Genomic DNA, 144,179 nt, shown 5'->3' with positions numbered 1-144,179 from the left:
CGCTTCAGATGGAATGGATCTGTCACTGCAGCAAAGTAGGAAAGGAACTGGAGACCAAAATCCTACAGGTAAGAACAGCGGAATAGAACAAATGCACACAAGAATTAAGTAGTACTTCAGAAAGGATCTGACTCAGCGAGTCAGAGTGGTTTGGAAGCTTGAAACTTAAGAGCACAAAAATTATCAAGCAATGCGAGGAAGTGGAGGCTGGATTAAATAGGCTGTCATAAGTAGACACCTCCTCTAATTAAAAGTGCAGTGAGTGGAAGTCATGACAGATACTTACCCACAGTAGTATTGCGGCTCCCAGGGAATGTCTTCCCGGCCTAAGTGTTCCACGTGGAGAAGTCCTCTCCTGCTGCAGCGGTTGAGTCCCTCTAGGATTGTTCCAGAGACCAAGCATACTTACCTGATACGTGTGTATGCTCTCCTTGATCCAGAGACCACGTATACATATTTTGCACCAGCGTTTCCTCTTCTTGTTCCTGAAGCCATACCTGCTGTACCTACCCGGTATCCAGTAACAGTCTGACCAACAGTACCTGCTGGGTATACTGTGCCTGCTGTGTATCCTGTGTCTGCTATACCAGTGACAACTTTCCTCAAATCAGCTGTGCCTGCTGTACCTACCTGGTATCCCGTGACAGTCTCACCAACAGTACCTGCTGTGTATCCTATGCCTGCTGAGTATTCTGTGTCTACTATACCAGTGACAGTGTTATTCAAACCAGCTGTGCTTGATGTACCTACCTGGTTTCCTGTGACAGTCTCCCCAACAGTACCCGCTGGGTATCCTGTGTCTGCTGAGTATCTTGTGTCTGTTATAATGATAACACCTTTCCTCAAACCAGTCGTACCTGCTGTACCTACCTGGTATCCTGCGTACTCACCCCTCACAACATTGGATGTATTGCTCAGTTCAAATATCAGTGATCACTGGACTTTGTTACTGCAACCTACTTAAGTATTCTGAACTTTGTATAGGACTTTGGTGTTCTGCATTGGGTCTTCAAACTTGCAGTTTCTGTAATCTTCAATTGGAAATACCAACTGTTCTTTTCCTCATAGTTCAGTAAGGCTTTTAAAAGACGTTTTGTTGTTCTGTGTATCCATTCCTACATTCTGAATTCCACACACCCGAACTCCCTCACAGAATAACTCAACCATAAGATGGAACTTGCAGGAACAGTCCAAGCTTTAACACAGCAAGTAAAGTCAGTAACTCAATCTGTGTGTGCCTTAAAAGAGAATCAGAACAGATTGGAACAGAAACTCCAAAGACACCTGCAGGATACTGCACCTCTAGCACCAGTATCCAGTTCTCCTGTATCAGAATCTGCTGTTAATATTTTGTTCCTGTTATGCACACTATGAGTACAGTGTGAGGCCCATTGGTCTGAGCAAGGCCTCTGCTAGCTTTCTGAGATTTGTAAATTAAATTTTTCTTGATATCCTGGACATTTATGTAGTGGCCTACTTGTATGACATATTCCTTTACTCCTCCTCTGAACAACAGCACTATGATCACATGAGGACTGTGCTATCTCACTTACGAGCTAATCATTTATATGCTAAACTGGAGAAATTTATTTTTTAACACTGACTCATCCTAGCACCTGGAGAAATTTGTATGGATTCCAAGAAAATTGAAGCTATAATAAACTTACCCACTCCTGACAGTAAGAAAGCTATTCAACGCTTGTTGGTTTAAAAAAATTTTACGGAAAAATTATGAGACTTTTTCCATATTATCCAACCTAATACAGCCCTCACCAAGAAGACAACAACATTTCTCTGGACTGATTAAGCACAACAAGCCTTTTTATAACCGAAAACAACTTTTCACCTCCTCACCTATCCTGATTTTACCTGAACCAAGGAAGCCTTTCTACGTTGAAGTCAATGCCAAGCAGTATTATCCCAAAGCGCACCCTGCAGCCTTTTTGTCTCAAGTTCTCTCCCCAGCAGAAAGAAACTATGATGTGGGGGATAGAAAACGACTTGCTATTTAACAGCCTTTACGGAGTGGAGACATTTACTTGAAGAGACTGCTCATCCCATTACTGTTTTCTTTGACCATAGAAACCTAGAATACCTACGCTCAGCTTGCAGACTCAAAGCCAGGCATGTCCAATGCGCAATTTTCTTCAACAGCTTTCACTGTCTCATCACATATCGACCTTTAGCAAACAATGGTAAAGTGGATGCCCTATCCTGTATAGGGAAAATGTGAAACAAGAATTAGATCCTATCACTATCCTACAAGTGGAAAATATCCTAGCTAATGAAGCTTCCTTATGGGACACTATTCTTCAAAATACTTCCAACTCAGAGAATGCTTCAATTTCCACAGTGAATATCCCGAATTCAGAGTTACAGATTCAGGATTACAAGTTTGTAGGGCCATCCTCCATAATCCCTGAGGTCCTTTATTATTTCCATGACACCCTTCTTGAGGACATGGGGGAATCCATAAGATTCAAGAGTTATTAATAGAAAATTCCGGTGGCCTGGCATCTTATAAATCTTATGTACAGCCTTGTCCTGTGTGTATTGTCAAAAAAGACTCTCAGCAACCCCCTTCAGGTTTGTTACAACCAATTCCTGTACCAAACAGACCTTAGGCTGAAATAGCCATGGACTTTATGGTTGATTTACCTTCTGCTCAAGGTTATACTTCAGTTTTAGTGGTAGTAGATCACTTTTCTAAATGGCCTATTTTGTTGTCACCAATGGTGTAACTGATGCTGATCACACAGCCACCATCATCCTGCAAGAGATTTCGCAGCTGCATGGCTTACCGGAGACCATAGTGTCTGATAGAGGTCCCAATTCACATCCAAATTTTGGACAGGTTTTTTCAAGGGACTGCACATCCAACTGGCCACAATTCGTACCTTCAATTTACACTTCCTTCCAAGAAATTAGGTCCCTGATTCATTGGACCTTTCACTATTGAGAAAATAATATCTCCAGTCATCCTGTGCCGGCTATACCAGTAACAGCTTTCCTCAAATCAGCTGTGCCTGCTCTACCTACCTGGTATCCCGTGACAGTCTCACCAACAGTATCTGCTGGCTATCCTGTGCCTGCTATACCAGTAACAGCTTTCATCAAATCAGCTGTGCCTGCTCTACCTACCTGGTATTCTGTGACAGTCTTGCAAACAGTACTAGCTGGGTTGGTGTCGCCCGTTGTGGTAATTCATGTTGTCAACCCCCCCCCCCCCACTCGGATTGCTACCTTTGTAAGAAAAAAATACCTGCAACCCTAATTACCAGACAACATGGACAGGCAGACAGACAGATAGAGGCAGGCAGAAAGACAGATAGAGGGACATGCAGATAGATGGATGGATAGATAGATATATGTAGATAGACAGGCAAACAGACAGATACAGGCAAACAGACAGAGACAGATTGACAGACAGATAGATCGATTGCAATATAGACAGACAGATGGCAGACGGACAGATAGACAGGCAGATAGATAAATTGCAACATAGACAGACAGATACAGACAGACAGAGGCAGACAGACAGGTAGCAACATTGAGAGACAGATGGTAGACAGACAAATAGATAGATAGATAGATAGATAGATAGATAGATAGATATAGAGAGAGAGAGAGAGAGAGAGACAGACAGACAGACAGATATATAGATAGACAGACAGACAAAGGGAAATAAAGAAAGATAGAAGATGATAGATAGATAGATAGATAGATAGATAGATAGATAGAAAGATACAGACAGACAGACAGATACAGACAAACAGACAAATAGAAAGACAGATACAGACAGATAAAGAAACACATTATCAGCCACATGATTAAACAGAATTGGATGGCATTTGTTTTACATTAAAAAAAAATCAGATTTTTCATATTTTTTAGCTAGGAAATCTGACAAAAGGCTGATACCTATTTAGTTGTTAAGAATTATAAATAACCACAGCAGGTCACCTAGATTACGAGTTTTTGTGTTGCGGCTTTTAACGCTGAAAAAAATGGCAATTTCAGTGTAAAAGCAGTAATGACGCTATTGGGAGTCGTGTCGGTATAGCTATATTGAAAGCATTTTAGCCTGTAACACAATGTCAATTCAACACTCAAAAAAATTACGTTTTTGCGTCGGATCTCCATAGCGCCGGTAGTACAGGTTGTGCGGTCTGGCTAAAAAGCTTGCATTACAGCCTATACCGACACGATCCATACCTCCATCTGAAACCAGTAGTTATGAGTTTTGCACCACATAAATGTTTCATAAAACTCATGACTAAAGTATTACAAAGTACACTTACACCCATAAACTACCTATTAACCCCTAAACCACCACCCTCCTGCATTGCAAACACTATATTAAACCTATTAACCCCTAATTTGCCACCCACCCACATCACAACTATTCAATAAAGTTATTAAGCCCTAATCTGCCGCCCACCCAGATTGCCAACACTATTTAAATATATTAACCTCTTTTCCCCCGTACACCGACATCGCCGCCATTATAATAAAGTTATTAACCCCTATTCACCCGCTCCCAGACACTATAATAAATCTTTTAACCCCTATTGCGCCGCTCCCCGACATCAACGCCACTAAATAAAGTTATTAACCCCTAAACCTCAGGCCTCCCACATCTCTGCCACTAAATAAACCTATTAACCCCTAAACCGTCGCCCCCCCAAATTGCAAAACACTAAATTAAACTATTAACCCCTAAACCTAACACCCCCCAACTTTAAATTAAAATTACAGTATAACTGTATTTAAATAAACTAAAACTTACCTGTGAAATAACATAACAAATCTAATAAAATAAAAAATACTACTAATTAAAATATCTAAATTACAAAGTTAAAAAAAAACTATCAATAAGAAATAAACGTAAAAATCTAAATTACAACTAAAAAAAAACAAATCCTCCGAAAACGAAAATTATGAAAAATAAAACAATTACACCTTATCTAATAGAAAAAGCCCCCCCAAAATAAACCCACCCCCAGCCTTCAATAAACTACCAATAGCCCTTAAAATTACCTTTTGTAAAGGAATTGCCCTAAAGAAATCAGCTCTTGTAAAAAAATACAAATTCCCCCCAACAGTAAAACCCACCACCCAACCAAACCCCCAAAATAAAAAAACTAACTCTAAAAAAAACTAAGCTACCCATTGCCCCAAAGAGGCATTTGTATGAGCATTGCCCTTAAAAGGGCATTTAGCTCTTTTGCATTGCCCTTAAAAGGGCATTTTGGGGGGTTGGTTGGGTGGTGAGTTTTACTGTTTGGGGGACTTTGTATTTTTTTTTACAGGTAAAAGAGCTGATTTCTTAAGGGCAATGCCCTACAAAAGGCCCTTTTAAGGGCTATTGGTAGTCTATTAGATTAGGTGTAATTGTTTTATTTTTCATAATTTCGCTTATTTTTTGTGTAATCTTAGTGTTTTTTATTTTTTGTGATTTTAGTGTTAATTATTTTGTTAAACTGAGATTTTTTAAATTTTTCGTAGGATTTGTTTGTTTCTTTAGTTGTAATTTAGATGTTTTAATTTTTTTCTTACAGCTAGATTTAGAGTTTTGTCGGTAACGACCCGCGTAGCTAACGCTGCCTTTTTTTTGGCCGCACCATAAAATTAACTCTGGTATTGAGAGTCCAAAAAAATGCTGCGTTAGGCTCCAAAAAAGGAGCGTAGAGCATTTTTACCGCAAATGCAACTCTCGATACCAGAGTTGCTTACGGACGCGGCCAGCCTCAAAAACGTGCTCGTGCATGATTCCCCCATAGGAAACAATGGGGCTGTTTGAGCTGAAAAAAAAACTAACACCTGCAAAAAAGCCGCGTTCAGCTCCTAACGCAGCCCCATTGTTTCCTATGGGGAAACACTTCCTACGTCTGCACCTAACACTCTAACATGTACCCCGAGTCTAAACACCCCTAACCTTACACTTATTAACCCCTAATCTGCCGCCCCCACTATCGCTGACCCCTGCATTATATTATTAACCCCTAATCTGCCGCTCCGTAAACCGCCGCTACTTACATTATCCCTGTGTACCCCTAATCTGCTGCCCCTAACACCGCCGACCCCTATATTATATTTATTAACCCCTAATCTACCCCCCTCAACGTCGCCTCCACCTGCCTACACTTATTAACCCCTAATCTGCAGAGCGGACCGCACCGCTACTATAATAAAGGTATTAACCCCTAATCCGCCTCACTAACCCTATCATAAATAGTATTAACCCCTAATCTGCCCTCCCTAACATCGCCGACACCTAACTTCAATTATTAACCCCTAATCTTCCGACCGGAGCTCACTGCTACTATAATAAATGGATTAACCCCTAAAGCTAAGTCTAACCCTAACACTAACACCCCCCTAAATTAAATATAATTTAAATCTAACGAAATTAATTAACTCTTATTAAATAAATTATTCCTATTTAAAGCTAAATACTTACCTGTAAGTCGGAACAGCCAATAGAATGCGAGCTCAATCTGATTGGCTGATTGGATCAGCCAATCGGATTGAACTTGATTCTGATTGGCTGATTCCATCAGCCAATCAGAATATTCCTACCTTAATTCCGATTGGCTGATAGAATCCTATCAGCCAATCGGAATTCGAGGGACGCCATCTTGGATGATGTCCCTTAAAGGAACCATCATTCGTCGGGAGTCGCCGGAAGAAGAGGATGGATCCGCGTCGGCTGCTTCAAGATGGACCCGCTCCGCACCGGATGGAAGAAGATAGAAGATGCCGCTTGGATGAAGATGTTTGCCGGTCCGGATGTCCTCTTCTTGCCGGATAGGAGGAAGACTTTGGAGCCTCTTCTGGACCTCTTCAGCACCGGATGCCAGGACGGATCGGTGATACCTGGTGAGGTGAAGACAAGGTAGGAAGATCTTCAGGGGCTTAGTGTTAGGTTTATTTAAGGGGGGTTTGGGTTAGATTAGGGGTATGTGGGTGGTGGGTTGTAATGTTGGGGGGGGGTATTGTATGTTTTTTTTTTACAGGCAAAAGCGCTGATTTTCTTGGGGCATGCCCCACAAAGGGCCCTGTTCAGGGCTGGTAAGGTAAAAGAGCTTTTAACTTTATTAATTTATAATAGGGTAGGGCATTTTTTTATTTTGGGGGTCTTTGTTATTTTATTAGGGGGCTTAGAGTAGGTGTAATTAGTTTAAAATTGTTGTAATATTTTTCTGATGTTTGTAAATATTTTTTTATTTTTTGTAACTTAGTTCTTTTTTATTTTTTGTACTTTAGTTAGTTTATTTCATTGTAGTTATTTGTAGGAATTGTATTTAATTTATTTATTGATAGTGTAGTGTTAGGTTTTATTGTAGGTAATTGTAGGTATTTTATTTAATTAATTTAATGATAGTATAGTGTTAGGTTTAATTGTAACTTAGGTTAGGATTTATTTTACAGGTAATTTTGTTATTATTTTAACTAGGTAACTATTAAATAGTTCTTAACTATTTAATAGCTATTGTACCTGGTTAAAATAATTACAAAGTTGCCTGTAAAATAAATATTAATCCTAAAATAGCTACAATGTAATTATAATTTATATTGTAGCTATATTAGGGTTTATTTTACAGGTAAGTATTTATCTTTAAATAGGAATAATTTATTTAATAAGAGTTAATTAATTTCGTTAGATTTAAATTATATTTAACTTAGGGGGGTGTTAGTGTTAGGGTTAGACTTAGCTTTAGGGGTTAATCCATTTATTAGAATAGCGTTGAGCTCCGGTCGGCAGATTAGGGGTTAATAATTGAAGTTAGGTGTCGGCGATGTTAGGGAGGGCAGATTAGGGGTTAATACTATTTATTATAGGGTTAGTGAGGAGGATTAGGGGTTAATAACTTTATTATAATAGCGGTGCGGTCCGCTCGGCAGATTAGGGGTTAATCAGTGTAGGTTGCTGGCGGCGACGTTGTGGGCGGCAGATTAGGGGTTAATAAATATAATATAGGGGTCGGCGGTGTTAGGGGCAGCAGATTAGGGGTACATAGCTATAATGTAGGTGGCGGCGCTTTGCGGTCGGCAGATTAGGGGTTAATTATTGTAAGTAGCTGGCGGCGACGTTGTGGGGGGCAGGTTAGGGGTTAATAAATATAATACAGGGGTCGGCGGTGTTAGGGGGAGCAGATTAGGGGTACATAGGGATAACTTAGCTGGCGGCGCTTTGCGGTCGGCAGATTAGGGGTTAAAAAAAAAATTCGAGTGGCGGCGATGTGGGGGGACCTCAGACCTCAGTTTAGGGGTACATAGGTAGTTTATGGGTGTTAGTGTACTTTAGGGTACAGTAGTTAAGAGCTTTATGAACCGGCGTTAGCCCAGAAAGCTCTTAACTCCTGCTTTTTTTTCGGCGTCTGGAGTTTTGTCGTTAGAGCTCGAACGCTCACTTCAGAAACGACTCTAAATACCGGCGTTAGAAAGATCCCATTGAAAAGATAGGATACGCAATTTACGTAAGGGGATCTGCGGTATGGAAAAGTCGCGGCTGAAAAGTGAGCGTTAGACCCTTTTTTCAGTGACTCCAAATACCGGCGGTAGCCTAAAACCAGCGTTAGGAGCCTCTAACGCTCGTTTTCACGGCTACCGCCAAACTCTAAATCTAGCTGTTAGTGTTTTTAAGAAGGGTTTTTTAAATTTGTAATTTAGATATTTTAATTGGTAGTATTTTTTATTTTATTAGATTAGTTATGTTAGGTTAATTTATAGTTTAATGTTAGTTTTAGTTTTATTTCACAGGTAAGTTTTTTATTTAAATAGAGTTATATTGTAATTTTAATTTAAAGTTAGGGGGGTGTTAGGTTTAGAGGTTAATAGTTTAATTTAGTGTTTTGCAATGTGGGGGGCCGGCGATATGGGGGCTAATAGGTTTATTTAGTGGCGGCGGTGTGGGAGGCCGGAGGTTTAAGGGTTAATAGGTTTATTTAGAGGTGGCGATGTGGGAGGCCGGAGGTTTAGGGGTTAATAACTTTATCATGCTAACTGGACCATCACCAATGGGGGCACACAGTAAACCACCTCTCTCTGTAAATATCCCGTCTTGCTCGCTCTGGCAGTATTCAAGTCGTGAGCGCAGATATTGGACTTAGTGTACAGTCTTACAAGTATTAAACACAAGTGCTTACTCACAGCGTGTCTATTTGTGATGGTCCAGTGAGCGTGATCTCTAGGCGGACCGGAGCCTGCTCGGATGTCTGGTTAATTACGGCATAGGGAGTATGGGTGAAGATCTGGGATATCCAGCCTATTTGGCTATAAGTATAAGACTGTCAGCTACTGTCCAAGATTGAGGACTGTCTATTCATGGATTCAAATGTTGGAACTGCAAGATTTGCTATATTGATAGCTCTGCATATTATGGTCATGACAAATGAAGTGCTCTATGCTGAGCTAATATAATAACAGGGATCCCTGCTTGATTATCCTGGGTAATGAATGATATGCTCTATACTTCAGACCATTAACTGGATGGTTTTATTGTTTGGTTATGTTTTCGTTCTCACTATTTTCAATAAATTAATAGGTGTGATCCTTACCTGCTAACATCTGTGTATGTGTGTTCTTGAGACTCTGGTAGCTCTTATAGTTCTTTATTTTTGCTTAATATGGGGTTAGGTAAGGTTTAGTAAATGTTTCTTGGGTAATTTTATATATATATATATATATATATATATATATATTGTATATATACTGTATATATATATATGTACATAATAGATAAGAAATGACAAGTCTAATTCCCTTAGGGGTTGGCTCCTTTCTCCTATATACTGCTTTTTGCACAAACAGTCTAGCATATAGATTATGCCTTAATCTTGACAACTAATTTTGTCATTGAGTTTGTGTTTGCTGGGAGATCAATTCTTTGATTTTGGATCTATACTTAAATGACTTGCAGCCAAAGTATTGATAGAAACCTTTAAGATCATTACCCATAAGGTCTATTTGTTTAGTTAGTTGTTTTTCTACTTTTATTTCACTAGGGACCAGAATTGATTTTAGATTTTTTTGCTTTTCTGTATAAAATTTTTGGATGTGTTATTTTGTTATTTTGTTTCCTATTATTGGATCATTTAAGATAAGGTGCCAGAGTTTGTTAATTATTTTTTTTAAACTTCTAAATTCCTCATTGTAGTTAGTTATCATTGCAACATTAATCATATCCCCATCGATTTGTGGTTTATTGTGTTGCTGATTGTTTTGTATTCTAATAATGATTTTCTATCTTTCGTTTCTATCTCTCTTTTTGCTTCTGTTATTAGATTTCTCTTATAGGATATAAGAAAATCATTATTTGAATACAAAAACAATCAGCAACACAATAAACCACAAATACATTTGTTGTCTTAATCAAATATAGGGAGTATAAGCTGGATAAAATTAAAACTGATCTTGATACTTCCAAAAATTCAAAAATATCAATCAGATGATTATTGGAAGTCACTAAATGAAAGCATACAAGAGAGAAACGCCAAGCAGAGTACAGATTTGATGAAAACCAAACATAAGAAACTATGTAGGGACATGGAAGATTATAAAAATGATTGAGTCTATGATTATAATGTGAAACACTTGAATACTAATAACCAAGATGTTGATGAAACTCATAGGAATAGTGATGCCAACAGAGCCAGATCTGCAACAACAACTGATCACATGATTAGAACACACACCCACACCAGGGATATATACAATTAATATAATAATATCAATATGAAGAATAATATAAGAGTACATATAACCATACTCCCAATAGGACGAATGGGGGTTATAACAAACAACCTAATAAACAGAAACATAGCCACCAAGGCCCTAGGGATCAATTACCCAATGCTAGTAACAATAATAGTAGAACATTGTCAATGCCTATTCATCACACCTGGCGTCAAAATAGACCTAGCCACTTCACTCCGCCCTTCCTGAAACACTTTGATAAACAACACAATAATCATGCTAAACAAGGATCCCATTCAAATTCAGCAAATAGCTTTTATTCTGCCAATAGATATCAAACTTTAGAAAAACATGGGGAGGGAAACTATAGACAAGGAGCCAAACCTAAGACACAGGTCTACCCTCAAATGTCCCACTACACCAATGTTGATCCTACTTTTAACAATAATCATGAATTGGGTTTTTTAGATCTGGCCATCCCCCCAACAACAAGGTTTCGAAATTTAAAAGAAACAGAAAACCGAAATTTCCAGCATTTAAAAGTCAATCCCGCAAAAAGAAGGAGAGGAAGTGGGGATGTAGAAGGGGAGAAAGGTCCAGAGACATAAATCCAAAAAGGATGAGATAGAGAGAAATAAGGCTAACATTTTCAATTTGTCAAACATAACCCTCAGTGACAATGAAGTTAACCTTCTAGCCAAAGGGCTGAACTTTGCCCCCAAATCAGCACCGGATAAGTTTCAGACTTATATAGATATACAAAAGTATATCCGTAATCTCACACTTAAAAGATATTTCATCAAAAGTGCCCCAAAAATATACAATCCAGTACAGATTAGTTTCAATGAGAACTATAAAACTATAGGGGTTCTTAATGAATTGCAACATAATGGTACAGATTCAGACCCCATAACCTCAGAGAATCAAGACTTAGGAGATCTTTCTATTCATGAGCCAAAGGACACAATTGAGCATAGTAACTTAAAGAGGAAATCTAGCTTCTACCCCTATTCAGGCCAGGGTGAATTCATTAGCACCTTTAATAGACTAGTTTGTAGTGATTTAAAAAAACTATGGGAAACTAAAGACAAAACTTGGGTAACCAAATATAATGATAATCTTTCTATACAGGAAAGAAATACTCTAAAACTGCTTCAAAAAAACAATAATATCATAATAAGAGTAGCGGACAAGGGGGGAGGAGTCGTCATACAAGACAGATGCGACTACCTCCAGGAGGCTAATAATATTCTTAGTGATACCCAAACTTACAAAAAATTACATTACATCCCACTCAAAAATATAAAAAATAACGACTTACAAATGATCTCTTTTTGCAGACGATGTTCTGTTTACTCTCTCCAATCCGCGCTACTCAATCCCCCTCCTACTGGAGGAACTGGCCACTTTTAATAAGTTGACAAACTTTCTTATTAACTATTCCAAGTCTGAGATTTTAGGAGTCTCCCTAACTCCTGAATTAGATCTTCAAATTAGAGCACAGTGCCCATTCCGTAGATGTAAAGAATCCTTAAAATATTTGGGAATTTTTCTTACTGACAGCCTGGAAGAAATATATAAACTAAATTATGTTGGTATCAGAGGGGCACTGGAGCGGGACTTATCTTCCTGGCATGCTAGAAATCTATCCTGGCTGGGTAGGATTAACGCAGTCAAAATGACTGCCTTCCCTAGACTTTTGTACATTATGCAGGCTCTCCCTATCCCTCCCCCCCCCCCCCGCTACACTATAAAGATTCAACAGATGTTCAGCTCTTTTATTTGGGGAGGTCGACAACCAAGAATAAATAGAAAACTAATGACAGACTTAAGGACCCATGGTGGACTGGGAGTTCCCAACATAGAACGATACAGACTGGCAATCTATATCCAGAGGATTCTTGATTGGAGGGTCCATAAAGCACAAAAGAGGTGGGTGCCTTTAGAGGAACATATTAATGGAGATATATGCCTGCAAGCCTCTTGCTGGCTTCCCCATTTTGATAAAATGATAAAGGACATAGATAACCCATTGACTAGGGAGACCATGGTCCAATGGGAGGTAGCTAACAAGACTAATCCATATCTTTCCTCTAGGCCTTCCCCCCTTACTTCACTGATCCATAATCCGGAGTTTACTTGACGGCTTTGGGGATCCAACATACAGTCTTAGATTCCCCCCCGGACCTTACTGTTGCCAATCTTTCAAACAATGAACATATCCGTTCTCACACAAATCTTCAGGAGTTGGGATATGAATGGGCGGGTAATTGGTTTAACTATAGAAAAATACATCACTATATTATGACACACAAGCATAGACACAATATGCTGAGACCTATGACCAAATTGGAACAATTGATGTCCATGTCTGGCCCATGCAAACACACCCTTTCAAAAATATATGCAATTTTATCCCAACCTCCCCCGGGCAACCTGCCTTGCTCTATCGAGGCATGGGAAAGAGAGTTGGGGGTAATTATCCTTCCCCAGACGGCATCCTCCATATTCACCAATACCAAGTCATCATCCTCATCGGCTACGCTGGTGGAGATGAACTACAAAATTCTCCATAATTGGTACCTTACCCCCAGACGTTTACATACACTATACTCTGCTTCTAGAAATCGTTGCTAGCGTTGCGGACATTTTGGCAGTGGAATGGGACATATGTGGTGGTGGTACAACAGTATAAACAGTTACTGGAGGGATGTAATATTAGAAATCGAGACCATTCTTCAGACTCAATTACCTCTAGATCCACTTGTATTCCTCCTAAATAAACATATTAAACTCCCCTCCAAGGCCCATAATATACTATTCCGTATTTGTACTAATGGTGCAAAGTCACTAATTGCTAAAAATTGGAAATCCCCCTCTCCTCCGAGTATTTCAATGTGGAGCCAGAGAGTTACGGACCTCTTGGAACTCGAAGAATACAGATTTTATAAGTCTGGTACCAGGGATCATTTCATTTTAGCTCAGGAAATGTGGGATCAATATATGAAGAAAGACCAAAACTAATCACTGACCATCCTCTACCCCCCCTTTCTAACTCAGACTCAGGACGACTCTTTTAAATAATAATTCCCTTCCATCTTCGGGGTTGATAGTCCATATCTCTATGCAGACCGGTTAATTTATCGGACGTGATGGCTCAATGCAACTGTGGAGTGCACAAAGGCTATTATCATGTTATTGCTAATGGAAGATTGTATTTTTATTTCTTTTCTGTCTTGTCCTGTGCTCATCATTTTTCCTTTCCTTTTCTTTTTGTATGTAAGTATCTGGAAATACACAGATGTTAGTTTATTCGTGCAAATACTTTGATTGTTCAGAACTTGTGTTTTATGACCAAGGTGGTCTCTATGTAATGCTGTTGTTTTTTTTCTTGTTTTTTTTCTTTTTTTTTCTCCTTTGTTGATCTATTCTGTAAAGTGAAAATTATTATTAACAGAATTTGGAATAAAAATATAAAAAATAACTTTTTTCTATCTTGAAGGATGCAAAAAATAACGATATTCTAAACAATGATGAATTCAATTATTTAATGGAACTGCATCCATCAATACCCACTTTTTATCACTTGCTTAAGGTGCATAAAACCTTAGTAGCACCTCCTGGTAGGCCAATCATATCTGGTATAGGCTCCCTTAACCAACAACCTTTCGGTTTACATCGATCACTACCTTCAACCCATAGTGAAATCAACTAAGGCCTACCTGAGAGATACTCTACATACCATCAATATCTTTGAGGGATTTGAGTGGCAAGATGATTATACTTGGATAACATGTGACGTGTCCTCATTGTATACTTGCATCCCCCATGACTCAGGAGTCAAGGCGGTACAGGAGACACTACAAAGCGCAGATTTTGCTCAAAAACACTTAGATTTTATCCTAATAGGTATTAGATTCATATTGAATCATAATTATTTTGTTTTTGAAAAACAATTTTTCTGTCAAATACAAGGGACTGCGATAGGGACTACATTTGCCCCATCGTATGCCAATATCTACATGGACAATTTTGAATCTAAGTACATTTGGGCCAACAATCCCCACAGCAGTAATCTGATCAAGTACCATCGGTATATAGATGATATCGTGATGATTTGGAGGGGGGCAGAAACTAGCTGTGGGGAATTGTTGAACCACATAAATAATAATAATTACAATCTAAAATTTACTTCCAAAATAGATAAACAGAAAGTGGAATTCCTAGACTTAGTGTTGTTCATGGATGAGAATAAGAAAATAAAAGTCTCCAATTATTGTAAACCCATAGATAAAAATGGGTTTTTGAACGCAAAAAGCGGCCACCTACCAAGGTGGAAAACCAATATCCCGTTAGGTCAGTACCAGCGGATTAAAAGGAACTGCACCAAAGACACTGACTACTATAGAGAGGAAGCAATTTTGGATAACAGGTTCAAGGAGAAAGGCTATGATCCGAAAGACTTACAAAAAGCGAAAGACAGGGTCAGAACCATGTATAGGACAAGCATTCTACAACCTAAAGATAAAGCTACACAGAATAAGAGCAATCTAAATAGGGAAGTCAGATTCGTCACCACATATAATCAAGGCAGCAGAGACATTCAAAATGTTTTAAAAAAACATTGTGGAATATTAAAAGCAGATCCTATCTTAGGAGCTACCTTATATGAAACCCCTTTAGTGACTTTTAGAAAGAACAGAGATCTGAAAAATATTCTAGCTCCCACCACATTACGTCATGCCACGAGAGACAAAATCGCTCCAACAACCTGGCTAGAACAAAAACCAGGAACATACAGATATGGGGTGAGTAGCTGTGGAATGTGTAGTTACATCAAAACAGGCAATTCCTTTACAAATTATAATGGATCTAAATCATTTACAATGAAATATAAAAGTAATTGCGGCACTAATTACGCTGCTTATCTTCTCAGTTGTAAATGTAACCTTATTTATATTGGTAGAACGAAAAGGAACGTACGCACCAGACTTAGCGAGCATGTCAATAACATAAAGATAGGTCTAACTACACATAGTGTATCAGAACATTTTAGGCTGTACCATAACAAAGACCCTAGTTCTTTGAAAATACAAATAATAGACTGGATTCCAGTAAACAAATATCCTAATAGACTCCTCACATTGAGACGCAGGGAGTCATATTGGATTTACCACGGTCTTAACGTGGATTTAGACCTACAAGCTTTTATGTGACATTCAACTTTAATATTATTAAACAACAATAGGGAGCTGTGAACGGAAATAACTTCAATCCTTTGTTACATATACCTTATGGTACACACAGTCTATATTTAGGGAATGTAGGAATCAAATCTTTTTATTTGGTACCACATATCTGCAAGAGGTTTCATGTACACTACTAGTATTTGGGTGATGGACTCATATATATATGTATGTGTGTTTTTATTTCAACTGTAATCTTTTAGGGCAAATGTATATTCTTTTAAGCATTTTTTATTAAGCATTTATTACAAGGCAAGTTTATGTACCTATTGTAGCGGTCAGCAACTAGTAGCTGCTTGACTAACAATTCTGTGTAAAGTATTGTGTTGTTACAAGTTGAAGCGTGCAGTTTGCTTTGTTAAGTTTAACAAACTACTAAATACTTGTAGTTATTATTGCCTTTAACCCTTTAACCCAGAAATGTCAGTTCCTATTAATGGGTATTTTGTTAGGCAGATGATGGTACAAACTACAGAGGTAGTGTGGTTTACAACAGAGTTATAGAGATAAGACAAGTGACTGTTCTGATTATATTCTCCAGAACCCTGCTGTCTGTGGATTGACAGGATATAACAGAGAGAACTGAGTAGAATCGGACAACTTGGTAAATAGTTTAAGGCAAAGTCTGTATGATTTACACTTAGCAGTCATGCATTTGAAATAATAGTGTAAATAAACATTGGTAATACGGAACCTGTATACTGCGATGTGGAGACTGCTTTCACAGCGTGAACAAGTCCGGTGCTGCTGAGAGAGTGAACGCAGCAACTGTTTGGGTAGTGTGCTGGCTTCAGGCTTCCTGGTTGCGCTTCCCGTTTGCGGCTTGAGGATCCAGCGTGTTACGTCACACGCTTGACAAACAGGGTGTCAGATTTGCCGATGAGAGTAGAGAGCAGCCGGAATGACTGCAAAGTGTGCACAGAGACTGTAGCGGCTTGAGAGTAAGTAGATCTGTGAATTTGTAGGGATAAAACAGAACAAGTTAATTCCCTTAAGTACAGGTAACACAGGTATGGACTGGAACTGATGCAAAGTACTTCAATAAACCAGCAATGAACCATGGGAGGAAGCTGGTTTAAATTGGCAACAAGAAAGTACTTAATGAGATGAAAAGGTGGAATGTTGTAGTTAGGTTTAGAGAGTTAAGGTGGAATAAGAGGATCATGACACTTCCCCCCCTCAAAAGACCACCAAGACATCAAGGAGCCGGGCGTTCTGGGTGGCGCCTGTGGAAGAGGGACACCAGTCGAGGTGCCGAGAGGTTGGTAGCAGGCTCCCATGAATCCTCAGAAGAGTCAAATCCTGCCCAATGGACAAGGTACTGAAGTTGGCCTTTGGAACGACGTGAGTCCACAATGGAATGCACCTCATATTCAGGATCAGGCAACGGGGAAACCGATGGTGGGAGAGGTTGGAGACGAGAAGCATCACAAGGTTTTACAAGTGAGATATGGAAAGTTGGGTGGATGCGGTAGGAGGCAGGGAGCTTCAGGGTGACAGTAACTGGGTTGCGGATGGCAATGATTGGGAAAGGGCCTACAAAAAGGCTGCTAAACTTCCTGCAAGGTGTATGTAATTTAAGATTCTTCGTACTCAACCATACCTTATCTCCTATTTTGTAGACTGGATGCGGACGATGACGTAAATCGTAGAAGCGTTTTTGAGTTGCTTGAGCATGTTTAATGTTGTCTTGGACCACTTGGTATGTCTGTTTGATAGAATTGACCATATCGTTAACTTGAGGACAGGGTGTGTGAGAGGATGACAACGGAAGGAACCTGGGATGGAGACCATAATTAATAAAGAAAGGAGAGAAACCAGTTGAGGAATTAGTTGTATTATTGTAGGCGAATTCCGCTTGAGGCAGATACGAAGTCCAAGTCTCATGTGCAGTCGAACAGAAACATCTCAAATACTGCTCCAGCCATTGGTTAACCCTCTCACAAAGGCCATTCATTTGGGGATGGTAAGAGGTGGTGAGATGTTGTTGGATTGAGAGAGATGAGCAGAGGAATTTCCAAAATTTAGAGGTGAATTGCGACCCCCTGTCGCTTAAAACAGAAGTTGGCAGTCCATGTAGGCGAACCACCTCTCTAATGAACATGTTAGCTGTTTGTTGTGCGGTAGGAAGGGAGTAAGTAGGTATGAAGTGAGCCATACGTGAAAAAAGGTCTACTACTACAAAGATGGCTGTTTTTCCATTGGATTTAGGGAGATCGACTATAAAGTCCATAGACAAGCTTTTCCATGGGTGGTCTGGGATGGATATATGTTGCAGGAGTCCTAGAGGTAGCTGATGTGAGGGCTTGCAGGTTTGGCAAGTGGGACAAGACTTGATGTAAGTTTTTACAGATAGTCTCATGGAAGGCCACCAAAATTGTCTCTGTAGAAGATCTAAAGTTTTATGTACTCCCAGATGTCCAGCCAGTGGAGAGTCATGGGACAACCGCAGCGCCTTATTACGAAGAGATGGGGGTATGTAGAATTTTGTGCGGTTTCAGAGTATTCCGTTAACATCTTCTGTAAGGGAGAAAGAGTCTTTTGTTGTATCCAGTTGTTGTTCGGATTTAAGCTCTGTAAAATCTTTAGAAAGAATTCCAATAAAGGATGTTTTGGGAATTATGGTCGAACAGGGAGGAACAGAATGTTGTTTGGGTTCTTTGCGAGAAAGAGCGTCTGCCTTTCCGTTTCTTGATCCGGGACGGTATGTGATGATGAAAGAGAAGCGAGAAAAATAAAGGCTCCAGCGGAGCTGGCGAGCAGAGAGAGTGCGGTTTGTCTGGAGGTATTGAAGGTTTTTGTGATCGGTATATATCACTATGGGGTGTTCTGCTCCTTCTAATAAGTGTCTCCATTGGTCAAATGATGTTTTAATGGCCAACAACTCGTTTTCTCCAATGGGGTAGTTCAACTCAGCAGGTGTTAATAGCCTAGAGTAGTAGCATACAGGATGTACTATGCCATTAGGTGTAGTTTTCTGGGAAAGTATTGAGCCTATAGCGTACTCAGATGCTTCCACTTCTAAAATGAACTGGGCTTTGCTATCCGGTATCTGAAGGATTGGTGAAGTAACAAACAGAGATTTGAGGTCATCAAAAGCTTTTTGGGACTGGGTGGTCCAGAGAAAGGGTGTTGTAGATTTGGTAAGATTAGTTAACCGTTTGGTGATGGCTGCGTAGTTGTGGATGAACCGCCTGTAAAAATTCGCAAAGCCTAAGAATCTTTGCACGTCTTTAGTATTAGTTGGTGTGGGCCAAGTAGTGATTGCCTTGATTTTACCATCTTCCATCATGATCTTGCTTTGACTGATACGGTAACCAAGGAAAGGCACCTCTTTCACGTGAAAAAGACATTTCTCTAACTTTACGTAGAGCCTATGTGCTTGAAGCCTGGATAACTCTTGCCTAACATGGGTGATATGTTCAGAGAGAGAAGAGGAGTAGATTAGGATGTCGTCAAGATAGACCACCAAGAATGTGTCAAGAATGTCCCTAAAGATGTTGTTGATAAAGTTTTGGAATGTTGCCGGGGCGTTGCACAGACCGAATGGCATGACAGTATACTCAAAAAGACCATACCTGGTCCTAAATGCAGTCAGCCACTCGTCCCCGGCCCTTATTCTGACAAGGTTGTAAGCGCCCTTAAGATCTAACTTGGTGAATATAGTGGCGCCACTCAACCTCTCGATCAATTCTGGGATGAGAGGTAGGGGGTACCTGTTCTTAATGGTACGTTTATTCAATTCCCGATAATCGATTATCGGGCGTAGGGACCCATCCTTGTTCTTAACAAAAAATATGCCGGCACCGGCAGGGGATGTAGAGGGTCGAATGAACCCCTTCTTTAAATTTTCGCTGATGTAAGTTTTCAAATGTAGTAACTCAGGTCTGGAGAGAGGATAAATATGGCCATAAGGGATCGTTACTCCGGGTAACAGGTCTATGGGGCAATCGTAGGACCTGTGAGGAGGTAACGTCTCAGCCTGCTTCTGATTAAACACTTCAGAGAAATCAAGATAAGGAGCAGGAATAGGAGAAGTAGTGGTAGTGAGCAAATGAGACTTTGGGAAACAAGTTGCTAGGCAGTAAGAGGAAGAGAAGGATAGTGTAAGGGAGTCCCAATGAACCGTGGGTTGATGAAGTTGAAGACATGTAATACCCAGAACTATAGGATAGAGAGGGGATGAGATAATGTCAAAGGTAATGGTCTCAGTATGACCTGTGGATGTTGTGGCTAGCAGAGGGATAGTTTGTTGTGAGACAGGACCAGAAGCTAGGTGAGTACCGTCAATAACTTTGAGAGGCAGTGGTGTGCTTTTCAACATAAATGGTATTTTATTAACAGAAACTAAACTTGAATCAATAAAGTTGGCACATGCTCCTGTGTCGATGATGGCGTTACAGTTTATCAGGTGACAGTCCCACTGTAAAGTTAAAGGTATAGTGAGATAGGCTGTGGTAGTGGTTTTAGTGTGTAAGCACTGTTTGATGGAGTGTACCTTACCCAATTTCTGTTTCATCAGTAATGGACAGTCCTTAATGACATGGTCCGGTGATGCGCAGTACATGCACAAATTTAGCGAACGGCGTCTCGTCTTCTCTTGTGGTGTGAGGGGTCCACGCAAGAAACTAATATCCATAGGTTGTTCAGATGGTGAGCTAGTAGTAGGCGGTGTGGGGAGTATCCTACGTACTGGAGGGATAGAAGGATTTTTTTCATGTTTCCTCTCCCTAAGTCTGCGGTCTATGGTTGTAGTAAGTATGTATAATTCTTCTAAACGATCTGGTATGCCTACTCTAGCGAGTTCATCCTTGATCTCTTCTGCTAGACCTAAACGGTATTGATTTTTTAAGGATACCTTGTTCCAGAGGGAATCTCTGTCCCATATCCTAAAACGAGTAATATACTCTTCAACAGGGGACTTCAACTGTTTCAAAGCCCTAAGTTTGCCTTCTGCCGTTATTTGACGGTGTGGATCGTCATAAAGAGATGATAAAGCTTTAAGGAAAGCATCCAATGAGTTCAGGATTGGGTCTTGGGTTTCATAAAAAGAGTCGGCCCAAGCCCTGGGTTCACCTCTAAGGTAAGAGAGGATAGTGAGAACCTTTGACCTGTCAGTTGTGTAGGTCCTAGGGCGTAGGTCAAAGAGCAATAAACAAGCATTCCTAAATTGGCGGAATAAAGAGCGATCCCCAGAGAACTTTTCAGGGTATGAAACTTGAGGTTCAGCCTGATGGTCATTCCCAGAATTCCTGTTAGACAACACTTCCCTTAGACAGGCTTTAAGGCTTTGGTTTTCAACCTGTAGTTCTCTAAAAGCCTGGGTAAGGTTGTCTAGCCTTTGGTTCAGGCTGTGTAGCTGAGGGGTTACATCAGAGGGCTCCATATTCCCTTTATATTTTGGGCTGGTTTATTATGTAGCGGTCAGCAACTAGTAGCTGCTTGACTAACAATTCTGTGTAAAGTATTGTGTTGTTACAAGTTGAAGCGTGCAGTTTGCTTTGTTAAGTTTAACAAACTACTAAATACTTGTAGTTATTAATGCCTTTAACCCTTTAACCCAGAAATGTCAGTTCCTATTAATGGGTATTTTGTTAGGCAGATGATGGTACAAACTACAGAGGTAGTGTGGTTTACAACGGAGTTATAGAGATAAGACAAGTGACTGTTCTGATTATATTCTCCAGAACCCTGCTGTCTGTGGATTGACAGGATATAACAGAGAGAACTGAGTAGAATCGGACAACTTGGTAAATAGTTTAAGGCAAAGTCTGTATGATTTACACTTAGCAGTCATGCATTTGAAATAACAGTGTAAATAAACATTGGTAATACGGAACCTGTATACTGCGATGTGGAGACTGCTTTCACAGTGTGAAGTCCGGTGCTGCTGAGAGAGTGAATGCAGCAACTGTTTGGGTAGTGCACTGGCTTCAGGCTTCCTGGTTGCACTTCCCGGTTGCGGCTTGAGGATCCAGCGTGTTACGTCACACGCTTGACAAACAGGGTGTCAGATTTGCCGATGAGAGTAGAGAGCAGCCGGAATGACTGCAAAGTGTGCACAGAGACTGTAGCGGCTTGAGAGTAAGTAGATCTGTGAATTTGTAGGGATAAAACAGAACAAGTTAATTCCCTTAAGTACAGGTAACACAGGTATGGACTGGAACTGATGCAAAGTACTTCAATAAACCAGCAATGAACCATGGGAGGAAGCTGGTTTAAATTGGCAACAAGAAAGTACTTAATGAGATGAAAAGGTGGAATGCTGTAGTTAGGTTTAGAGAGTTAAGGTGGAATAAGAGGATCATGACACCTATTTAGGCTTTTTTAGAAATGTTTCTATTAAGAACTTTTTAAAGTCATTATTCTGATATAATTGGTACTGTTATAAACATAGATTATGTATGTTCTCTTGTGAGTTAGCTTGTGCAATAGTTGTAACAATCAGGATCTTGTTAAACTGTCATTGGATTCAGCCTTTCAAAATAATTATGTACACACAGCAGGATTAATGATTGGTTGAGAACCTTTTTTTCCTATCACAGTGGCTCTTTTATAAAGCTGGTTTGAGCCCTGTGTTGCATTCAGTTCATTTTCATTTTTATTATACTCTTGAAAAAGTCTGAGCGAACTCAGACGAAACGTACGTAGAGTTATTTGTACTATACCACCAGGAGTAATTTTAGTTCCAGCACCTCTCACCCAGACTTGGTATTTTCCGACTGAGATGTTCGTGCCTGGGCTGTGAATTCTATTACCAAACTGGAGGGATCATTTTAAACGCATATTGCTGTTTTATCTTCTAAACGTTTGTGAGTATGTCCTAATAAATTATAGAAGCCTGAGGAAACAGACAGAGATCTGAGAAACTAATTGCTTGTTTATCCATTGTTACAGTCACATTTGTGACATTTTATATTGTATTTTACTGCACCATTAAACTATGGTATTTTTTCAGGGGATGCTTCCGGGCTGCGACCAAGATGGCCGACTTACTTTGAAGCTGTGTGGACCCACTGATAATTTTGCTGCATATCAGTGATTGGGGCCTCCATCCATGTAAAAAAAAATATATCCCTACACTTATCTAACCCTGTGGAACAGATTGGTGTGCTTGGGTGGCTCTATTGCCTGCTTTGAAGTACCGGAACAGTGGGCCCGCGGCAACGGCACTGAGCTGTCTGAGGCCTCCACCTAACCCCCCGGGTAAATCCGGGTAAAAACAGCCGATGTGAGCTGTCAACTGGGGAAGTCATACTAATTAAAGGACACTAGATAATTGGTCCACACCTTGAATACTTCAGACCTGGAGATTGTATCTACGGACATATAACAACCTTAGCACACAGCAATCATAATGGCGCCTTCCCGCCATAGTGAGAAGATCATAGCTGTAGTGGACCAGTGGGAGAGAGAAACGCAAACGCTTATAGCGACACATTTTACTAGCCTCCAGCGGGACCTGCTTGATCTACTGGGTTCACACCTGGAAGGTACTGTACCACTGAAAGATCCCAGCGTAGAGAAAGCCTCTCTCAAGGAGGAGTTGAGAGAACCGGTGCCGGCTCCGCTTTATTTGGAAGACATCCTGTGGCAGACAAAGAAAGACACTGCACAGCCCACCAAATCACCTGATGCTCCATTGGACTTACCTTTATCGCTCGATTGTGAAGACACAAGTTGGGACTCACAAGCGGGGGGTGTTGAGGTGCGCTGGTGCCTGGGCCCTATCCTCCCTCTGTTAGACAAGTACTGGAAGCTCTCACTGAGTCTCAACGGCAATCTGCCCAGCAAACAACGAGCTCTTACTACTGTCTATCGGCTGCGGTGGGGGAGCGCAGTAGATGACAGAGACTGGAACTCTACCTTTTTATTGGAAAGGATTACTGGAAATTTGCACCGGAGAATAGGTGTTGGTTAAATACGAGCCTTGAAGCTGCTTAGTGAGTCAGATTGTGAGAAAGCTTCTTATGCTGACTTAAAGTTATTGACATGTCATACTCATCGCAGCAGTCTCTTTATTTTATGTCCAGTCTGGTTTTGTGCAAACCCATCATACCATAAGTCATTTACTATGCTATATCCCCTTTGTTTATTCATTTGTGCTATGTTTCTAGGAAGCAGTGGTCATGGTATTATAATAATGCTTACTTGAGTATATCAGCTATGCTTAATTGGGAGTTCATGAAGGTTCATGGGTAGAATGTGACTAGTTAGGCCTATAGCAATAATCTGCTTACTCTATCTTGCCTGTGCCTAGGTTCATTTTAACCAAATTCGCCTTACTGTAGTTTATATCTTATATGGTAAATGCTATATCCATATATTTGTTAGGATAAAGTGGCCATGAGAGTACATTATTGTATGAGACTCAGATATATCAGCTATGCTCAATTGGGAAGATATACACTCCGTTAAGACTCTTTGTTAAAACGGTTAATAACTAGTCTAAGATACAGCATTAAGAAATGTAGTTAGCTGACTATACCGCCATAGCCTACAATGTGCCAACCATAAATGTGGTACAACTGACCCCTAGTTTCCACAATCTGGGACTCCCGGGCTGTCTGCGGCCGAGACGGCAAGGGAGTAGTTAAATTTTCTTTCCACGTGTTCTTCATTGTAGTTACATTTCCCACAGCCTCTGCCCTATACAGAATATTGCAGATTTGGGGTTTCGGCACAGCATGCCTAGTTCAATCTCTCTAACCTGCCTTGCAGCCTAGCGGCTGTTCTGTGTTATATTCACAATTGATATCAGCACCAGCGTACTCCATAGGTCGCTTATTACTATTCTTGTTAAGATGTGTATCTGTGGTGAGATCCACCACTTACTATTAGTACATTGTTAATTACAATTTTCCCTACATAGATGACTTCCCCTTTTTAGGGTCCAAAAGTGGCCCATCTTATTTTTTACTACCCCATATAGTAGTCATAGCTTGGTCATCGGTCCAAAAGTGGCCGCTTTTGTTATATAGGGGGTTACATAGAATTACTTGTTAATGATCCACCAAACCAAGCTATACATAACTCTGCTATATGAGTATATTTCACTCTTGTTTCTCTATATATTCTTAATATGTTAATCTATAAGAGGCTCCAAAAGTTGCCTACTCATACGTTAGGTGGTATATATATCTTTATAAAAAATGAGGTTTATATTAGATTTGCCTATCTCTGATTCTTATGAGGTTATGACAATGTATATGTATATATATATGTATATTGTTTTTACTTGTGTGGGGTGAGCATTGTACCTACATATATATTAGCACTCTTCATTTTATAATGTTTTTACTTTTGTGTTAGTATGGCAAATTTTAATCTGCTTTGTAATTGTTTTTCATACCTCAATAAAAATTTTCTTTCAAAAAAAAAAAAAAAACTATGGTATTTTAACTCTTTGCTGAGAGCCTGAGCTTGATTGAAATCTACCCTGGAGTGATTTGTTGCACTGCCTTGGTCAGTGAACTGGGACACTGTGAACTCCCAGTCTGCCTCTATAAGCACAACAGAGTGCTGCTTTACTTGTGAGTATAAAATCTGTATTCACCTTTTTTTACATTTGTCCAAACTATATCACACGAGGAGGCGCCCTTGTCTTTGTGATTTTCTTTGCACATTGAGTGAATTGGGCTGCGCCTGTCTTCTATTCTGTCCTAGTTCCTACATTTGTTGTCTTGTAATTCAGCTTGAGCTAGATAATCATTTTACCGACAGTGAGGATCGGGTCCGACAGACCTCGCTGAATGCAGAGAGCAATATGCTCTCCGTATTCAGCATTGCACCAGCAGCTCTTGTGAGCTGCTGGTGCAACGCCGCCCCCTGCAGATTCGCGGCCAATCGGCCGCCAGCATGGGGGTGTCAATCAACCCGATAGTACACGATCTGGTTGAATTGCGGCGATGTCTGTCTGCCTGCTCAGAGCAGACGGACAGGTTATGGAGCTCGCCAGAAACACGGACCTTCAAACTCCATCCGGAGCTTGATAAATGGGCCTCATTTACTTTTCGGGACATTTTTCTTCCAGCTTCTGAGATTGCAGCTTCCTGAGTGAATTAAGGTGTAGGCATCTACTTCTTTAAAGTATGTTTTGGTAATTAACTGGTCCTCTATTACTAGTATATCTAAATCTAAAAAAGTTATATAATTTTTGCTGACAGTACTAGTAAATTATGTTTTTTTGACATTGTGCTAACATTTCTGTCTTCTTTCATTATTGTAAAACCATCTCGGAATATACCTAAGTCCTGATCTTATCCTTGTAATCTCCCAAAATTATAGTGATCGTCTCCCTTAATTCAGAAAATTGCTAAGCAACTGTGAATTTGTAGAGTTTTCTTCGACAGGACGCATTGCTGCTATAAAAATGGAATTCCTACCTATACTGACCTTCTTATTTTAATGTATTCCATTGACTGTCTCTAGAATTATTCCCAACAAATTATAAGGCATGTTTTCATCTTATATCTGGCATGGAAAGAGACCTAGGACCTCTAAACTAATCATACAAAGGCCCATTTGCAAAGGAAGCTTAGCATACCTGAATTGACCCATATCTCATGCTGGGGCATCAACGTTCAATTGCATAGATGGCAGGAAGTGGAACAAACACTAATGCAGGCAGGTATTTGCCTTCTAGATTTACCTTGGATCCCGTCTTACTCTCGAAAGTCCTTGAATCTTAGCCATCCAATCATCCTGAACGCCCGTACATTTTGAGACACCAGGGGGCACACCCCTACTATTTCTCCTCACCCCTTTCCTACACAAAGTCTTTTTAGTGTGGTTCTTACTCTAACTGAGACTCACCTTCTGATATGGTTAGTCTTCAGTTGTTCATGTGGGAGACTTATATGAAGAGGGTATGTTTATGGCGTTCACTGATGCTCAGAGTAAAATTTTCCTCCTGCCCACTTTGTGCTTTGAATATTTTCACTTAGGTAGCAGACTGAGGGCATTGGGTTTTGCTAAGAGAGATCCCCATAAGATGAACAGTTTGGGAAAACAGATGGATTATTTTTGCTAAGAAAGTCTTACATTGCACTACACTATGGGAACTATACTATAAGATGACAGTAAGATTGCACTTATTACTTACAACACTTCATGGAATGTTCAGGTTTAAAGGGCACATTGATCCATATTTGTCGGGGCTACCAAAGGCTTTGGACTCATTGGAGTTCTGTGTTTGCAGCTACCCATGCATTAGGAATTCAAGTCAGTTTTACTCCAGAGGTAGGTCTCCTGCACTTGGGTATCCCAAAGATGCCAAAACCACATTCTCCTTATGGTGACAAAATTAACCTTTGCAAGAGCCAGGAAACAACCAAGCTCCTCCACCTTCATCCAGGTAAAATCTCTAATGGCTTATTTTAAAACCATGGAACAGTTTGCTTTTCAGACAATTGAAAAATATAACTATAATCTATTTTGCAGTATGGACACCCTGGATTGAGATATATGGAGAATAGAGTATACAACCCAGGGGAACTAAGGACAATATTGCTATGCCATAAATGGCTGCTTGATGCTGTTTTTTTGTTTTGTTTTTTCTCTTCCTTTTTTCTTACTCCTTCCTATTATTCCTCTTGACAGGCCATACTATTCCCCCCACAAGTGATCAGTGTGTAAGTAATAAGTCTTAACTATTCTGATTTACTATGCCCACATTACATATTTATTTTTACAATCTTAAATATAAATGAAGTGAGCGCCTAAATGAAAGGCTAAGGTGACATAGTGAAAATAGTAAAAATACAGATAATGAGTTAACAAACAAACGAATATAGAAAGCACATTAATATAAACAGCATATATTTAAAAATAGATATGGTGTTGGTGTACTCTCCTGGGGGACTGCCCTTAATGGTTATACCGTCTAAGGTGCTTATGTGAGATCACACTTGTAATGGTGGTGAACTGAAATTGTGTGTCCCAAATAGTATGTCCAACGTGCCCTTAAATATGAAAGTGTTTAAATGAATTTGTTGTGAGAGTCCAGTGCTGGATGTGGGTGTGAAGATGTCCAAAGTCCAATGAAGATGGAAAGAAGAATCCAATGATGAAAAAAAAGTGGAGATATTGAGAAAATCGAAAAGTGGATGTGAAAAAAATGAATGCTTCGTAAGAAATAATACATTTTGAAAAAATGCAAAAAAAATAGGAAAAAATATATAAAAATGTTAAAAATATATGATACTGTGAAAAAATATAAAATAAATGTAAAAAATGTGAAAAAAATCTTAATATGGTTTATATAATAAAATGAGTGTCCAAAGTGTAGTAGTGGACCATTGGTCCTCCTGTGTATCCTATTAGTGAAGTCTCATCCGGTGGTGAAAAAGATCCTAAATGTTCCTGTGGGAAACAGAAATAACAATAGTGCAAAACAGCTTGAACACCTAGTTAAGGTATTAAAAAGGAGCTTACCAGTTAAATGTCAATGCGTTTTGGCCTGTTAACAGGCCTTTATCAAGACTATAAAACTGAGTTTAGACTGGTAGCTTTTATAGGTGGAGTGGGAGGTCTATTGTGAATGTTTGGGCCCCAAAGCGGGGGTTACAACCCGCCCACTTCCTGTCAATTGTTAATGCATTGTGGGTGTATATGTAAAACCGGAAGTGACAACCGGTTGTATTAGTTCCGTATATTTCTTATGTTTCAGCTTTACTTGCTGTCAGTACTTAATGGTTCTACAACCTCCCTCTTGACCCAACACAACCCTTTCATCAAGAATGGTAATACTAGCCGAGGGTAGGTACCAAATAAGGTATATACATTATGATATCCGTTATGATATTTGCTTGCATTGATGTAAATTAGCGATATACAGTAGTCGAATAGCTGATACCAACCACCAGCTCGGATTGTGTAGGTCTCTGTAAGCTCTGTACCCATCATACACCACGGTGTTTTGACAGTCTAAGTATACATTCTCAGTTGGATGGTTTCTCTTTTATTTCATTCTTTATGTACACTGAGACAATTGTTCTACTATTGTTTGTTTTAAAAATCTCTATAAAAGTTTATATAAATAAAAAATAAATAAACAATAGTGGGTCGGATTGTTGTGCGCATTTTTGAAAGTCTAGTATGCTATCTTGTAAAAAAGGTGTGCACGCACACTTGCACACCTTAGAGGGAACAGAGCTACCGACATTACGTTCAATAAATATAGTATTACAAGACAAACAAAACACACGTATATACATTTCCAAATCAATACATTTATTTACAGAATTAAAAATATAGCTGGATTATATAAATTCAATTTTAGTATACATTTCTTAAAGGGAAATGTTACCCATATGCAGAATCACTTGAAAGTGATGCAGCATATCTGTATGTAAAAAGATGACAAGAAAATATCATATGAGCATTTTTTTGTAAACAAGATTTTAAGCTGAAAATTTCCTTAATGGCCACATCCTACTTTAGAGAGATGTAAACCTGCCAATCTGGATGCTTGTCTCAGGTAGAATGCATCTGGTATGTGCACACACAGTCATTTTGTCTTCCTCCTCAGTTTAAGGAAAGTATTTGAAAAGCAAAATGTGAACTCACCACTGATAATGCTGATTGCCTGTTTCTGTTTGGGTTTTTTCAGATGAAAAGAAAAAGAGTAGCTGAATGGTAACTGTTCACAGTGTTGTTACTCTAGTAAGGTATAAGTTTTAATGAAAGCAATACCCAGGTGACATACATAGTAACATCAAAACATAGAAGATAAGTTTGAAAGCATATACATAAGTCCATCAAGTTCAATCTATACAGATCCTACTTGATTTACAATAAAGAAGCTTCCAATTGAGCTTACATTAATACAATTAGAAATACTTCCCATTAAACCCAAGCAATTATATCCCTGAATTATGTTTCTAGCCAGAAATGCATCTAAACCTTTTTAAATGTATATAAGGTATTGGCAGTCACTACCTCCTCAGGCAAGATGTTCCATAATTTGATTACTTTCACAATTAAATAATGTTTATGTTGTTAGAGATTAAATCTCCTTTCCTCCAGCCTTATATTGTAACCTTTTGTCACAAACAAATGCCTTGGAATAAACTGAGCTTCTGTCAACTCTGTATATGGGCCTTGAATATATTTATATAACGTAATCATATCAGGTATACATGATAAAAAAAAATCTCTCATAGTTGTATACAGGATAATATTTAGTTTAATTTATGTTGAATAACATGCCCCTTTAATTATAGCACTATATATAATTAGATTATGCCAATTAAAGATTAGAATAATTATAGATATGAGGTAAATTTACAAGAAAAAAAAACCACTAATGGTATTTTGTTGTGAACACACAGTGGGATCTTTTCTAGTGCATTAGAAAGTAAAAAAATAATATTTTCTATTGCACAGCCTTAATGTTTTAGACTTTTTTTAGTTACTGCTTTGACATTAAATACATGTTATTTATAAAAGTACACAAAATGGCTCCTTGCACACATCATGTATTAATATTATTAATTTAGTGTTAAACCCATCCCTCGGACATATTAGGCCATTATCAACTCCATATCGATTAAAAACCTTTGGTTCTATGAAGATTTAAAGAGACATAAAACAAGTTGGGGGCAGAGACAAAATATAATAATATGTACTTTAATTACTTTACTTGCAAATTTATACTGCAGTGTCTCACCATTAACCTTTTCTTTTAAGTTTTTGAATTGTACACCTCTAACTCCCCCACACAATTCCTTATATGGATGTATCTATCTCCACCTTTGCTTTGGTAGAATACAAGGCTTTAACACTCATTATTTGCTGGAGCATGTCTAGAAGCAAATAAGATGTTGTGAACTCAGTTGAAATACAATGGCTGTGTGTCTGATGCTAAACACTGATAAGGGGAGGTGGATCACACTACTCCAGACAGAATGGCTATGTAACTAATTTAGCATATTTTTGAAAATTTTAAAATACATGCCAGCAGGTTTTAAACAATTTTTTTTATGCAAACTATTTTTACTTAATTCAAACTTTTAGGATATGCACAGATCTCAACATGTTTTACGTCACTTTAATATACAGCTTAGCATTGTATTGATTACATGGTATCTAAAACCTCTATATTGAGGAATCCTTTAATAGTTGGAAACTTTTTTGATGTAAAATCCACTACCAGCTGCTTGGTACCGCTTCTGTATGGTATGATCTCTACCAGGATTGCTGACATGACATTGGGCTCCAGCTTGCGTAGTCTGTAAGCAAATGTCATTATTAAACATATATTCAAAAATATAATCATATTGCAACAAATAGGACAGGGATGCAATACAAATTTAATTTTGAAGTTGCAAAGACTTACATTAAAAATCTAATTGTGCAGCCCACCATTTTCTCCATTTTACTTACTTTTTCTTCAGCTGCTTCTTGATCAACCCACTGCCTCCAAGCACCATAACTCCATCTGTAACTGTCTCCGAAAGAGGATTGGTGAAGACTATCTCTAGTTCAAATGGCTTATCCACAACAGGAATACCAACAGGCTTAAAAAAGAAGAATGATAAATTAAATTAAATGCATCTGGAAAAGCATCAGACATCAATCAGCTTTTCATGTTGCCCAACACTTGTATCAAGTAGGCATGATACTAGCAGCAATTCAGACACAATCTGATATCTTTTGCAAGTGACATATCTTTATCAACTAAAAATTATAACAATCAAATATTAATTACATGGTTACATTTTACAAATGCTATAAGGTCCTTTGCTTTCAAATATTTTTTGCAATAAATAATGATTAACTTAAAGGGACACTGAACCCCAAAAAAATATTTCATGATTCAGATAAAGCATGCGATTTTAAGCAACTTAATTTACTCCTATTTTCAAATTTTCTTCATTCTCTTGGTATGTTTATTTGAAAAGCAAGAATGTAAGTTTAGATGCCGGCCCATTTTTGGTGAACAACCTGGGTTGTCCTTACTAATTTGACAGCACCTTTAAACAAATGCTGTCCATGGTTCTGAACCAAAAATGTGCTGGCTCCTTAGCTGATATGCCTTCTTTTCAAATAAAGATAGCAAGAGAACGAAGAAAAATTGATAATAGAAGTAAATTAGAAAGTTGCTTAAAATAACATGCTCTATCTGAATCATTAAAGAAAATTTTTATGTTCAGTGTCCCTTTAATTATTGTTCAAAAGTGCTTTAAAGCTATTAATGTTGTGTAAATGATATGTTGGGTTCCAATTACTAAGCTGGAAAAAATAAATGAACTGCCTGAGTCACTGTAAGTTGTGCCACTGTCTGTGAGTGCTGGTGAGTTTGTTTGGTTTAATGCATGAAGGGGGAGGAGACCTTGATGCTGCCCTGCACATATTGTATATACGTTGAAAAAGGAGAGAAGCGCACGCACAATTCAAGTGTAGAGATAGTTTTATTTATAGCCACACGCTATATCAGTACTCACAAGATATAAAAGTTTAAAATGCACATCTCTATACTTCCCCAAACGAAGCCGGGCTCAGTCAGAAGTTCATTCCTGTTGTAGTATAAACTTTACGTTCCCTGGATGTATCAATATTGCAGGTATAGAGTACAAAGTCTCTGGGATAGGCTCACTATGTGATAATTTATCTAAATATATAGATGTTTATCTACAACCTGTGGTGAGGGATACAAGAGCCTATCTCAGAGACACTATCAATGTTATCAATAAGTTTGAGGGTTTCCCATGGAAAAATAATATATATGGGTAACCTGCGACGTCTCCGCACTTTACACTAGTATACCACACTTACTGGGGACATCAGTAGTTAGAGAGATACTTAATAAAAGCAAGTTACCTAAAGATCAAACTGCATTTATTGTAGACTTCATTTTTTTTCATCCTTACTCATAATTATTTTTTGTTTGAAGGGATGTATTACAAACAAATCCAAGATACAGCGATGGGGACGACATTTGCCCCATTGTATGCTAATTTATTTATGTCCCACTTTGAAACAAATATGATTTGGAGTAATAACCCCTTCAAAGGAAACATTATTAAATATTTTCATTACATAGACGATATTATACTGATATGGGAGGGGTCTACGGATTAAATAAATCATTTTATTGCACATATGAACTCGAACAAATATAATTTAAAATTCACCCATGAGATATCCCCTTCATCAATTACTTTCCTGGATTTAATTTTATATCAAGATTCAGTTACGAATAAGGTTACGGTTAGAAATTATCATAAGATTACCGATAGAAACAGTTTATTGAATGCAAGAAGTGGACACCTAAAACAATGGAAATATAATATTCCATTGGGCCAGTACCAGAAAATAAAAAGAAATTGTACTGATATTAATGATTTTAAAAAAGAATCTGAAATTTTAACTAACAAGTTTTTAGAAAAAGGGTATGATCCACACTTACTGAAAGACACCTTAAATAAAGTTGATAAAATTAATAGAATGGATCTAATAAACGCCAAGACTAAACCGTTCTCTAACAGTATAGGTACACACAATAATGGTCCGAAATTTGTGACCAAATTTAGTAACCAACATTATAAAATAAAAAAAGATTTTAACTAAGCATTGGAATGTTTTAAAATTAGATCCTGTTTTGGGAAAAATACTTGGTAATAAACCAGAGGTCATTTTTAGAAAAAATAAAGACATTAAAAACTATATAGCTCCTACCAAACTTTGTCAATCTTTGAATGGAGGTCAACTAACTAATTGGTGTGGTGCAAATGTAGGTCTTTTTCCATGTAAACAGAAAGACTGTGTTATGTGTCCCCAAATTTCACCAAACAATACCCATTTTTTAAATTTTGATGGTAGTAAAAAATATAATTGCAAGAGCAGATGCTCACGCCATACTACATATGTGGCGTACCAACTGTCCTGTAAATGTGTAATTATTTACGTTGGACAAACTAAACGTAAGATAAAATATAGACTGAGAGATCATATTAATAACATCATAAGTGGATTTGACAATCATAGTGTTTCTTATCATTTTAAATTGTTCCATAACAAAAATCCTCAGGATCTTACTATCAGTATCATAGAATTGGTGTCACCCAATAAATGGGATACAAACAGATTGTTGAGGTTGAGACAAAGGGAAAACTTTTGGGTCAAGACACTAGATTGTCTAGATCCTAAAGGGTTAAATATTGAACTGGACATTTTAGCTTTCCTATAAGTATGATAATAGATTTGTGTCTATTTTTTTTATGGTGTTTTTTAGGGTGTATATACAGTATATATTTAAATTGGATAAATTATTAATCAAATTTATATACATATTCATTTATGGGTATTTTTTGTAAAAAATTCTTTGACCCAATTTATTTTAATTTATATATAAATTAGATAAAATGAATAGAAGTATTAATCAATTTCATTGTGTACATATATTTATTATAGGATACATTTTGGCTATTAATTTAGTGACCCAATGTGTGTTTTTATTTAGTATATCGATGTGTATTTGGATTGTGTAATATACATTGTGTTTATATGTTTATAAGATGTAATTATCTATTTATGGAATTTATGAGATGAATGTATATATTCTGAATTTATGTCAGGCTTCAATAATTTAACATGGGTTATATAGAAACGGTGCTAGATAGATACAACTTTGTGAATAATTGGCAACTATACACTAAGCCCTTTCCTATTGGTTTAGAACTAAAGGCGGGTATGGGATATTTCCCTTTATTTAGAAGCCTGACACCGGATAGAATTCAGTTCTTGAGAAAGTCCCTCTGACTAAGGACGAAACGCGTAGAACATTTTGTTTTTAATTGACCCTATGAGGCTGCCCTAGGACCTCTGGTATTACGTGGTATACGTGTATCACAAGGAGGATTCCTATTGCGGAAGAGCCGAGGGCTGTTTGCTGTTAACTTTCCACGCTCACGTTCCCCAATCCGGCTAGTACTCTATACCTGCAATATTGATATATCCAGTGAACTTAAAGTTTATACTACAACAGGACTGAACTACTGACTGAGCCCAGCTTCATTTGGGGACGTATAGAGATGTGCATTTTACTTTTGTACTTTTATATCTTGTGAGTACCGATATAGCGTGTGGCTATAAATAAAACTGTTATCTCTACACTTGAATTGTGTGTGCGCTTCTCTCCTTTTTCAACTTTTAGACTTCGTTTGGGAGACCAGTATCACCATTAAAGAGGAGCTGCAGCACTAAATTGAGACTGGGAATAATCGCCATATACAAGCCTATGGACTTTATCATATTCGTATAAGTATTGGACTTATATTATATTTTGTCTGTCCTAAATCTATGGATTGTGTTGTGTGTTAAGATCGTTATATATTCATATTCATACATATTTATATGGTGAAGGGTATTTCTAAATAGGCTATTGATTTGTGTAATAATGTAAGATTGAAGTAATCTATTATATGCAGCTATCATTATAACTTTAGTATATATTTCAAACATATTTTATAATTGCGCTTCTCTTTTGCCACCCTGTGTTTGCAAAAAGTTTTTTTTACATATTGTATATAATATATATGAGGAATTAAGGACTACATTGCAAAAAGATCAGCCTAAAAACAAATGTTTTATAAGTGTTTAAATCTGTCAGTTTGTTATCTTACTGTTCTTATAAAAAGCCTCTCTATCATATTTATATCCCCAGCATTGTGCAATGAACCCCTTAATAGAAAAAAGACGTGTATATATATATAAAAGAAACAAAACAATATATAAACTTGCTTAAATCACAATCAAATAAACAGAAACACAAAAAAACAATAAGGATCCTCGGAAAAATACAAATAGAATAAAGCAAATTTGATGATGAAAGTAAAATCACATGCCCTATTTAAATCATGAAAGTTTTATTTTGACTAGATTGCTCCACCCTAAGCCCATTGCTCTGGCATTGTTGTACATCTAGCTTGCTACAGCTTTTCTTCCTGTACTTGCCTGCTAGTTTGATTTCCTCTTGCTGGACTTTGGACTGTTTTTGGACATTTCCTCTTGGATCACATCTTGCACTACTGCTGCCTCATTGTTGATGGCGCTTTGCCTGTCTATGCCTAAACTCTTGTGGGTTCCAATTCTATCCCAGATATCCATGATGGTTCTTGACCCTGGTCTATTTGACCTGCTTCAGCCTTTCAGAAGTATTTGCTGCAATCTACTCAGTGAGAGACTACTGCCTCTTCAGTGTTTACCATATCTGTTATAGCCTGCTCAGTGAAAAACTCCTACCTGCAGTGTTTTCAGTACCTGTCTGAACCAGTCCTAGCAGCTTCTGTTTCTGTTAATCTTGCCAACTTAATTTATTACAGCTTTGATATTAATAATGGTTTCTGCTGATACTTACTTTACAGCTTGTGCCTTTACTATGTCTAAGGAGGGTCCTGGTTTTAAAAGTCTTTCCTGCCTAACCCCTCCTAGTGGCCAATAAACCTCAATGTTTAACCCCTCCGTATCTGAGCCCTTTTCACTAAACACTACTTAGCCAAATGTGACAACAGCTTAGCTAATGACACAGGTGTTGTAAGGCTGGCCTGTAGACACCTGTTACTATGTCTGTGTGTTTGTTTCAGCCTAACTGCAACATTTTTTAACACATTTTGGTAACATTTACTGGTACTGGTACTTCAATATCTTTTCTGGAGATCGTTGGGACTTCCAGCTTTCTTATTTTTTTTCTTTCAACAACAGCACTGAACACAGATTTGCACCTAGTTAACCTTTTTTGAGAGCCTGGCCTGCATTGTGAGCATATTTACAGCTACAACAAAATACAAATAAGTAAGTGCTGGCTGACAGGGCAGGGTATGCAGCTATTACCTAATATAAAGAGCTATACAGAGGTCCTCCTTGAGTAATCAAGATTTGAAGGATACTAGCAGAGGTGCTCCTTGAGTAAGGGACATATGAAGGATACTAGTCGAGGTCCTCCTTGAGTAAGGGACATATGCAGGATAGTAGCAGAGGTCCCCCTTGAGTAAGGGACATATGAAGGATATAAGCAGAGGTTCTCCTTGAGTAAGGGACATATGAAGGATATAAGCAGAGGTTCTCCTTGAGTAAGGGACATATGAAGGATACTAGTAGAGGTCCCCCCTGAGTAAGGGACATATGAAGGATACAAGCAGAGGTCCTCCTTGAGTAAGGGACATATAAAGAATATTATCAGATGTTCTCCTTGAGTAAGGGACATATGAAGGATACTAGCAGAGGTTCTCCTTGAGTAAGGGACATATGAAGAATATTAGCAGAGGTTCTCCTTGAGTAAGGGATATATGAAGGATACTAGTAGAGGTCCTCCTTGGGTAAGGAATATATGAAGAATATTAGCAGAGGTTCTCCTTGAGTAAGGGACATATGAAGGATACTAGCAGAGGTTCCCCTTGAGTAAGGGACATATGAAGAATATTAGCAGAGGTTCTGCTTGAGTAAGGGACATATGAGGGATACTAGTAGAGGTCCCCCTTGAGTAAGGGACATATGAAGGATACAAGCAGAGGTTCTCCTTGAGTAAGGGACATATGAAGGATACTAGTAGAGGTCTTCCTTGAGTAAGAGACATACAAAGGATACTAGCAGATGTTGCCCTTTGGTAAGGGACATATGAAGAATATTAGCAGAGGTTCTCCTTGAGTAAGGGACACATGAAGAATACTAACAGAGGTTCTCCTTGAGTAAGGGACATATGAAGGATACTAGCAGAGGTCTTCCTTGAGTAAGGGACATATGAAGAATACTAACAGAAGTCCTTCTTGAGTAAGGGACATATGAAGGATACTAGCAGAGGTTCTCCTTGAGTAAGGGACATATGAAGGATACTAGCAGAGGTTCTCCTTGAGTAAGGGACATATGAAGGATTCAATCAGAGGTTCTCCTTGAGTAAGGGACATATGAAGGATACTAGCAGAGGTTCTCCTTGAGTAAGGGACATATGAAGAATACTAGCAGAAGTCCTTCTTGAGTAAGGGACATATGAAGGATACTAGCAGAGGTTCTCCTTGAGTAAGGGACATATGAAGGTTACTAGCAGAGGTCCTCCTTGAGTATGGACATATGAAGGATACAAGCAGAGGTTCTCCTTGAGTAAGGGACATATGAAGGATACTAGAAGAGGTTCTCCTTGAGTAAGGGACATATGAAGAATACTAGCAGAGGTTCTCCTTGAGTAAAGGACATATGAAGGATACTAGCAGAGGTTCTCCTTGAGTAAGGGACATATGAAGAATACTAGCAGAGGTTCTCCGTGAGTAAGCGACATATGAAGAATTCTAGCAGAGGTCCTCCTTGAGTAGGGACATATGAAGAATATTAGCAAAGTTCTCCTTGAGTAAGGGACATATGAAGAATACTAGCAGAGGTTTTCCTTGAGTAAGGGACATATGAAGGATACTAGCAGAGGTCCTCCTTGAGTAGGGACATATGAAAAATAATAGCATATGGGGGGCGGAGCTAGGCACCGAAGCAGCAAGTCACAGTTTTGAAGAGCTCCTGCTATTTATTGAATTTAAGAACCAATAGCTTTGTTTACCTCCAATTTTTTATACTACCAAAATTACTGTAGCCTACAGGGAGAATATCGCTACACATGTATTCTGACCATGGCACTCTAACGTAACTTTTTTTTAGCCATTGAACAAGCTTTTTTATGGTGATGCATAAAGGGCTAGCTAGATATCGCGGGCTGAAGTGATTTGTGATGCCAGGCACCAATCTCCTATACCGACTGGGTTACATGCTAGTTTTGTGATGAACACTACTCATTACTATAATTACAGCTTTTGTATATGAATAATACATAACTCTTCCTATGGAGGAACTTTTGCTAAACCTGCAGACCATTTTCCACAACTTTGAAGTGGCTGTAATCTGAACTCTTAGCGACCTTATACCGACAACCCAGTCGGAGAAGCTGTCGACTGAAACTGCCGTATCACCACCTCAGGAAGTACCTTTAGATGGTACACAACAGAAACTGACAGCTGGATGATGCAACTACGTATGGACGGATCAGACCTCGTGGGATAAGACCGACTCCTGGGATGCAGTGCCAGAAGACCAGATTAGCCAGATTGGAGAAGGGGCTGATATAAGAGCTGAGCTACATGACAACATGCCATCTCCTTATACTATTTCACGGTCAGAGGCGAGGGGCCCTAGCTTCGTGACCAGAAAGTGTTTGGTGACTATTTGGCAGCGGAGTACAGAAGCAATTGCCCAGGGTCCGTATGGAGCGGATAGATCTGTGACAATGTCCTACCTACCAGCTGGTTGCTCCTGGGCGACTGGGGACTTTACTGTACATTTTGGATGGCACCTTATATCACTCCTGGGAAGTGGAAAACATTCTTCCTCACTTTGTTGCAACAAGCCAGGCGCAGAGTCTCATCTGGTTCTTGTGACTGTACTATTAGTGCAGGGATATGTATATAATGGCTGGACATTTTCAGTTTAGCTCTGTTCTCATTTACCTATCCTATACTGCATACTCAGTATACATGTTTTGTTAGGAGCGCTATATTAGTTAGGCAGTGTGCTGCTAGATGAGGTGGAGAGGGAGAGATTTCTAAGCCCTGTGTAGAGATTTATTTGGTTAATATGAATGTACTTTTGGCATTAGTTTATCCATATGAAACTGCTTAGCATTATTCATTTAGTTCTATTTTCATTAACCTATTTCATTCAGCATGTTCAGCATATATGTTCTCCTAAGAGTGCTATTATACACACTGTGTTTTAGATGTAAGAATTGTTATTAACTGAACTTAAGCAAAATGACACTTTAACTGTTAGATAAATAGTAATACTCCCAGTGGAGAATATAAGCTTGATGCTCCGGTTATACTTTAGCTGCCTGCAAATTATTTCCTAGTGGTTCTAAATTTTTTAATACTACTTAGTATATAGTAGTTAGCATTAGACTTTATAGCCTATATCTCACCAAGTTGCTGTTTGTTAATGTACCTAGCTAAATGTGAGCATTGAATGATAATTTTTTTTTGTTTTAGATATTTGAGAGTTGCTGAGGTTTATTTTGAGGTGTAGCCTATATATACATCTAACTCATCTATAGTGACCCATTGCTATTACATTGTACCTATAGGTTGTACTATTATTTTGCACAGCAGGGGGTGGGCTGTCTGCAGCTGGGATAGCCTACCCATGTTTACTTACATATTTCAACCTTCTTTTTTTTAGAACTGCTCTCAATATCTATAATAGTTGATATTTTAGCATTATTTTGCCATAACCCAACTTGGTTTTAACTATATTGGCCATTCCCATTGTGGTCATTATTAGTACTGCCCCCGCCCCCTGTTCATTTAGCTTACTGGTTAAGCTTAGGGGAACAGACCCCATATGAAACCCCTACTTATGTTCAAATGTGTTTATGTATAGCATGATACTGATATACCCCCCTTACCCTTTAAAATGTGGTGTTGTCTCCATAGGTTTTATTTCTATAATACTTTTATAATCGTACTGAATATGTGCTTGATTCTTCTATTTGACTGTTTATGGATGACTCATGGTTGTCAAACTATTTTGTTCTTTTTTTCTCTGTTTTGACCTCTGAGTATGAAGAATCATATTTTACATGTAATTTGTTTGCAATACCCTTAATAAAAACAATAATAAAAAAAAAAATAATAATAGCATATGGACTAGACTGCTGTTCAATCTGAATTTGCTACTTGCTCATTTGTAATACCTTTATAGTTTATGAATTACTATAAGAGTTCTCTGCTTGGTCATTGTGAAGCACCATTTTTGCTTCTCTGCATTTCTTGTATTTTTTAGCATGCTGTTTAAATCTAATGTGTTAGTATTTTTTTTTTTCATTATATAGGGGAACTAAAAGCAATGGGTACTGTTAAAACAATTTATTTTTTTGTCTGTTTCTCTAACTGCCTATATCTTTTACTCCAAGAAAAATATAGCCTAAAGGCATCTTTGTTATATCTAGAGTGGGATAGGGAAAGGAAAACAAATGAGGATGTAGGGTAGAAATTACAAGATAGAATGGGATACAGGGAAATAGGTGGTTGATGATTGACAGAAGGGAAATGAGAAAGATGTAAAAGGTAATTCAACATATAACATATACAAAAAAACAACAACAAAAAGCAAGAAAAAACTCTCATTTGGTTCAGCTAAGGGTCAAAGTTATGGAGTGTGAATAATTGTCAAGAGTGAGGCTTTATGTCCCACCAACCTGGAAAATCACTGGCTGCCACTGATTAATAGTGTCCCTATCCCACTCTACATATAACAAAGAGAGTGGGAAGGATTCAGCCCACAAGGCAGATTTTTGTAGTGTCAGGACCAGTCAGTATCGGGACACTTTGTTAGCTGGTGACTGGCTATGCAGAGTATGTTCATATTGTGTGACTAAGATCCCATTTGTGTTATTAAATCATAGGGGGCATTATACAAATAATTATTTACTTCTTTAAAAAAAGTTTATATCTATATTTAAAAGTGTATGTGCACTAATACCCCTATTTTGGGCTAGGTTACAAGTGGAGTGGTATTAACACTCCCGCTCGAACGCTAACTCTGCTAGAGGTAAGCTATTTGTGCGTGTTGGGTTGCGCTCGTATTACAAGTTGAAAGTAAACTGTTTTCGCTCATGTGCTAACCAGACACATGTAAAAAGCCGAACAGTACTTAGAATATCATGTGCATGATTAAATATTCTCCCATAGTTAATGGAGCAAAAAAAGTGGAAAAACCCTATTCGCGTGCAAACCTGATTGCATCTTCTCAAGTGTGCTAACCCGACATGAAAATATGAATATGAATATATGTTCATATAGAAGAAAATGTTCAATTTATTCATAAATAGATATTGCTATATATATCTGATGTTTTTTTGCACAAATATAAATTTATATCTAGATATAGATGATTATATATAGGTATAGATATCGACAGATAAATATAGGAATATCTTTTTAAAAATACATAGAACATAGTCTCCTGTGTGCAGAACACTGGAATGTGAAATATTAACAGCAAATACACAGTATAACACTTTATTAAAAATGAATATTGCATGAATATGTTTATACATGTTTTCATCTTCTGGACTGCAAAGGGCTCCAATGCACTTATATATATGTCTATGGGGTTGATTTATGAAGCAGCGGATGCTGCTTCCGACCCACTCTTAAGACCGCTGCTCCTTAACTCGTAAGCCACCTCTGAGGCGGCAGACAGCAATCAGCCCGATCAGATATGATTGGGTTGATTGACACACCCTGCTAGCGGCCGATTGGCCGCGAATGTGCAGGGGGCAGCATTGCACAAGCATTTCACTAGAAATGTATTTATTTATTTCACTAGAAATGTATCTATGTCCGCCCGCACATTAGTAAATTAGTAAATCGGCCCCAAGATGTATGTGCATATGTATTTATGTGTTTATATATGTATATATGTCTGTAATTACATATATATATATATATATATATATACATATAAATACATAAATAAATATGTACACACATATAAACATATATATATATATATGTATATATATATATATATATATATATATATATAATATATATATACATACATACATATCCATATTTAGACATGTATATGTATATATCTCTATGTTAAAGCCCTTTGCCTGCCTTTTATTTTCTAAAACATGAGACCTCATATCTTTGAGCCCTTGTTTTTTGTGCAATATGCTTTTCGTAATTTTATTAGTTAGTGTTATTATGAGTGTAACTGTACTTTGTAATGCATTTTGATGTGTTTTATGACACTTTTTTGTTTTGCAAAACAGTTAACCAGAGCTCTGAGGTCGCGTTAACCCGACGCGCGTTATCTTAAATTGTGCTAAAGAAATCGCATTTGCTTTAAACTTGTAATATAAGTGAAAAACCCAACTCATGCAAACACCCACGATAAACCCCTTTTCACTTGCGCATAAATGTTAGCACTGCACTTGTTATCTGGCCCTTTTGTGTTTCCTGTTTGGGAACTGCCATGCAATGCCCATGGCTCCTGAGCAAAACGTTGCAGGGGTTAAACACAGCTAAAATCAGTGATGGAGAAATTACATATTTTAAGGAATTAGAGAAAGTCATTTTGCATTAGAATGTCCCTTTAAAGCTTTTAGAATTTTATTGTCACGTGGATAACAGTCTCCCTGGGTCTATATATATATTCTATTTTGTAGGAAGTGCTATAATAGATACAATGCAGACATTACCTTGATATGGAGAGGAGGCTTTTCTACACTTACAACCTTTCTAACCAACATCTTCTTTTTTGATTTTAATTCACACAAAGCAGCCACTTCAATAAGAGCGTCTTTAGTCAGTCCCTCCATAAAGTCATCAGCAGCGATGCTTAACGGTATCTCTTTCTCTGTAGAAAGTAAATAATATGTTTTATACTGTCTTACCTCTCCATATATTTTGAATAACAAAATATGAGTGCTTAAGGCAGCTGGAATCAGTCTACATGTCTCTCTTTCAACTGTTGTGTAGCAGAGAACTTTAGTGCCCTGTAATTTAAATTTGTTAAAAATGTTTATTTTTGTGAAACACATCAGAGAGGTTTTGTGACAATTGTGAGGTTCCTCATGACATTTACTAAAAGGTAAATTTTATACTTCACTATAAGGTACTCACTATCACCTAAACTACAAGTTGTGCGGTATGGTGTGGTAAGGCTATACCGCTGAAAATTTGACATTTGCACGTGGAATATGCAGGTCTCCCGTATTACAAGTCGCTGAGGTATAGCTATACCGCAAGCATTTTAGCCTTTACACAACTCTCCATTCCGCACTCTATGGCTATTAAGTGCAGGATTTTAATAGCACCTGTATTACAGGTTGTGCGGTCTGGCGGAAATGCTTGTGTTATAGTCTATACCGCCGCAATCCATTACGCTATCTGAGACCAGTAGTTATGGATTTTGAGAAACAAAAATGTTTCACAAAACTCATAACTAAAATGTTATAAAGTACACTAACACCCATAAACTACCTATTAACCCCTAAACTGCCATCACCCCACATCACAAATACTATAATAAGCATATTAACCCCTAAACAGTCGGCCCCCCACATCACAACTACTATAAATAAAACTATTAACCCCTAAACTGCTGCCCTGCCCACATTGCCAATACTAAAATAAAGTATTAACCCCTAAACCGCCGACCCTCGGCTTCGCAAAGACTATAATAAGTCTATTAACCCCTAAACCGCTGGCCCCTATATCAAAAAGACTAAACTAAACCTATTAATCCCTAAACTGCCAGCCCCCCACATCGCAAAGACTAAACTAAACCTATTAACCCCTAAACCGCTGGTCCCCACATCGCAAAGACTAAACTAAACCTATTAACCCATAAACTGCTGTCCCCCCACATTGCAAATCACTAAATTAAACTATTAAATAAATAAAATAAAATAAATAAAACTTACCTGTGAAGTAAAAAATCCTAAGATTAAAATATAAATAAACCTAACATAGCGCCACCTGGATGAAGATAGAAGATGTCCCCCTGATGGAGGAAAATGACGCTGCCTTGATGAAGACAACTTGCCGCCTGGATGAAGATGGATGTCCAGACTTCAGGAACTGTGAGTAGATTTTCTGCGGTTAGTGTTAGGTCTTTTTTTTATTTTTTGGGGTGTTTTTTTTTTAGATTAGAGCTTTTTTTTATTTTTATGGGCAAAAAAGAGCTGAATGCCCATTTAAGGGCAATGCCCATACAAATGCCCCTTTAGGGGCAATGGGCAGCTTAGGTTTTTTTTAGACTTTGTTTTTTTTATTTTGGGGTGTTGGTTAGTTGGGGGGTTTACTTTTAGAGGGGACTTTGTAATTATTTTAGGTAAAAGAGCTGTTTAACTTAGGGATATGCCCTACAAAATTGGCAATTTATTGATAGGTTAGGTTGTTTTTAATTTGGGGTTGCTTTTTTGGGGTGGTTTATTTTGTGATGTCCCCCTACATCGCAAATCACTAAATTAAACTATTAAATAAATAAAATTAAATAAAAGAAATAAAAATTTACATGTGAAATAAAAAACCTAAGATTAAACTATAAATAAACCTAACATAACTATTTAAATAAAATAAAATAAACGAAAAATAAAAAAAACTTAATTACAAGATTAAAAAACCTAACACTACGAAAAAATAAAGAAAATCTAACATTACTAAAAAAACAAAACACTAACGCCTAGATTTAGAGTTTTGCGGCCAAAGGGGTGCGTTAGCTACACTTGTCTTTTTCCCCCCGCATCTTTTAAATAACGCTGGTATTGAGAGTTATCTGAAGGGCTGCGTTAGGCTCCAAAAAGGGAGCGTAGAGGCATATTTACCCCCACTTCAACTCTCAATACCAGCGTTGCTTATGATAGTGGCTAGCTGGAAAAACGTGCTCGTGCACGATTCCCCCATAGGAAACAATGGGGTAGTTTGGGATGAAAAAAAACCTAACACCTGCAAAAAAGCAGCGTTAAGCTCCTAACGCAGCCCCATTGTTTCCTATGGGGAAACACTCTCTAAGTCTGCACCTAACACCCTAACATGTACCCCGAGTCTAATCACCCCTAACCTTACACTTATTAACCCCTAATCTGCCGCCCCCGCTATCGCTGACCCCTGCATTTTATTATTGACCCCTAATCTGCTGCTCCGGACACCGCTGCAACCTACATTATCCCTATGTACCCCTAATCTGCTGCCCACAACATCGCCGACCCCTATATTATATTTATTAACCCCTAATCTGCCGCCCCAACGTCGCGCTACCTTACCTACACTTATTAACCCCTAATCTGCCGACCGGACCTCGCCGCCACTATAATAAATGTATTAACCCCTAAACCGCCGCACTCCCGCCTTGCAAACCCTATAATAAATAGTATTAACACCTAATCTGCCCTCCCTAACATCTGTGACACCTAACTTCAAGTATTAACCCCTAATCTGCCGACCGGACCTCGCCGCTACTCTAATAAATGTATTAACCCCTAAAGCTAAGTCTAACACTAACCCTAACACCCCCCTAAATTAAATATAATTTTATTCTAACAAAATAAATTATTTCTTATTAAAAAAATTAATCCTATTTAAAGCTACTTACCTGTAAAATAAACCCTAATATAGCTACAATATAAATAATAATTACATTGTAGCTATTTTAGGATTTATATTTATTTTACAGGCAACTTTGTATTTATTTTAACTACAATAGCTATTAAATAGTTATTTACTATTTAATAGCTACCTAGTTAAAATAATTACAAAATTACCTGTAAAATAAATCCTAACCTAAATTACAATTAAACCTAACACTACACTATCAATAAATTAATTAACTAAACTACCTACAATTACCTACAATTAAATCAACTAAACTAAATTACAAAAACCAACAAACACTAAATTACAACAAAAAAAAGATTACAAGAATTTTAAACTAATTACACCTTCTCTAAGCCCCCTAAAAAAATAACAAATCCCCCCAAAATAAAAAAATGCCCTACCCTATTCTAAAATTAAAATAGAAAAGCTCTTTTACCTTACCAGCCCTGAAAAGGGCCCTTTGCGGGGCATGCCCCAAAGAATTCAGCTCTTTTGCCTGTAAAAAAAAAAAACATACAATACCCCCCCCCCCAACATTACAACCCATCACCCACATACCCCTAATCTAACCCACCCAAACCCCCCTTAAAAAACCTAACACTAAGCCCCTGAAGATCTTCCTACCTTGTCTTCACCCAGCCGGGTACCATCCGATCCGTCCAGAAGAGGGTCCAAAGTCTTCATCCTATACGGCCAGAAGAGATCCTCCAGAGAGTCTGAAGTCTTCATCCAGGCGGCATCTTCTATCTTCTTCCGTCCGGAGCGGAGCGGGTCCATCTTGAAGCAGCCGGCGCGGATCCATCCTCTTCTTCCGACGTCCTAACACCGAATGAAGGTTCCTTTAAATGACATCATCCAAGATGGTGTCCCTCGAATTCCGATTGGCTGATAGGATTCTATCAGCCAATCAGAATTAAGGTAGGAAAAATCTGATTGGCTGATTGAATCAGCCAATCAGATTCAAGTTCAATCGGATTGGCTGATCCAATCAGCCAATCAGATTGAGCTCGCATTCTATTGGCTGATCAGAGCCAATAGACTAATTATGTTAACTAGGTAGCTATTAAATAGTAAATAACTATTTAATAGCTATTGTACCTAGTTAAAATAAATACAAAGTTGCCTGTAAAATAAATATAAATCCTAAAATAGCTACAATGTAATTATTATTTATATTGTAGCTATATTAGGGTTTATTTTACAGGTAAGTACAGGTGGCCCTCATTTTACAACGGTTCAATTTACACCGTTTCAGAATTACAACCTTTTTTTTCCAGTCATGTGACTGCTATTGAAAAGCATTGAGAAGCAGTGCATTTATTAAAATAACCAGTAGGTGGAGCTGTCCGCTTGTGTTGCAGAAAAGCCAAGCAAGCTGAAATTAATCAGTTTAACCAGACCTGAGCTATTGAGCAGATTTCAAAGGAACAAGATCTTCCTGTCTATAAATCAGTCCAGATTGAAATGCATAGAACGATGCAAGTGAAGTCTGTGTTGTGTGATTATTTTGTTAGGTTTATAATGTTGTTTAGCAAATGTTTTTGTTCATTTAACTTAGTTTAATTATATATTCTGTGTTGTGTGATTATTTTATTAGGTTTATAATGCTATTTAGCATTTAAAGTCTTAATTTCAAAGCTTTAAAAATAATGTATTAGGTGTTACTTATGACAATTTTGAGAGGGGCCTGGAACCTATCTCCCTCACTTCCCATTGACTTACATTATAAACGGGTTTTAATTTACAACGGTTTCGATTTACAACCATTCCTTCTGGAACCTAACCCCGGCGTAAACTGAGGGCTACCTGTATTTAGCTTTGAATAGGATTCATTTTTTTAATAAGAAATAATTTATTTTGTTAGATAAAAATTATATTTAATTTAGGGGGGTGTTAGGGTTAGGGTTAGACTTAGCTTTAGGGGTTAATACATTTATTAGAGTAGCGGCGAGGTTCGGTTGGCAGATTAGGGGTTAATACTTGAAGTTAGGTGTTGACGATGTTAGGGAGGGCTGATTAGGGCTTAATACTATTTATTATAGGGTTTTTGAGGCGGGAGTGAGGCGGTTTAGGGGTTAATATATTTATTATAGTGGCGGCGAGGTCCGGTTGGCAGATTAGGGGTTAATAAGTGTAGGTAAAGTAGCGGCGACGTTGGGGGGGCAGATTAGGGATTAATAAATATTATGTAGGTGTCGGCGATGTTAGGGGCAGAAGATTAGGGGTACATAGGGATAATGTAGGTGTGCGGCGGTGTGCGGTCGGCAGATTAGGGGTTAAAAAAATGTATTAGAGTGGCGGGGGTGTGGGGGGACCTCGGTTTAGGGGTACATAGGTAGTTTATGGGTGTTAGTGTACTTTATAGCACAGTAGTTAAGAGCTTTATAAACCGGCGTTAGCCCATAAAGCTCTTAACTCCTGACTTTTTTCTGCGGCTGGAGTCTTGTCGGTAGAGGGTCTACCGCTCACTTCAGCCAAGACTCTAAATACCGGCGTTAGGAAGATGCCTTTGAAAAGATAGGATACGCAATTGGCGTAAGGGGATCTGCGGTATGGAAAAGTCGCGGCTGGAAAGTGAGCGTTAGACCCTTTCCTGACTGATTCTAAATACCAGCGGGCGGTAAAAAGCAGTGTTAGGACCCCTTAACGCTGCTTTTGACGGCTAATGCAGAACTCTAAATCTAGGCGTAACATTACGAAATATAAAAAAAATCTAAGATTACAAAAAATAATAAACTAAATTATCCAAAATAATAAAAATTAAACCTAATCTAATAGCCCTATAAAAACAAAAAAGCCACCCCAAAATAAAAACACCCCCTAACCTATCAATAAACTACCAATAGCCCTTAAAATTGTCTTTTGTAGGGCATTGCCCTAAGTTAAACAGCTCTTTTACATGAAAAAATTACAAAGTCCCCCCTAAAAGTAAACCCCCACCCAACCAACCACCCAAAATAAAAAACCTAAGTCTAAAAATAGCCTAAGCTACCCATTGCCCCTAAAGGGGGTATTTGTATGGGCATTGCCCTAAAAAGGACATTCAGCTCTTTTTCACCCATAAAAATATAAAAGCCCTAATCTGAATAAAAACCCACCTAAAAAAATAAAAAAAGACTTAACACTGACCCCAGAAAATCTACTCACAGTTCCTGAAGTCTGGACATCCAGCTTCATCCAGGTGGCAAGAAATCTTCATCCAGGCAGCGACATCTTCCTCCATTGCGGGGGCATCTATCTTCATCCCGGTGGCGTGGAGCTTTGGCGGTGTGGAACTGACCAGGACCGGCGGCGACATCCAGCATGGAGCCTCCTCTTCATGTGATGGTCTGCCGCACACTGAAGCTTGAATGCTTTTATATTAGAGTACCGTTGCATTCCTATTGGCTGAAAAATTCAAATCAGCCAATAGGATGAGACCTGCTTAAGTTCTATTAGCTGTTCAAATCAGCCAATAGAATTTAAGCAGCACTCATCCTATTGGCTAATTTAAATTTTTCAGCCAATAGGAATACAACGGTACCCCAACATAAAAGGGGTACTTTGCTTTCAAGCTTCAGTGTGCGGCGGTGGTCGCCGCCGGTCCTGTTCAGCTCTGCGCTGCCACAGCTCAGCACCACCTGGATGAAGATAGATGATGTCCCTGCGATGGAGGAGGATATCACCGCCTGGATGAAGACTTCTCGCTTCCTGGATGAAGATGGATGTCCGGACTTTAGGAACTGTGAGTAGATTTTCTGGGGTTAGTGTTAGGTCTTTTTTTTATTTTTTTGGGGTGCTTTTTTTTTAGATTAGGGCTTTTTTATTTTTATGGGTGAAAAAGAGCTGAATGCTATTTTAAGGGCAATGCCCATACAAATGCGCCTTTGGGGGCAATGGATAGTTTAGGGGTTTTTTAGATTTATTTTTTTTTATTTTGGGGTGTTGGTTAGTTGGGGGGTTTACTTTTAAAAGGGTCTTTGTAATTATTTTAGGTAAAAGAACTGTTTAACTTAGGGCAATGCCCTACAAAAGGCCCTTTTAAGGTCTATTGGTAATTTATTGATAGGTTAGGGGGTGTTTCTATTTTGGGGTGGCTTTTTTGTTTTTATAGGGATATTAGATTAGTTTTATTTTTTTTTATTTTAGATAATTTCGTTTATTATTTTTTGCAATCTTACGCCTAGATTACGAGTTTTGTCAGTAAAACCGTGCGGTGCTAACGGAGCCTTTTTTTTTTCACCGCTCACTTAAAACAACGCTGGTATTACGAGTTTTCTGAATGGCTGCGTTAGCCTCAGAAAAGTGAGCGAAGAGCAAAATTTAGCTCCACATCTCACTGTAATACCAGCGCTGCTTACGGTAGCGGTGAGCTGGCTAAACGTGCTTGTGCACAATTTCCCCATAGGAAACAATGGGGCTGAGCCGGCTGAAAAAAAACCTAACACCTGCAAAAAAGCAGTGTTCAGCTCCTAATGCAGCCCCATTGATTCCTATGGGAAAATAAAAGTTATGTCTACACCTAACACCCTAACATGAACCCCGAGTCTAAACACACCTAATCTTACACTTATTAACCACTAATCTGTCTCCCCCGAAATCGCTGCCACCTGCATTATACTATTAACCCCTAATCTCCCGCTCCAGACACCGCCGCCACCTACATTATACCTATGAACCCCTAATCTGCTGCCCCTAACATCGCCAAACCCTACATTAAATTTATTAACCTCTAACCTGCCGCCCCCAATGTCGCCGCCACTATAATAAAGTTATTAATCCCTAAACCTAAGTCTAACCTTAACCCCCCCAACTTAAATATAATTAAAATAAATCTAAATAAAATAACTACAATTAAATAAATTAATCCTATTTAAAACTAAATACTTTCCTATAAAATAAACCCTAAGCTAGCTAAAATATTCACATCGCATGTCATCCATAGGTATTGATCCCCTTTTTGTATATCAGATAGTTTCTGGAGTAAGTCTGTAGTATCCCTTATATACAATGGCAATTATCTGACATATAATATAAATAATAATTACATTATAGCCATCTTAGGGTTTATTTTTATTTTACAGGCAACTTTGTATTTATTTTAACTAGGTACAATAGTTATTAAATAGTTATTAACTATTTAATAACTACCTAGTTAAAATAAATACAAATTTACCTGTAAAATAAACCCTAACCTAAGTTACAATTACACCTATCATTACTCTATAATTAAATTAATTACCTAAACTAACTAAAATTAAATACAATTAAATTAAATAAACTAAATTACGGAAAACCCCCCCCACTAAATTACAGAAAACAAAAAAGAAATTACAAATTTTTAAACTAATTACACCTAATCTAATTCCCCTAATAAAATAAAAAAGCCCCCCAAAATAAAAAAAATTCCCTACCCTATACTAAATTACAAATATCCCTTAGAAGGCCCATTTGTGGGGCATTGCCCCAAAGTAATCAGCTCTTTTACCTGTAAAAAAAAATACAACCGCTGCTCCATAACCCTCTCCGCCTGCTCTGAGCAGGTGGACAGGAATCGCCGGAAATCAACCCAATCGAGTACGATCGGGTTGATTGACACCTCCCTGCTGGCAGCTGATTGGCCGTGAGTCAGCAGGGGGCAGCGTTGCACCAGCAGCTCTTGTGAGCTGCTGGTGCAATGTTAAATGCAGAGAGCGTATTGCTCTCCGCATTCAGCGAGGTCTTGCGAACCTGATCCGCACTGTCAGATAAGGTCCGCAATTCCTTTGATAAATAGGCCCCATTGTGTTAGAAAACAACTAACACCTGTGATTGCGGAATGGTGATCGCTATAACGCAATCCCCATTGATGTCTATGGAGACAAGAAGGTTTTGTTTAAATCTAACATCCTAATATAAACCCCTAGTCTAAATACCCCTAATCCACCACCTCCCAACATCGCCAACACTAAATAAAGTTATTAACCCCTAAACCACTGTCCCTCGTCATTGGAGACACTAAAGAAAGTTATTAACCTCCAAAACGCTGCTCCAACCACATCGCTAACATTTAAATAAAGTTAACGCCTAATCCACCGCCCCTGACATCGCCGACACTAAATAAAGCTATTAACCCCTAAACCATTGACCCCCCACATCGCCAACCCTATATAAAGCTATTAACCCCTAATCCACTGGCCCCCGCATCGCAAATACTAAACTAATTCTATTAACCCCTAAACCACCGGCTCTCCACATCAGGACAAACTAAATTAAACTATTAACCCCTAAATGTAACACTCCCTAACTTTAAAGTTACAATATAATTAACTTAAAATTAATTAAAACTTACCTGTGAAATAAAAAAAAAACTAAGCTTAAAGTATAAATAAACCTAACATTACTATTTTAAAAACTAAAATAAACTAAAAATAAACTAAAAATAAAAAAAAACGAAATTACAAGTCTAAACTAATTGCTAAGTCTAATTACTAAGTCTAAACTTATGAAAAATAAAAAAAATATAAGATCACAAAAAATAATTATCCAAAATAATAAAAATTAAACCTAATCTAATACCCCTATAAAAACAAAAAAGCCACCCCAAAAAAAAACCTAACCTAACAATAAACTACCAATAGACCCCATAACAGTAAAACACTCCAAACACCCAATCCCCCAAAATATAAAAAAATAACTACCCATTGCCCCTAAAAGGGCAATGCCCATAAAAGAGCAATCAGTTTTTTAGTGCCTATTAAAAAAAAGCCCTAATCTAAAAAAAACCCCATCCAAACCCCCCCCCCCAAAAAAAAAAAACCTAACAACATCCAAAAAAATTGACTCACCATTCCTGAAGTCCAGACATCTTCTTCCAGGCAGAGAAAAGTCTTCATCCAGAGTGGGGACATCATCTATCTTTATCCCAGTGGCGTGAAGCTGTGGTGGTACCCCTTTTATATTGGGGTACCTTGCATTCCTATTGGCTGAACTTTTGAAATCAGTCAATAGGATGAGAGCTGCTTAAATCCTATTGGCTGATATGGGATATGGGGTTCAGCGGTTAATAGGTTTATTTAGTGTTGACGATGTGGGGGGTTTAGGGTTTAATACTTTATTTTAGTGTTGGTGATGTCGGTGGGGGTTAATAGGTTTATTATAGTATTTGTGATGCAGGGGATGGTGGTTTAGGGGTTAATAGGTAGTTTTATGGGTGATAGTGTACTTTGTAACATTTTTGTTATGAGTGTTGTTAAACATTTTTGTTTCACCAAAATCATAACTACAGGTCTTTTTTAGTGGAATGGATCATGGCGGTATAAGCTATAGCGCTAGCGTAATAGCCGGACCGCAACCTGTAATACGGGTGACCTGAAAATTCCACACTTATTTTGAATGTGGAATGGAGAGTTGCGGTATAGGCTAAAATGCTAGCGGTATAGCCGTACCGCTGCGACTTGTAATATGGGTGACCTATCCATTCCACGCGCAAAGGCCAATTAGCCTTTACCGCACAACTTGTAATTTAGGTGTATATTTTAGAACTTGAATGTAAGTTTATAAAAATAAATACTGTATATAAAACAACAAAATATTTTTACCTTCCATAGAGTCAAGAGTTACTGAGATTTCATCAGTAAATACTTCAGCAAATGGTATCCCAGTATACTCAATGGTAGAAGAACTTAGCTTCACTTTCACAGAATGTCTCTTCGTGACAGAATTTTTTAGGAGGAGTTTTAGATTGATATCGTCACCAAACTTGGGAGACTCAACCAGTTTGAACTTTCCTGTAACGTCTAACTTGGCTGGTTTTTCATCAGCGTCTGGTGATATTGCATCATGGTTTCTCTTTCTCTTACGTTTTTTCTCAACCCCCCTTTTTCCAGGAACCTTCTCATTAGTATCTCCCATCTCCTTCAACTTATTGCGGGCTTTCAAATATACCTGTCTTTCTTCTTCAGAACCTACAAGCAGATATACTTACAATCAGAATAAATCCTACAAATCAAAGGGGGCATTTGTAATATAAAATTAGAAGTGGTGAAAACAATTTTACAACATATTTATTTTACATTGGTTTGGCTTTTTATTGAGTGTTTGATTGCTTCATGTGTATGTAAATTCGGTGGCTGTAAAAAATGCTATGCTCACATCACTCCAACATATGATTGTTAATATGTAAGACTTGATGTGCTATCACAACCTACATTGGGTATCTCTCTTACCTTCTGGGTATTTATAGCTCTCTGTAATATCTGCACGTTCATCACTGTCCACAGATTTTGTGCTGATGTGTTTCCCAACAAAACTGGTATTAGAGTACACTTTCTCTTGTATATCTTTATCGTAGTAAATCCAGGTAACGCGATCTGCGTTTACTTCAGAAAAAACAAAAGCTGCATCATAGTCTAAGTGCACATCTCCTTCTTTGATAGCGTGGACTGAAGTAGGACCACAACGATGAACACCTGCAAATATAAGACAAGTAGGGGTTGTATGTTCAGCAATACTGCAGCAAATAATGAAGTCATTCTAGTTTGCTACAAAATACTTTTGTTTAATGTATAACATTTTAACAATTGCAGAAAGAAGAAACAGTTTTACTTTCAAATAATGGGTAGATTGATAGATTGGTGTGAGTAAGGCTGAAAACATGTTCTGAATTAATTGAAACTTTCTTCACCTATCTTACGGAACATATTGTAGGTGGGCGTTCCTTCCATTTAAGGGACATGAAACCCAGATTTCTTTTTCATCAGCTTTTAAATTTAGTTATATTATTATATTTGCTTCATTCTCTTGGTATCCTTTGTTGAAGGAACAGCCACACAAGACTGGGAGCTAGAAGAATTACAACAGGTGAGCCAATGACAAAGAAGCATATATGTGCAGTCACTAATCAGCAGCTCATACCCAGTAGTACATTGCTGCTACCGCTGAGGATATGTACATACGCTTTTCAATAAAAGGATACATAGAAACATAGAATTTGACAGTAGATAAGAACCAAAAAGGCCCATCAAGTATACCCATTTTACATGTTACTTTTTCTTAGGATAGCCTTATGCATGTCCCTGGCATTTTTTAATTGCTTTACAGTCTTTGTGTTTACCACATCAATTGGAAGTTTATTCCATTAATCCACCACCCTTTCTGTAAAAAAAAATCTTCCTCGCATTTCTCCTGAATCTGCCACCCTCTAACTTTAGATTGTGACCCCTTGTTTTGGCATTTGTTCTTTTGTGGTGTCAGTATATAACAGGGTTATAATACAATGTATTTGTTGTAATTCTTTAAAACAAACCCACAATTAAAATGTATATAAGAAACAATTGAAATTAATAATTATTCCTAAGATTTATATACACATTGCAATATATTTATAGAAACCAGACTATGAATCAAATTATATGCTGTTATAATATTCTATACAACAGATCATAAAAATATACATTTAAAATTAACCTTACTCACAATGAATCACATTAAAATACCACAACAAAATACCAGAGTATGGACCGCTAACTTCACAGTGTTTAGATAAACAATATACCAAGATACTTCACACAAATCTTACTGGGTCTCAAAATATTAAAGATAACTTTCAGACAAGTATAATTAAGTTATTGAGCCCACAAATGATTCTATATAACTTCAATTAGAAACATCAGAAATTGTATATATTATTAATGCAATCAGCCAATTTATATGACTATCTAAGACTACACAGGACTATGGATATAAGCATAAAATATGAAGTGCCCTTTTAAAATTACCATCTTCAATTACTGTAGCAATAATGAATGTATTTGCTTTAAAATATTAAGTTATAGTCACTGCCATACGTTACCACATAACCAAATGATTATTCAGTTTCCAGAATTTCTTGTGGGTCATCTAAGATGGATTTATCCACCATGTGCAGAGGTACAGCTCTCAAAATGGTTAATCTTCCTTTGTTCAAGAAAGTGTCCCAAAATGGCAGAGAATATACTTGGCCCAAAGCCTATGGCCTCTAGTTATCAAGCCGTCAACCTCAAATACGCTGGAATTCCGCAGCGTATTTGTGGCGAGGCTGATTCGCCTTAGTTATCAAAGGCTCGAGACCGGCAAAAGTAGAATTTTGTGACGTAAGCATCGATCCGCCGGACTCAGTCCGACACAGATCGATTCTTACGTCACTCCAGATGTTCCGCACACAAGTGCGGCACAATCTCACTACTTTTGCTAGCTATCAAAAAACTAGCAGGTACGCTCGGCACTTTTACGGCCCAGCGTACCTGGTTTTCAATCCGCCACCCCTGGAGGCGGCGGATCCCATAGGAATCAATGGGAGTCTGACCATAGCGAAAGTACAAGTTCGCTGCTGCCAGACATCCCATTGATTCCTATGGGAGCTGTCTACACCTAACACCCTAACATGTACCCCGAGTCTAAACACCCCTAATCTGCCCCCCCTACACCGCCGCAACTAAATAAAGTTATTACCCCCTAAACCGCCGCTCCCGGAGCCCACCGCAAGCTACTCTATACATATTAACCCCTAAACCGCCGCTCCCGGAGCCCACCGCAACTATAATAAATGTATTAACCCCTAAACCGCCGCTCCCTGAACCCGTCGCAACCTATATTAAATGTATTAAGGTTTTTGTAAGGGGGGTTTGGGTTAGATTAGGGGTATGTGGGTGGTGGGTTTTAATGTTGGGGGGCTTGTATTTTTCTTTTACAGGCAAAAGAGCTGAACCACCTTCTTCACCGACGGACTACGACGAATGACGGCTCCTTTAAGGGACGTCATCCAAGATGGCGTCCCCTCAATTCTGATTGGCTGATAGGATTCTATCAGCCAATCGGAATTAAGGTAGGAAAAATCTGATTGGCTGATGGAATCAGCCAATCAGATTGAGCTCGCATTCTATTGGCTGTTCCGATCAGCCAATAGAATGCGAGCTCAATCTGATTGGCTGATTGGATCAGCCAATCGGATTGAACTTGAATCTGATTGGCTGATTCCATCAGCCAATCAGATTTTCCTACCTTAATTCCGATTGGATGATAGAATCCTATCAGCCAATCGGAATTGAGGGGACGCCATCTTGGATGACGTCCCTTAAAGGAGCCGTCATTCGTTGTAGTCCGTCGGTGAAGAAGGTGGTTCCGCGTCGGCGGAAGGAAGATTCAAGACCCGGCTTGGAAGATGACTTCATCGGATGGAAGATTTCTTCAGCACCGCTTGGAGGATTAACTTCTTCCGCTCCGGATGTCCTCTTCAGTTCCATCGGTGGCTCGGCTGAGTGAAGACGACTCAAGGTAGGATGATCTTCAGGGGATTAGTGTTAGGTTTTTGTAAGGGGGGTTTGGGTTAGATTAGGGGTATGTGGGTGGTGGGTTTTAATGTTGTGGGGGGTTGTATTTTTCTTTTACAGGCAAAAGAGCTGTTTTCTTTGGGGCATGCCCCCACAAATGGCCATTTTAAGGGCTGGTAAGGTAAAAGAGCTTTGAAATGTATTTAATTTAGAATAGGGTAGGGCATTTTTTTATTTTGGGGGGGTTTGTTATTTTATTAGGGGGCTTAGATTAGGTGTAAGTAGCTTAAAATTGTTGTAATATTTGTAACATGTTTGTAACTTATTTTTTTATTTTTTGTAACTTAGCTTTTTTTATTTTTTGTACTTTAGTTAGTTTATGTAATTGTATTTAATTGTAGTTATTTGTAGGTAGTTTATTTAATTAATTTAATGATAGTGTAGTATTAGGTTTAATTGTAACTTAAGTTAGGATTTATTTTACAGGTAATTTTGTATTTCTTTTAGCTATGTAGTTATTAAATAGTTAATAACTATTTAATAACTATTCTAACTAGCTAAAATAAATACAAAGTTACCTGTAAAATAAATATAAATCCTAAGATAGCTATAATATAATTATTAATTATATTGTAGCTATCTTAGGGTTTATTTTACAGGTAAGTATTTATTTTTAAATAGGAATAATTTATTAAAGTATAGTGTAGTGTTAGGTGTAATTGTAACTTAGGTTAGGATTTATTTCACAGGTACATTTCTCTTTATTTTATCTAGGTAAGCTATTAAATAGTTAATAACTATTTAATAGCTATTGTACCTAGTTAAAATAAATTGAAAGTTGCCTGTAAAATTAAAAAAAATCCTAAAATAGCTAGAATATAATTATTATTTATATTGTAGCTATATTAGGGTTTATTTTAAAGGTAAGTATTTAGTTTTAAATAGGATTCATTTACTTAATAAGAGTTAATTTATTTAGATTTATTTAATTAATAATTAAGTTAGGGGGCGTTAGGGTTAGGGTTAGACTTAGGTTTAGGGGTTAATAATTTTATTACAGTGGCGGCGGCGTAGTGGGGGGCAGGATAGGGGTTAATAAATTTATTATAGGTGGCGACGGTGTAGGGGGGGCAGATTAGGGGTTAATAAATTTATTATAGGTGGCGACGGTGTAGGGGGGGCAGGATAGGGGTTAATAGGTTTAATATAGGTTGCGGCGGGTTCATGGAGCGGCGGTTTAGGCGTTAAACTATTTATTTAGTTGCGGAGAGGTGCGGGATCAGCAGGATAGGGGTTAATAATTTTATTATAGAGGGCGACGGTATAGGGGGGGCAGGATAGGGCTTACTAGGTATACTGTAGGTGGCAGCGGTGTCCGGGAGCGGCGGTTTAGGGGTTAATACATTTATAAGACTTGCGGCAGGGTCTAGGAGCGGCAGTTTAGGGGTTAGTAACTTTATTGAGTTGCGGGAGGCTCCGGGGGCGCCGGTATAGGGGGTAGAACAGTGTAGTTTAGTGTGAGTGCTTAGTGACAGGCTAGCAATAAAGCTGGGAAAAAGCCGAAGGGCAGCGAGATCGGATGAGTGATAACTGTCACAGTCCGCTGCTCATCGCCCCGCGGCTTTTTGACAGCTTTATTTGATAACTTAGGCGTATTTTTTCAGGTCCGCGGCGGCGAAGGTAGGCGAGCTTAGGCGGGCGTATTGGGCCGGCGAAGCCAGAAAAGTAGACGGCTTGATAACTACCCCCCATTGTCACTACCATACGTTACCACATAACCAAATGATTATTCAGTTTCCAGAATTTCTTGTGGGTCATCTAAGATGGATTTATCCACCATGTGCAGAGGTACAGCTCTCAAAATGGTTAATCTTCCTTTGTTCAAGAAAGTGTCCCAAAATGGCAGAGAATATACTTGGCCCAAAGCCTATGGCCTCTAGTTATCAAGCCGTCAACTGCAAATACGCTGGAATTCCGCAGCGTATTTGTGGCGAGGCTGATTCGCCATAGTCATCAACCCCTACTGCCTGGCAAAAGTAGAATATAGTGACGTAATCTATGATCCGCCGGACTCAGTCCGACACAGATCGATAGTTACGTCACTACAGATGTTCCGAACGCAAGTTCGGCACAATCTGACTGCTTTTGGTAGTTATCAAACTACTACCAGGTACACTCGGCACTATTCAGGCCCAGCATACCTGTATTTCAATCCGCCGCCCTGGAGGCGGCGGATCCCATAGGAATCAATGGGAGTCTGACCATAGCGAAAGCTCATGTTCGCTGCTGCCCGATATCCCATTGATTCCTATGGGAAGAGTCTGCACCTGACACCCTAACATGTACCCCGAGTCTAAACACCCCTAATCTGCCCCCCCTACACTGCCGCAACTAAATAAATTTATTACCCCCTAAACCGCCGCTCCCAGACCCAGCCGCCACCTACATTATACATATTAAACCCTAATCTGCCGCCCCCTATACCGCCGCCACCTACATAAACTTATTAACCCCTATCCTGCGGATCCCGGACCCCGCCGCAACTAAATAAATTGTTTAACCCCTAAACCGCCACTCCCATACCCCGCCGCCACCTATATTAAAGTTATTAACCCCTATCCTGCCCCCCCTATACCACCGCCACCTATATTAAAATTATTAACCCCTATTCTGCCCCCCTATACTGCCGCCACCTATATTAAAATTATTAACCCATAAACCTTAGTCTAACACTAACCCTAACACCGCCCTAACTTAAATATTATTTTAATAAATCTAAATAATATTACTCGTATTAACTAAATTAAAGGGACAGTCTAGTCCAAAAAAACTTTCATGATTCAGATAGGGCATGTCATTTTAAACAATTTTCAAATTTACTTTTATCACCAATTTTTCTTTGTTCTCTTGCTATTCTTAGTTGAAAGCTTAACCTAGGAGGTTCATATGCTAATTTCTTAGACCTTGAAGGCCGCCTCTTAAGAATGCATTTTAACAGGTTTTTCACCACTAGAGGGTGTTAGTTCAAGTTTTTCGTATAGATAACACTGTGCTCATGCACGTGAAGTTACCTGTGAGCCATCACTGATTGGCTAAACTGCAAGTCTGTCAAAATAACTGAAATAAAGGGGCAGTCTGCAGAGGCTTAGATACAAGATAATCACAGAGGAAAAAAAAATATAAATATAACTGTGTTGGTTATGCAAAACTAGGGAATGGGTAAAAAAGGGATTATCTATCTTTTAAAACAATAACAATTCTGGTGTAGACTGTCCCTTTAATCATATTTAAAACTAAATACTTACCTGTAAAATAAACCCTAAGATAGCTACAATATAACTTATAATTATATTGTAGCTATTTTAGGATTTATTTTTATTTTACAGGCAACTTTGTATTTATTTTAACTAGGTACAATAGTTATTAAATAGTTATTAACGATTTAATAACTATCTAGCCAAAATAAGTACAAAATTACCTGTAAAATAAATCCTAACCTAAGTTACAATTAAACCTAACACTACACTATCATTAAATTAATTAAATAAATTACCTACAATTACCTATAATATATATATAGCCCCTCCTTATTTTCTTTAATCATTCCCACAAGATTTTGATAGGCCCTCTTATGCTTGCCTGTGATTCACCCTTAACAGAGCTGAGCATTGATTGGTTATTTGGTTTGCCATACGTTTTAAACAGTCAATTTATTTGGCTGTCATACTATTTCTGAACTATTGGTGGCAGCAGATAACCAGAATTGCAGTCTCACTATCAATACTGCTACAGTAAATACAGTTCTTATATATATTTTTTTATCAAATGCCTATTTTTATATGCTTTTAATCTCCTAGTTTTAATAATTATATGTTCAATTTGAGATCAAACATGAGTATATTATCAATTATATGTTAAAATATGCTTATTGGAGTCTCATTCCTTTTCAATATAAATATAGCCCACATCTTTGTACATCTCTTGATAGTGTTATTTTGAGTGCATGAAAAACGTAATTTGTAATTTGTATATAATTTATGGGACAATTTACTGTTGTCTCCTCTGTCTGAAATTAAAGAAACAATGCTTTTATTCTGAAGTGAGTTGGTTAAACACTTAAAATAGACAGTTACATATTCACTTTAGATTTAAAGGAATATTTTTATTTTATTACACATCTCCCAGGTTCATATATATATATATATATATATATATATATATATATATATATATATATATATATATATATATATATATAATTTGAATATTTTAAATAGATTTGAAAATTATATACAAATCATTTATATGACTTTTTAAGTATACATTCTGCTATTTAAAATCTAACTTTTTACCAAGTCTGGTAAATAGGAGATTCTGTGTATCCAAATCAGCAGGGGATATTCAACTCGTGCATGCAAATTGGCTCCCCCTGATGAAAAACTTGTTTCTCTTGCATATCGTTAGGCCTCAAAAAGTTCAGTCCCAGACCTAGCGACTGTTGCCTACAGATAGGAAAACTCCTCCTTATAAAGGCTTGCTTTGAAGAAATCTGCTTTCACTAATTGAAACACATATTCCCTTTTGTTCTCTCTTGTATGTATTTAGCAGCTATGATAATATGTTGGAGATCTGATAGGGAATCTTTGAAAACAATTCCTTTGTTCTCAAATGTTCTGTAATCAGAAAAAGGCATCTTATGTCTGACCTCAGAATTGCAATACACAGAATGTATTCAGCGATAAAATGAGCATGCTCAATTTTAATATTTGATAGGTTGCATACTTATTTTATCTTATTATATATATATATATATATATATATATATATATATATATATATATATATATATATGCATTGTCTACTGGCATTCACAGATACCCTGACAGTGGAAAATGCTTTCAGCTTCTACTTTATTAAGTCCCTTCATATATTTGAAGGTTTCTATCATGTCACCTCTTTCCCTTCTAACTAAGTACTAAACTATAAATATTTAGGTCATAGAGTCTTTCTTTGTACGTTTTATATTTTAGACCGTGTACCATTTTAGTAGCCCTCTTTTTGACAGCTTCTTAGTTTAGAGGGCCTATTTACTATGGTGTGAGCGGACATGATCCGATATAGTGGATCATGTCCGCTGCACATCGATAAATGCTGACAGCATACGCTGTCGACATTTATCATTACATTCACAAGAACTGCTGATGCAATGCTGCCCCCTGCAGATTCGCAGACAGGTTATGGAGCAGCGGACTTTAGACCGATGCTTCATAACTTCTGTTTCTGGCGAGCCTGAAACACTGGGTATCAAGCTCCGTACGGAGCTTGATAAATATGCCACTAGGTATATCTTTCTGAAGATATGGGCCTCTAGTTATCAAGCCGTCAACCGCAAATACGCTGGAATTCTGCAGCGTATTTGTGGCGAGGCCGATTAGCCTTAGTTATCAAGCCCTACTGCCCGGCAAAAGTAGAATATAGTGACGTAACCTACGATCCGCCGGACTCAGTCCGACACAGATCGATGGTTACGTCACTACAGATGTTCCAAACGCAAGTTCGGCACAATCTGACTACTTTTGGTAGTTATCAAACTACTACCAGGTACGCTCACCACTATTCCGGGGCAGCGTACCTGGATTTCAATCCGCCATCCTGGAGGCGGCGGATCCCATAGGAATCAATGGGAGTCTGACCATAGCGAAAGCTCATGTTCGCTGCTGTCCGATATCCCATTGATTCCTATGGGAGATGTCTGCACCTAACACCCTAACATGTACCCCGAGTCTAAACACCCCTAATCTGCCCCCCTACACTGCTGCAACTAAATAAACTTATTAACCCCTAAACCGCCGCTCCTGGACCCTGCCGCAACTATATTAAACATGTTAACCCCTAAACCGCCGCTCCCGGACCCCGCCGCCACCTACATTATACATATTAACCCCTAATCTGCCGCCCCCTATACCGCCGCCACCTACATAAACTTATTAACTCCTATCCTGCGGATCCCAGACCCCGCCGCAACTAAATAAATTGTTTAACCCCTAAACCACCGCTCCCGGACCCCGCCGCCACCTATATTAAAATTATTAACCCCTATCCTGACCCCCTATACTGCCGCCACCTATATTAAAAATATTAACCCCTAAACCTAAGTCTAACACTAACCCTAAGCCCCCCAACTTAAATATTATTTTAATAAATCTAAATAATATTACTCGTATTAACTAAATTAATCCTATTTAAAACTAAATACTTACCTGTAAAATAAACCCTAAGATAGCTACAATATAACTAATAATTATATTGTAGCTATTTTAGGATTTATATTTATTTTACAGGCAACTTTGTATTTATTTTAACTAGGTAGAATAGTTATTAAATAGTTATTAACTATTTAATAACTACCTAGCTAAAATATTTACAAAATGGCCTGTAAAATAAATCCTAACCTAAGTTACAATTAAACCTAACACTACACTATCATTAAATTAATTAAATAAATTAACTACAATTACCTAAAATTAAATTAAATTAAATAAACTAAACTATAGTACAAATAAATAAAATTACAGAAAATAAAAAAGAATTACAAGAATTTTAAACTAATTACACCTAAAAAAAAATACAACCCCCTCAACATTAAAACCCACCACCCACATACCCCTACTCTAACCCACCCAAACCCCCCTTAAAAAAACCTAACACTAACCCCCTGAAGATCACCCTATCTTGAGCCGTCTTCACCCATCCAGGCAGCGTCTTCAATCTTTATCCATCCGGAGCGGAGCGGAGCCATCTTCCAAGGAGCGGACGCGGAGCCATCCTCTTCAACCGACAACTGAACGACAAATGAAGGTTCCTTTAAGGGATGTCATCCAAGATGGCGTCCCTCGAATTCCGATTGGCTGATATGATTCTATCAGCCAATCGGAATTTAGGTAGGAAAAATCTGATTGGCTGATTCAATCAGCCAATCAGATCGAAGTTCAATCCGATTGGCTGATCCAATCAGCCAATCGGATTGAGCTTGCATTCTATTGGCTGATCGGAACAGCCAATAGAATGCGAGCTCAATCCGATTGGCTGATTGGATCAGCCAATCAGATTTTTCCTACCTTAATCCCGCACCTAAATAAAGTTATTACCCCCTAAAACGCTGCTCCTAGACCCCGCCGCAACTAAAATAAATGTATTAACCCCTAAACCTCCGCTCCCGGACCCCGCCGCCACCTACATTATACCTATTAGCTCCTATCCTGACCCCCACTACACCGCCTACACCTATATTCAAGTTATTAACCCCTATCCTGTGGATCCCGGACCCCGCCGCAACTAAATAAATTGTTTAACCCCTAAACCACCGCACCCGAAGCCCACCGCCACCTATATTAAAGTTATAAACTCCTATCCTGCCCCCCACTACACCGCCGCCACCTACATTAAACTCATTAACACCTAAACCGCCACTCCCGGACCCCGCCACAACTAAATTAAATGTTTAACCCCTAAACCGCCGCTTCCGGACCCCGCCGCCACCTATATTAAACTTATTAACCCCTATCATGACCCCTATACCGCTGCCACCTTGGCCAATCGGATTAAGCTTGCATTCTATAGGCTCTTCCGATCAGTCAATAGAATGCGAGCTCAATCCGATTGGCTGATTGGATCAGCCAATCGGATTGAACTTCAATCTGATTGACCGATTGAATCAGCCAATCAGATTTTTCCTACCTTAATTCCGATTGGAATTCGAGGGACGCCAACTTGGATGACGTCCCTTAAAGGAACCTTCATTCGTCGTTCAGTCATCGGTTGAAGAGGATGGCTCCGCGTCGGCTCCTTGGAAAATGGCTCAGCTCAGCTCCGGATGGATGAAGATTGAAGACACCGCCTGGATGAAGACTTTTGCTGGATGGAGAACCTCTTCTGCGCCACTTGGATGAAGATTTCGACCCGGTTGGGTGAAGACAGCTCAAGGTAGGGTGATCTTCAGGGGGTTAGCGTTAGGTTTTTTTAAGGGGGGTTTGGGTGGGTTAGAGTAGGGGTATGTGGGTGGTGGGTTTTAATGTTGGGGGGGTTGTATTTTTTTACAAGTAAAAGAGCTGATTACTTTGGGGCAATGCCTCGCAAAAAGCCCTTTTAAGGGCTGGTAAAAGAGCTGGTTACTTTGTAATTTAGAATAGGGTAGGGCATTTTTTTATTTTGAGGGCCTTTATTATTTTATTAGGGGGCTTAGATTAGGTGTAATTGGTTTAAACTTCTTGTAATTCTTTTTTATTTTCTCTAATTTAGTGTTTGTTTTTACTATAGTTTAGTTTATTTAATTTAATTTAATTTTAGGTAATTGTAGTTAATTTATTTCATTATTTTAATGATAGTGTAGTGTTAGGTTTAATTGTAACTTAGGTTAGGATTTATTTTACAGGTAATTTTGTAAGTATTTTAGCTATGTAGTTATTAAATAGTTAATAACTATTTAATAACTATTCTACCTAGTTAAAATAAATACAAAGTACCCTGTAAAATAAAAATAAATCCTAAAATAGCTACAATATAATTATTAGTTATATTGTAGCTATCTTAGGGTTTATTTTATAGGTAAGTATTTATTTTTAAATAGGAATAATTTAGTTAATAATAGTAAGTTTTATTTAGATTTATTAAAATAATATTAAAGTTAGGGGGGTGTTAGTGTTAGACTTAGGTTTAGGGGTTAATATGTTTTATATAGGTGGCGGCGGTATAGGGCATCAGGATAGGGGTTAATAAGTTTAATATAGGTGGCGGCGGGGTCCGGGAGCAGCGGTTTAGGGGTTAAACATTTAATTTAGTTGCGGCGGGGTCCGGGAATGGTGGTTTAGGGGTTAATGAGTTTAATGTAGGTGGCGGCGGTGTAGTGGGGGGCAGGATAGGGGTTAACTAGAGGCCATGGTCTACAGAACTGTACATAGTATTCCATATTTGGCCTGTAAAATGGCATAAGAACCTTTCTGTTTCTACATCAATACCTCTCCCAATGCAAAGAATTGTGTGCCTACTTTAAAATAATCTGAAATAATAATTCCCAAGTCCCTTTCTTCTTTAGTTATGTACCATTTAGACTATAATTGGCCTTGGGGTTTTTGGATCCTATATGCATAATTTTTCTCTTGGTAATATTAAATTTCAGGACCCATTTATTTAATATCACTGTTTATTTGATCTCCCAGCCAGGCAAGAAGTGAGTGTGACAGGAGACGGAGACTCACTGATCGGTGTGGTGGAGAGGGTCCAGCAGGCATAACAAAGCCAGTCAGTCAGCTGAGTGGACAGTCTGGGACTCCTCATGACTTAACTCAGGTAGAGGCCAGGCCAGGGCACTGCCACAGCCGTCAGTGCTGCACCACTGAATATTGTTGACAGACCTAGTCAGAGAGAGACTTAGAGCTAGCCGCTGCCTCTGCCTCTGCCACAATGTCTTCATTATTTGATTTCTTATCTTGATTTTGTCTGCATGAGTCTGCAGTGTTTTTCCTTTGAAATTGCTTGAGAAATACAAAGTTATGATATTAACAAATGAACTATTATAATTAAACACTTTTTACACAATATAGTATGTTTTTTCCACTGCAGAGAGGATAGGTCTAGGCTACCTATCCTATCTGCAGTGGAAAAAAAACACTATATATTAAAAAAGTGTTTAATATTTGATTCGTTATCATAACTTCGTATTTCTTAAGCAATTTCAAAGGAAAAACACAGCAGACTTGTGCAGACAAAATCAAGATAATAAATCACCTAATCTATATCTATGTCCTTTCCAGTCTTCTAAAATGTTGACAGTTGACTACTTGAGACTTGAGTTGACTTGCAAACCCCCCCTTCTTGCCCCCATATAAAGAGATATCTATCTTGTGTAATGTACAATTAAGTTGTAAACTAAACTGTATTACTGACCCTGTGAAACCCCACATGCAGGAGCTTACCTGTATGCATGTCTGTAATGGGAGACCTGTATCTGTTTTATAGAATAATATGCTGGTACCCTGAACAGTGATTTATATTTTATCATATTTTAATAGGAGCATCTGCTAAATTTAGTATTTTAGCGGTTTTTATTCTCAGTGCTGCCACTGTGTGTGTTTTTATGCATATGTGTTTTGCAATGCCATGAAAAGAAAAGTTCAATTGCACCCTGACTAAAATATATTGTGACCAAAAAAGTCCTTAAAGGGACAGTCTACACCAGAATTTTTATTGTTTTAAAACATAGATAATCCCTTTATTACCCATTTCCCAGTTTTGCATAACTAACACAGTTATATTAATATACTTTTAACCTCTGTGATTATCTTGTATCTAAGCCTCTACAAACTGCCCCTTTTTTCAGTTCTTTTGACAGACTTGCAGTCTAGCCAATCAGTGCCTGCTCCCAGATAACTTCTTGTGCACAAGCACAGTGTTATCTATATGAAATACGTGAACTAACACCCTCTAGTGGTGAAAAACTGTTAAAATGCAATCTGAAAGAGGTGGGCTTCAAGGTCTAAGAAATTAGCATATGAACCTCCTAGGTTAAGCTTTCAACTAAGAATACCAAGAGAACAAAGCAAAATTGGTGATAAAAGTAAATTGGAAAATTATTTAAAATGGCATGCTCTATCTGAATCATGAAAGTTTATTTTGGCCTAGACTGTCCCTTTAAACCTTGGGAGGGGGGAGAAGGGGGGCAGCAGAATTTTGAGTGCCTAGGGCAGTACAAAAGCTAAATATGCCACTGATTCAGATGGTAGTTTATTGTAGGCTAGGGTTCTTTTATTGGGGGGGTATTTTTATAGGGATATAAGATTAGGTGTAATTGTTTTTATTTTGGATAATTTCATTTGTTATTTTTCGTAATTTAGTGTTTGTTATTTTTTGTAATTTAGTATTTTTTATTTTTTGTAATTTTAGAATTAATTTTTTTTAGTAGTGTTAGTTTTTTTTTTAATGTGTAATTTAGTTTATTTAATTGATAGTTATTTTAATTTTAGTATAATAGTTGTTAGTTTAATTGTTAATTTAAACATAGGTTTTTTTAATTTCACAGGTAAGTTTTTATTTATTTTAAGATAGGGATATTGTAATTTTAATTTAAAGTTAGGGGATTGTTAGGTTTAGGGGAGAATAGTTTAATTTAGTTTTTTGCTATGTGGGGGACTGGGGGTTTAGGGGTTAATAGGTTTATTCAGTGGCGGTGATGTGGGAGGCCAGAGGTTTAGGGGTTAATAACTTTATTATAGTGGCGGCGATGTTGGGGAGCGGCATAATAGGGGTTAATAGCTTTATTATAGTGTGGGCGATATTGGGGTATGGGGGAATAGGGGTTAATAACTTTATTATAGTGGTGACGATGTTGGGGAGCGGCAGAATAGGGGTAAATACATTATATTAGTGGTGACAATGTCGGGAGTGGCAGATTTGGGGTTAATAGTTTTAATTTAGTGTTTGCGATGCGGGAGGGTCTCGGTTTAGGGGTCAATAGGTAGTTTATGGGGGTTAGTGTACTTTGTAACAGTTTAGTTATGAGTTCTGTGTAACAGTTTTGTTGGGCAAAACTCATAACTAATGGTCTCAGATGGCGGAACGGATCGTGTCGGTATAGACTGGAACGCAAGCATTTTAGCCTCACCGCACAACCTGTAATACCGGCATTATGGAAATCCCACGCAAAAACATCATTTTTTTGAGTGCGGGATTGATGTTGCATTACAGGCTAAAATGCTTGCAGTATATACCTACAAGACCCGTAATGGCTGCATTACGGTTTTTGCACTGAAATAGCCATTTTGTCAGCGTTAAAACAGGAACGCAAAACACGGAATCTAGGTGTAAGTTAATTATAAATATTTCTTAATACAAAATATTTGCAATTGTTTATTTTAAGATGCTGATATTCTTTATTATGCATCATCCCCTCTTTAAGAAGTTTTTTCACTCTTAATTAAATTAAAAATCAGTTCAGAAATCAAAACATCTCATATACCTTTACTTAACTCTTGTGGGGTAGCATCCAGCACTTGCCATCCTTCATATTCTGAGCCTAGATCATTTCTTTTGAACCAGCTCTCATTCCAGACATGGTAGTTCCTAAATATAAACACAGCAAAATGAAACTGGAGAGCTGGGGTTCATTTTCACAAATATGTGCCCTCTGACTTGTTTCTTTTATGTCCAGATTTATATTCAACACTTTCTTATTCATTGTAGAAAAAACATAAAGCTTCTTAAAGATATATTAAATGTCTCCTGCATTTGTGTAAGATTTCTGCTTTATCCCACACTCCCTAGAGAGCCCAAAAAGCTAGATACATGCAGAAAATACTTCAATACCTTTACTTTTCTTTTTTTACTTTTATAAAATGGAGGATTTTAATCTCCATATACTATATCCATTTTAAAACTTTCAAAACGTTTTTATCAATATCAAAAAGTCAAGCTAAATATTCTAGCTCAGTTTCGACTATCACTTGAGTCCAAACTATAACTTTGTAAGTTATAATACCAGAGCTATTTAGCGTGGTCACGATATCTATTGAAAGTATAGGTTGCGCTAAAGTGATGTTGGCCTCAATAACCCTCACTAACCCTTGTCTGGTAAATTGGATTTACCATGGACTTGTAATATCTAGTTGCTAAATAGTTAATATTTATGGGTCATATTAATCAATTATTAACAATACCACAGCGTGTCTTTACTCTTGTTTCGTCCAGATGTGGTATAAATGTTATCAACCATGAGATTTCCATTTTTGTCATGAGCTGAAGCAAAATTTGTGACCACTCTAGTTGGAATCCCCAAGCACCGAAGAACTGTAGAAGACAAAAGGTCAAATGTTAAAAGTAATCCTTATAATCTAATCTCAATTATCTTTATTATAAAGCACATAACACACAATTACATAACAACATTGACACAAAACTTCTTCACCAAGACCACATAAACTCTAATTAACTGATACATGAGCACAACATGAAATAACAAATATAAACCCATAACAAAATGGACACAAATATAAAGAATAATGTACAATGAGCCAACTCAAGTCAATATTTTTTTTAAATGTTATGGATTTAACAATAATAGTAATGTAATAACAAACATGAACAAAGCTGTTACTTTCCTGACCTATCAACATGTGTCCCATTTTAACTGCACTAAAAACAGCATAACTCTAAATATGGTGCTATGAAGAATATTCCAAGTGAAATAAAACATGAAATACTAAATATTTATGTAATATTATGCTTTTATCTTGTAGGTAACCTAACATTTATTTTTCTTAAAGGGCCATGATACCCAAATGTTGAAACACTTGAAAGTGATGCAGCATAGCTGTAAAAATCTGACTAGAAAATATCACCTGAACATCTCTATGTAAAAAAGAAAGGTATTTTACCTCAAAAGTTCCTCAGTAGCCACATCCCATTGTAAAGGACTTTAAACAGAAAATCAGTATGTCAAGTGATTTAGCATATGAGTATTGTGTCCCTTTAAGTATAATCCTCCACCTAAACAGCCAGGGTTACTTTGCAAGAGGAATAGCTATAATTATCCTGTTAACAATGAGCATTGGATTAAGGACTTATTTCATGTTATTTAGCCTGTCATTGGATGAAGCATCCATACCTAGCCCTAAATGATCTGGCTTTTGTAAGGAGCTGTTCTACAAGTGCAGGGCCGTCTTTAATATTGACTGGACCCTGGGCAAAATTTTTCTTGCCCACCCCACCCCATGCAATTTTGCTCTCCACCCCAACATCCCAAAAAACAACTAAATACATTTATTTATAAAAAAAACTGGACCTAAGCAGTGCTAATAAGTAAATTAATATATAAATTCCTCTACTGTGGATTCATTTAATATGCTTTTGAATGTGATTCTGGTGTGAGGTTATCTGGTTAAAGAGATTTAGGGCAGCCAACAGGAGCAAAGCAAGTTAAAGACTGAGGAGGAAGCATGGAGGCGCAGACAAATATAAGTTTAATGACTGGAACAGCAGAACTACTATGGGAAGTTGTAAAATCTGAGACAGAGAGAAAACAAAAACTATAAAAATAAACCTTACATTAATGTGTTAAGTATCAGCATGACACTCTGAGGCCTAGTTATCAACGTGTCTACTTACCTGCCTTCGCCGGCCCAATACGCCCGCCTTAGCTCGCCTACCATCGCCGCCGCGGACCTGAAAAATCTTGCCAAAGTTATCAAAAAAGCTGTCAAAAAGCTGTGCACCAAGTACGGGGCGATGAGCAGCGGACTGTGATAGTTATCACTCATCCGATCTCGCTGCTCTTCGGCTTTTTGACAGCTTTATTGATACCCCTGTCACTAAGCACCCACACTAAACTATTTTGTTCTACCCCCTATACCGGTGCCCCCGGAGCCCCCCGCAACTAAATAAAGTTATTAACCACTAAACCGTCACTCCTAGACCCCGCCGCAACTCTTATAAATGTATTAACCCCAAAACCGCCCTGCCGCAACTATAATAAATGTATTAACCCCTAAACCGCCACTCCCGGACCCCGCAGCCACCTATATTAAACTTATCAACCCCTAATCTGCCCCCCCCTACACTGTCACCACCTATAATACATTTATTAACCCCTATCCTGCCCCCCCTACACCGCCGCCACTAAAATAAAATTATTAACCCCTTAACCTAAGTCTAACCCTAACACCCCCCTAACTTAAATATTAATTAAATACATATAAATATTATAACTCTTATTAACTAAATTAATCCTATTTAAAACTAAATACTTACCTTTAAAATAAACCCTAATATAGCTACAATATAAATAATAATTATATTGTAGCTATCTTAGGATTTATTTTTATTTTACAGGCAAATTTCAATTTATTTTAACTAGGTACAATAGCTATTAAATAGTTATTAACTATTTAATAGCTACCTAGATAAAATAAAGTCAAATTTACCTGTAAAATAAAAATTTACCTGTAAAATAAGTTTCAATTACACCTAACACTACACTATCATTAAATAAATTATTCCTATTTAAAACTAAATACTTACCTGTAAAATAAACCCTAAGATAGCTACAATGTAATTAATAATTACATTGTAGCTATTTTAGGATTTATATTTATTTTACAGGTAACTTTGTATTTATTTTAGCTAGTTAGAATAGTTATTAAATAGTTATTAAGTATTTAATAACTACCTAGCTAAAAGAAATACAAAATTACCTGTAAAATAAATCCTAACCTAAGTTACAATTAAACCTAACACTACACTATCATTAAATTAATTAAATAAATTACCTACAAATAACTACAATTAAATACAATTAAATAAACTAACTAAAGTACCAAAAATAAAAAAAAACTAAGTTACAAAAAATAAAAAAAAATAAGTTACAAACAATTTTAAACTACTTACACCTTATCTAAGCCCCCTAATAAAATAACAAAGCCCCCCAAAATAAAAAAATGCCCTACCCTATTCTACATTAAAAAGTTAACAGCTCTATTACCTTACCAGCCCTTAAAAGGGCCTTTTGCGAGGCATGCCCCAAAGAAATCAGCTCTTTTGCCTGTAAAATAAAAATACAACCCCCCAACATTAAAACCCACCACACACACACCCCTACTCTAACCCAAACCCCCCTTAAATAAACCTAACACTACCCCCCTGACGATCATCCTACCTTTAGCCGTCTTCAGCCAGCCGACCACTGATAGAACAGAAGAGGACATCCGCAGCGGCCGAAGTCATCATCCAAGGGGCGCTGAAGAAGTCTTCCATCCAATTGAAGTCATCATCCAAGGGGCGCTGAAGAAGTCTTCCATCCGATTGAAGTCATCATCCAAGGGGCGCTGAAGAAGTCTTTCCATCCGATTGAAGTCATCATCCAGGCGGCGTCTTCAATCTTCATCCATCCGGAGTGGAGCCATCTTCAGACGAGCCGACGCGGAGCCATCTTCTTCCACTGACGACTAGACGACGAATGAAGGTTCCTTTAAGTGACGTCATCCAAGATGGCGTCCCTCGAATTCCGATTGGCTGATAGGATTCTATCAGCCAATCGGAATTAAGGTAGGAAAAATCTGATTGGCTGATTGAATCAGCCAATCAGATTGAAGTTCAATCCGATTGGCTGATCCAATCAGCCAATCAGATTGAAGTTCAATCCGATTGGCTGATCCAATCAGCCAATCAGATTGATCTCGCATTCTATTGGCTGTTCCAATCAGCCAATAGAATGCGAGCTCAATATAGAATGCGAGCTCAATGCCCCGCAAAAGGCCCTTTTAAGGGCTATTTGTAATTTAGTGTAGGGTAGGGCTTTTTTATTTTGTTAGGGGGATTAGATTAAGTGTAATTAGTTTAAAAATCTTGTAATTTCTTTATTATTTTCTGTAATTTAGTGTTTGTTTTTTTTGTAGTTTGGATCATTTTATTTAATTGTAATTAATTATATTTCATTTAGGTAATTTATTTAATTGTAGTGTAGTATTAGGTGTAATTGTAACTTAGGTTAGGTTTTATTTTACAGGTAAATTTGCCTTTATTTTAACTAGGTAGTTATTAAATAGTTAATAACTATTTAATAACTATTGTAACTAGTTAAAATAAATACAAAGTTGCCTGTAAAATAAAAATAAACCCTAAAATAGCTACAATGTAACTATTAGTTATATTGTAGCTAGCTTAGGGTTTATTTTATAGGTAAGTATTTAGTTTTAAATAGGAATAATTTAGTTAATTATGGTAATTTTATTTATATTTATTTAAATTATATTTAAGTTAGGGGGTGTTAGGGTTAGAATCAGGTTTAGGGGTTAATACATTTAATATAGTGGCGGCGACATTGAGGGCGTCAGATTAGGGGTTAATAAATATAGGTAGGTGGCGGCGATGTTAGGGCCGGCAAATTAGGGGTTAATAATTTTTAACTAGTGTTTGTGATGCTGGAGTGCTGCGATTCAGGGGTTCATATATTTATTATAGTGGCGGCGATGTCCATTTCGGCAGATAAGGGGTTACAATTTTTATTTTACTGTTTGCAATGTGGGAGGGCCTCGGTTTAGAGGTTAATAGGTAGTTTATGGGTGTTAGTGTACTTTTTAGCACTTTAGTTAAGAGTTTTATGCTATGGCGTTGTAGTGTAAAACTCTTAACTACTGACTTTAAAATTCTGTACGAGTCTTGACAGGAGAGGGTGTACCGCTCACTTTTTGTCAGACTCGTAATACCGGCGCTATGCAAGTCCCATTGAAAATATAGGATACGCAATTGACGTAAGTGGATTTGCGGTATTTCCGAGTCTGGCCAAAAAAGTGAGCGGTACACCTGTACCTGCAAGACTCGTAATACCAGCGGGCGTTAAAAAGCAGCGTTGGGACCGGCCAATGCTGCTTTTTAAGCCTAACGCCAAACTCGTAATCTAGCCGTAAGTTTACCAAAAATAATTAACACTAAAATCACGAAAAATAAAAAACACTAAGATTACAAAAAAATAAAAACACCCCCTAGCCTACAATAAACTAGGAATAGCCCTTAAAATGGCCTTTTGTAGGGCATTGCCTTGAAGAAATCAGCTCTTTTACCTGTAAAAAAATACAAAGTGCCCCCAACAGTAAAACACACCACCCAACCAACCCCCCAAAATAAAAAACCTAAATCTAAAAAAACTTAAGCTACCTATTGCCCCTAAAGGGGCATTTGTATGGGCATTGCCCTTAAAAGGGCATTTAGCTCTTTTGCATTGCCCTCAAAAAGGCATTCAGCTCTTTTTCAAAGCCCAAACCCTAATCTTAAAAAAAAAGATGTGGGAGGCCGGAAGTTAAGGGGTTAATAACTTTAGTGGTGGTGATGTCGGGGAGCAGCGGAATAGGGGTTAATAACTTTGTTATAATTGTGGCGATGTCAGGGAGCGGCAGAATAGGGGTTAATAACTTTATTATAGTTTCTGCAATGTTGGGAGTGGCGGAATAGGGGTTAATAACTTTTATTACTGTCGGCGATGTTGGGAGCAGCAGATTAGAGGTTAATAACTTTATTATAGTGGCAGCGATGTCAGGGGCAGCAGATTAGGGGTGTTTAGACTTGGGGTTTATGTTAGGGTGTTAGGTTTAAATGTAATGTTCTTTTCCCTATAGACATCAATGGGGTTGTGTTACGACGATCGCCATTCTGCATTTTAGGTGTTAGTTTTTTTTTTCTAACACTCTCTCTCCATTGATGTCTATGGGGGAAAGCACATCAAAGCAGTCCTTGGCTTTTGTGCAGTATGCAGCTTAATGCCACCATATCGCACGCACAAGGAGGCTTTTCAGAAACTCGTAATGGCAGCGATAAAGAGAGTAAGATAACGCAACTTTTGTTGCGCAAAATTCGTAATCTAGGTGTGAAGCTGCTTTGATTATTGATAAACCTTTTAAGGGCTATTGGTAGTTTAGCATTAGATTAGGGGGTATTTTTATTTTGGGGGGCTTTTTCATTTTCATAGGGATTAGGTTTATTTTTTTTTTATTTTGGATAATGTGTTTATTATTTTTTTTAATGTTAGCCTTTTTTATTTTTTGCAATTAGATTAATATAATGTATTTTTTTTTATATTTTTTTATTGTAATTTAGTTTATTTTTATTGTAATTAAGGGGTTAATTTAGGTGTTAGGTTAGGTTAGGAGGCTTAGTCATTAAATTTGTTTTTTTGCGTGTGGGGGTTGGTGGTGTAGGAGTTAATAGATAAATTAGGTTTAATGCGTTGGGGGTCGGCGGTTTAGGGGTTAATAGATGTATTAGATAGTTTGCAATGTTGGGGTTTGCGAACCATCTAGCACAGCAAATGTGGCAATTCGCTTAATGTTGGGTAGCAAATTAAAAATATAATATATAAAATATGAATGTAAACATATATATTTATGTGTTTAAATGTGTATATACTGTACATATATTAACACATACATTAATATACTGTATATGTATATATTCATACATATATTTAGCGTAAAAACACAGTCCCCCTTTCACCTCTATGTAAAGGCACTTTCAGTGCTGTTCTTCTTCTAACACCCCACATCGCCTCACATTAACCCCTTATAACTGTTTTGTGCAGTTTTTTATGTTTTAAAAGATGCTCATCTTTATTTTTAATTTTACAGAACTATCCCCTTTATTTTGGGGCAATTGGGGCAACTTTTCATTTTTTAACCAGAGGTCTAACCTCTGGTAAAATGCGCTTAGCACAAAGTGAAACCATGAGCTAGCGGTAGCATTAACCAACCAATTGTAATGGGGGGTTATTTAACGTGCGCCTGTAAATGGGCAAATTTGTCCCTTTACGATCTCACATTGAGAAAGCGCTCCATTCATAATATGGCCCCAAAGGTATTTAAAATTCAATGCTCTAGCCAAATCATTAAAGATTGATTTTTAAAATACTGTCTCTTTAGAAAAATGAGACAAACAAGCAAAACAAATGTGTAATGAACCTACTAAACTCTTGTAAATGCTTGCTTTCATAAACCTTGACAAGAATATGGTTTGCAATGATATTTTTTAGAAAACAAACTGAAGGTAATTGGAAGAATGTTTAGATTTTAATCACCCTTTAGTAAAGGTGAATATATGTTTGATTGCTTTATTTTTCATTATTTTAGAAATGAGAAAAATCACCTGTACACATTACACCAGCAAATACCCAGCACTGGCCATATTTCACTGGCTTGTATCGACTTCTCTGCCATTTTGTAAGTATTTCTACGCTTCCACTCCATGTTTTGGGGTCAACCCCACCCAAGAAATTTCCAGTCCATTGTCCTTCCACTACGCCTTCATCCTCAAAACTGTTTATCTAGAGAAATATATAAATAGTAACACAAAGTCAGTGCTCCCAAATTCCCAACACAAGCCACTTTCACAGCATCAAAAGTCCTGTCTATATGAATTTACCTTATTGGACAAGATATATGATCTGTACACCAAAGTATCAAAGTGAAGAACTTTGCTAGCTACGCAAGTTAATACAGGTCTTTACTTTATTATATTGTCGTGCAACTTATATAAATTGTACATAGAGAGAAACTGCATAAAAGCAAACAATTTCTTTTTATTTATCACCTTTTAGGGATTTATGAGTAATCCTATATTATAAAAGGCCAAGTGTGTTTGTCTGAAGCCGTCATGCGCAGTAGAGACAAACACACTTGGCCTTAGATTGACCTCCTCGCACGCGCACCTCCGTATAGGTCGGCACGCGGACCTCTGTATAGACCTCGCACCCACACACTTGGCCTCAGCGCACAGCGCACCCACACACTTGGCCTCAGCGTAGACCTCGCACGCGTACCTCCGCTGACTCCAGACCGGCGCGAGTAGTCGCGTGACGATCAGTTACAAGTGTCGCAAGGCTTTAAAAAGTTTATAAAAGAGCGCAACGCTCCGCTATACCTCACACATCAATTGAAAGCTCAGTACTTATGTATGGGCTACACAGCACATAGAAAAGAAATATTTTAGTTTAAAAAAAAAAATGCTGGATTAATAGTAGTTAGAGAGGGGGGAGAGAGACAGCAAAAGAGAGGGGGAGAGAGACAGCAAAAGAGAGGGGGAGAGAGACAGCAAAAGAGAGGGGGGAAGAGCGCAAAAGAGAGGGGGGAGAGAGAGCGCAAAAGAGAGGGGGGAGAGAGAGAGCGCAAAAGAGGGGGGAGAGAGAGCACAAAAGAGAGGGGGAGAGAGCGCAAAAGAGAGGGGTGGAGAGAGAGCGCAAAAGGAGGGGTGGAGAGAGAGCGCAAAAGAGAGGGGGGTGAGAGAGCGCAAAAGAGAGGGGGATGAGAGTGCGCAAAAGAGAGGGGGGAGAGAGCGCAAAAGAGAGTGGAGGAGAGAGAGCGCAAAAAAGAGAGGGGGAGAGAGAGCGCAAAATAGAGGGGGGAGAGAGAGCGCAAAAAAGAGGGGGTGAGAGAGCGCAAAAGAGAGGGGGAGAGGGAGCGCAAAAGAGAGGGGGAGAGAGAGCACAAAAGAAAGGGTGGGAGAGAGAGCGCAAAAGAGAGGGGTGGAGAGAGAGCGCAAAAGAGAGGGGGAGAGAGAGCGCAAAAGAGAGGGGGGATGAGAGAGCGCAAAAGAGAGGGGGGGAGAGAGAGCGCAAAAGAGAGAGGGGGAGAGAGAGCGCAAAAGAGAGGGGAGAGAGAGCGCAAAAGAGAGGGGGAGAGAGAGCGCAAATGAGAGGGGGGAGAGAGCGCAAAAGAGAGAGGGAGAGAGAGAGAGCGCAAATGAGAGGGGGGAGAGAGAGCTCAAAAGAGAGGGGGGAGAGAGAAAGCTGAAAAGAAAGGGGGAGAGAGAGAGCAAAAGAGAGGGGGAGGGAGAGAGCGCAAGAGGTGGGACCGCTGAAGTGCAAAAAATGGCCCATGTGAACGGGCTTTAGGACAAGTATGATATATTTCTCAAAACAGAACACTGATATGGCTTCTAGTAAAGCACACCGATCAGTCATTTTAATCCCCTTTGGCTTTCATTAACTTGTACAAGCTGTGTTTAAATCCTTGTCTGAATGTATTTGTTTTCCTTTTATAAAACAACAATAACAAAAAAAAGATAAAAGACAATTCCTTATATTTGGGAAATATTTCATAAGTCCCATCTTCACTTTGTTCATATACTCTTGGCCACCTTTTGTCAGCAGGACCTTATAACAATATACGATTGATTGCATGCCTGCTTTATAGATATTAATCCCTGTTTCTAATTCTTGTAATCCCCAATCCCATCCTTTTAGTTGACATAGCTGTGTGAGAAAACTCCTTGCTTGCAAATATGCAAAAAAAAAATTTGAGGGGAGATGATGTTCTATTGATAGCTCTTCGTAAGTTTGGATTGATGTTCTGTCATCATTTATAAGTTGTGAAAAGCTAGTTATACCTTTCTTATGCCACTCTCTAAAGACTGCATTATAAAGACCCGGTGTGAAGTCAGGGGTACCAATTATCAGTAAAAAGTGAGATATTCGATAATCAACATTCATTATACTGCAATATTTCTGCCATGCGCGAATAATATTTGAAAATATCAGCATCTGACTAATATTATTATGCAGTTTAGCATACGGATGGTGAAGTGCTGCTTTTAGATTGAATTGAGCAATTAAGTCTGATTCTATATCGTGATACGTGATGTATTCAGCTTCTGTAAGCCAGTCTATAGCACATTTAACCATTGTTATCCAGTTGTAATATCTTATATTTGGTAAGGTAAATCCCCCCTAGTTAAATTAGTCTAATCGTTGCCAATCAATGTTTCTTTTTCCCCCAAATAAAGACCGCACATGCCCTATTGTATCTAATGATATCTTGATTTGGTACAAATAGAAGTAAGTTTTGTAAAAGGAACAAGATACGCAGGAATATTATTGTCTTAATCAACATAATTTTTGCAGAGAGAGACAAAAAAAACATGTTCTATCTGTTTAACTCATTGGGACCGATTTATCAAAGTCTGGTGGACATGAAACACTGTAGTGTATCATGTCCGCCAGACATCGCTGAATGCTGCCCCCTGCAGATTTGCGGCTGCTAGCAGGGGGATGTCAATCAACCCGTTTGAACACAATAGGGTGGATTGATGCTCGCAGTCTCAGAGGAGATGGACCAGTTAAGGAGCAGCAGTCTTATGAGCCTGAAGGCGTCTCGCATGGAAACAGGGGCATCAGGGGCCATTCAGCCCTTGATAAATCAGCGCTATTGTCTAGATTTGTAATGACTTCCGTATAATTAAGTTTATACCACTAATGTGGATTTCTCCATAACTTAATACCTAAATACTTAATATATGTTGCTTCCTGGAATGGGTGTCTATTGAAACTTTTTGGGGTTTTATGTACCATAAAATATCCGATTTGCTCGGATTTATTTTATACCCTGAAAATTTGTTATAGCATCCAATAATCTCTCGACATTTTGGGATATTTATGTTTGTATCATTAAGAAATAGAATAATATTGTCTGCATACAATGAGATTATCAGATTCCCCCCCCCCCCCCCCAATTTAATTCCCTTTATTTCTTTTCTTAGATATATAGCTAGTGGCTCCAGCGAAATATTAAACAATAAATGGGAAAGGGGGCATCCCTGTCGGGTTCCCCTCTGCAGTGTAATATATTGTGACAGCTCGTTGTTAACTAGCAACTGGGATCTGGGTTTATCATATATTAATTTTATTAGGTTAGCAAAATTTCCAGAGAAACCACATTTTGTAAGTGCAGTAGACATGTGATCCCAAATAATGGAATCAAATGCTTTTTCAGCATCGATAGATACAAGCGCTAAATCATTTTTTTATGGTTTCCTATCTTATATATTTTATTATAGTAATAGTCTAATGTTATTAACGCCCTATGCATGTTAGGAACTGGGTTTCTTCCTGCCATAAAACCTGTTTGATCCTCGTTTATCAGGTCCCCAATATTTTTTTGAGTCTCTCTGCAAGAATGGACATGAGTATGTTATAATCTAGATTTAGAACAGATATGGATCCCATATCTTCTGGATCTTTGACCTTTTTGTGTATAAGAGATATTGTTGAATCTGTGAAATAGGGTGACTGCAGCTTGTTTTGAATAAAATAAAGATTAAACTAATTGCCTAGTGTGTCTACAATATTGTTTATAATAACTTTATAAAATTAATCTTATAGGGACTTCCGGTGGGTGGGCGTTGTGAGTAGAAGCAGGATTGAAGAGCTCCATGCATCTAGGCTCTCAAAACTGTGATAATTGTCCGCAAAAGCCCTAAAAGCTGCAAACCTTAAAGGGGAGTTGAAACATCTGTCCTGACCAAGTTAAGTGAGGAGTTTGTGAGATCTGCTCCCTCGCCGGCAAGTACTATCAAGTACCACCTGGCAAGCGATCACGGCCGCGATCTGGGAGGCTAAGTCCTTGTCGAGGTACTGAAAGGACACAGGAGTTAGAGCAGCCCAAGTGGAACACCTACAGTTAAGACTGGGCGCCGGCATCCTAGGACAGGAGCACTCTGTTAACCTGGTGGCTGGTGAGTCATGACGCAGGCAGACGGCTGCCATCTTGCCATATGGCAGCACTGTGCACAGTATATGTTAGGCCCTGCAGATAAACACTAAGATGTACAGACAAACACATTCTATTTTCTTTCACTCAGGAAAGGGGAAAAAGTGGGGGGACTCGACACAAAAGGACAAAGAGACTAGCCCAGTTGCATATGTTTATACTGTACAAAGGAGTCACTGTGTCCTAAATAACGCATGTGGCACATCTTTTTAATTGACAGCATGGCTCCAGTGAAATTAAAAGGCTAGAATAGATGCTGATAACATACCAAGCCACACAGCCAGGCTTTACAAATCTCCAGCAGCCCTAAAGTGTCACCCCTTTCCCTGACACTAACTCCTAATCCCACAGGTATACTGGGAGACCGGACTGCCATCAGAGAGTGAGCAACAACCCCCCTGATCCTAGTTGGTAATTGGTAGTGGGTGTCAAAGGAAAGTTGAGAACTAAAGTCAGCTGTACAGTATCCTCCATTAACTACGCACCCCGCCACTAAGTAAACATTCGCTGACAGGTGTGAGAGGAGAGGGAGCTCCTAGTCCTTCACATCTTAGGGTACTTTTCTTTTTTGTAAGGCTTAGGGTTAGACTTAGGTTTGGGGGTTAATAACTTTATTATAGTGGCAGCGACGTTGGCGGCGGCAGATTAGGGGTTAATAAATTTAATATAGTTGCGGCGACATTGGGGGGGGCAGATTAGAGGTTAATAAATAAAAAGTAGGGTTTGGCGATATTGGGGCAGCAGATTAGGGATTCATAAGTATAATGTAGGTGGCGGCGGTGTCCGGAGCGGAAGATTAGGGGTTAATAATATTATGCAGGTGGCAACGATGTCGGGGTCGGCAGATTAGGGGTTAGTAAGTGTAAGATTAGGGGTGTTTAGACTCGGGGTTCATGTTAGGGTTTTAGGTGCAGACATAAAATGTATTTCCCCATAGGAAACAATGGGGCTGCGTTAGGAGCTAAACGCTGCTTTTTTGCAGGTTTAAGGTTTTTTTTTTCAGCCGAATCTGCCCCATTGATTCCTGTGATTTAGCCAGCTCTCCACTACCATAAGCAGCGCTGGTATTGAGGTGAGATTTAGAGTTAAATTTTGCTCAACGCTCACTTTTTAGAGGCTAACGCCGGGTTGAAAAAAACCTGTAATACCAGCGTTGTTTGTAGGTGAGCGGTGAGCTGGAACTCAGCATTAGCAATGCACAGCTTTACCAACAAAACTCGTAATCTAGCCGCAAGTTTTTGTTGTATGACTTTTTTTTTTCTTTGTATTATTTGAAAAACCCAATAAAAATATTTTTTTTTTAAAAATTACCACCTTATCTTATAATAAATTAAAAATTACCTTTAGAATTAAAATAAACTATATTAAACTATTAATTAACATGTTCCAATCAGCCAATAGGATTTGAGCAGCTCTCATACTATTGACTGTTTCAATTAGCCAATAGGATTGAGCTCTCATCCTATTGGCTGATTGGAACAGCCAATAGGATGAGAGCTGCTCAAATCCTATTGGCTGATTGGAACAGCCGATAGGATGAGAGCTGCTCAAATCCTATTGGCTGATTGGAACAGCCAATAGGATTTTAGCAGCTCTAATCCTATTGGCTGATTGGAAACTTTCAGCCAATAGGAATGCAAGGGACACAATCTTGGATGACGTCACTTGCATTCAAGTTCCAGTTTACGGTGGCTACCGTATTGAAGAGGAGCTCCACGCCGGATGTTTTCAGAATGGACCCGCTCTGCGCCGGATGGATGAAGATTGAACAGGCCGCATAGATTAAGACTTCGCCGGATGGATGAAGATAGAAGAGGCCGCACGAATGAAGACTTCTTGCCTGTTGGATGGATCCTTCAAGCGGAACTTCAAAAGCTGTAAGTGGATCATCGGGGGTTAGTGTTAGGCTTATTTAAGGGTTTTTTGGGTGGGTTTTATTTTTAGAGTAGGGTCTGGGCAGGTATAAGAGCTAAATGCCCTTTTAAGGGCAATGCCCATAAAAATGCCCTTTTCAGGGCAATGGGGCACTTACGCCTAGATTTAGAGTTCTGCGTTAGCCGTCAAAAGCAGCGTTAAGGGGTCCTAACGCTGCTTTTGGTCGCCTGCTGGTATTTAGAGTCAGCCAGGTAAAGGTGTACCGCTCACTTTCAAACCGCGACTTTTCCATACCGCAGATCCCCTTACGCCAATTGCGCATCCTATCTTTTCAATGGGATCTGCCTAACGCCGTTATTTAGAGTCTTGGCTGAAGTGAGCGGTAGACCCTCTACCGACAAGACTTTATGAGCTAACGCCGGTATATAAAGCTCTTAACTACAGTGCTCTAAAGTGCACTAACACCCATAAACTACCTATGTACCCCTAAACCGAGGTCCCCCCACATCGCCGCCACTATAATAAATATATTGAACTTGAATCTGATTGGCTGATTGAATCAGCCAATCAGATTTTTCCTACCTTAGAATCCTATCAGCCAATCGGAATTCTTGGATGACGTCATTTAAAGGAACCTTCATTCGGCGAGTAGGCGTCCGTTGAAGAGGATGGATCCGCGACGGCTGGGAAGAAGATGGCTCCGCTCCGCTCCGGATGGATGAAGATAGAAGATGCCGCTTGGACCTTTATTATTTTGGGGGGCTTTTTTATTTTATTAGGGGGCTTAGAGTAGGTATAATTAGCCTAATATTCTTGTAATCTTTTTTTATTTTTTGTAATTTAGTTTATTTAATTGTATGTAATTGTAGGTAATTTATTTAATTAATTTATTGATAGTGTAGTGTTAGGTTTAATTGCAACTTAGGTTAGGATTTATTTTACAGGTAATTTTGTAATTATTTTAACTAGGTAGCTATTAAATAGTAAATAACTATTTAATAGCTATTGTACCTAGTTAAAATAAATACAAAGTTGCCTGTAAAATAAATATAAATCCTAAAATAGCTACAATATAGTTATTTGTTATATTGTAGCTATATTAGGGTTTATTTTAAAGGTAAGTATTTAGTTTTAAATAGGAATACTTTAGTTAATAAGAGTTAATTTATTTCGTTAGATTAAAATTATATTTAATTTAGGGGGGTGTTAGGGTTATACTTAGCTTTAGGGGTTAATACATTTATCATAGTAGCGGCGAGGTCCGGTCGGTGGCAGATTAGGGGTTAATACTTGAAGTTAGGTGGTGGCGACACTGGGGGGGGCAGATTAGGTGTTAATAAATATTATGTAGGTGTTGGCGATGTTAGGGGCAGCAGATTAGAGGTACATAGGTATAATGAAGGTTGCGGAGGTGTCCGGAGCGGCAGATTAGGGGTTAATAGTATAATGCAGGTGTCAGCAATAGCAGGGGCTGCAGATTACGGGTTAATAAGTGTAAGGTTAGGGGTGTTTAGACTCGGGTTCGTGTTAGGGTGTTAGGTGCAGACTTAGAAACTGTTTCCCCATAGAAAACAATGGGGCTGCGTTGGGAACTTAACGCTGCTTTTTTGCAGGTGTTAGGTTTTTTTTCAGCCCAAACTGCCCCATTGTTTCCTATGGGGGAATCGTGCATGAGCACGTTTTTCCAGCTTACCGCTTCCGTAAGCAACGCTGGTATTGAGGGTTGAAGTGGCGGTAAATTAGGCTCAACGCATCCTTTTTGGAGCCTAACGTAGCCCCTCAGACAACTCTAAATACCAGCGTTGTTTGGAAGCAGCAGTAGGAAAAAAAGCTGCGTTAGCTACGCGGGTCTTTAATGACAAAACTCTAAATCTAGCCGTTTTTTTTTAGAGAGGCTTTTTATTGTGGAGGGTTGGTTGGGTGGGTGGTGGGTTTAACTGTTGGGGGGGGTGTTTGTATTTTTTTTTCAGGTAAAAGAGCTGATTTCTTTGGGGCAATGCCCAGCAAAATGCCATTTTAAGGGCCATTGGTAGTTTATTGTAGGCTAGGGTTTTTTATTTTGGGGGGCTTTTTTATTTTGATAGGGCTATTAGATTAGGTTTAATTCGTTTTTATTTTTGATACTGTGGGGGTTTTTTTTGTAACTTATTCTTTGGTATTGTTTTGTAGTCATTTTTAATAGTATATTTAAATAATTTTAGTAGGGTTAAGGTTTTTTAATATGCAATATAGTTAATTTAATTGCTAGTTTAATGTAATTGTAGTATAATAGTTAGGGTAGGTTAATTAATAGTTTAATAACATTTATTTTAATTCTAAAGGTAAGTTTTCATTTATTATAAGATAGGGATGTGGTACTTTTAATGTAAAGTTAGCGGGTTGTTAGATTTAGGGGTTAATAGCTTAATTTAGTTTATGGCGATGTGCGGAGCTGGCGGTTTAGGGGTTAATAGGTTTAGTTAATGGTAGTGATGTGGGAGGCCAGGGGTTTAGGGGTTAATACATTTATTTAGTGGCGGCGGGGTCCGGGAGCGGCAGGATAGTGGTTAATAACTTTATTAAAGTTGCGGCGGGATAAGGGTTAATAACTTTATTAAAGGGGCATTAAACCAAAAAAAATTCTTTCATGATTCAGATAGAAAATAAAATTTTAAACAACATTCCAATTTACTTCTATTATCTAATTTGCTTCATTCTTTAGATATATTTTGTTAAAGAAATAGCAATGCACATGGGTGAGCCAATCACATGAGGCATCTATGTGCAGCCACCAATCAGAAGCTACTGAGCCTATCTAGATATGCTTTTCAGGAAAGAATATCAAGAGAATGAAGCAAATTAGATAATAGAAGTAAATCAGAAAGTTGTTTAAAATGGTATTCTCCATCTGAATCATGAAAGAAAAATTTTGGGTTAAATGTCCCTTTAAAGTTGCGGCGGGGTCCGGAAGCGGTGGGATAGGGGGTTAAACATTTTAGTATAGTGGCAGCGTTATAAATAAAGTTGTGAGAAAGCCGAATAGCAGCGAGATCGATGACTGTTAGTTAAAGGGACACTGAACCCAATTTTTTTCTTTTGTTATTCAGATAGAGCATGCAATTTTAAGCAACTTTCTAATTGACTCATATTATCAAATTGTCTTAATTCTCTTGGTATCTTTATTTGAAATTCAAGAATGTAAGTTTAGATGCCAGCCCATTTTTGGTGAACAAACTGGGTTGGATAAATTCACCCACCAATAAACAAGTGCTTTCCATGGTTCTGAACCCAAAAATTAGCTTAAATGACTTCTTTTTCAAATAAAGAAAGCAAGAGAATGAAGAAAAATTGATAATAGGTGTAAATTAGAAAGTTGCTTAAAATTGCATGCTCTATCTGAATCATTAAATAAAAAATGTGGGTTCAGTGTCCCTTTAACAACAGTCCGATGCTCATTGCCTCCTACTTGGTGTGCGGCTTTTTGCCGGCTTTTTTTATAAATATGGAGAGCGTATTCACGTCCGTGGCCACAATGTTAGGCGATGTTAGGCAAGCGTATTGGTGCCGGCGAATACAGCAAAGTTGAGGCTTTGATAAATATTCCTCAAAGAGTTTATGTCAACACTAAATCCACACAAGAATAATCAGATTGAGGCAGAGAGGATCGAGGAGGAGGTGAGCTGAGGATGAGTCGCATTGGGTGTACCTACCCTGCTTTACAATGTGAACGTTCCTCATTAATGGGGACAATACTATGCAAGGACTGAAGACTTTAATTCTCATTTCCAGAGTTTTGCCATGGGCTGGAGGGGGGAATTTGATTTATTCTACTGGTTTGAGTTGAGCTGTAGTAATTGTGTTGGTGTCATAACAATACTGCTATTGTTTGTTTATTGTTGTTTAGTCATTGTTACACTTTTCAATTAAGGGATTTGAACTAAGTTTGCCTGACCATACCAGCTGCTCGGGAGGATCCCCGGGGTGTCAAACTGTGAGTACATATCCTAAATATAGACATCCTATCTACTACCCATATATTTGAGATAGCGGAGTAAAACAACATTTTAGTAGTAAGGAGAGAGAGGAAGTCATTACTCTAAGAACTGGACATGGGGGGGGGATATCATATCCTGGAATGTGGGGCGAATCACCTTACCCATAAAGCAGAAAGCTATTTTAAAAATATTTAAATTCCAGAAAGTCTGACTTAGCTATATTAGAAGTAACCCACTTGAAGCCTAGCGAGCACTAGAAACTGAAGTAGGGTTGGGTCGTGGAGGTAATCTACACTCCTTATGAGAGCAGAAGGGGTGGCGTTTTTGTTCCGGAAAAATCTTAATTACAAGGTGACCCAAACAATCCTAGATTCACAGGGGAGGTTTGTTCTCCTTAAAATCAGTTTGGATGGCCTCCGGCTGATCCTAGGTGGGGTATATGGACCATATACACACAAAAGCGAATTCTGGAGCGCCCTTAGAGTCCGGATTTTAAAAATAGCAGATGTGCCAGTGATCTTGGGGGGATTACAACATAGCACCACAAACACCTGCAGATAGGTAGAAGAATCCCCACCTCACCCTAGCTGGCCCTAGTAGATACTACAATGCGAGGTAGGATTCCATCACACTGAACAAATTTAAGAAAGCACTCCATCTCACTGATGTCTGGAGGGGCAGGAATCCAGAAATAAGAAACTACACATGCGTCACACCTGCAAAAGACACATTATCACGGATACATTTTTTCTTAATTTCCCCAACCCTAAACGCTAAAGTCATAGATTGCTGTCTTTTTGTACTCCTGGATATGCAATAAAAGTTTGAAGATAACTCTATTGGAGTGCTGCTATTCATTTTTTGCGCTAAAGTCATAGATGCCAGAATAGACAGCCCGGTTATTTTGGATCACGCTCCAATCACACTTAAAATTAGAATTAGGCCAATCAGAGTGCAGGGGAATGTGTGGTCATTCACTAAGTATCTAATAAACAATGCCAATCTCAGAAACCACTTGGTGGGCGAGTGGCTGGCCTACAACGCATTAAATCAGGGGCATAGGGACAATCCTGTCCTTTTTTGGGAGGCAGGCAAGGCGGTGCTCAGGGGAATTATAACAACCTATGTAATTGACTTAAAAAAAAATAGAAAAAGTTCAGGGAAGAGTTATTACTAAAACAAATATTGAATTCACAAAATCGCTATCTGCGCAACCATACAGATATAAATAGGCTTAAATACAAAGACACCAAGGCCTCTAGTTATCAAGCTGTCAACCGCAAATACGCTGGAATACCGCAGCGTATTTGTGGCAAGGCTGATTTGCCTTAGTTATCAAGCCCTACTGCCCGGCAAAAGTAGAATCTAGTGACGTAAGCTTCGATCCGCTGGACTCAGTCCGACACAGATCAATGCTTACGCCACTACAGATGTTCCGAACGCAAATTCGGCACAATCTGACTACTTTTGCTAATTATTAAACTACTACCAGGTACGCTCGCCACTATTCCGGGCCAGCGTACCTGGATTTCAATCCGCCGCCCTGGAGGCGGCGGATCCCCTAGGAATCAATGGGAGTCTGACCATAGCGAAAGCTCATGTTCGCTGCTGCCCGATATCCCATTGATTCCTATGGAAAAAGTCTACACCTAACACCCTAACATGTACCCCGAGTCTAAACACCCCTAATCTGCCCCCCTTACACCGCTGCAACGAAATAAATTTATAACCCCCTAAACCGCCGCTCCCGGACCCCGCCACAACCTACATTATACATATTAATCCCTAATCTGCCACCCCCTATACCGCCGCCACCTACATAAACTAATTAACCCCTATCCTGTGGATCCCGGACCCCGCCACAACTAAATAAATTGTTTAACCCCTAAACCGCTGCTCCCGGACCCTACCGCCACCTGTATTAAACTTATTAACCCCTATCCTGCTCCCCCTATACCGCCACCACCTATATTAAATGTATTAACCCCTATCCTGCCCCCCCTATACTGCCGCCACCTATATTAAAATTATTAACCCCTAAACCTAAGTCTAAGACTAACCCTAACCCCCCTAACCTAAATATTATTTTAATAAATCTAAATAAAAATTACTATTATTAAATAAATTATTCCTATTTAAAACTAAATACTTACCTATAAAATAAAATGTAATATAGCTACAATATAACTAATAATTATATTGTAGCTATTTTAGGTTTTATTTTTATTTTACAGGCAACTTTGTATTTATTTTAACTAGGTACAATAGTTATTAAATAGTTATTAACTATTTAATAACTATCTAGCTAAAAGAAATACAAAATTACCTTAAAATAAATCCTAACCAAAGTTACAAATAAACCTAACACTGCACTATCATTAAATTAATTAAATAAATTAGCTACAAATACCTACAATTAAATAAACTAAACTAAATTACAAAAAAACAAACAAACACTAAATTACAGAAAATAAAAAAATATTACAAGAATTTTAAACTAATTACACCTAATTTAAGCTCCCTAATAAAATAAAATAAAAAAAAAATAATAAAAGTCCCTACCCTATTCTACATTACAAAGTAATCAGCTCTTTTACCAGTCCTTAAAAGAGCTTTTTGCGGGGCATTGCCCCAAAGTAATCAGCTCTTTTACCTGTAAAAAAAAATACAACCTCCCCCAACATTAAAACCCACCACCCACATACCCCTACTCTAACCCACCCAAACCCCCCATAAAAAAACCTAACACTAACCCCCTAAAGATCTCCCTACCTTGAATCGTCTTCACCCAGCCGGGCTGAAGTCTTCATCCGATGGGGCAGAAGAGGACATCCAGACCAGCAGAAGTTTTCATCCTATCCGGGCAGAAGAGGACATCCGGACCGGCAGAAGTCTTCATCTTATCCGGGCAGAAGAGGACATCCGGACCGGCAGCCATCTTCATCCAAGTGGCATCTTCTATCTTCATCCATCCGACGAGGAGCAGCACCATCTTCAAGACCTCCGGCACGGAGCATCCTTCCTGGCAGACGGACTAAAGACGAATGCCTGTTCCTTTAAATGAAGTCATACAAGATGGCGTCCCTCGAATTCCGATTGGCTGATAGGATTCTATCAGCCAATCGGAATTAAGGTAGGAAAAATCTAATTGGCTGATTGAATCAGCCAATCAGATTCAAGTGCCAATCGGATTGAACTTGAATCTGATTGGCAATCAGATTTTTCCTACCTTAATTGCGATTGGCTGATAGAATCCTATCAGCCAATCGGAATTCAAGGGATGCCATCTTGGATGATGTCATTTAAAGGAACAGGCATTCGTCGTTAGTCCATCAGCCAGGAAGGATGATCCGCACCGGAGGTCTTGAAGATGGAGCCGCTCCTTGTCGGATGGATGAAGATAGAAGATGCCACTTGGATGAAGATGTCTGCCGGTCCGGATGTCCTCTTCTGCCCGGATAAGATGAAAACCTCTGCCGGTCCGGATGTCCTCTTCTGCCCAGATAGGATAAAGACTTCTGCCGGTCTGGATGTCCTCTTCTGCCCCATCGGATGAAGACTTCAGCCTGGCTGGGTGAAGATGACTCAAGGTAGGGAGATCTTCAGGGGGTTAGTGTTAGGTTTTTTTAAGGGGGGTTTGGGTGGGTTAGAGTAGGGGTATGTGGGTGGTGGGTTTTAATGTTGGTGGGGGGGTTGTATTTTTTTTTACATGTAAAAGAGCTGATTACTTTGGGGCAATGCCCCGCAAAAAGCCCTTTTAAGGGCTGGTAAAATAGCTGATTACTTTGTAATGTAGAATAGGGTAGGGACTTTTATTATTTATTTTTATTTTTATTTTATTAGGGGGCTTAGATTAGGTGTAATTAGTTTAAAATTCTTGTAATATTTTTTTATTTTCTGTAATTTAGTGTTTATTTTTTGTAATTTAGTTTAGTTTATTTAATTGTATTTAATTGTAGGTATTTGTAGCTAATTTATTTAATTAATTTAATGATAGTGTAGTGTTAGGTTTAATTGTAACTTAGGTTAGGATTTATTTTACAGGTAATTTTGTATTTCTTTTAGCTAGGTAGTTATTAAATAGTTAATAACTATTTAATAACTATTGTACCTAGTTAAAATAAATACAAAGTTACCTGTAAAATAAAAATAAATCCTAAAATAGCTACAATGTAATTATTAATTACATTGTAGCTATCTTAGGGTTTATTTTACAGGTAAATATTTAGTTTTAAATAGGAATAATTTATTTAATTATAGTGTAGTGTTAGATGTAATTGTAACTTTGGTTAGTTTTTATTTTACAGGTAAATTTGTCTTTATTTTAACTAGGTAGCTATTAAATAGTTAATAACTATTTAATAACTATTGTACCTAGTTAAAATAAATACAAACTTGCCTGTAAAATAAAAATAAATCCTAAAATAGCTACAATATAATTATTAGTTATATTGTAGCTATATTAGGGTTTATTTTATAGGTAAGTATTTAGTTTTAAATAGGATAAATTTAGTTAATAAGAGTAATATTATTTAGATTTATTTAATATTTAATATTTAAGTTAGGGGTGTTAGGGTTAGTGTTAGACTTAGGTTTAGGGGTTAATAATTTTATTATAGTGATAGGTATTATGTAGGTGGCGGCGGGGTCTGGGAGCGGTGGTTTAGGGGTTAAACAATTTATTTAGTAGCAGCGGGGTCCGGGATCGGCAGGATAGGGGTTAATAAATTTATGTAGGTGGCGGTGGTATAGGGGGCATCAGATTAGGGGTTAATAGGTATAATGTAGGTGGCGGCAGGGTCCGGGAGCGGCGGTTTAGGGGTTAATATATTTATTATAGTTGCGGCGGATTCTAGGAGCGGCGGTTTAGGGGTTAATAACTTTATTTAGTTGCGGGAGGCTTCGGGGGCGCTGGTATAGGGGGTAGAACAGTATAGTATAGTGTGAGTGCTTAGTGACAGGGGTATCAATAAAGCTATAAAAAAGCCGAAGAGCAGCGAGATTGAAGAGTGATAACTATCACAGTCCGCTGCTCATCGCCCCGTACTTGGTGCGCTGCTTTTTGACAGATTTATTGATAATTTTGGCGAGCATATTTAGGTCCGCTGCGGCGATGTGAGGCGAGCTTAGGCGAGCGTATTGGGCAGGCGAATGCAGGTATGGAGACGGCTTCATAACTAGAGGCCCAAGTCACAAAGGGACACATTTCTGATGCAGACTGCAGCAATAAACATGACGGAAGCTCCTGCTAAGTTCTATCACCATGGAAATAAGACTGGTAGGATGCTGGCTAGGCTAACAAAGCTAGTTAGAGACTCAAACACCATAGCGGCTATTAAGCACGAAGACACAATACTCACGAGCACAACTGATATACAACAGGCTTTTAGACAGTATTTTTCTGAACTATACAAGAACCAGGAGGTAAACTTTGAGATAAGAGATAAGTTTTGGAGCACCCTCACATTGCCACAATTATCGGAAGAGCAGCCTCAAACACTGAACGCACAGATCTCATCAGAGGAGATTGTAAAGGCCATAGGGAACCATCTGCTAGAAAAGGCCCCGGGACCCGATGGTCTCCCAGGGGAATTTTACAAGATACTCCAACACGAGGTGGCGGATGCGCTGTCTGAGGTCTTTAATGGTATACTGATAGGGGAAACAGTTAGGACCCAGAGATTTACTGAGGCCAACATTAGTTTAATACCCAAGGCAGATCAATATCATCTCAATCCGGCCTCCTATAGCTCGATTTCATTAATGAATTTGGATTACAAACTCTTGACAAAAATCCTTGCTGGTAGGTTAGCGCTACTAATCCCAGATCTCATTCACAACAGCCAGACGGGGTTTTTTAAAGGTTAGATCAGCAGTGACGAATGTTAGAACTTCTCCTAACACACTATTGGAACTATAGACCCCAGAAACAGGTCGCAAAGACAGATGAAGCATGTGTTCTACTTGTAGACGCAGAAAAGGCTTTTGACAAGGTCCTTTGGAGTCACTTATTCTTCACCCTCTGACAGTTTGGGATTGCGGCTCCTTCGTGAAGTATTACACACTCTATACTCTGCCCCACAGGCTGCCGTTTTGGTCAATGGGTTTCCGTCCCAGCCCTTTCCTCTGGAAAGGGGCACAAGGCAGGGATGCCCCCTCTCTCCTCTCCTTTTTGATCTGGCCCTGGAACCCCTGGCAGCAAAAATCAGATTAGAGACTAGGGGATTCACAGTTGGAAACCCCACACTTCACCTGTCACTCTTTGCAGATGGCATGGTCTTGTACATACAAGATCCTAGTTCAAGTATACCCAAATTAATAGATATCATCGCAGACTTTGGCCAAATATCCAGTTACAAAATGACAGCTAACAGACCCGTGGTCGCTGGCTATGTTGCCACACCTGCAAGCTGTAAAAATAGATAAGCATTTGATGCAACACACATTAATTCAACAACCTCTGTACGCATGGAGAAAGATTTGTAACAAATTGCAGTTCAAACATGAAATATCCAAATACATTCCACTACAGGGTGACCCAAATTTTAGTCCAGGGATGACCACACAAACTTTTAAAACATGGAAAACCCTGGGACTAGACATGGTGTCCAAGATACTAGAAGGGAATGGGACAACAATACACACGTTTGCACACCTACAAGCAACATATGCTTTACCGCGATCCCATCACTTTGCATATTTACAAGCAAAACATTATGTAACTGTGTTGCTTAACTCTGGAGATCTCCCTAAAGGGGATAATACCATTTACCAACTATTGCAAAAATGCAATTTGCATTCTCAGGGAATCAAATCTATATCCCCGATTTACAAAGAGTTGATGGCCTGGGCCAATGAGCACACACAGCAACACATAGAGAGATGATCCGCGCTGTTGAGCACAGAGGTTTCCACGACACAGCAAGCATAACATACAGAAAGTACAGCGTGCTACACTGTCTATGGACCTTAGAGAGTCCCACACTAAGCTTCTTGAAATGGCGTACATCACACCTAAATTGTATAAAACCTGGTAGAATCCACAGGGACTTGCCCAAAATGCACTCAACCCATTGCAGATCTACTACATATAATGTAGGAATGCCCCAAGTTAACTAAGTTCTGGGGAATGACTCACTATTGGCTGAGAACCATTGGGGTCCCCATAGAAACCTTCACGCCCCAAACAATTACATTCCTGGATTGCCAAAACCTGAGCAAAACAAACATGCTATTTTCACACAATGTTATTTTACAGACGAGGAAAGTTATTCTTAAAAACTGGTTGAGTAGGGAGGCCCCAACTTTGAATCAGCTAAAAAGAGAAATACACCAATTGCTGCTCTATGAGCAGGCAGACACAGTAGGGGATAACCTGAGATGTACAAACCGCTTTATGGATAAGTGGGAGGTTTACTTGCTTACTCTAGGACAGACTCAGCAAGCACAAATACTGTACCTTATACACAACACAGATTATATCCTAAAAGCTCAATTGCAGGGGAAATGGCAGTTTAACTATGGGGAGCACACCCCTTCTTCACGGTTGGGGACCTAATCTGCCCATGATAGGAGGAACAGTGACACCCCGGGGAGGGTAACTGATGGAGAGGACGGGTGGTTGGAGGGTATAAGATGAATATAAAAATGAGGACATGAATTGCTGAGATTTAAGACTGGAAGTATGCATTTCTCTGTATAACTTAGAACTATGTGATCTACTTGTCATCTCTTTCAAGATTTCTTTGTTAATTTGCTCCAGTGCTTCCCTAGAAATCTCAGGGAGACATATTTTGCCAGAATCTATCCTTTTCTGTTTCATTAACCAGAACCTTTGTATATAATTTCTGATAATATTTAAAGAAGGCCTCCCTAATTTCAGAAGCTTATGTATATATATATATATATATTAGTGCCCTCGTTAATTAGGGGGATCATGCTCTTATTTTTTCTAAATTTGATGAGTTTTGCAAGATGTTTGACCGAGATTCCCTGGTACCCCTGAAAGAAAGCTCTAGATTGGCATGTCATCATATAACCATTTTGCTTTAAGGAACAATTCCCTTTCTGTTTTCGCCTGAGTATATTTATTCCATGTTAATATATTTGGAATATTTAAATACCTGTATTTTCCCTACATATTTTTTAGCTGATTCGATAATTGTGTTTCTCTAATTTTAGATTTATTTTTTATTTTGATCATGTAAGCTTTGATTTCCCCACTCAATACTGCTTTTCCAGCTTCTCCAAAAATGTATGATTTATGTATGTACTCACAATTTAAATTATAATAGTCATGCCATCTTTCCGAAAGCCAGTTACAGAACAGGGTATTATTACCCATAAAACATGGGAAGCGAAAGGTTTTTATATTTTTTTTCCCTTCATTTATACTAAGTTTAAACTTTAAAGGGACAGTCTACACCAGAATTTTTATTGTTTTAAAAGATAGATAATCCCTTTATTACCCATTCCCCAGTTTTGCATAACCAACACAGTTATAATAATATACTTTTAACCTCTGTGATTATCTTGTATCTAAGCCTCTGCAAACTGCCCCTTTATTTCAGTTCTTTTGACAGACTTGTAGTCTAGCCAATCAGTACCTGCTCCCAGATAACTTCACGTGCACGAGCACAGTGTTATCTATATGAAATATGTGAACTAACACCCTCTAGTGGTGAAAAACTGTTAAAATGCATTCTGAAAAGAGGTGGGCTTCAAGGTCTAAGAAATTAGCATATGAACCTCCTAGGTTAAAGGGACAGTAAAGTCAAAACTAAACTTTCACGATTCATATAGGGCATGCAATTTTAAACAACTTTCCAATTTACTTTCATCATCAAATTTGCTTTGTTCCCTTGGTGGTATTTTTGAAAAGTTAAACCTAGGAAGCCTCAAACTGATTTCTAAACAGTTGAAAACCGCCTCCTAGCTCAGAGCATTTTGAAAGTTTTTCACAGTTAGACAGTACTAGTTCACATGTGTCATATAGATAACATTGTGCTCACTCCCGTGAAGTTATTTAGGAGTCTTCACTGATTGACTACACTGCATGTCTGTCAAAGGCACTTAAATAAGGAGGCTGTCTGTAAAGGCTTAGATACAAGGTAATCACAGAGGTAAAAAGTATATTAATATAACTGTGTTGGTTATGTAAAACTGGGGAATGGGTAATAAAGGGATTATCTATTTTTTTAAATAAGAACATTTTTGGTGTAGACTGTCCCTTTAAGCTTTCAACTAAGAATACCAAGAGAACAAAGCAAAATTGGTGATAAAAGTAAATTGGAAAATTGTTTAAAATTACATGCTCTATCTGAATCATGAAAGTTTATTTTGGCCTAGACTGTCCCTTTAAGCTGATTATGGCATGGTCCCATAAGAGAGAGTCAATATCTAAGCCTAAAAGTTTATCCTCTATTAAAAACATATCAATCCTCGAGAAATTTTTGTATGCTTTTGATTCACAGGAATAGTTACGCATGTTTGGATGTTTTGAGCACCAGACATCTTTCAATCTCAAGGTCTTACAAAATTCCTTCTAATAAATAACCTTATTTGTAAAAATGTGCCAGAAATCCATATCTAGTCTATTTGGGCCATATACATTGCATAGTGACCATATTTTTTTCTCAATTTCCACCTCTTTGATTATTTATCGCCCTAGCGGGTCTATCTCTTTTTTAACTAAATTATATGTATGGCTACCCCACATTTCCTTTTGCTACATGGTGTAGCTATAATTGCCTCGATCCAATTTACTTTTAATTTGGGGATTTCAGGTGTTTTTAGATGTATCTCTTGCAGGAAAATTATGTCAGGATATTGCTTTTAGAGCTATTTAAAAATTTGCTTATGTCTACTCAGAGAAGTAAACCCCACATTCCATTAAACTAATTTCATATTAGTACACAACTAAAAATCACAAATTTTAATGAGGCATACATAAGTGAAGTCCCCGAGGAGGGAAAAGAAAAAAGGAAAAAAATATATACAAGAAAAATAAAAACACACATCTAATATATTTACCAACAACCTACTTATGGTTTTAAACATCACCATCAACATTTTATCCTCTGTAACCTATCACGGGTGTAGTCCTAAGACTTCCCTTTTTCACTTTTTTTTATTCACCTTTAAACCTTGATATATTTTTTTATACAGAATGCTTTGGCTTAATATAATGCGGCCCTCACTGTCCTCAACTATTATTTTAGCTGGCTACCTTAATTTAGCCTTTAATCCCGCTTTAATAAGGCTAGTACAGTATGAGGCCATCTCCTTTCTTTTGGCAAAAGTTTCTGCCGAGAAATCTTGGAACAGAAATATCTATTTAGTTTCTATAATAAGCACATGTATCTTCCTGTATTGGTGCATAATATTAATTTTATCTAGAAAGTGGATGAATTTAATCATTACCATCAGGGTATTCTCTGAAAGAGTCTACTCTGTGTGCCCTCTCTACTAATATCTTCCCTTCATTTAATTGTATTCCCAATAATTTGTGAAGTGTGGTGGATGCAAAATCTATGAAATCAGAAAATTGTTCTCGGGCAGTCCCACCACTCTTACGTTGTTGCGACGGGATCTGTCTTCTAGGTTCTCAATTTTAGCTTGTAACATTTTAATTGCGTTTGTTTGCTTTTTATTTTGTGTTTCCTGACTGCTACAAATGTCTTCTAATTCAGATACACGTGACTCCACCTCTGCTATTCTATTTGAAAACTCTGATGTAAGTCTTGCTAATTCTATTTGAACTGATTCAGATTTTGGCAGTATCAACTCTGCAAGTTGGTTAAGCAATTTTTGTCCCTCAGAATTATTACCAAGTGTACCCGGTGACTCTAAGGAGCCCTCTGTAGATGTGTCATGCACCATTTTGTTTTGTTTTTTGTCTCTTTTCACTGGCATAGCTGGAGATCTGAATTTTGTATTTGTGATATATTTTTCCATTAATCTGGTGTATCCAATGTGGATTTTGTTGTTGTGTAAAAAACAAATGGGTGAAAAAAGAATATTTGTGTGAAGTGAAAAGGAAATAAGGGAAGATGTATGAAAATGTTTACCCAACAATTATGTGCAAAACCTTATTGCAAGATTACATATGCGGCATCGCCCGCAAAAGCTGGCGATACTGGTTTTTAGTCCTGTTTTGCTATCACATATACGGCGCTGCATATAAATGTGGAGCGTATATTTCACCCATCACCCATTACTCCCATAAGCTAACATAGAACCGCGTCGCAAATCACATATTTAGTGCAAGGACTTACGCAGCGAAAAAGGAGAAATTTTACTCAATTTTCACCTCGCCACACATAGGCAGGCGCAGTAAGCCTTGCGCTGAAAATGTGAGCACCGTAGCTCCCTAAAAATAATAACTAACACCTAATGCATGCACAATATCTATCTACCTGTCAACCGTCAACCCCACGGCAATAACTAATAAAGTATATTAACCCCTAATCCTCCAACCCCCACATCGCAAAACATCTAATTAACCTATTAACGCCTAATCCGTCAAAGCCCCACAGCGCTATATACCTTAATACACTATTAACCCCTAACACTCCATTTACCCACATTGCACAATACCTATTAAAACGATTAACCCCTAAACCTCCATCCCCCACCAACGAAATAAACTTATTTAACCTATTAACCCCAAATCCAGCAAACCCCCACAACGCTATATACCTAATAAAGTGATTAACCCCTAAACCGCCATCACCCCACCACGCAATATACCTTAATATACTATTAACCCCTAATACTCCATTTACCCACATCACAAAATACCTATTAAAACTATTAACCCCTAAACCACAATCCCCCACCAACAAAATAAACGTATTTAACCTATTAATGCCTAATCCGCCAACCCCCCCACAACGCATTAAACCTATTTAACCAATAACTCCTAATCTGCCAACCCCCAACAACTCAAATAATAAACATCTAGATTACAAGTTTTGCACTATAGAGGGTGCGAAACGAACGCAACAAAAATTGTGTTTATTCACCCTCCATAGAGCTGTCATTACAAGTTTTGAAAAACCCGGCTTGTGCGTGCTATATGGTGCTTTTAAGCTCCATACCGCACAAAACACAAGCGCTGTTTTGACATGCTCATGCAAACTTTCCCCATAGACATAAATGGGGAGAGCGAGTCAGAAAAAAGTCTAACACCTGCGATTGTGGAATGAAATGCTCAGTAATGCAGCCCCATTGATGTCTATTGGGAAAAATAAAGTTATGTTTAACCCCTTAATGACCACAGCACTTTTCCATTTTCTGTCCGTTTGGGACCAAGGCTATTTTTACATTTTTGCGGTGTTTGTGTTTAGCTGTAATTTTCTTCTTACTCATTTACTGTACCCACACATATTATATACCGTTTTTCTCGCCACTAAATGGACTTTCTAAAGATACCATTATTTTCATCATATCTTATAATTTACTATAAAAAAAATATAAAATATGAGGAAAAATTGAAAAAAAACACACTTTTTCTAACTTTGACCCCCAAAATCTGTTACATATCTACAACCACCAAAAAACACCCATGCTAAATAGTTTCAAAATTTTGTCCTGAGTTTAGAAATACCCAATGTTTACATGTTCTTTGCTTTTTTTGCAAGTTATAGGTCCATAAATACAAGTAGCACTTTGCTATTTCCAAACCACTTTTTTCCAAAATTAGCGCTAGTTACATTAGAACACTAATATCTTTCAGGAATCCCTGAATATCCCTTGACATGTATATATTTTTTTTTAGTAGACATCCCAAAGTATTGATCTAGGACAATTTTGGTATATTTCATACCACCATTTCACCGCCAAATGCGATCAAATACAAAAAATCGTTCACTTTTTCACAAATTTTTTCACAAACTTTTGGTTTCTCACTGAAATTATTTACAAACAACTTGTGCAATTATGGCATAAATGGTTGTAAATTCTTCTCTGGGATCCCCTTTGTTCAGAAATAGCAGACTTATATGGCTTTGGCGTTGCTTTTTGGTAATTAGAAGGCCGCTAAATGCCACTGCGCACCACAAGTGTATTATGCCCAGCAGTTAAGGGGTTAATTAGGGAGCTTTTAGGGAGCTTGTAGGGTTAATTTTAGCTTTAGTGTAGTATAGTAGACAACCCCAAGTATTGATCTAGGCACATTTTGGTATATTTCATGCCACCATTTCACCGCCAAATGTGATCAAATTGAAAAAAAAGTTAAATTTTTCACAATTTTAGGTTTCTCACTGAAATAATTCACAAACAGCTTGTGCAATTATGGCACAAATGGTTGTAAATACTTGTCTGGGATCCCCTTTGTTCAGAAATAGCAGACATATATGACTTTGGCGTTGCTTTCTGGTAATTAGAAGGCCGCTAAATCCTGCTGCGCCTCACACTTGTATTATGGCTAGCAGTGAAGGGGTTAATTAGGGAGTTTGTAGGGAGCTTGCAGGGTTAATTTTAGCTTTAGTGTAGAGATCAGCCTCCCACCTGACACATCCCACCCCCTGATCCCTCCCAAACAGCTCCCTTCCCTCCCCCACCCCACAATTGTCCCCGCCATCTTAAGTACTGGCAGAAAGTCTGCCAGTACTAAAATAAAAGGTTTTTTTTAAAAAAAAAAATTTTTTTAGCATATTTACATATGCTAGGGTGTAGGATCCCCCCTTAGCCCCCAACCTCCCTGATCCCCCCCAAAACCGCTCTCTAACCCTCCCCTCTGCCTCATTGGGGGCCATCTTGGGTACTGGCAGCTGTCTGCCAGTACCCAGTTTGCAAAAAAAAAGTGCTTTTTTTATTTTTGTTTGGCTTTTTTCTGTAGTGTAGCTTCCCCCCCCACACAGACAAACCCCCACCACCTTGCTGATCTTTTTTATTAAAAAAATATTTAGACATTTAAACATTTTTTATTAATAAATTTTCTGTAGTGTAGCGGTTCCCACCCGCTCCCTCCCCGTGCATGCGCCCGCCCCCGCCCTCCCGTGCACGCGCGCGCATCTGTGCGCGCCCCCGCTCATCCCCGCCCATGATCCCGCCCCCCTGCACATAACCAGGGCCATCGATGGCCGCCACCCGCCTCCCGGTCCGGCTCCCACCCACCAACGCAGGGAGCCACCGATCTCCGGTGCAGAGAGGGCCACAGAGTGGCTCTCTCTGCACCGGATGGCTTAAAAAGGTTATTGCAGGATGCCTCCATATCGAGGCATCACTGCAATAACCGGAAAGCAGCTGGAAGCGAGCAGGATCGCTTCCAGCTGCTTTCCACACCGAGGACGTGCAGGGTACGTTCTCAGGCATTAACTGCCTTTTTTTTGAGGACGTACCCTGCACGTCCTCGGTCGTTAAGGGGTTAAACCTAACACCCTAACATAAACCTTGAGTCTAAACACCCCTAATCTGCAGCCCCTGACATCGCAGACACCTACATAATGTTATTAACCCCTAATCTGCTGCTCCTGATATCGCTGCCACCTAAAAAAAGTTATTAACCCCTAACCTGCCTCTCCCGATATCGCCGCCACTATATTAAAGTTATTAATCCCTAGTCCACCGCACCCCAATATCGCTGCCACTATATTAAAGTTATTAATCCCTAGTCCACCGCACCCCAATATCGCTGCCACTATATTAAAGATATTAACCCCTATTCCGCCGCACCCCAACATTGCTGCCACTAAATAAAAGTATTAACCCTTAAATCTCTGGCCTCCCACATAACTACCACTAAATAAACCTTTTAACCCCTAAACCGCCAGCCCCCCACATCGCAACAACTTAAATTAAACTATATTAACCCCTAAACCTAACCCTAACCTAACCCTAACACCCCCTAATTTTAACATAATTAAAATAGAGCTAAATTAAAGTTACAATTATTAACTAAATAATACCTATTTAAAACTAAATACAAACTTACCTGTGAAATAAAACCTAAGCTAGCTAAATATATATCTAATAGTTATATTGTAGCTAGCTAGGTTTTATTTTTATTTCACAGGTAAGTTTGTATTTATTTCAACTAGGTAGACTAGTTAGTAAATAGTTAATAACTATTTTCTAACTACCTAGTTAAAATAAATACAAACTTACCTGTCAAATAAAACCTAACCTGCCTTACACTAAAACCTAAAATTACAAAAAAATAAAAAAAACCTACCATTACAAAAAATAAAAAACTACCATTACAAAAAATAAAAAACGAAAATATCCAAAAAAATAAAAATGATTCCTATTCTAATACCCTTTAAAAAAAAAACACCCCAACATAAAAAAGCCTAATCCAGAATAAACTACCAAGAGCCCTTAAAAAAGCATTTTGTAGCGCATTGCCCTAAAGTTAACAGCTCTTTTGCTACAAAACAAAACAAACACCCCCACCCCCCAAACCCAGAAAATAAAAATAAAGCCTAATCTACCCATTGCCCTGAAAAGGGCATTTGTATGGGCATTGCCCTTAAAAGGGCAATTAGCTCTTTTGCTGCCCAAGCCCTAATCTAAAAATAAAAACCCACCCCAAAATGAATAAAATACATTACACAAAATAAAAAACAAATTATCAAAAATAATAAAAATGATTCCTATTTTAATACCCATTAAAAAAAAAACACCCCAAAATAAAAAACCTAATCTACAATAAACATTGCATTGCCCTAAATTAAACAGCTCTTTTAACTGATTTTTTTTTACAAAGACCCACTGACATTATAAACCCCCACCCCCCCCAAACCCACAAAATAAAAAGAACTATCTAAAAAAGCTAAGCTACCCATTGCTCTGAAAAGGGCATTTGTATGGGCATTGCCCTTAAAAGGGCATTTAGCTTGTTTAGGAATAGCCGATACCCTAATCTACACACCCAAAAAAACCTTAAAAAAAAACCTAACACTTACCCCCGATGATCCACTTACAGTTTTTGAAGTCCCGCTTGAACGATCTTCATTCAGGCAGCAAGAAGTCTTCATCCAGGTGGCATCTTCTATCTTGATCCCGGTGGTGCGGAGCGGGTCCATCCTGAAGACATTCGGCAGCGGAGCATCCTCTTCATACAGTAGCCGACGTACACTGAATCTTCAATGCAAGGTACGCGATTCAAGATGGCGGTCCTTGCATTCCTATTGGCTGAAAAAATTGAATCAGCCAATAGGAATTAGAGCTGCTAAAATCCTATTGGCTGTTCAAATCATTCAAAAGGATTTAAGCAGCTCTCATTCTATTGGATGATTCCATGAAATCCCTAATTTTAAAAAAATAAAATAAAAAATAAGCCTAAATCTAACCACCAAATAGGTACTCATGGTTCCTGAAGTCCGGCGGTGAAGTCTTGTTCCAGGCGGTGAAGTCTTCTTCCAAGTGGTCGGCTTCTTCTTCCAAGCGGGGACCTCTTCTTTCTTCATCCAGGACCAAGCCGGCGCTGAGCGGAAATTACCACGGAACTGAAGACCGGCGACCGCAGAGCCATGGAGTGTGGAGGATCCTCTTCATACGATCCCCGCCATACACTGACTATTGAATGCAAGGTACGCGTTTAAATATGGTGTACCTTGCATTCCTATTGGCTGAAAAATTTAAAATCAGCCAATAAAATGAGAGCTACACAAATCCTTTTTTAAAGTAATGTTAGGTTTTTAATTTTAATTGTAATTTAGGTTTTTTTTAATTTTAGGTAATTGGGGTTAATTTAGGGGGTGTTAAGTTAGGGGCCTTAGTAATTTAATTAGTAATTTGCATTTTGGGGGGTCGGCGGTTTAGGAGTTAATAGCTTAATTAGGTTAATTGCTATTTGGGGGGTTGGAGGTTTAGGGGTTAATAGTGTTGATAGGTACTTTACGTTTTGGGGAGTTGGCGCTTTAGGGGTTAATAGTTTTATTAGGTAGTAGGGGTTGTGGGTGAATGGTGGATTAGGGGTTAATACATTTATTAGTTAGATTGTGATGTGGGGAGTTGGCGTACACTGACTATTGAATGCAAGGTACGCATTTAAATATGGCGTACCTTGCATTCCTATTGGCTGAAAAAATTCAAATCAGCTAATAGGATGAGTGCTACTCAAATCATTTTTTTAAAGTAATGTTAGATTTTTAATTTTAATTGTAATTTAGTATTTTTTAATTTTAGGTAATTGGGGTTAATTTAGGGGGTGTTAGGTTAGGGGGCTTAGTAATTTAATTAGTAATTTGCATTTTGGGGGGTTGGCGGTTTATGAGTTAATAGCTTAATTAGGTTAATTGTGATGTGGGGGTTGGAGGTTTAGGGGTTAATAGTGTTGATAGGTACTTTACGTTTTGGGGAGTTGACGGATTAGGGGTTAATAGTTTTATTAGGTAGTTGTCGTTGTGGGTGAATGGCAGATTAGGGTTAATACATGTATTAGTTAGATTGTGATGTGGGGGGTTGGCGGATTAGGGGTTAATACATTTATTAATAGTTCCGATATTGGGGTATTGGCGGATATAGAGGTTTTACGTGTCGGTTTTATTTTTGGGAGGCAGGTTAGACTTTTACGGGAGATTTTACTTTTTTTTTTATTTTCTTAGATGCCGACAGTTTCTAAAGTGCCGTAAGTCACTGGCAACTCCAGAAATTTGTATTTACGCACTTTTCTGGACATCGATAGTTTATCCGACTTACGGCAGTTTATGATCTGCCAACGGGGTTTATTGGATTCCCCACTGTGCTAGGTGAATTTACAGGCGACGCGGGTTTCAGCAGTTACGCTGAAGCCTGCGCCGTATATATAATCTCACCCTATGTGTGTGAAGAAAAAAAAGCCACTCAGAAAAAGCTGTGGAGGTAAGGTGATTTAGAGGAAGGTAATTTACTAATAAAGAGCTCTGCTTTGTCAGTCTGTTGAGTTAATGAGGCTAGAACGTAATACGCTTGATCTGTGCTAATGCCTATTTGCAATATCTGCAATAATCTGAATGAAACTGTTGTAATCGCCTATAAATAGATATTAGTGGTGCTCTACGACAAACATTTAACCTTAATAGTGATTTGAGAAAAAGTGAAACAATTTTGATCCTATGTATGTTGATACAATAAAAGCTAATAGTAAAGCCTTACTTCTCCAACCAGAGCTACCACTACAGGAACCCCAAGACCGCTGCCTCTTATTTCCAAATTAATTCATTATTTGTGAACAATTTCTATGTCACCAAGTCTTTATATATGGTATAATGTTATACTAAACTAGGTTGGACAAGCTTTTGATATACCTTTTATACTCAAATCAAGCAAAGAGCAGAATGAATACCCCCTCTTTCAGACTAGGGATCAGTGGTAAAGACTAATTGCTTGTGTTCGTTCAACAGCAGTTATATTGTTATACTATATGCTAGTTATACTCGTTTTTTAAGGACTCATATAATGGTAATCACTTTAACCAAGCAAAATAAAAAATGATAAAGTTATGCCCTGCCTAATCATGTCCAAGGATCACAGGTTTTAGTATCACACAACCACAAGTCTTAAGATTTTTCAAATACCTTAAGTAATCCCTTATGATAACACTTTTCCTTTAACACTTTACCTAAAAAAATCAGAAATGGAAATAGCACCTATCTACAGGCTCATATATAATGAATTAGCATATACACTTCTACAGATTATAGAGAGAGCCCCAGTTTGTATTGATGGATTATTCCCTTACAAATTCCTTAACCAAAAAAACAACAACATTATTGCAAATAACTTAAGTAATCCCTTATGTTAACAGTCTTTCTTCAACACTGTACTTAGAAAAATGGATATAAAAAAAGACAGAAAGAGAAAAGCATTTATCTACAGGCACATATAATGATATAGCATATACAATTTTACAAATTATAAAGAGAGCCCCAGTTTGACTTGATGGGTTATTCCCTTACATATTTCTTAACCACAGAACCATTGGGATAAATCATAGATATTACTCAAGCCAAATGGAAAAGTTCTTAGACTACTTGATGTTGCATAAAGTCTTTCACTTCCTCCACTGTGAACATAACTTTCAGGTTTTGATTGTAAACAGACTATCAAAAACTTTTACAAGTCTGTGTTATTCAAGTAATGAAAGGAAAAATAAAGCTTTTGGTTGTAGTCCCCTGCAACACTGAAAGCTTTCACACAGCAGTTTAGCTTGTTATATGAGCAGTGTATTATACTGAATATATATTTGATCCAAATAAATATGCAGATGCTTCTGCACTGAAATGGCTGATTAAAAGGTTTCTCTAGAAGGGGAGAGGGCCAAAGGCTATGACCGATTATAAGAACCCTTCAAGAAAATGCACAGTTTGCCTAGTTTATATTTGTCATGTTAAAATTTCTGTACTTTAAAGGCTGTGTTAAAAGATACTCCCTTTTTCTGCTGGCCTGAACAATAATAGCAGCCCAAGCATTCTGTGCACTTCTGTGCTAACTTCCTTGAACCCTTTTTGCCAGTATATTATGCCTCCATAACCGGGGGATCAGATATAGTCAGCAGATAAAATGATTTAGACTTTTACAGCTAATAAAAATAAAGTGTACTTGCGATTTTCTTTCCATGTTTGAGGATGTTAACACTAACTATGTTGGTCCATTTCACCAGTGCTCTTCCATGGATACCATCTCGTCCAGGACACCTCTCGTTCGTTCTAGTAGTCAATGTAAGGAAGATAGCTGCAACGGCTTCCTGAAACTTTCTGCTTGACCTCAGCTTGATTGGAGTTCTGCGTCGCACATGGATAGCTTGTGCATATGTGCATATATGTTGTTGTGTTCTGCTTCATTTGCACCAAGTCTGAACACCCTCCAGTTGGAGCTTAGGATGTAGGGTTGTGGCCAGCGCTGCCCGACCTGTGGTGGCTTTGTTGAGACTTCCATGCACCTCAATGTCATTGTGCCCTCCCCAAGCAGGTTGCTGGTTCCCCACCAACAGGAGACAAGTGCAGGGGTAGGATTGTATCACTGCTCCGTTTGCAGAGCTCAGAGTGTGCGTTTGTTCCTTCATGCTCCTTCCATCGGAAGTCAATCCTTGTCTGAATGTAGCTCACACAGTTCAGTATTTTATCTCAAGTGGTTATTTGTAGCCCACACTGGATTGTGATTTTACCCTCTTAACTGCCAGCAGACACATGCATCAGTAAATTGCACTCCCATTTGAATGCCAATAACACACAGATAATTGAGTTCATTCACTTGACTGAAAGCAACACACAATTAAATTAATGATTTAATCATTTTGCGTAACACCTAGCAGACTGGTAATTTTAGTCCCTTAACTTCCAGTAGCACACATTGAACAATAATGTGAACCATTTTTGCTGATAAAATATTTAAGTCTGGAATTTTACAACATTTACTTGACAGTTTCTATTAGGAATGTGTGAGAAACATCAAAATAATATGTTAGATTCATTCCAAAGTAGATACTGCCTCTTCAGGCTTCAACTAGCTACATATAGAGATGTCACCTGTAGCTTAATTTAAGGGAATATATTTCATGCATTGCTCTTGATCGCTTATTGTTAAAGGAATTGGGTTCAAAATATTACAAAAATTGAAGCCTGGTAGTCAAATTGATTTTGTATTCCTACCCTGATAGTAGAGAAAGACAAATCTTAGCAATGTGGGGAACCTTTACGATACAGGTTCTCTAATTCCATATGATAGACTCATACAGTCTGCCCTTCTACTGCAATTCCACTCCATGCACTTTGAGATTGAGATTGGGGTTTCTTTAAGAAACAATTTAGAACCCTATCTAGATGGCATATAGGCTGCCAGGTATTTAAATTCTGTTTGCTTACTAGAGGTGTCTTTTAAACTGTCCTAATCTTGTAAAAGCAAGAGCACAGGAGAGTGATTAAGGTTAAGAATTCTCAGAGGTAAAATGTTGTTACAGTCACCCTCTATGAAATATTCTATAAAATGGTAATAATTCTACAATTCAGATTTGATGGTTCTGCTCATTTATTAAACCCCTGTGGATTCTGAAACTGGGCCTCGCCATCTAGGTCCCTGGAAATTACCAAATTTTAAAAGGCATCTCTCTGTGTATGTATTGATGGGAACATAATTGTCTATTGGTAGTAACTTTAACTGGGGAGGGGTAAACAATAATATAGATTATTTGAGAGAGATATGGTGGAATGCGCTTACTGAAGTAAACAAAATGCCTTAAGGGCAGGTTGTATATAGCCTTGATCAAGCTGCTGATTCTGTAGACATTTGTCTTTTTAATTGTTTACACAATTAATGTTAAATTTAACTTTTTCTCTTCTGCTTTATGTGGACCTATATTGTTTAAAGTAGAATCCAACTTGACCTCTTTTGTGAGATATGGAACACCTGGTTCTCACTCAACCCCAAGAAATACTGTCACATTTAGAGTTTGGACAGAGGACCTTAGGGCATTCCTACACTTGCAAATCTTAGTGGTTTCCAGAAGACATGAGATTCCCTTGTTTTTCTCTCTTTCCTTTTTTGTTCTAGATCTAATTTCCTTGCTATCAGGTTTACATTGTTTTACCTTATTAAAGGCTCTTATGTACATTGGACATTTTAACTACATGCCTATGTAGAGACTTTGGAGGTAATAATAATTTTGTCTTATGGATGTTGATTCTCCATCTGTTCTTTTCACCAAACCTGTATAAATAATTTAAATATTTCTCTATTTATTTGGGTCTCTTTGATATGTTGAAAACTTCAATAAAAAATGTAAAATAATGTAAAAGAAAAATTACTATGTACATACTGCAGAAAGTGGCTAAAGTTTTAGCTAAACCAATAAACAACTACACATGCATTACATTAAAGATTTAAACATTGTGTTGTGGTACTCACCATTGCACTAACAACTCTACCCACATAGGCTGGATCATTTCTCTTCGAACAATCCAGGACAGGATCTTCTTGATAATTTAAACTCTTGTCTAACATCGTAAGGCAGATGTCCAGAATGTTTTCTTCAAACTAAAAATGATTAAAAAAATATTTAGAGTTCATGTGGCAAGGTCATTGTACAGTAACAATATACAAGAGATATATTGTTGTGTTTTTTTTTATTTAACCTTACATTGTGGGTCATGTCAGAAGGCCTTTTAAGATGTACATTACATGCACAGAATATGAGCAAGATCTAACCCACCTATAAAATGTTGTAGCTGCAATTGGATATGGTGGCATTAGTTTGTTTATTAAAAGGACAGTAAACGTACAGAATAATGTTATATAATTCTGCGGAAACTTCATAAATTACAAGTATTGCAAGTTTTTTTTAGCCTAAAGTTGGAATACACTCCAGGATCTACTGAGAGGGTCTTGAATTTTTAAAGCGCTATTCACGGGCATACTTGCTAGTCACAGCACACCCAATCGCGCCTTTGGACTGAATGTAGCTTGCTCCCACTCTGGTCTGGTAGTTTATCAGTTGTTTTACGATTCCCAATGTGCCTTTTTCGATGTTGGAGTGATCATAATAAAAAAGATAACACCATTTCCGTATTTGAAAAAACCCTTTAAGGACACAGCTTTAGTTTGCAAAATGGATCCATTACAGGATAATTCTGTCATTAGTCCTTAAGGTGTTAAACTAAATGAATTGTTACTGCTTTCTGATCCATTTCGTGCTAATCAATTAATTTCTTCAGTCAGTATCTAGTTTCCATTTTTACCCATTTTTACTTATTTTTGTAGATCAGTATGAGGGTAAAAAAAAAATACTATTATTAATAATATATTAAATACAAAAGCAAAATAAAGTGATCTGTACAAAGTTCACTATATAATAAGCAATGGTGCAGAGAAAGGTGTCTGATAGTAAACAAACTGCTTCATGATACTTACTTGTCCAAAATTCCATCCTTGCTGATCAATATAGTCTTCAAGTCCATAGTAAATAATACCACTGTCATTTAAAACATACTCCTGTCGCTCATTTTCATCCTCCATATACACCAAATCATCTATAAACACCAAGTAAAACTGTGTCAACAAGTTTTTTTTAAAAGACACTCTCATCACCAAACAACTGAAGTAACCATATTGTCTTGTTTTAGATGTAGCTTATATTTTTTCAGTCTTTTTGCTTTTTTTTAACAAAACAAATGATTCTATAATGCATTAGAATTACATGCTGTAGCCTAATCAAGTGGAAAATCTATCTTCTTGATTGCAGGGCTGACAACGTAACTTGTACTTGAAAAAAAATATTTAAGCTGTTTAGCTTTATTAATACAGAATTAGGATTTACACACCATGAGCAGAAATTATCATTGGTAGTTACACACATGGCTCTGAGAATAGAGAGTGTTTTGATTTTTTTTAAACAATTACACAACATTGTGATACAATCAATGTATCATGCAGCCATAATGATAAACAAGAATTGTAAATTTTGTGGACAAAGATTTACAAGGCTTACATCAAGAAGATGTACAGATTATTGATTTATAGAATAAATTGGCATGGTAGGTAACTAAACATAAATATAATCTACAATATGAACATAACCATTTGAATCTTAGATGAAAATGCAGTAGAACTACAAGCATAGATATGATCCTATCATATTCAAACACAACTAAATTAAAATGTAAATCTCATCCTGACAAAACTCCACAGACAATTTTAAAGAGACAAACATAAGAAGTTGAGTAGTGGTGGTGTGCACATGTAGCGTCTGATGATCTAAAGCTCCATGGTCTGAAGCAATTATCTAAGAAGTCTTGTTAGTGCTGTGAAGTCCATCAAAGAATTTTAGAAAGGTACATTTTAGCTTCAGAGCTGTTTAGCTAGCTATGCAAGGTTCTGGATATGCAGGAGAGACACCTACATTGAGATATAATGCTCAAAAAAAGGCCTCAATTTCTTTCCATGCTGGTGAGCTTTTGATCATAAGACTTGTTGTCTCAGTGATGGCACCATCTGTCCTAAAGACTTTATTACCCATGTAAAGTAATACATTGAAATTAAGACTGTTTTTTATACCCATGCACATGTTTATTTTACATTTTGTTATCTATTAATTTAATTAATGAAATAAGCAAATTCTAACCTAAGCTTAATCTTTTTTTCATCTGCAACCACTACATGGGGCCAATTTAACAAAGGTCTGTCGGACCTGACAGACCTCGCTGAATGCGGAGAACAATACGCTCTCCGTATTCAGGCTGCAGGCTCGCCAGAAAGCTTGATAGATATGCCCAATTATATTGAATTTTTTGTAATCACCATTATTATAAAATAGTCCAAAACAAACCCCTTGTGGGGTATATTGAGGTATAAAAAAACTGTATACTTGCCTAACTAGTGAGGGGATAATGAGCAAAAATAAAAATTTTACTTTTATGGCCATTGCTAACTAATAATGGTTAAATTAATTGTCTAGCTTCATGTATCTTCCATGTAGCCTTCTCCCCCATGTGGGGTAGATTCAATGTGCGGAATTTTTTTTCTCACTTATACACACAGCCTGGGTGTCTCATGACGTTAATACAAATAATTTTGTATACATCGATTTTCCTTTATAAAGAGGGTTGTGGGAAGAGTTGAAGTCATTTAGTCAGACAAAATATACATTTGAAGGACAAGAGGAGGTCAGGAGTAACCTCATTTTTCTTCTGCCTATTTGCTTCACTGTTGTTTGGTTAGTAATTGCCACTTACCTACCATTGTACCAGGAACCCATTCTGATCTCCTATCTTACTGTGCACAATACATGTTCAAGTCTTTTAGGAACCCCTGAAAAGTTTTTAAGGAGCCCCATTTAAGAAGCACTGCCTTTAACAATCTGTTGTATGCTTACTTTACCTTTAATGTGGCCAAAGACCATATAAAAATCAGCTTCTCCATTAATCTAAGAAATAATTGTAATACATAGTAAACTGAGGTTTAGGGGTTAATAACTTTAGTATAGTGGGGGCGATGTGGGCGGACGGCAGATTAGATGTTAATAATATTTAAATAGTGTTTGCAATGCGGGAGGGCGGCAGTTTAGAGGTTAATAACTTTAGTATAGTGGCGGCGATGACGGGGAGCGGCAGAATAGGGGTTAATACATTTTATTAGTGGCGGCGATGTTGGGAGTGGCAGATTAGGGGTTAATATGTTTATTATAGTGTTTGCGATGTGGGAGGGCCTCAGTTTAGGGGTTAATAGGTAGTTTATGGGTGTTTAGTGTACTTTGTAACACTTTAGTTATGAGTTTTATGTAACAATTTTGTAATGTAAAACTTATAACTACTGCTTTTAGATTGCGGAACGGATCTTGACGGTATAGGCTGGAACGCAAGCTTTTTAGCCTCACCGCAAAACTCATAATGGCTGCACTATGGAAGTCCCATGAAAAAAACATAATTTTTATGAGTGCGGGACTGACATTGCGTTACTGGCTAAAATGCTTGCGGTACAGCTATACCGACAAGACTTGTAATGGCTGCGGTGCTGTTTTAACGCTGAAATTACAATTCTTTCAGGGTTAAAACACGAATGCAAAACTTGTAATCTAGGTGAATGTTAGGTACTTTGCGATGTGGGGGGATGGCGTTTTAGGGGGTAATAGTAAAGTAAATAGTAACTTTTTTACTTAGACAAACTCTACACAAACTTTAAGGCTGCATAAAAAGCTGTGAGTGATAAAATGTAATTGCGCTCGCACAATTACATTTACTTGCAACTTATAATACAAGCACTACTTATCGCTTTACGCTCCTCATAGAAAATATGGGGAATGTAAATGACTGCGAATTCACACAAACGAATTTGCGGCAATTTTTATAGTGCTTCACTTGTAATATGGATTTGAGCGTGAAAAATACTGCGACCTTGCGATCGCGTTTACGCTCCTAGCGCTAACAATAGTGCTCAAGTTGTAATCTAGCCCAATATTTGTGCCACAGAGACAAAGTAAAAATCCATTAAAATGCCTAACATCTTAGGATATCCAAATTGCATAAACCCCCCCCCCCTCCTCTCTATTGTTGATGTGAAGGTATTTGATAGGCTGGACTAGACCTTTCTCAAGCATTCCCTAAATAATTGTATTGAGACAAAAAAAGTGCAAAAAAGAAAATGCTCCAATATGCTAGAGCATTGTATTAATGCACTATTGTTTGTACACTAATGTGAGCTAGCTGTGGAGCCAATTACAAGAGACAGATGTGTGTAGCCACTAATCGCCAGCTATGTTCCAGGAGTGTAGGATATGTACATTTATTTAATTTTCCAGATATGGCACATGACACTTACTTCACCAATTTGCTGTTTCTCCAGGGTACAAGAAGAACATTATTATTATTATGGCTTCAGATAAAATTTATTGGTTAATCACATAAAAACTAAAAAAAACTCCTTTCCTTCAAGGTATATTCAAGTGCTTTCTCTTATGGTTTCATTTAAAAGTCAGGTTATTAAAATTAAAAGGACAGTAAGTGTTGGGAATAATGTTACATAGTTATGCATTATATATGCATGTGTATTTATGTATTTATATGTGTATACAGTATATGTATATATATATATATATATATATATATATATATACATACATACATATATACACATATATACATATGTATATATACTTTGAAGCCCTTTCCAGTCAAATACCTGAAAACATGAATAATCATTTAAAATCAACTTGTGCGTGCGATATGGTGGCAATAAACTCCATACCGCACAAAAGCCAAGGGCTGCTTTGACGTTCTCGTGCACGCTTTCCCCATAGACATCAATGTGGAGAAAAAAACTAACACCTAAAGCTTGGAATGGCGATCGCGTAACGCAACCCATTGATGTCTATGGGGAAAAAAGTTACATTTAAACCTAACACCCTGACATAAACCCCAAGTCTAAACACCCCTAATCTGCTGCCCCCGACATCGCCAATACCTAAATAGTTATTAACCCCTAATCTGCCGCTCCTGACATCGCCGCCATTAATAAAAGTTATTAACCCCTATTCCACCACTTCCCGACATCGTTGCCACTATAATGAAGTTATTAACCCCTATTCCCCTGCACCCCAACATTGCTGACACTATAATAAAGCTATTAACCGCTATTCTGCTGCTTCCCGACATCGCCGCCACTAAATAAAGTTATTAACCCCTAGACCTCTGGCCTCCAACATCACCGCCACAAAATATACCTATTAACCTCTAAACTGCCATCCCCCCACATCGTAAAAAACTAAATTAAACTATTAACCCCTAACACTACTAAAAAAATGTAAGTCTAAAATGACAAAAAAAATTAAAAAACTAAATTACAAAAAACAACTAGTGAAATTAATAAAAACAATTACACCTAATCTATTCAAATCAGCCAATAAAATCTCATTAGCTCTCATCCTATTGGCTGATTTGAACAACCAATAGGATTTCAGTAGCTCTCATCCTATTGGCTGATTTGAATTTCAAAAGTCAAATCAGCCAATAGGAATGCAAGGGACGCCATTTTGAAAAGGCTCCCTTGCATTGAAGATTCAGTGTGCCACGCTGGATGTCTTCAAGGATGGACTGCGCCGTGCCACCGGGATCACGATGGAAGACGCTGCCGGGATGAAGATAGAAGATGCCGCCTAGATGGATGAAGACCTCGCCGCCTGGATGAAGACTTCTCGCCACCTGGATGTCCGGATTTCAGAAACTGTAAGTGGATCGTCGAATGTTAGTCTTAGGTTTTTTAACTTTTTAAGGTGGTTTTTTTTTAGCTTAGGGTTTGGGCTTTTTTTTTTAAAGAGCTGAATGCCCTTTAAGGCCAATGTAAAAGAACTGAATGCCCTTTTAAGAGCAATGCCCATACAAATGTCCTTTTCAGGGCAATGGGTAGCTTAGTTTTTGTTAGAGTTAGGTTTTTTATTTTGGGTGGTTGGTTGGGTGGTGGGTTTTACTGTTGGGGGCCTTTGTATTTTTTTTAAGGTAAACGAGCAGATTTCATTAGGACTATTGGTAGTTTATTGGGCTATTGGTAGTTTATTGTAGGCTAGGGTTTTTTTATTTTGGGGGGGCTTTTTTATTTTTTTATAGGGCTATTAGATTAGGTGTAACTGTTTTTATTTTGGATAATTTTGTTTGTTATTTTTCGTAATATAGTGTTTTTTAGTTTTTTATAATTTAGTATTTTTTACTTTTTGTAATTTTAGACTTAATTTTTTTTAGTAGTGTTAGGTTTTTTAAATGTGTAATTTAGTTTATTTAATTGGTAGTTATTTTAATTTTAGTATATTAGTTATGTTAGGTTAATTGTTATTTTAAACTTAGGTTTTTTTTATCTTCACAGGTAAGTTTTTTTCAATTTTAAGATAGGGATTTGTAATTTTAATTTAAAGTTATGGGGTCGTTAGGTTTAGGGGTTAATAGTTTAATTTAGTTTTTTTTGTGATGTGGTGGGTTGGCAGTTTAGGGGTTAATAGGTTTATTTAGTGGTGGTGATGTGGGAGGCCAGAAGTTTAGGAGTTAATAACTTTATTTAGTGGCTGCGATGTCGGGAAGCAGCGTAATAGAGGTTAATAGCTTTATTATAGTGTCGGCAATGTTGGAGTGCGGGGAAATAGGGGTTAATAACTTTATTATAGTGTCGGCGATGTCGGGGAGCGGAGGTATAGGGGTTTATGGGTGTTAGTGTACTTGTGTAACAGTTTAGTTATGAGTTTTGTGTAACAGTTTTGTTGCGCAACACTGGTCTCAGATAACGGAATGGACCGTGTCAATATAGATTGGAATTCAAGCATTTTAGCCTCACTGCACAACCTGTAATACCGGCGCTATGGAAATTCCACACAAAAACTTCATTTTTTTTTAGTGCGGGATTGACGTTGGGTTACAGGCTAAAATGCTTGCGGTATAGCTATACCAACAAGACTCGTAATGGCTGCGTTACTGTTTTTACGCTGAAATGGCCATTTTGTCAGAGTTAAAACCATAACGCACAACTCATAATCTAGTCGAATGTGGTTTACTGTGTATGTACTGTAAATATTTTACACTTTAAAGTTCTTCACATAGGGGAAAATGTTCTATGTATTTTTAAATAAATATTCCTTGTACATCTGTACATACCTATACCTATTTGCATTCATATAGATATATAGATATATATTTAAAAATAAATAGAAAATTTCAATATTCATAACTACCTTTGGGTTAGCCCAGTTGGTCTAATGCATGTTGGGTTATATATCCTGTGAACCACCCTCAAATACTAAAAGATTAACTGAAGTTAGGGCACATCAGCTTTTGCTCAATCGCAAGCATTATAGTTTCAGCTTGTAATACATGCGCTAATCCATTCGATAAAAGTTTACTTATTGCAGTGTTTACACGCGAGTAGAAGCACTAAATTGCACACCACTTGTAATCTGGCAATATGTCTATTATTTATTCAATATTGTTATTCCAGTTAGCCTGTGAACCACCCTCAAATACTAAAAGATGAAATTCTGAGCTGTGGCAAAATCCTTTTTTGCCGTTCTGTTAAATCCTCTGTCTCTTCTAAGATTCTAGATACAAAGTACAAAATTCTTAGAAAATATTACCTCACTTCAAAGGCATTCAAATTTCTATTTATCTTCAACATTTAACCTTGGTTGGAGAGGTTCAGTTAAAAAGGTTTTGTGATACACATCTGATGCTCATACCCTCACACATCTGATATGTTCTGATAACATTTATCAATAATAAATTCCAAATTTTAAAATACTAATGCCATCCAACTTCACTTCTAAATTAAAAATTAAACTCTTCAATCTAGGCATAAACAGTGCTAAGCAACATGTACACAAGACTGGCAAACCCAAGTTCAAACATACCCTCTCTTTGTAAAAGTATCATTATTTACACACCAACGAATTATCCATTTACAACATCCTGCTCATACTATGGAATGATTCCCATATGCTTACTCATGTAAGCTTTACTTTGTCTTAGTGATTATTAAACCAAAACAATTAAACTAAATCAACAATTACTATGCTTTGTCATCTTATTTCCTGAACCTAATAATTTTCACTGCTATCGTAGCCTAATCATGAACATTAATTTATAGGTAAATGTTAAATCCTAATGAAATATGTTAAATAAGAAACTACAAAAGTGTATGTGATATGTGATAGATAGATAGATAGATAGATAGATAGATAGATAGATCTAAATATAGATATGGATATAGAAAGGGCTAGGGATTTCGACTAGTCACAGACTAGTAAGAAATTTCAGCAGAAAAGAGTGGAATTAGGTTTTTTTGCAAATAAGCAGTTCATTGTTTTGTAATCTTACCTTCACACCATGGGTTAAATAGAAGGATGAAATTATGCAGTTTAAAGTGTGAACTCTTCCTCTTGGACAATATGTGCATGTTAAAGTTGTAATAACCAATTACAGCATCTGCTGGGCTGGTGATAACAACGTTTACATCTGCTGATGAGCTGGATTCTAGAAAAGCACTCCATGGATAATCACTTTCAGAGTCAGATAATGAAAAGATGGCCATTGTTTTGTCAGACTCCTCGGGGGAAGGTCCTGTTGATAAAAAACAATAAGGAAAACATAAACGACTGGAAGCATTAATGGGATGAATAATGTTGCATATAAATGATGTCATATTATTGGAATCAATGACTAGCTGATAGCAAAAGGTTTCATAAATTGCTTTCAGTGTTTAATATAATGAAGTCAGTGTTACCTGTGGTTGCAATGAATTGCACTTTGTCCCCTTTTTGAATGGGCCTGTTAAAGTTCAAGGTAATGCGAATTGGATATCCTCTTCTCAGTATCAGAGTCCCATTATTGTAGTACTCAGTCCAGTGGTCGGACATATTTGATGACATTTCCATGTTAAACTTTTTCAGTTTCAGTACTTGATTTATATAGTGAAAAAGAAAAATAACAGTTAACTATATTTATTGTGCAATTTGTTAAATGTAGTTCTTTATCATTCACTGCGATTAAAAATATAGATGGAGCAGGGGGCATTGCAATTCCCAAACTACACCATACAAACAATGTAGCATAATTTGAATATAAATAAAGTAAAGGATAAGAGAAAGAAATTTAACATTTTTATATTTTTTAGCATTCATAAAAATAAGCAGCTTTACCACAACCATTTTTATTCAAAAATTATTTTAACACTTTTAAATTGTGCTCTTTCATATGAATATTAGGTTTACTCTCCCTATAAGATAACCATACAATTGCTATGTTTCTGGAGACAGAAATACGAGAGATACTAATTTCTATGAGTATGTATAAAATTATCACACAGAGATGAGGACTGTTACTGTTTAAAATGATATTAAAATGATTCAATAAATCTAGTTTGTAAAACTAATATGTTCAGTAGCATCTCCAGGATATTCTTTTAGGGGGTCAGATTTTGGAGGCTCGCTGTTTTTTTTATGGACATGACTGCAAAAGGAGTCGGGTGATCTGTGTGGTGGAGTCTGGCATGGCATGGGCCGGGTCATACAAAGCTGTGGGGAACCTGGGTAAAGTGGTCTAGTTGCACATGGGGGGCCAGCTATTATGCTAGAGAGGCTTGTACTCTCCACCCCCCTGGAGATGCCACTGAATTTTTCTCTAAAGAAATGCACAGCTTCAGTTTTTGAAAATGGGTGAGATTCATAAAGGTTGGTAACTGTCCCTTGTTAGAGTGGCAAATTGTGAGTTCCGCTCCACTTAAATCAATAGAGCGTCTTCTTTCTCAAATCTATTTACTTTTCACCATTAAGAAAGAGCTTTATTGATCAGGAAATTGGAATCACAAAAATGTGTTAAAAATATTACAAAACAAAGTAATTGAAATGAAACTCAAAAATAACAAAAAAAAAAACCCAGACATGTAAGTATTTAATAATTACCCGTTTTGCAAACATCTCTTCTAAGGGTTGTGGTTGTAATTTACTATTTTTCTGCCTTTGTTGTGAGATCTAATGTATTGGGCTACTTGATACCGTTATTTATGTTAACACAAGAACACTCACAGGTGATTGGTTAGACAAGATAAGTGAAGTGAGCCTCAATGAATTTCAAACATGATCTCCTTTGGCCCAGACAACAAGACCATTTGGCAGCCTATAAAGCATCTATGAATCTATCTCTTTCTTAATGGAAACCCTAACACATTGAGATTTCAGCCATAAAAAAGTACTTACCATATAGTTATTCCATATTAGTTGCATTAGCCCAAACCTTAAAATTACAGAGTTGATTAAATCCATTTATACCAAGATGGCAAACCTAGATGATTAAATGGAAATCCGTAACCTAAAAAGTGTTTTTTATATGTATGTGGTAAGGCGCCTGCATTTTTTCTTCTGAACTAACATGGGCCTCTATTTATGAAATGTCTTGCGGACCTGATCCGACAGTGCGACAGACTCGCCAGAGACATGGGCCATCAAGCTCCATTCAGAGCTTGATAGATAGGCCCCATGGTCCCTACATATTCAAATATGTGATTAAATAAACCACAATAATGTTGATAGAATGTATTTTTTTACAGTGATTTTTATTGGTAGCTGTCTAGTTTGAAAATTCTAATTACAAAAGTAAATATTTTTATGTGACACTGTACGATGTTTAACCTTTTTTAAGGGTTACTCCTTATATATTCTTATGTACTTTTTGTCTACCCCTTTGGCACACAGAAGGGTTTGGGTAGTTTACAACATTTTTAGCCTCTATTGGGTATTAGATCTTTCTTGTTTTACTAATGACAAAAGTAGTTTATAAAAACCTTTGCTCAAAAATTCCATAAAATTTGGTTTATTTATCTTACGCTAAGTGAATCTATGTTTCTTAATTAATATCTTTTTTTTTTTTTTTTTTTAAAAAGCACTTAAAGTGACACCATCATCAAAATGAAACACTTTGGGCCAGATTACGAGTGCATCGCTAACACTTATGAGCAAGCAAAAAAGCAGGCAAAAAGGGTTACATTGCGGGTGTTTGAGCACATCTGTTTGTTTGCTCGTATTACATATTTATGCAATATTAATTTTAATGAAAGTTTGAACTATGTATTTACTGTAAATATTTCATGTTCCTATGTTCTGCACATAGCAGACAATGTTCTATGTATTTCTAAATAGATATTCCTATATATATATCTGTATATATCTATACCAATATATAATTGTGTTAGGTATAAATATATATTGTACCAAAAAAACATCACATATATATATATATATATATATATATATATACCTGTATATATATATATATATATATATATATATATATATATATATATATATATACAGTATATATATATATATATATATACAGTATATATATATATATATATACTGTATATATATATATATATATATATATATATATATATATATATATATATATATATATATATATATATATAGTATATCATAGTGTAACTCTGTGTAGCTTTAAAATCCCCACACAGGCTGCTCACACTTTCCAGAGCTAAATATTGTTTTATGTATTAGGCTCGAAATAAATCTCTTCAGATGGCTGTAACTTGCTTCATCAAAGATTTATTGATACAAAATGATTACATAAAAACAATTTTAAATAGTGATTCAGGGTGGAACATATTTTCCAACAGACACGTAATTATTGAGATCAGTTCTACAAATTCTACAAGTTCCATAGTTGAAAAAATGTTGTGTTATATCTTTAATTTTTTTCTTTAACCAGAATAAAATGAGGGTGTTAAAAAATATCCATAAAAACACACAAAACATTATTTTAAAAGTATTAACTGATGTTTTGGGATAAAGCTGTTAAACTAATTAAAGAAACACCAAAGAACAAACAGGCTTTCTTATAGATTTCAAAAGAATTAGAAGAATACAACTTTAGAAACCATGTAGAAATTCCAGGTTTGGAAAAACAATAAAAAGCAACCTTCTAAAATTTTCCGTAAGCATTCAGGAGGTTAAAAAGCCTGTGGAAAGTGACCAGCCTGTATTTAGTGTATGGACGGGCTGTGGACTAAGTGTAAAAAACTCAATGATGGTTACAGGAAACAATTGATTTCAGTTATTTTTTTCAAGGGGTGTGCTACCAAATATTAAATTGAGAGTGCCAATAATTTTGTCCAGTCCATTTTTGGAGTTTGGTGTGGAATGTGTCAGATCTGGCTTTTTTTCCCACTTTTTTGTGTCATACCAATACAAACAAACAAAATAAACATGAGAATGCCTAAACATTTGTAATTGCAATAATTTTCTGGGCAAAGTAGTGCATTATCTGACAGAAATGCAGGGGAGCCAATATTTTTGGCCATGACTGTATATGTGATAGTATTTTGGTGCAATACTGTGCCATCCACAAATATTGGCACCCTTTGGTAAATATGAGCAAATAAGTCTTTGAAAAAATTGTCTTTATTTTTTAACTTTTTAAACTTTTGTTCATAAAATACACAAAAATATTCTGCTCTTGTGGATATCAAACAATTGCAAACACAATACATGAGCATAAAGAGAGGTAAAGAGACCAACTCTTTTATAGAATACTCTTATAGCACTCAAGGGTTAGTGCAAATTATTCAGCTTCACAGCTGATTGAAGTAAACAATTTACATAATTCAGCGGGAGAACTTGCACAAATTACTGAATTGTGGGATCAGATAAGTTAAAACTTAACTTTTATTGAGTTTAAAAAACACAAAATTAAAATTGGAAAGTGTAAATTAAAACCACACTTAGATGATATGTAGCTGGTTAATTCAATACTGAAACTAAATAGTCTCTGATGTGTGACTAAACATAAGCAGATGTTTAGTCACACATCAGAAGCTATTTAGTTTCAGTCATGCTGGATACCACCGAGTAAGCTTCAAGCACTCTTTTCTTTTAATTTATTGTGATTCACTCCTCCAACTATTACATATATTACTACTTGGGGTACCTAAGTGTGGTTGTAATGTACACTTTCCTATTTTAATTTTGTTTGTTTTTTACTCAATAAAAGTTAGGTTTTAACTTATTTGATCCCACAATTCAGTAATCTATGCAAGTTCTCCTCTTTTCCATCAACTATTAAGCTGAATTATGTAAGTTATTTACTTCAATCATCTGTCAAGCTGAATAATTTGCACTAACCCTTGAGTGCTATAAGTGTATTCTATAAAAGAGTTGGTCTTTTTACCTTTCTTTATGCTCATTTATTTTTTAATTTAATACACAGCACCTATATCCCACCTAATAGGCTGTCTATTGAGAACTGTATACTTGGGACTAAAAGGGTTACTTACATAGTATAGTAGTGCCATTTGATACTATATACTCTAAAGATCATTGCAAACACAACACAGGTTTATAAACAAAAATATATGTTAAATATATTTGAAGTATATTCCCATTGATATTTTACATTGTTTTAGTACACCTGGGTTACTAGGAGCAGAAAATGGTTCAACCATGACGTCCTGTTTCAAAGGGGTAATATGAGGTAACACATAGGCCAAATTTCCTTAGTCATTTATCACAACGAGTTAGACGAAGGAACATAGCTGTGATGTTTGGCAAAAGGTTGTTGAGCTTCACAAAATGGGAAGTAGCTATAAGAAAATAGCAAAAGCATTGAAAATGCCCATTTCTACCTTCAGGGTAATAATTAAGAAGTTACCGTCAACTGGAAATGTTATGAATGAACCTGGAAGAGGACGTGTGTCTGTATTGTCTCAATGCACTTTGAAGAGGATGTTGGAGTGTACAAAATATCTCAAGGATCACAGCTGGAGAACTGCAGAAGTTAGTTGTGTCATGGGTTCATTAAGTCTGCAAAACTACAATCTGACGTAGACCTACATCACCACAAGTTGTTTGACAGGGTTTCAAGAAAAAAAGCCACTACTCTCATCCAAAAACAAACTCAAGTGCCTTCCATTTGCCAGACACTACAGGAATTTCAAATAGGATTGGGTTCTTTGGTCAGATGAAACTAAAATAGAGCTGTTTGGTGCACACTAAGAGGTAGCCATAGGGAAAAGTACCTCATGCTAATGGTTAAATATGATGGTGGCTCTTTAATGTTTTGGGGCTGTTTTTCTGCCAGAGGTACTTTACATTTTGTTAGGATACATGACATCATGGATATTAAATGAACACCTGACTGTCTCTTCCAGAAAGATTAAAATGGGCCGTGGTTGAACCTTCTATCAGGACAATTCTCCAAAACGTACATCAAAATCAGCACAAAAATGGTATACTGACCACAAAAGTCAAGGTCCTGCCATAGCCATCCCAGTCCCCTGGCTTGAACCCCATAGAAAACCTATGGGTTGAACTGAAGTGGAAAGTCCACCAGCATCAAAATGATCTGGAGAGATTCTGTATGGAGGAATGGTCTTAGATCCCTTGGCATGTATTCTACAACCTCATCAGGAATTATCGGAGAAGACTCAGAGCTGTTATCTTCTCTTGTAGTGATTCTGGCACAGTGCGTTCCTCTCACACAGCCTTTTATGGGCAAACTTGTTAACATAATCACGCAACTACTGGCAACTTCTGACAACTTCCTGTCTCTCTGTAATGATGTAATGCCAGTTTACTATATAACCATCACACAGTTAATTCTGTCTCTGCCTTTGCATGAATCCAAACTGACCAAGGCCATACCTGTATTTTGTTACTTACTCTGTGTATGACCCTGGCTTTGGCTGACTGATTTCCTGGTTCCTGACTCCAGCTATTGTTCCCATTGTTCCTACTCTCTGTTTTTCCTTACCCGGTTTGGCTGACTAACTGTTTTGGCAACTGATCTCTGGCTTGGTATTGACTACGTCCTGGATTTCCCTATTGTTATTTATTATTTTGTTTATTGCTATTTTTCAATAAACTTGGTTTATTTTTTACTTGCACTTTCTGTTTTCATCTGGTTTCTTGCTTCCCTGACAGGGAGGTAGCACAAAGTTTTGACTAAAAGGGTGCCAATAATTGTGCCACACATATATTTAACAAAGAATATTTTTGTTATAAACCTTTTTTTGTTTATAATTGTTTGATATCCATGAGAGCAGTCTTTTTATGTATTTGTTTGAATAAAAGATCCAAAGTTTAAACAATAAAGACAATTTTTCACAGCCTTCTTTGCTCATAAATACCAAGGGTGCCAATATTTGTGGAGAGCACTGTATATATCTATACCTATTTTTAAATATATATATATAGGTATATATATATAAATATATTTATATATTTATATATATACATATATATATATATATATATATATATATATATATATATATATATATATATATTTAGAAATACATATAACATATTCTGCTATATGCAGAACATTGGCATGTGAATTATTTATAGTAAATACATAGTTAAAGCCTTTATTAAAAATGAATACTACATAGATATGCTTTTACGTGTTTTCATCTACTTACTGTAACTTCAAAAGGATCCAATGCACTTATATATACTGTATATATGTCTGTATATGTGTACATGTTTATTTATGTGTTTATATGTGTATATATGTCTGTATATATATATATATATATATATACATATAAATACTTAAATACATATGTACACATATACAGATATATATATATATATATATATATATACAGTATATTATATATATATATATATATATATATATATATATATACATATACAGTATATCTCTAGACATGTATATCTACAGTATGTATGTCTATGTTAAAGCCCTTTGTCTGCATTTTTTTTTTATTGTGTGCAATATTTGTTTTTAATATTTTTTTATTAGATGATGTTATTATGAGTGTACACTGAAATGTATTTTTTATGTGTTTTGTAACACTTTTTTGTTTTGAGAAACAGTTAAAGGGCCAGTCTACACCTTAGTCATGTTAAAATCTTACCGTAGATTAAGCTGCAAATAGCCTCCTGCACCCTTTTTATATCATGCAGCAGGAACAGTAAAAAAGTTATTTTAAAATGAATAATGTTTCTGGCCAGTTTGAAATGGCTGCCAAGCTCAGCCCACTGATGACATCACAATCTGGGCTGCATCTAGGCACTCTGCTGAATAGCATTGGTAGTCTGTTGAATCCAACTAGTGAGCCTTTTGTGATTGGATGCCATATGCAGCCCAGATCATGATGTCATCAGTGGGCTGAATTTGGCAGCCATTTAAAATTGGCCAGAAACACTATTCATTTTAAAATAACTTGTTTACTGTTCCTGCTGCATGATATAGAAAGGGTGTAATGTAAGATTTTAAGATGACTAAGGTGTCCCTTTAATCAGAGGTCTGAGGACGTGGTAACCATTCTAGCGTAAATTGAGATATCGCTCAAGTGATCGCATTTACTTTCAACTCGTATTTCCGCTCATATTAGAAGTTGAAAGAAAACGCTACCGATTGAACGCAATTGAAGTTAACGCTCATCGGGTTACCGCAACCTCAGAGCACTAGGTTAACTGTTTCGCAAAAAAAAAGTCTCACAAAACACATCAAAAACACATTACAAAGTACAGTTACACTCATAATACCACCATCAAAAAAAAATTATTAAAAAAAAAAATATGTCACAAAAAAGCTATAAGGGCTCAAAGATATGAGGTTTCAGGTGTAAGAAAATAAGGTGGTTAACATAGAGATACATACATATGCATGTCTAAAGATTTATATGTATGCATATATATGCCTTTATATGTGTACATATGTATTTATGTATTTAAAGACATACAGTATATACACATATAAACACATAAATACATATGTATACATATATAGACATATATAGAAGTGCATTGAAGCCCTTTGCAGTTAAGTAGATGAAAACATGTAAAAGCATATTTATGCAATATTCATATTTAATAAAGGGTTATAGTGTGTATTTACTGTAAATATTTCCCATTCGAATGTTCTGCAAATAGCAGTATATGTTCCAAGTATAGATATTCCTACATATATCTGTATATATCTGTATATATCTATACTTATATATAATCATGTATATACTGTATATATAGGCATACATATAGATTGTACCAAAATACCATCATATACTGTATATATATATATATATATATATATATATATATATATATATAGAGAGAGAGAGAGAGAGAGAGAGAGAGAGAGAGAGAGAGAGAGAGAACAAATTTTGCTATGTGCAGAACATTGGAATGGGAAATACTAATATTTTCATGTTAGGTTAGGGCACTTGAGAATATGCAATCCTGTTTGCGCGCGAGTAGGGTGTTAGGTTTTTTTGTTTTTTCACTTTTTTGCTCCATTGACTTCTATGGGGGAATACGTTATCACACACAATATTCTAACTTCAGGTTTTTACACGCGTTGGGTTAACTCACAAGTGAAAATAGTTTACTTCAATTCATAATACGAGCAGCAAACACGCACAAAAAGCTTACTTCTAGCGCAGTTAGAGCTTGAGCGTTATATTGCCCTCTACTTGTAATCTAGCCTTTAGTTGTGTAATTCACTGGCCTTTACCAAACTTTATTCTTGTGCAACATTGTCCCCTGCCCTTGTGTGTGAGCAGGAACTGTAGTCTAAAGCTGAAGGAACAGTCTCCACTGCTTGATAAGTGGAGCCCTATTTATTTATATATTTATACATTCTTTGGCTTGACTGGCTCCAAAATATGAAATAAATTTGTCAATCAAAATTTTCTGTTTACTGTGAAACAATAAAATCAAGATCCTCTCTTCCCAATCAGATTCCACAAAATTGCACTCTCCATGTACATAGGGAGTTACCACAAACTCACATTACCCCTATACACAAAGAGACACCACAAATTCCCTCCCTCAAGATCACAATATCCCATCCTTTTTGCACAGTTGAAGACCTCTAAATCTCTCTTTTTTACATGCATAATAAGACCTCTCAAATAAGTACTTCTATATTCATAGCTAGACTCCCGAACTTTCTCTCTGTTCTGTACACTTTTCTTATACATAAAATGACCACCATACAAATACCAAATAATACATTTCTTTTTTAATCAATAGGACTTTAAATATCCCACTTCATTTTATAGGGGACTTTTACATATCACATTTCTATTCACACGTGGAAATGCCAGGTAAACTCAGCCCACTATATAAAGGAAACAGTATGTATGTATGCATGTAGGCATATGTGTGCCATGTGTGTATGTGTTTAAAAGGCACATATTACTAAAACAAAATGCAATAAAAGGGTTAAATGGAAAGAAAGGTCAAAATTGAAATGTGCATGATGGCATTTCGATTTTAAATAGAAGCATTTTTGAACTATTCTTCCATTAGCAAACATGCTTCCAGTAAAAGTTATAAATGTTTTAGTGGAATACATACTGTAAATATGTTATGTGTGACTAGCGAATCAGGATTCAAACCCCATGTGTGATCAGAGAGCTGTGGTGGTGTGTATTGTGTGTGTAAACACTTAGGGGCTGAATTATCAGGCTTGCCGGAAACAACTTAGGGGCTGAATTATCAGGCTCGCCGGAAACAACAGTTATGATGCAGCAGTCTAAAGACCGCTGCTCCATAACTTGTCCGCTGCCTCTGAGGCTGCAGTCTGCAATCCATCCAATCGTATACGATCAAGGCTGATTGACACCCCCTGCTAGCCGCAAATCTGCAGGGGGCAGCATTGCTTGTGCAATGCTAAATGCCGACGACGTATGCTGTCGGCATTCTGTGTTGTCTGTCCGACATGATACGCTACAGCGTATCATGTTGGACAGACATTGATAAATTGGCCCCTTAGAGACAGATTACAAGTGGAGGGCTAAATATTGCTTGCATGCAAATTATACTAGTGCTCCACTTTGTAATACCAGAGCACGATAATGTGCGCTGGTATTACAAGTTAATCACAATGCGAACACGAACTTAAGTTTGCATTGCTAGGAAGCTTTGCGCTCAGAACAGCATGCTTCAATAGGCTCCTATGGGAGCCTCAAACCTCACACAGCAAAGGGGGTAGGTAGCAGAGCGATGGGCAGGATTTTTAAATATATATAGATATATGAATATATACATTTATATTTATGTGTTAATATGTGTATATACACATATTAACACATGAATATATATGTATATAATCATATACATTTATATTTACAATGCGGTCTATGGGAACACACAGTTAATATCGACCGCAATGTAATGTTTTTCTTCCCTAACACTGAATAGTGCATTTTTTTTTATTTAAAAAACAAAACAAAAAACGCAAGCTTTTTTTTTTAACAAAAAACTACAATGCCCTCTATTTTGAGGGCATTTGGGGCACTTTTAGAAAATTAACCAGAGATCTAATCAAGGTTGCGGTAGCAATAACCTGCCACTTGTAAAGGCTGGTTAATTAAAGTGCTCCAGCAAACAAGCAAATTTGCCCGTTTGGGGGAGCTCAATAATTTAGGGCTCCACTTGTAATCAAGTCCTTAATTTGTGTCATACAAGCCACTGCTGACTCTTTGAGAAGCGCTTTTGATAATAGAAGTATTTACAAAAATGTGTTTTGCAAATCTGAAATGCTCTCATGCATGTTTCAATTTTGACATTTTTAACTCTTTAAGTAAAAACTGAAACAACAGGAAGTGCAATACTAGGAATGGGCAAATGTTTTGCAACATTTGAAAAATGAAACCAATTATAACACATTTGATCTTTCGTTTTGAATTTTGAAGGTTTGTACAACATTCTAACATTTGTTTAATGTAAAAGTATTTCTATTGCTTTCTTTAAATGTAATATTTGAATAGAATTTTTCTAATAATTCGATTTGAAAATTTCTAATTTATACATTTGTAATAATATTTCTAATGCTTTCTTTAAATGTAATATTCAAATTATGCAGTATTCGAAATAGAAACATTCAAATTGTTATATTTCTATCTATTATGTATCAATTTACTAAATTCCCTACAATATGAACTATTGAACTTCTGGGTAGTATTTGTTATACCGAATGTTATATTCAAAATTTCGAATGTGGACATTCAATTTAATTATGAGCATTCAAAATCAAAAGTGGCATTCGAAAACTGTAAACAGCATTCGATTATTGAATATTTTTAGAATATTCGTTCTTATTATTATGTAAATCAAATTTTGAATATCACATTCGTTTTAATATTCAATACTGGAACATCCAATTTAAAAAATATTCTCACCCTTACATACAAAGCTCTCACCAATGCCGCTCCCCTCTACCTATCCTCTCTAATAAACAAGTATACTCCAGCCCGCCCACTAAGATCCAACAATGACCTGCTCCTTGCATCCGTGACTATCACCTCCTCTCATGCTAGACTGCAGGACTTCTGTCGTGCAGCACCTACCCTCTGGAACACTCTCCCTCGTGCTGTCAGGCTTTGCCCTAATCTTTCTTCCTTTAAATGCTCCCTGAAGACTTTTCTGTTCAGGGAAGCCTACCACCCAACTCAATAATAAATTAATTTCACTTACCTAACATTTCCCTAATCTAACTCTGTATTGACATCTTTCTCAATCTTGCAGTCCTCACCTCCTGTTTCTCAACCTCCCACCCTTCTAGATTGTAAGTTCCCACGGGAATAGGGCCCTCAATCCCTCCTGTATGTGTTTGTAAATTGTGTCCTGTCTCTTACTAGTCTTATATTGTTTTATTTAAATGAATAGTATCCATGGACAGCGCTGCAGAATATGTTGGTGCTTCATAAATAAAGTATAATAATAATAATAATAATAATAATGTGTTTGTTTTTTTTAAACATTAATGCAGATGATCATAAAACAAATAAAACTTCCAGAGTAGCGGGTCAATCACAATTTCTTCTTTTTTAATTATTATCATGGAAATAGCTGTTGATAAGCACTTTTAATGTCAACACAATCAAAATCAGCAATTTTCCACTGTTTCTTGGCGCTGATAATTCATTATTGGATCATTGAGAAATTGACCTATAGTTAACACGGTACAGTCCTTTTCCAGGTGATCACAATCCAACTTCTCGAAACGTATCAACTTATTTTCAGGGCACTTTTCAATTATCCAATTCAATACCTCAAATGACTTTATAAAGCCACAAACTGCCTTGTACAGCTTATCACTTACTAAACAAAGATGTTTTTGAATGGAACATTGTTTTTTTTTCCAAGAGTGAAACTCAGTAAAATTACCTGATGCAATAGTTTAGAGAGGGAATGGAACCAAAAGTAAAAACAATATCTTATGTCATTTAGTCAATATTTACATGTCAAAATACAGCTTGGCCATGCAACCTAAAGGTAGTTTTATATAATTCTGTATACATAGAACCTTCTGAAAGATAGTACAGTACTGTAATCAGAAAGGTAATATTTGTTGTTTTAAGTAAATATAGACTATTATTAGAAGTTTAGAACACAAAAATCAAGAAGATTGTGATTTACAGAAAGGATAAAAAGCATTTTTTGATCATTTTACTTTTAAAAAAATATGGATGAAAAAGTTTGCATTTCAGAATAAGTTTGGATTTTAGAATTTCTGATTTAGGCATTCATACATGTAATTGTATTAAGTTGGCCATAACATGATATCTTGCACAGTAAACAAAAACTGCTAGAAATGCAGGGAAACAAAAAATCATGACTGCAACATCTAGAAAACATGTTTGAAAAACTTGTTCTGTAAATGAGTGTATTTAGAAAACATTAAATTACAGTAGTCTCGTTTTTTTTAAGATGACACTTTTCTTGGCAATCTCATAGACGTGAGTAAGATTTTATCCGTGGGTATTCCAGGGTGTCCCCGGATTGCAGGATTACAAAAGACGTGATTTTTCCAAAGTATTGTGTCAAGATCCTGTGTAATTATTATTTAAGGTTGTCACATTAATGGTCATTTAAAAAAAAAAAATCCACGTTAGAGTAAATTATTTTCTAGAGGATGTAGTGGTATTTTGTGTAAATTATTTTATTTTTGTATTTATTTTTTATGTCTTCCTGCTGAAACAATTCACATTCAAAAATGTATAATGCGCACTTTACAGTATTATTAACATAAATAGCCCATCTAACACAAATGCTCACTATACCCACAATGTCCCTATTCAAATCCCTTAAAAAGACATACACATATATTCATATGGTTTTGGAACATAACAGGTTTTATTGCATACGTCACTTCATTAAATATTTTACAATTGAATTAATCAACACACCTGTAATGTAATTGCTTAACCTGTGAAATGGCCATTGAAGTTGCCATTAATAATTTGTGTTTCATTTTTCAATTCTTATATCACCAACTTAACAAGTAACACACGTTTTCCATTTATTATTGGTAAAAAAAACTTTTTTTTATGGCTGTGGGGTTTTAACAGCAGAAGCAAATTGGGATTGTAATCACTTGAACACCATGCTGACAATGGGCTAGATTACAACATTTTTAGCTTTGTTAAGCACTAACACAGCTTAACCCCTTAATGACCACAGCACTTTTCCATTTTCTGTCCGTTTGGGACCAAGGCTATTTTTACATTTTTGTGGTGTTTGTGTTTAGCTGTAATTTTCCTGTTACTCATTTACTGTACCCACACATATTATATACCGTTTTTCTCGCCATTAAATGGACTTTCTAAAGATACCATTATTTTCATCATATCTTATAATTTACTATAAAAAAAATTATAAAATATGAGGAAAAAATTGAAAAAAACACACTTTTTCTAACTTTGACCCCCAAAATCTGTTACACATCTACAACCACCAAAAAACACCCATGCTAAATAGTTTCTAAATTTTGTCCTGAGTTTAGAAATACCCAATGTTTACATCTTCTTTGCTTTTTTTGTAAGTTATAGGGCCATAAATACAAGTTGCACTTTGCTATTTCCAAACCATTATTTTTCAAAATTAGCGCTAGTTACATTAGAACACTAATATCTTTCAGGAATCTCTGAATATCCATTGACATGTATATAATTTTTTTTAGTAGACATCCCAAAGTATTGATCTAGGCCCATTTTGGTATATTTCATGCCACCATTTCACCGCCAAATGCGATTAAATACAAAAAATCGTTCACTTTTTTACAAATTTTTTCACAAACTTTTGGTTTCTCACTGAAATTATTTACAAACAGCTTGTGCAATTATGGCTTAAATGGTTGTAAATTCTTCTCTGGGATCCCCTTTGTTCAGAAATAGCAGACATATATGGCTTTGGCGTTGCTTTTTAGTAATTAGAAGGCTGCTAAATGCCACTGCGCACTACACGTATATTATGCCCAGCAGTGAAGGGGTTAATTATGGAGCATGTAGGGAGCTTCTAGGGTTAATTTTAGATTTAGTGTAGTGTAGTAGACAACCCCAAGTATTGATCTAGGCCCATTTTGGTATATTTCATGCCACCATTTCACCGCCAAACGCGATCAAATTAAAAAAAACATTAAATTTTTCACAATTTTAGGTTTCTCACTGAAATCATTTACAAACAGCTTGTGCAATTATGGCACAAATGGTTGTAAATGCTTCTCTGGGATCCCCTTTGTTCAGAAATAGCAGACATATATGGCTTTGGCGTTGCTTTTTGGTAATTAGAAGGCCGCCAAATGCCGCTGCATTTCACACGTGTATTATGGCTAGCAGTGAAGGGGTTAATTATGTAGCTTGTAGGGAGCTTGCAGGGTTAATTTTAGCTTTAGTGTAGAGCTCAGCCTCCCACCTGAAACATGAGACCCCCTGATCTCTCCCAAACAGCTCTCTTCCCTCCCCCACCCCCCAATTGTCCCCGCCATCTTAAGTACTGGCAGAAACTCTGCCAGTACTAAAATAAAAGCTATATTTGGGGTTTTTTTTTTAAAAAAAATTAGCATATTTACATATGCTGCTGTGTAGGATCCCCCCTTAGCCCCCAGCCTTACTGATCCCCCACCAAAGAGCTCTCTAACCCTCCCCCTCTGCCTTAATGGGCGCCATCTTGGGTACTGGCAGCTGTCTGCCAGTACCCAGTTTAGTGAATAATGTGCCTTTTTTTTTAAATAAAAACCCTTTTCTGCAGTGTAGCTTCCCCCCCCCCCAAGATCAACCCCCCACCCCTTCCACATCTTTTAGCTGTTATTTACAGCTTTCAAAAAAGTTAATTCAAGTACTTTTTTCTGTAGTGTAGCGGTTCCCTCCCGCTCCCGCCCCGTGCACGCGCCCGCCCGCCGCCCCCCCCGTGCACGCGCGCGCTCCCGTGCGCGCTCCCGCCCCTCCCGCCCCCGATCCCGCCCCCCTCCACTCCACTGGGCACATCGATGGCCGCCCACCCGCCTCCCAGACTTGCTCCCACCCACCAACGATACCGGCCACCGATGTCCGGTGCAGAGAGGGCCACAGAGTGGCTCTCTCTGCATCGGATGGCCAAGGGGGGTTATTGCAGGATGCCTCCATATCGAGGCATCACTGCAATAACCGGAAAGCAGCTGGAAGCGAGCAGGATCGCTTCCAGCTGCTTTCCACACCGAGGACGTGCAGGGTACGTTCTCAGGCATTAACTGCCTTTTTTTTGAGGACGTACCCTGCACGTCCTCGGTCGTTAAGGGGTTAAATCACAACCAAGCTTACTCCTTTTTCCCATAGTCTTCTACGGAGTGCTCTAAAAAAGCCTTTTCTTTTTCTCTCTTGTGAGCTAACCAGAAGTTATGCTAGGCCAATACGGTAAAGCTGATGTTAGGAAATACTTGAAATTCCTTTGTTCTTCACTTATAAGAAATTGTTTTTGCTTTTTATGTTTCTAAATATATCAGTATATTTTTTTGAAAATTATATATCTATAGTTATATGATTTTATCTATCAATTTATTTTTGACTCTGAAGATGGACGTAATACCCCAAAATGTTATATAAAGATGTGGTGAATAAACACATAGGATTGCAAGAAGTCCTGCAGTGTGACTTTTCTTTGTTGGATGGATATGCTGTATTTACATTTATAAACATACATATACATTATATACAAATTAGCAAATTTAGGGAAGTATCCTCGCTTGCTTTACCCCAGAAATACTCTGTTTACAGAGTAATTCTGGGGTAAAGCAAGTGGGGATACTTGCCTAGATTTGCTAATTTTCTATTCAATTCCCCATCTGAGGCCGAATTATCATATGTCTGTCGGACCTGATCCGACAGTGCGGATCAGGTTTGCCAACATCGCTGAATGCGGAGAGCAATATGCTCTCCGTATTTAGCATTGCACCAGCAGCTCACAAGAGCTGCTGGTGCAACGCCGCCCCCTGCAGACTCACGGCCAATAGGCCACAAGCAGGGAGGTGTCAATCAACCCGATCGTACTCGATTGGGTTGTATTGTGGCGATGTCTGTCCGCCTCATCAGAGCAGGCAGACAGGGTTGTGGAGCATCGGTCTTTAGACCACTGCTCCATAACTTGTGTTTCTGGCGAGTCTGAAGACCCGCCAGAAACACAGGCTCTCAAGCTCCATACAGAGCTTGATAAATGGGCCTCTATATCTCTTACTTTTATGTAATGGAGGATTTTAATCTTGTGGTTTCATCTCCGCAATAACTTAAATGAGAATTGCTTTATATATGTATATATACTGTATATATATATATATATATATATATATATATAATACACACCAATATCTGGGATTACAATTCCCCAAATCCTCTGCACACAAACGCTGCTACTGTCTTTAATTATATTTTTAAACCTTTATATCTCAGCAACCACTCTTTATTTAATCACTCAAAAAGCATCCACAATTCAAACAAATCTTTGTGACACATTTCACATCAATTAGTGGAGTGATTTTTCCTGTTGGTATTGAAACTGTTTTCAAAATTAAAGTTAATATACACAAAAGATTTTTTCAACACACACACTCACACACACACACACATACTCACTCACACACAAACACAAACACACACAGTCTAATCCCACAACGGAGACACAGCAAAACACTCAAAGAGTTAACGCAAAACATATTTTATGCAAAAAATATAAACATGAAATTTCGGTTTGAGATTAGGCTGTCCCATATAACCCAGGATTTCTTGTACATGTCACTACAGTGCTTCGGAGAGGTTGTTTTGAGAAAGTGTGTGCCACCTATCGAAAACATATGGACACAGGGAGGGAGAGAACTTGACATGATCTTGGGCCTTGGCCTCTCACAATTTGGCCAAATGCTGTAACTAACTTTTCCATTTTGCTTTTAACTTAGCTGTGTACTTGCAAGAGAGTGCCAGCCTTTCTATGTATTGTGTTAATAATTTTGTTTTCTCTATGGTCTTTGCACCCAAGCTTGTCTGGGGTTAACTGTCTGAGTCACTGAAACTGTACAGCTTTCTGTGAGTGCTGGTGAGTGGTGAGTACCCAGGGCTGTGTGTACCCAGTCTGGTTTGAGATGTTTTTGTATATATATATATATATATATATATATATATATACTGATGATGGGGGTGATACCCCGAAAACCTTAACAATTTATTAAAAAAAGAGGATTGAACAGCTTACAGTGAGTGCTCACTGTGGATTTTTTTTTTACTATTATACTATTGGTTAGCACCCTGGATTCGACATTGGATCAGTGAGTGCTGGCTTTTTCAAAAATTATTTTAATTTACACGGAGGGCTTAAAAAATGTGTTTTTCATTAATACATACCCCTAATACATTAACTGTAGGTTCTTTATTTCAGGGGTTAGCAACTTTGGCACACCAGATGTTTTGGAACTACATTTCCCATGATACTCAGCCAGCCTAAAGTGTGTCTGAGCATCATGGAAAATGTAGTTTCAAAACATCTGGGGTGCCAAGGTTGCTGACCCCTGATTTATATGACAGGCAGCCAGATGTAATAGATTAATAAAGGATTATTCTTTCCATGTTTGCTTGGTTAGGTTATCTTCCTTTTAAATTGTGAGGCCTGGTGTTGTATTAATCAGTGTAGTGAAATTGTTAGTTGTACAGTTTACTTGACTCAAATTAATTTTCTGATACAACATTCTTGGAGAATTTTAAGGGACAGTAAAGTCAAAATTAAATTTTGATCATGATCATGATTCAAATAGAGAATGGAATTTTAAACAACTTTCTAGTTCACTTCTATTATTAACCTCTTCATGGATGAAGCAAATGTTTATGATCTGAACAAAGTAAATATTTTCAGGAAATAAAAAGTCATGCAATCATTAATGCATTCACATGATTGCAACACTGGGATCGTGGGCTGGCTATGATGCTAGGCATGTCCCCCAGTCAGATTTTGCATTTAATTAAAGCGGGAGGGTGCAGGACGACTAAAAAGTTAGGATGCTTTATGCCGTCCTAAGGGTGTTAAAGCCCAGTGCTTTTAGGACGACATGGAACATCCTTACAGTGTCTAGGGGATACATTTGTTTTGTTCTTTTTATTCTTTGTTGAAAAACATATCTAGGTAGGCTCAGGAGTAGCAATGCACTACTGTGAGCTAGTTGCTGACAACAAAAAAATGCTGAAAAATCTGATAATAGAGTAAATTGTAATGTTGTTTAAAATTATATGCTTTATCTGATACATAAAAAAAAGAAATAGCGTTTTATGACCCTTTAAAGGAACAGTCTACTCTAGAATTTGTACTGTTTACATGATGATCCCTTTATAACCCATTCCCCAGTTTTGCATAACCAACACAGTTATATTAATATACTTTTTACCTCTGTGATTACCTTGTATCTAAGCCTCTGCAGACTGCCCCCTTATTTCAGTTCTTTTGACAGACTTGGATTTAAGCCAACCAGTCCTGATACTAGCACTGTCCAAAACTGTCAAAATGCGCTGAGATAAGAGGTGGCCTTCAAGGGCTTAGAAATTAGAATATGAGCTTACCTAGGTTTAGCTTTCAACAAAAAATACCAAGAGAAGAAAGCAAATTTGATGATAAAAGCACATTGGAAAGTTATTAAAATTACATGCCCTATCTAAATCATGAAAATGTCATTTTGACTAGACTTTCCCTTTAAGACTCAGCCAGCAGCAAAAGCCTAAATATTACACTATGAGGTAGTGGGTGAATGGGAACTTTAGATGAAAGAGTTCATAAAATTACGGGAATAGTTTGGCACAAAAGCAGGTCAGATTCCACCCTTCAAAGTAACAATGATATGTTCATAGAAAATTCTTTCTAGTTTTAGGAACATCATTCAAATCAGGACTTTATTCAAGTTTTCTTATAGATTTTACCTTTTTGACCCCACTAATGTAGTGCTGACAAATACCATTTAACATGCCAGTATTTAAGCCTAAACTGGATGGCATAAACAAAAGCTACATTGTTTTTAAGGGATTTACAGTATCCAGCCTTTATTTGTACAGTTGTCATGATAAAATGAATCATGATCTCAGCAGATATTTGTCAAGTACTGTATTTTCTTATTATAGCATGACAAAATATAATGTACAATGAAAACCTAATTTAAAAAACATGTTTTTCAGTATATATATCTTGAAAACATTGATCTATAAACTGTTCATCTCATTTTGCCAACCAAAATGAACTTCTTATTGTAATTTATTATTTTGAAACTAATATGGCCACACACACCCTTTAATAAATTACTACAGTTCAATCATAGACCATAGACCTGTCACATAAATTTAAGAAGAATTGCTTTTAAGTGACTGCCTTGAAGAATCTTAAATAAATGTTTAATCTAAACATGTGAAATGAAAACAGAGCAAATATTTTATTTACTCACCTGCCATGATCTATACAATTTTCTGGTGTGTTTTCCACAGGCAGTTTCTTGTTAAAATGAATATTAAAGATTTCTTTGAATAATCTATTACGGCAATGAGTTATGTAACAACAAGGTATGCAAACATGTTATGATCAACAGCCAATTAACCCTTTAAGGACACAGCTTTCAGTTTGCTCAATTGTTTTATGACGGAAAAATTCCGTCATATGTCCTTAAGAGGTTAAATGTTAACAATGGGAGAGTTTGTGGGAGGAGTTGATGTCCCCTGAATGTGTTTGTCTTGGGATCACGTAAATATTTAATTTGTAAGTTTCAGCTTTTGTTTAAAGGTTCATCATTTTAAACAGATTAAAATAACTTGCTATACAGGAAATACTAGTACAGGTCTAACAATGTCTTTTGCAATTTCTTCTGAATCATCTGCAATCATGGGTGGTTCTCTTTTTTTAAACTATTAATATTTAAAGTTTTATTTTTTATTTTTTTTTCTTCCTGTGGGTTATAAAAAAACAAAATTTGTCTGACATTGTTGATATTTTGAAATTACAGTCATATTTTATTGGTTTCAACACATATTTGCTGGCATACTTACCCTTTTTTTTCAAATATAAAGGTTTATACAATTCTGTTAATTTTTAGCCTAATAACAATTTATGATATTTAACAATTTGATCTGAAATAAAATATAAAACAATTACACACATGTTGAAGTACTTAGGTAGGTGTATGTCTGAACATATTTTTTTATTTCTTCATGTGCATGTGTGGTATTCTAAACATGATTATCTGTTTATCTTAGACAAGGTGAACTAGACAAATTAAATACAGTAAAAAAAAAAAAATATATATATGACAAACTTTATATAATGTGACAGCATTTTTCCAAGATTTTATTAGTGCTATTTTGAAACTTCTGTTGCTGCAGAATTTCCTTTTTTTAATGGAAGTTTATTTTCACTCCCCCGTTGTATCTATGATTAAAAACAATAGTCAAAGTGTATTTATTTTTTACTTTCATGTGTAAAGTTCCTCTTTTTCTAAATAAAAACTGGGAAGTCTCCCAAAACGGACACATACTATAGCCAATTCACACCTCTTACGGATACAGTAATGCTCATGAACATACTCATTTGCATGTGTGACATTATCCTATTTTCATCAAAATACATCCTCAAAACTCATTTACTATATGAATGCCATATGTATCTTGGCATGCTGGCCATACTTCTAAAGTCACTTTAGGACAACAACATCTACCAAAGTTTAAGGATTTTATATATTGAACTCAAGGTCACGAATGCTCGTTCCAGATTACAAGTTTACTTACTAATATAGGAGCAGGCACTTTGAAAGACATGCTTGGGAATTACTTACATGGAGGCACATCCCCTATAAGAACCTGTTCACAAAGGTACAACCTTGTTTAAGGGTCTATTAGGAAGATGCTAAAAAGTAAGGCAGCAGGGTCATGCTTTAAATCTAGTAAAAAAATATATATTATAAGTGTTCTGCATAAAAACTCGTAGTCTACATTTTGTTTTCCGTTCACATCAAAATTGAACAAACAATAGAAATAAATATTGTTTAAAACAAAACTTGTGAAAGTTGTAAAGCGACCGGTTATATGATAGAAAAACATGACATGGAACATCCTTACAGTGTCTAGGGGATACATTTGTTTTGTTGTTTTTATTCTTTGTTGAAAAACATATCTAGGTAGGCTCAGGAGTAGCAATGCACTACTGTGAGCTAGTTGCTGACAACAACAAAAAATCTGAAAAATCTGATAATAGAGTAAATTGTAATGTTGTTTAAAATTATATGCTTTATCTGATACATAAAAAAAAGAAATAGCGTTTTATGACCCTTTAAAGGAACAGTCTACTCTAGAATTTGTACTGTTTACATGATGATCTCTTTATAACCCATTCCCCAGTTTTGCATAACCAAAACAGTTATATTAATATACTTTTTACCTCTGTGATTACCTTGTATCTAAGCCTCTGCAGACTGCCCCCTTATTTCAGTTCTTTTGACAGACTTGGATTTAAGCCAATCAGTCCTGACACTAGCACTGTTCAAAACTGTCAAAATGCGCTGAGATAAGAGGTGGCCTTCAAGGGCTTAGAAATTAGAATATGAGCTTACCTAGGTTTAGCTTTCAACAAAAAATACCAAGAGAAGAAAGCAAATTTGATGATAAAAGCACATTGGAAAGTTATTAAAATTACATGTCCTATCTAAATCATGAAATTGTAATTTTGACTAGACTTTCCCTTTAAGACTCAGCCAGCAGCAAAAGCCTAAATATTACACTATGAGGTAGTGGGTGAATGGGAACTTTAGATGAAAGAGTTCATAAAATTACGGGAATAGTTTGGCACAAAAGCAGGTCAGATTCCACCCTTCAAAGTAACAAGTATATGTTCATAGAAAATTCTTTCTAGTTTTAGGAACATCATTCAAATCAGGACTTAATTCAAGTTTTCTTTTAGATTTTACCTTTTTGACCCCACTAATGTAGTGCTGACAAATACCAATTTAACATGCCAGTATTTAAGCCTAAACTGGATGGCATAAACAAAAGCTACATTGTTTTTAAGTGATTTTACAGTATTCAGCCGTTATTTGTACAGTTGTCATGATAAAAGGAGTTATGATCTCAGCAGATATTTGTCAAGTACTGTATTTTCTAATTATAGCATGACAAAATATAATGTACAATGAAAACCTAATTTAAAAAAGATGTTTTTCAGTATATATATCTTGAAAACATTGATCTATAAACTGTTCATCTCATTTTGGCAACCAAAATGAACTTCTCATTGTAATTTATTATTTTGAAACTAATATGGCCACACACACCCTTTAATAAATTACTACAGTTCAATCATAGACCATAGATCTGTCACATAAATTTAAGAAGAATTGCTTTTAAGTGATTGCTTTGAAGAATCTTAAATATATGTTTAATCTAAACATGTGAAATGAAAACAGAGCAAATATTTTATTTACTCACCTGCCATGATCTATACAATTTTCTGGTGTGTTTTCCACAGGCAGCTTCTTGTTAAAATGAATAGTAAAGATCCCTTTGAATAATCTATTACGGCAATGAGTTATGTACCAACAAGGTATGCAAACATATTATGATCAACAGCCAATTAAATGTTAACAATGGGAGAGTTTGTGGGAGGAGTTGATGTCCCCTGAATGTGTTTGTCTTGGGGATCACGTAAATATTTAATTTGTAAGTTTCAGCTTTTGTTTTAAGGTTCATCATTTTAAACAGATTAAAATAACTTACTATACAGGAAATACTAGTACAGGTCTAACAATGTCTTTTGCAATTTCTTCTGAATCATCTGCAATCATGGGTGGTTCTCTTTTTTGAAACTATTAATATTTAAAGTTTTATTTTTTATTTTTTTTTCTTCCTGTGGGTTATAAAAAAACAAAATTTGTCTGACATTGTTGATATTTGGAAATTACAGTCATATTTTATTGGTTTCAACACATATTTGCTGGCATACTTACCCTTTTTTTTTCAAATATAAAGGTTTATACAATTCTGTTAATTTTTAACCTAATAACAATTTATGATATTTAACAATTTGATCTGAAATAAAATATAAAACAATTACACACATGTTGAAGTACTTAGGTAGGTGTATGTATACATATTTTTTGATTTCTTCATGTGCATGTGTGGTATTCTAAACATGATTATCTGTTTATCTTAGACAAGGTGAACTAGACAAATTAAATACAGTAAAAAATATATATATATGACAAACTTTATATAATGTGACAGCATTTTTCCAAGATTTTATTAGTGCTATTTTGAAACTTCTGTTGCTGCAGAATTTCCTTTTTTTAATGGAAGTTTATTTTCACTCCCCCGTTGTATCTATAATTAAAAAAAATAGTCAATGTGTATTTATTTTTTACTTTCATGTGTAAAGTACCTCTTTTTCTAAATAAAAACTGGGAAGTCTCCCAAAACTGAAACATACAATAGCCAATTCACACCTTTTACGGATACAGTAATGCTCATGAACATACTCATTTGCATGTGTGACATTATCCTATTGTCATCAAAATACATCCTCAAAACTCATTTACCATATGAATGCCATATGTATCTTGGCATGCTGGACATACTTCTAAAGTCACTTTAGGACAACAACATCTACCAAAGTTTAAAGATTTTATATATTGAACTTACGGTCATGAATGCTCATTCCAGATTACAAGTTTACTTACTAATATAGGAGCAGGCACTTTGAAAGACATGCTTGGGAATTACTTACATTGAGGCACATCCCCTATAAGAACCTGTTCACAAAGGTACAACCTTGTTTAAGGGTCTATTAGGAAGATGCAAAATAGTAAGGCGGCAGGGTCATGCTTTAAATCTAGTAAAAAATATATATTATAAGTGTTCTGCATAAAAACTCATAGTCTACATTTTGTTTTCCGTTCACATCAAAATTGAACAAACAATAGAAATAAATATTGTTTAAAACAAAACTTGTGAAAGATGTAAAGCGACCGGTTATATGATAGAAAAACAGTGCGTAGTCTGCCCATCCAGACAACCTAAAAGATACATTTGGATAAGTTAGCAGTGGTGGAAATGCACTGCAATAGTTAACTATGAACCCAACATCAAACTAGCTATACCTTCCTGTATAGACCCCAGCCTCCTTGTAGGGATGTGAAGGAAGTAATGAACTCTGAACAAATTAAGTAAAAAAATTAATAAATGAAAGGTAAAATCCTTTTAAAATGAGAGAGCAACCATTGACTTGTACCCAGTTTGTTTGATTGCAGAGCTTGCATTGTATGGCTGCATTAGGGACCCAGGTTTTGGGAGAGACCTTGATGTGGTATCTGAGCTTGAAGAACAAAGGGGGGGGAAGTGCGCTCAAAAGAAAGCTGTGAGTTGGACTATCTATATTATGTGAAGTGAAGAGCCAATCTTTGGTAAGGAATTGGGTTCAAACAGTGGTATCCCAAAAGATTGTTGAAAACTATTCTGTCTTGTAGTAACTTTCCAAAGAAGTGGGTATTGATGTGGTATATATGGTTAAGCACAAATAGTGATACTGTATAGTGATGTGTTGGGTGGTACTATAAATAAATATCTGTGTTTACAATCTGTGTTAATAATGATCTGTGTTAATAATGATAAATATTATAAATATCTGTGATAAAAATCTGTGTTGTAGATACACTTGTGTGTCAATATATTAATCCAGTGTGGTGTGCACTCAATTGGTATAACTTATGTGTAGTCTGTTGGATAAGTACGGATGAACTTCTGGCAAGATGGTAATTGATCTAATATATGGTGGTCTTTGCAATTCGTATAACTATTACTTAATGCTACACTTATATTGAAAACATATGCTAATAAAATTATATTGAGAACAAACGCAAATGAGAATAGAATAATATATATTTTATAAAATATGCATTAAAAATTATGTCTATCGATGCAATTGTACTAGGGTTACAATTGATAACAATTCAGACATAAGCACAAAAAGGCACAATTCATACAAAGGCATAAAATAGTAACAATTCATACATAGGCACAAATAGCAGCAAAATGGCAGCAATTGCGGAAAATGATAAAAAAGGGGGGGACTTAAGTCCGTGTTAAAAGTTCCTGAACAGGATCACACAATAGTGATTTGGCTGGAATCATTCTGAAACGATTGGCTGTAAACAATGTTAGGAACAGAGTTGTGGCCAACACTATTTGATATTATATCCAAAAAGGTATATACTGCTATTAAAAGTGCTCAATTAAACAGTAGAACAAAGGGAAGCGGTGCTCCCCCTTACTGGACTACCGATATCCTTTACCTCCTCTGGATTCTCTTAGGTTATGGGAAGGTTGTCTCTATGCTCCACTGTAGCGGGATGCAATGCTCCTCTCCGGTCTGCATCTCGCCGTATGAGCTGTAGCGGGATGCAATGCTCTTCTCCGTTCGGCGTCTTCCCGTTTGAGCTTCCCGGTCAATCCTTCCTATCCTGACGTGTGTGTAGTCTAATACACGTGGTCCTCGGAGGTCCAATCGGATAGCCAGGTCATGGGGGGAGTGGTTCTATTGCGGTTCTGCCGTCCTTTCGCTGGAGCCAATGTTAATCACACTGGATAGTCAAAATCTATGTGTTTCAGCGCGGGGTGTGCGCCTTTATCAAGACTGTATACTCTTGTGTGTTCTTGTGGCTCT

General features: G+C 37.3%; 1 protein-coding gene across 2 annotated transcripts; it reads right to left on the bottom strand.

Moving 5' to 3' along the window:
- Window positions 1–29,159: 29,159 nt before the first annotated feature.
- LOC128664380 (protein-glutamine gamma-glutamyltransferase E-like) lies at window positions 29,160–141,147 on the bottom strand. Of its 2 annotated transcripts, none has more exons than XM_053719258.1 (13): window positions 140,951–141,147; window positions 117,947–118,120; window positions 117,541–117,783; window positions 110,111–110,229; window positions 109,109–109,237; window positions 77,032–77,209; window positions 70,065–70,194; window positions 69,368–69,471; window positions 54,277–54,519; window positions 53,650–54,015; window positions 43,192–43,349; window positions 31,335–31,468; window positions 29,160–31,180 (listed from the first exon to the last, which is right to left on the bottom strand). In XM_053719258.1, exons 1-13 carry the CDS (start codon window positions 140,955–140,957, stop codon window positions 31,027–31,029), a joined length of 2,139 nt encoding a protein of 712 aa, XP_053575233.1. In that variant the 5' UTR covers window positions 140,958–141,147; the 3' UTR covers window positions 29,160–31,026. The 2 variants fall into 2 exon arrangements, with proteins under 2 accessions (XP_053575233.1, XP_053575204.1); XM_053719229.1 differs by lacking the exon at window positions 140,951–141,147 and adding an exon at window positions 137,929–138,109.
- Window positions 141,148–144,179: the final 3,032 nt, after the last annotated feature.

This window comes from Bombina bombina, chromosome 1 (genome assembly GCF_027579735.1).
Source record: "Bombina bombina isolate aBomBom1 chromosome 1, aBomBom1.pri, whole genome shotgun sequence".
NCBI lineage: Eukaryota > Metazoa > Chordata > Amphibia > Anura > Bombinatoridae > Bombina > Bombina bombina.
The sequence above is the reverse complement of the archived record's forward strand: the minus strand, read 5'-3'. Positions and strand labels throughout refer to the sequence as shown.

Coding starts and splice junctions, on each gene's coding strand:
- LOC128664380 (XM_053719258.1), bottom strand. Junction 110,230..117,540: donor ATTTAACCCATGGTGTGAAG/GTAAGATTACAA, acceptor TGGTGTTTATAG/ATGATTTGGTGTATATGGAG. Junction 77,210..109,108: donor GTAGAGTTGTTAGTGCAATG/GTGAGTACCACA, acceptor ATATTTCTCTAG/ATAAACAGTTTTGAGGATGA.